The following is a 141,156-nucleotide window of genomic DNA, read 5'->3' as shown; positions in this document are numbered from 1 at the left end:
AAAATAATGTCATTATAAAATACTACCCCCGTCCCCTTTTGATAGTCCCTTATGGATATTTTTCACGGGAATTAATAAACACAAATAAGAATAATAAAAGTACATTGAAAAAGTAAATTGACATTGGGTATGCAAAAAAGTAGAGAGAGAAAGTAATAAAAGTATATGGGAAAACAAAATTCACATGGGAAAGTTAAATTTGCACAAATATTGTTGCAAATTGGAGGGAATTTTGGTAAAAAATTAATATTAATGGTTGTTGGAAAAAACAAATGGGGTGAACATTTTGGGACTAAAATTTGTCTATAAGAGACTATCAAAAGGGGACGGAGGAAGTATGATAAATGGGTCAAATCAGGCCGAGTTGAGTTTAGATTTTCTCTCGGTCACTTTAAGTTCGAATTTTAGGGCGGTCGGGGTCAGGAATTGACCACTCTAATTGCATTTCTTGACTACCAATGCTACAAGATAATGACGAAGTTATATGATTGAACCAATTTCATTCTTGGTTCCAAATTCCAAACAATTTACTTCCATGAAAGCACAAGTATCAGCGAAATCAAATAAAAGTTCAATGCATGTACACAAATTTCCGGCAGATTCCACACTTTCATTTCATTACCATCATCATCATCATTGCAAATTCAACCTCGCAAATAATCCTCGAATTTCTGTTGCTCTCTTTCTTTCTCTCTCAATTTCATCAGCTTTTACAACAAGAAGCAATTCTACCATGGCAATCGCCGGCGGCGATGGCGGCGGAGCTTTTACGACACTTGCTGAGAGGGTCACGTTCGAGAAAGAGATAAAAAAGAGCAAATTTATTGCCATTGCTGCTCCTGTTTACAGTGAACAATCTGCTCATTCATTTCTATCCGAGGTTAATTTCACTTGATTTTGATTTGATTGCTGTTTTTTGTAATGATATGAATTCTAGGGTTTGATTGATTTGTATTAGGGTTGTGAATTATGGTGGTTTGATTTTGATTTTGATTTCTGTTGTTTAGGTGCGTGATAATCGTGCTACTCACAATTGCTGGGCTTATAAGGTACTAAATTTACTTAATCAGATAGAATTGTTGTTGTTGTTGTTGATATGTGCATGTATGAAGCTCAAATTGAATGGTATATGGTAGGATTAAAAATTGGTTGTTATTCATTTGGCTCTTTGAAGGGTTTAATTCGACGCAAATTAGATCATACACTTGAGAACATGATGCTAATTGATTCGTACAATTCCCTAAGAAGTAGATAAAATGAAAGTGCAGGTTAAGTAGTAAGATTTAGCAAGTGCTATGATAACACCTCTACCTTGGCATTCATTTATTCAAACTTACATGATTTATGTACTGCAAATTTTCACATTGCAAAGACAAAGTTGTGTAATTATTGCTGTGTATTTGTAGATTGGGGATCAATATCGATCAAATGATGATGGTGAACCATCGGGTACTGCTGGCAAACCTATATATTCAGCGATTGATACTTCGGGTGTTGATAGAGTTATGGTAGTTGTAATCCGGTAATTATGCTTCTCTGGGGATAATTATAGTTTTTATACACTCTATAGTAGTGGCTTTTTTTTGATGGCTTTCCGTTGATATATCATGCATGCAGTTCCACCCCTTAGTTTGTTTCTTTTAATGAAATAACAGGTATTTTGGCGGTATCAAACTAGGTACTGGAGGGCTTGTTAGAGCTTACGGTGGGGTCACGTCTGAATGTCTGAGAAATGCACCGACTCGTTTAGTTAAATCAAAAGTAATGAGCTTCTTAATTTGTTTTTTGTTTTCGGACTTTATTTGACCTATAAGGAACTAAATCTGAGATGAGACTGGGCGATGTTATAATGCATCTACTTCCCTGACACTTTTATCTAAATCTTGTACTATCTGTAGGTTCCTATGGGTGTAGAGGTTTCTTTTGATCTTCTGGGGCTTCTGTACCATCAGGTTAGCTTTGCTTGCAATATTATGTCCCATTTCATTATTATTGTTAATTTTTGATGGGATTAATCCAAATTGACTATTACGGAGCATGCACTATTTTTATCTTTGATACTTTTTCTTCACTTAAAAGTACTTTCATATGTTTCTTGTAAAATTATAGCTTTATTGCATTTTGCTAAAAATGTTGAAAGTATATGAATGTGTAAAGGTCTGGCTTATAAAATTTATCTTGCTTAATAGTTATGTGTAGAGGGATATCTAAAATTTGTGGAGTAACCTTTTATAAAAGGGATGCACGCATAGTTTAGGTACGTGGGCTGTGAACTACTCGAATACGGAAGGGATACAACTAATGTTTTGTCATCTTCAACATAAGTTAAGCAAAAATAAGCTAGTTCAACAAAAATAAGTTAAGCAAAAATAAGTTAGTTCAACAAAAATAAGTCCAGCAAAAATAAGTTGAGCAAACAAAAGTAAGTTAGGAGAACAAAGCTTAAGTGAGCTATTAGTCTTCTTATGTTGTGAGGGAGTTTGTGTCATTGAGCGAGAAGATGAAGAAAAAGCAGAAGACTGTTCTCGGTTGGAACAGGGGGTGTTTGGCAAGTGGGAATTGAGGGTGGGATTGGGAACTTTAATCCCAATTGAAAAAATAAGCTTTGTTTGTTTGGTGGGAATGGAAATAAAAAAAGGGTTTGGGAATGGGATTATTTAGGGGTGAATTCCCACCATTTTATTACCTAGAAAAGGTAGGTAATAAATGGATGGGAATGAAAATAGGGGGAAAATGACATTTTTGATATTAATGAAAAGAATAAAATAATAATCTTAGTAAGGGTATTTTGGTAAAATTGTAATTTATTCCCTATATATTCCCACCCACCATTCAAACAAGATATTGGCATATTTTCATGTATTCCCATCAATTACTTCCCAATCCCATTCCCACCTTTTAATCCCCAAACTCCCATTCCCACAATCCAAACGCCCATGCCTAGACGGAGCACAATAAAGGGAGCACTTTTTATATAAATGTTTGATAACTTCCTAGAGCTTCTGATATTCACTGATTAGCAAGGTTTAACATTTTTATATATTAAGAGAACATGTATGAGTTGGATGAGCTAGCATATCTGTTCAGAGTTTGTATATGATGTTGTCATAAGATGATGTAGTGATGATTGGCCTGTGGTTCTCTATTCATTTTGGGGAGATTTTCCATGTAACATTCAGGGCATACATTGTTTCGTTGTAATTTGTGTTTTTCTAAAGTTATTATTGGCCCTTAATCTGTTATATGATCTGTTATTTAACTAATTTCTAATGCTGTATTATGGATAATACAAGACCCATTCTTTGTTTTAACAGCTCCAATCCTTTCAAGCAGTAGATGTCAAGCAAGATTATGAAACCGGTAAAGATGATACAACGATGGTGACTTTTAAGGTTGATTTTGATAAAGCTGACAGTCTAGAAGATGCTATTAAATCTAGCTGTGGCAGAGATCTTGTATTTATCAAGCATTGAATGACAAGGTTGAAAATTGCATTGCCATTTTATGCCTGACCAGAGATTGCTGGTTCTGTCACAATTCTCCTTCAGCATGAGTTGCAGAACAGCCATCAAGCATCAATGTTCTATTTTGCCACAAGCATCTACAAGCTGGTATGTACTAGGTTGCTATATATATTTATTTGATTTTTTTACACACTTTACCATGAGTCCATGATTTTCTTGTACATACATTTACATTTGACATGAATAAAATTTACTACCCATTCCCTGCCTTTATGTGTCTCTTCTTTGTTGGTTCCCTCACTATTTAATGGCCATTCTGGATTTGATGGGCTACTAAAGCTTAAGTAAAGTTGAGTGGAGCTATACAGCGTACACTCTTAGAAATAGAAATAAGAACAATAGTCTTTCTTAGTACACTCTATAGCTTTCTCATACAAGATGAACTACACTATGGCTAAACATAACGGCGTAGGAGCATTGCAACCATATATAATCCTCCAACCCACAAGCCTAATAAATGTGATTTAGATTTTAACTATGAATCATCTAGAAATAGTATTACGCTCATAGGAAGGGTAGCAATTGACCGTTAGTTATTGGTACAGAGGTGGTCAACCGAAGGCTATGGCAATTCGATTACTTAGTTACTGGTAATTTGTGCCATAAAATGGCTACTTTGAATGTGGAAATTTGGGCAACAAAATGGCTACTTTGATTGTGGAGTTTGTGCCATAAACTGGCTTGTGTGATTGTGGAAGGCATAACAATCAATGTTGGTTGTTGTTTGTGAAGGCCATAGGGATAGAGAACCCCTTTCAGTGTAAGGAAATTTAACTTGCTTACCTTCGAGGACAAAGGATTAAAATTTTACCGATCCATGGTGGCACTTTTCATGGGAACCATCATCTACACTAGATTCAAGAGATTCACAATTGATGTCCTTAGCAGACTTAAGGTTATCCCCAAAAGACCTATTCTCTTTTTTTTGCCAGTGTCCATGTGAGTTATTTAGATCTTAAATTAGTCTTGTTAGATCTATATATCATAAAAGTTGTGTGCTTATGAGCAGTTTTTGTAGGTATCCCTTGAAGTGGGGTGGCCCAAGTTGCATGTTTCTTGTAGCTTAATTACCTATAAGTGAACTCTTTGTGAATTGTGACAGTTTATCTGTCCCATTTGTAATTTTCACGTCTTTGTCCTGTTTGTTCATTACACCAACTCAGATTAATTTTCTTGCATTAGATGCAAAGTCTGTTGAATTAAATCTATCATTACACCAACTCTTGCAAATCATGAAATAGTATGTACCCCCTCTTTCCATTAATAACTTAATTAGTGAAATATTGGAAATTTGAGCATAGCACGCTTATTAACGAGACCTGTGCTATGAGGAGAGAGAATGGGCATATCCCATTTGATGAGGATAGAGATAGAGAACAACTAGTCAACTACTAAATAAGAATGTCATGTTTCAGTCATTTCGAAACAGCCACAAAAGGGACGTTTTTCACTTATTGGTGGGCGAAGGGAGCTTTTTTTGTGATGTGATGAACAAATCGATAGGTTGGAACCAGCAACTACGAACCATTACAGGTGAAAATCCTCACTTAGAAGAGTTAGAACTACCACGGATATGATCATCTACTTACTCTGCAACTTCCAACTGAAAAGCTAAAATCAAACAATGAAAACTAGATATGAAACAGAACACTTTATAGAATTCTAATAGCTGAGTATAATTTAGGATAGGTAGTGATAGCTTGAATAATTAATTGAATGGATGTGCAGCAATGGAAGGGATATTTGGAATGGTGGTTGAAGCAATAAGTAACTTGGCATAGTCATGAGGAGGTAATGTAACATTAGGGACAGAGGGCATTCATGGAAGTAGCGGGAAATTGGCTTTTGGCAGAGCAGGGGGTGGTAGGGCTTGATGGATTTGGTAGACTTTGGGATATATTGCAGTGTAGTCAGAAAATTAGCAGGCAGAAATGGTAGGATTATGGGCTTGTGCAGATTAGGAAAAATTGTTGGCAATGGTGGCAAATTTGATTTTGGTAGCTTTGGGATTGTTGGCAGCAGTGGAGAAGGCTTAGGCAATGGTGGCAAAGGAAGGGTGGGAAGTGGCAACTGGCAAGGTCGTGGGCTTGGGAAGTTTAGAAAAAATGTCTGACAATGGTGGAAAATTTGTTTGTGGGAACTTTGGGATCATTGGCAGCAGTGGTGGTAATGTACCTTGAGGTTGGGCTGGAACTCCTAATATCTGAGGGAGTTGTAGAAGATGCCGGCCTGCAAAGCTCATGTGGATTGATAAAGCTATTAGCAGAGATAAGATGTAGTAGTCTGGAATCTTTTTTTTTTTTTTTTTTTTTTTTTTTGCGCATCTGTTGCCTTCTCGATAAATATGAGCTGAATTAACCATGGAGAAATCTTGAAATATGCATCTGATATCTTTCATGAGCATTTGAATGTTCCACGGGCTTGAGAACTGACCCTGCAAAATACGAATAATAGTTAGGTTATCTCCTTCAATATAAATGTTAGAAATACCTTAAGACTTAGCAAGGAGGAGGCCAATCCGAAGGGCCCAAGCTTCTACAACGAGAGGGCTAGTTGCACTAAGTTTGAAAGAACGTGCAATTATAATAAAACCTAAATGATCACGGAGAAGGACACCTGCAGAAGCTAAACCATTAATGACAGAACCGTCAAAATTTAATTTAATAGAGCCAGGAGGGGGCGGGGACCAACTAACTAGAATGACTTTAGGGGAAGGGGGGGATAATAGGAGAGGAAGTAACATGTGAAAGATTATTGTCAATTGATAATCGATAGTGGAAATTTTGATGCTGAGGATTATAGTAGAAATTGGAGTAAAAGTAGTGCTTTTGAAAATGATAAGAGTTTCGAGTTTTCCAGGTACTCCATACTAAGAAGATGAATTTTCCTCAACGCTTTGGAGTAGAAGAATGGTTACCGCGGATAATGGAAATAGAAGGTGGAAGAGTGCCAAACCAAGAAAGCGTTTTAGGATGAGACCAAATGTTGGAAACACTGTACTACGGCAATGTGAAAAGAGATGATCCTGACTTTCTGGGTGAATAAGACAAAAGGGGCATACAGAAGGAATATCCAAATTACGGTAGAGGAAGATATCTCGAGTCGGGATACTATGATGAAGGATCTGCCAGATACAATTAGTAGGGCAGAAACTTGAAGCATGTACTAAGCAAGTGCACTTGCACTTGCACTTGTGATAATCGTTTATTCCCATCAAAAGAAACAGGTGGTGTGCAATCAGTAGAAATAATGGGTATTCAGGAAGTGGGTGATCTTGATTGTTTGGTTGTATTGGTAACAGCGAAGCCAGAGGAAGAGGAAAGATCATATAATAATAAAAAGGAGATGAAGAGAATTAAAGAAAGAGAATTTAGATGATAAAGAAAGAGAAACAAGAGACAGATAAGAAAAGTTTATTATCTGAAACATGTGCAATTGAGATTAATATGAGGTATTGCATGAAGAATAGTGGAATGAATGAGATCATAAATCGAGAGGCTGTATGGTGCATCCGACGACTCAGGAGGAAAAGCAGCATCAACAATGCTGAATTTTACTTGTCTGATTGGCTGACCATCGAACGGACCGTTCTTCAAAGCAGTGTAAAAACTTCTTTACTTAATCTCATCCTTCACAGAATTCATCTTTATCTTATCAACTTCAGCAGGAAGCGTGCAATCTAACAGTATATTAGGATCCTATAAATTAAAAGTTATAGATTAGATGCAAGCTCCAGGTTACAGAATAAAGCACAGAAATATTTGAAATGGGGAAATAAACTAACCTCATGTGGACCATTAGCCCATATGGATCTGCACTTTTATCTAAGGGTTCTGCAATCTTTGGATTATATCACATTTACAAATTAGCCGCAAACAAATCTTCCAATTATTCAAAAAAGAATGCAAGAAGCCAAGAACTGGCCAAATAAATATCATGGCTATAGTGTACTTGTTCTCAGTTGTAGAAAAACACTTCTCTGAAGACTCAAGCATTGTTTCACGGTACAACACAACCCAACGCAGAATCTACAAAAAAAAAAAAAAATTTGTTAGAACAAAAGAGAGTAATAACTCAGATATTTTACTTAGGAAAACAACCAACAAACCTTTATTTTTACTTTCGAGTAAATTCTTAGGTCTTTTATGATAGAGTCAACGTATAGCTTCCTGGGCCTTGAATTTCGATCCCATAATACTATATTAGTTGCGAGAGGAAAGGTTTTGCATAGTTGTGTTAGGACAACCGCAAAGGGGTCAGAAGCTTCAAACACTACCTTCAAAACTAAAGGTATTGCTCTTTTTTCAATACCATCACTAACTCTTTCAATGACAACCAATGAACCTGGTGAAGCTTCAATTATATGTACTCTATAGCACGCTTGGTACAACCACATATTTGTGACCCCGGTCATATCACCTTTATTCTCAAAATCTTTAGTCAACACACAAACAGCCTGTCCTTTTCGGATAACACTATTATAAACTTTACCAAGAGCATAAGAACTGCTGCAATCTGAAGTTGGTAGAGTTTAGTGATATCAACCACAAGCGGGCCCAGCTTTATCACAATTACACATCGTGACTTTGTCAATGATTTTTTACAGCCTCTATATATACGATTAACTAATCTTCAAAACGTTTGATAGTCAATGTCTCATCAGGAAGTCTTACACCAAATTCAAAGAGTGTTTTCAGATTAGTAGGATCATGTTTTAGAACTTGAGTACACAGCCCAAACAAAAATGGTTCCTTCATAAAAGTTTTTTTGTCTGCGTCATAGAATTATTGGATACAAAATTATGAGTAATCTATCAATAACAATAGTTCTATCGATAATAGTGTGTAATATAATACATTTACAGTTTCATGTAATTTGTTAATTTATATATAATTATAATATAATTTATTTTATTCACTTAATTTGAACCACTTATATAAAATACTAGATTAGATCTGTGCAATGCTCAGGTTTAACAAAATTAGACTATGAATTATTACTCCTCCGTGTTTTTTTTAAGTGTTACAGTGTGACCCGTACATAGTTTTAGATAATTTAATTGACTAAAATAAAATAAGAGGTAAGTGGGTTAGTTTGAGCATTAAAAAATTGTAAAAAAAGATAGTGAAATTAATAGTTTATTGAAAAGTAATGAATGTGAGAAGGAAGATATAATAAAAAAAAAGTAGTAGTGGGTTTGGGTAGGGACCATGAGAGGTGAGTGATATAATATTTTAATGTAACTTTTTGCCAAAAAAGGAAGTGTAACACTTATTAAAATACGGTCGGGTTTGATAAGTGTAACACTTATAAAAACACGGAGGGAGTACAATCTTTGAAAAGTTATACAATAATTTACACAAAAGAGAGAGATATAGTTACCTAAAATATTGTATTAGTAGATTTGATGTATGACTCTATACTTCCTGAACTTTTTTCGAATTTATAAACCCGTAAAGTGAGTGGAATCATTATACTACATGCAACAGTCTGTTTAAATGCTTTATTATAAATTTATAAGTCGCAAAGTAGATTTAAAGACTAAAGACCCAAGAGTTGCTTCTGCTTGTGATCTACCAGCTTGTTTTTATATTTTAGGTAGTGATGACACTTGACATATCTTAATACATTAGTATTTCATATATTGCATGAACTAAATAATTTCCTTTGTCTAACATGCATCTCATTTCATGATATATCTATTAATTTATGTTTTATTACATCTGCATGTAGATTTATACTTCAGTTGCATGCTTGTACATGAGTCTCAAATTGCAGTTACATAATATCTTTCGATTTAAACAGAGGTGAGTTTTCAAACAATTTTTTGAAAAATAATTAAATTTTTATTAAAACATAATGTATAGTAGTATTTTACAAATATAATGAATCCAAACAATTACAAACAAAAAAAAACTCTCTCAGATACAACAGGAGGCCAACTAAGTCATCCAACAAGCTGGAAATCCTGACCAAAAGAAATAATGGAAAGCATAGTACAAGTGATGAATATAACAAAACAAGTACAGTAAAGAAATTGTGATAGCTGATTATATGTAAGGAAGGCACTCATGAAATCTTAGTAAATTATTGGGATGGTGGTGGTGTGAGGGAAGGTATGGTAGGAATGGTGGTTGGGACGGTAGGCATGGCAGGAAGAGGAGGCATTGTCAACTTTGGAGCAGAAGGCATTGGTGGCAAAGTGGCTTTTGGCAGAGCAGGGGCAGCTGGCAAAGGTGGCATAGCTGCAGGTTTCGGAAGGTTTGTTGCAGAAGGCATTGTGGGTAGAGGATTGGCCGGCATTGGTGGCATAGTTGCTTGTGGCAGTTTTGGAACTGCTGGCATTGGTGGCATGGCTGCTTGTGGCAGTTTTGGAACTGCTGGCATTGGTGGCATAGTTGCTTGTGGCAGTTTTGGAACTACTGGCATTGGTGGCATGGCTGCTTGTGGCAGTTTTGGAACTGTTGGCATTGGTGGCATGCTAAGCTTGGGCATTGATGGAAGAGGTGGAAGTGTTTGCAGAAGATGTCGGGCTGCAAAGCTCATTTCAAAGCTCGAGACTGAAAGAGCTAAAATTAAAGAGAAGACGAAGTAGTGCCTTGAAGATGCCATTTGGTATGCTAAGAGCTCTAGTGTTGTTTGTATTTTGGGTATAAAACTATAAATGTTTGCTTGAGTTTGCTGTGAGATATATGGTTATTGATTGGAATTTATAGGGCGAATTCAGAAGGATAAAGTGCAGGTGTTTGGATGAACAATGAGATGTGGTTGGCCAAAATGTGGAGAAGTTTTTGTTAGCTCACCTTCTTCTGTTGTTTTTGGGTGAAAGCTCACCTTCTTCTGTGACTATATGTTCTATGTTTAGAAGGAATGAATTGTTTAATTCAAGTCAGCAATAAGGCCTATAATTAAATAAAGTAATATTTTTTGGGTCAATGGATATATATAATCATACTTTCAAACTAGAATTAGTTGCAAAATTATTCATGTCATTGAGTTACCAAAATTCTGGGCGAAGGTGGCGTGTGGGTGTAAGTTTCAACAACATAAGTACATAACTGATGATCTACCTTTACACTATTCTTTTTTCAATTTTTTATACAATATTTTTTTAACTGATGATCCACTTTTAAACTACTCTTTTTTTCAATTTTTTTATTCAATATTTATATAGTTCTATTTTTTAAATGAATGAAAAATTCATTAAATTAAACCAATACAGTGTAATAGAATAATATAAAAAGCATATGTTACTTATTGATGTCAGTTGGTGATATAAACAACTAAAGCTGGGCGTGGGCCGGGTCAGCACGCGGGCGGCCCGGGCACGGCACGAGGATGGCCCGGCACGGCACGGCCCGCCGGCAGGCCCGGCCCGGCACGATGGCACGCCCCTCGTGCCTCGTGCGGGCTGCGGTTAAAAAAAACCAAAAAGCAGCCCGGCACGGCACGAGCCCGGCCAATAGCCCGTGGCACGGCCCGCAGGCACGGCCCGCAGGCACGGCCCGCGGGCTAACGGCTATAAGGCTGTTTTTGTTTTCCCTCCAACGGCCATAAACGGCCATAAACGGCTATAAACGGCTATATTTTCACCTATAAATACCACCCTAAACTTCCAATTCTTTCCACAACTCAACTTCTCATCTCATTCTCTTACTCTCTTATTCTCATAATCTCATTATTCTCATATATTATAATTTATAAATTATAATCTCTTAATATTTCTTAATCTCTTATTCTCTTATAAATTTTACATTTTTAATATTATTAGTCTACTACCAAAAAAAAAAAAAAAATACTTTGTTATATTTACATTCGGGAAATTATAATTTCGGGAAATTATAAATTCGAGAAATTATAAATTTGGGAAAGCGTTGAAGCGTCGTTGTAAGATCTAACTCAACTTTATTTTAATTTGTTATTGTTATTGTTATTATTATTATTATTGTTACTATTATTATTATTATTATTATTATTATTATTATTATTATTATTATTATTATTATTATTATTATTATTATTATTATTGTATACTTGGAACTACTTAATTACATAAAAACTAATTTCTATTTTAATTGTGGGTTATTTGGATTGTTGAAATCTGTCTAAGGCGGGATTTGGGCTCTGGACAACGTCGATCCTAACCATAACCTACCTGGGATCTCATTGATTTAGATAATCTACTATTATTATAATTATTTTTGAAAATTTATTAACTTACTAATTAAGTAATAATTAAGAAAAAAAACTTACTTATACTTGTTAATTGTTATAATTTGTTATAATTTGTTACTTTGTTAGTGTTATAAACTTATAATTGTTAATTTGTTATAATTGTTAATATTGTTGTTAATTATTATTTATTAGTTAATAATCTTAATTAATCATGGCATCAAACCCGAACCAATCCTCCTCTAAAAAAGCCAAATCTAAACGACCATTGGAAGGCTCTTCTATGCCCCCCCCTACAATGCAAATCCCTACTATGCAAATCCCTACAATGGCCACCACCCACCCCGGGTTTTCTACCGATTTTCCCACCGGATTAGATCAACAAGGGACATTCCAACCATGGCAAAGCACCCAATCTCCACCTTATTATGCCTCCGCACATGATATGCCTTTTGAATTTAACTATCAAACAACTCAAGCAAGCAACACACAACCTGCCGGCTCTAGTGACCCATCCGTCCAAAATACTATTCCCCCATCTGATAACCCATTCATTGAATGGTACACCGAAGAAGAAATGACCCTTTTGAAAAACCGAAAGAGTAAATGTTGGCAATATTTCTTGTTAAGTAGAGATGGTGAAAAAGCCAAGTGTAAAACTTGTGGTAATATTTATTCGGCTCCAGCCAAAGGCGGTACGGGGCACCTAAACCGACACAGTGAAAAATGTGGTGCCCCTAGTACTGACCCAACTCAACCAAAAATTTCTCAATTCCATCCTTATGGCTTCACTTACAATTATGAGAGGGATAGGGATGAACTTGGGAGAATGATAGTCCAAGCCGAACAACCTTTTCTTTTTGCTGAAAGTGATCCGTTTAACAATTACATTAAACGAGCACTACAACCCCAACACAAAAAAATCTCCCGAAAAACCGTTAAAACAGCTGCCATGAAAACTTACTTAGAATACAAAATGAAATTAATTGAAGAACTTAAAACTCTTACTTCAAGAGTTTCTATAACTTCTGATGCATGGGATGGTGGTTATGGTTTACATTATTTGTGTGTTACTTGTCATTGGGTTGATAGTGAATGGTTATTGCAAAAACGTATTATTTATTTCAAATTGCTTGAATACCCCCATACGGCCTTTAATATTTCTAATTGTATTATGAGTGCTCTTGATGAATATTGTCTTAGGGACAAAATCATGTCCATGACGTTTGATAATGCAACATCCATGACAGCTAGTGCTAATCTAATTAAACCAAACTTGCATAATGTCATAATGGATGGAGATGCATTACATATTAGATGCATTTGTCATGTTTTAAACTTGTGTGTTAAGGATGGACAAGAAGCAATTGGTCCATACTATTCCAAAATTCGAAATGCTGTTTTGTCTATTATGTCTTCTAGCAGTAGGTATCAGGAATGGAGGCGATATCTTAAGCAAAATAAGATAAAGCCTATTAGAATTAAAACGGATTGTCCAACTAGGTGGAACTCCACCTATGACATGTTGAGTCAGGCACTTTCGTATAGAGTTCCATTTTCATTGTTTTACAATAATAAGTATCCACAATTCATGATAGCAGACTCCGATTGGGATAATTGTGAAAAATATATGCAATTTTTACAATTATTATATAGTATGACTCACTGTTTTTCTTCTGTTTATGTTCCTTGCATTCATTCTTTCCTTCAAAATGCATGTTTATTTGCTCAACTTCTTTATGAACATCGATCACAACAAGATTACAATGATTATGTTCCACAAATGGAGGCTAAATGGCGTAAATATTACACTAAGCTTCCTATGGTTTATATGTTTGCTTCTATTTTAGATCCTAGATCAAAGTATGATGGCACATTTATGCTAATTGATATTTACTATGAATGCATGCAACTCGGTGATGGTGTCGAACAATATAAAAATCATGTGAAAGATAAATTTTTTGAGTTATATAGAGTTTATGAATCTAAATATGGAACCGTCACTCATTTTGCCCCTTCTCAAACATCCAAAAGCGTAAGTAAAACGGGCAAAAGTTTGGCGGCCCAAGCTGCTAACATGTTATCTAAGTTTTCAGGTAGTGGATCATCATCAAGGCGAACACAAAGCGATGTTTCGGAGTTGCAAATGTACTTAAACTACGACTTCATGAAAGGCTTGGACGAAGATTCGAGGTTGGGGATGGACATCCTAGATTGGTGGAAATCCCAAAGCACAAAGCATCCAATTTTGGCGGCAATGGCACGTGATATTTTCAGCATCCAAGCCTCCTCCGTTGCCTCGGAACGAGCTTTTAGTGCTTCGGGAAGGGTTCTAGACGATAGAAGAACAAGTTTGAAGCCCGAAACACTAGAAATGTGTGTTTGCTTGAAGGATTGGATGGATGCCCAAGAACGCATCCAAGATCGTACTTTTACGGCCAACGACAACATCGATGGTTCCGATCGTTCTGGTTCAACTAGCTCCTCCGCATTAGCTAGTGAACATGAAGCCGAAGATGAAGACGAAGAAGATAATGAAGACCTTGATTGAAGATTACCAACAACTCGAGAATTAATATTAATTAGCGAAAATTCTAGTATTTCCTATGTACTCTATTAATTAGTGAAAATGTTAGTATTTCCTATGTTGGCTATGTACTCTATTAACATTAGCCGTATAATAAAATAACAAAATAAGTTATTCATCAATTATTGTTAGTTGTACACTTGTACTTCATATTATCTTTTACTTAATAAATTTTTATGAATGAATTTTTTCAACTTTTAATTTTATGGAATATGTTATATTGTTATTTAATTTTTGTCTAATACTTATATAGTTATATGAATAATATGATATATAGTAAATTATGAATGAACAATAAATATTAATATAATTTAAACAATATTTAATATAACTTAACTCCATAAAAAATTTAATAATTATTAAATTCAAATATTAAATTGTATAATTATTCAATTCAATTTTTTCTTTCATAAAAAAAATTCAAGTTTTTTTAAAGTTTTTTTTAATTTTTTTTTTTAAAAAAGAAAAAGAAAAAAGGGTAAGCCGTGGCCCGTGGGCCGGCACGGCCCGCCTCCACCGTGGGCCGGCACGGTGGCCGGCACGACGGGCGGCCCGGCACGGCACGACCGGCACGGTGGGCCGTGCCGTGCCGTGGACAGGGAAACCTTGAAGGCCGGCACGGCACGGCACGGCCCGCCTCCACCGTGGGCCGGCACGGCCCGGCACGACACTGTTCATGGCCCGCCTAGGCACGGCCCACGGCAGGCCCGGCACGGCCCATGCCCACCACTATAAACAACCATCATAAGCATCATATTACAATCACGAAATAACCACATATGTGAACTCATTCTTGAGACTTTATGAACTTATTATAGCTGCAAAATCAACTTATATGACCTCGGGCACACCTTACTCATTCACTTTAACTTTTTTTTCCCTGAAATTGGCTAAAACGTGAATTATTACCTTCATTTTTGGACAATTTTTGACTTTCCTAAGTTTGAAAAGAAAAAAGTCGGGGTGCTTCTCGTGGACTCCATGACAACCGGAAGACTATTTGGGTGGTTAAAACTGTTCATTCTGTCATTAAATTGTCAATTTAGCTATAGGTATATGTCGATGCAACATAATATGAAATATTGAAATAGGTGATTCAAAGTAATCTCAGGACTTTATAGACCTATTATGGTTGCAATCTATTTTTTTTGACCTTGGGGGACAGCTCATACATCTATTTTAATTTTGTATTTTTTTTTCGAGATTAGCCCAAAAGCGTAAATTATAGCCTTTATTTTGGGGCAATTTTTGACTTTTTTAGGCCCGGAAAGGAAAGTGTTTGGTATGCTTCCCATGAACCCTACGACATCTAAGGATACAATTTGGGTGTTTTAAATTATCCATTTTGTCATAAAATGGTCACAGTTGTTTGTGTACCATGTCTATGCAAAATAATTTCGAAATAGCAACATAGGTGAACAAATTCATTCTAAAAACTTTAAAGAACTATTGGTAAACTTATTATGGTAAATAACCACCTTATATTACCTTGGGGGACACCCTATACATTCATTTCAATTTTGAGAAAATTGTCCAAGATACTTACCATGGATCCTAATACACCCTAGAAGTCCATTTGCGTAATAAAACCATCCGATATGCCTTTAAACAGTCAATTTTACGCATTTACAACTTGCACAGATTTCATAAACTCAAGCCTATCACAGACATTTATGACAATATGTAATGATTAAATATGGTTTCAAACGGCATTATATAACCCCATGATGTATCATCTAGTGTTCCAAGACTTTTTGACATCGGGTCCCGAAACCTCCAAAATTGCTCAAAAAACGTGGATAATAGCCTTCAATTTTGAAATATTTTGACTTTTTTTCACCCGTAAATAAAAATTACCGAGATGTTTACCGTGATCCCAAATACCCTCTAGGAGTCCAATTGGGTGGGTGGAACCATCCAATTTGCCTTTAAACGGTCAATCTACCCGTTTACAGCTAGCACCGATTTCATAAACTCAAGCTTAACAAGGACATTTATGACAACATATAATGATCGTATGTGGCTCAAAACGACATTATATGACTCCGGGAAGTATCCCTAGTATATCAAGGCTTTTCAACACCGGGTCCCAAAATTTCCAAAATTGCTAAAAAAACGTGGATAATAGCCTTCAATTTTGGAAAATTTGACCTTTTTTCGCCCCGAAAAAAAAATTTCCGAGGTGTTTACCATGGTCCCTAATACCCTCCGAGAGTCCAATTGGGTAGGTAAAACCATCCAATTTGCCTTTAAACGGTCAATTTACCCGTTTACAACTTGCAACGATTTCATAAACTCAAGCCTACCACGGACATTTATGACAACATATAATGATTATATATGGTTCCAAACGACATTATATGACTCCAGGAGGTATCCCCTAGAATGTCAAGGCTTTTCGACACCAGGTCCCAAAACTTCCAAAATTGCTCAAAAAGTGTGGATAATAGCCTTCAATTTTTGAAATTTTTGACATTTTTTCGCCCGGAAAAAAAAATTGCCGAGATGTTTACCATTGTCCCTAATACCCTTTGGAAGTCACATTAGGTCGGTAGTACCATCCAATTTGCCTTTAAAAGGTCACTTTACCCGTTACAACTTGCATTGATTTCATAAACTAAAGCCTACCAAGAACATTTATCACAACATGTACTGGTCATATATGGTTCCAAACGACATTATATGACCCCGAGATGTATCCCCTAGTATCTCAAGACTTTTCGACATCGGGTTCTGAAACCTCCAAAATTGCTCAATAAACGTGGATAATAGCCTTCAATTTTGGAATATTTTGACTTTTTTTACACCCGTGAATAAAATTATCGAGATGTTTACCATGATCCCTAATACCTGACAGGCTAAAGTCGTATCACCTAATCAAAAGTATTACCTAAACCCTCTAACTAAAGTAGATAGGGAAGTAGGGTCGAATCCACAGGGAAATTGGTCTTTCTACTCCTAATTAATTGATATAATCTAATTATTAAGGTAACCAAATTGTTGTTAGTAATGTGAAATTATACTACGAAGATTGAGTTTAGAGAGAAAGTCGATAATAAGAAGGCCTAGGGTCATAGGTTCACCAATAATTAATATTTCGGGATAAAACATAACAATCAATAATTAACATTGCACAAATAACATGATTAACAGGCTCTCGCAATTTATTAACCAACATAGATCTAACAGTCTCTCGCAATTTACTAGATCTAAGTTCCTATTGAAAATAGCCTTTAATATCAAATTAACATCTGCTCGATTCATCAATTCAATATTGCTAAACTTTTACAATCAAATCACATCTGCTCGATTCATAATCCAATTGCAAAGAATTAAAACAATTCAATAAGAAATTATCACGCAATATCAATAATCAATAATAACAAATTATCCGTTCATATTAATTATGGATCCCCATAAACCCTAGAATTAAACTATTCGGACATAATTAAATCTAAAGTAAACAAAGCAATTAAAGGAGACATGATTAAGATCAAAGCAAGGAAAATAAGTAAATAAGGAGAAAAGAGATAGAACTAAAAGAATGAAATATAAAATTGCATAAATTGAGAGTTTAGAGAGAGAAACAAGAGAGAGATAAATCTAAGAGTTTAATTAAGAGAGAGAGAGAGAAGAGTTAAAAGCTAAAACTAAACTAAGCTAAAAAAACTAACTAATGAAAAGCCTACTCCCGTAAAACTAATACTACTACTCCTTAAATAAGAAAAGCTAATAGGAGTTTTAATACAAGTCAACAACTTATTCTAATTCCCACTCAAAGGCAAAGCTGCGAGAATTTGGAGCAAGATGACGAAGCCCAAAACAACGAAGCCCAATGATGAATCAAGTCAGCTCCACTCGCGGCAACAAGCTCGCTCGATCGGGCATTGGGCCGCCCGATCTGGCCCGTCAGAATTCACGCCCAACAGTACTTGGTTCTTCGTTTGGGCCAGCAAATTTGGGCTGAAATTTTCTTCTTCTTCTTAATTTATCTTGGACTTGCAACAAAATTAGTACTCCAAACAAACCGAGCCCTTAATCACCGAACCAAATTTAATTAGCTCGACCATGGGCTTCAAATACTCGTCATAAGGTACGATCATCTCTAATATTTTCATAGTGGCTCAATAAGCTTGGGAATTGACGTTAATCTGCAAATTCCTACAAAATAATACCAACTCTACAAAAACACTAGAAAACGTATATTAGTAATAAAAATAGCTCCGTAGAGCTCAAATAAGCACAAATATGACCATGGGACGGGGAATAAATATATATATAAAATAGACTTATCAATACCATTTGGGAGTCCAATTGGGTGGGTGGAACTAGGGTTGTACACAGTTTGGTCCGGACCGTAACCAAACCAGACCAAATCGTATTTTAGCGGTTTGGTTTGGTTTACGGTTTGTAAAATTATGGTCTGGTTTCGATTTTTTTGTAAATATGGTTTATGGTTTGGTTTGGTTTTGCAAAAATTATAAACCAAACCAAACCGTAAACCAGTAAACCGTATTTTAATATTAATATAATTTTTAAATTAAAAAAATTTAATTATCATATATATTAAAAAAAAATAAAAATACATGAAAAATAGATAAAAACTATATGTTCAATACTACTCTATTATTAATTACAATAATAATGTAATACTTCATATGAATATTTATTTTTTGACAAATGTATTATGAATTTATGATTGTTATGTATTATTTTTATTACGTGTTAGCACTTGATTAGTGGATTGTTATTTTTATTGTAACTTTGTAGTACAATTTAATCGGTTTGGGCTAATTATTTAAACTTTATTATAAATTAATGAAGTATTATTTGACATTTTTTAGAAAAAAAAGTAATCTCATCATAAACCGTAAACCAAACCGCACCAAACCGTATTATTACGGTTTGGTTTGGTTTCAATACTAATATGGTTTGGTTTGGTTTGAAAAATTGACCAAACCGTATTTTGTGGTTTGGTTTGGTTTGAACACAAACCGCACCAAACCAAACAATGTTCACCCCTAGGTGGAACCATCCAATTTTCCTTTAAACGGTCAATCTACCCGTTTACAACTTGCACAGATTTCATATACTCAAACTTACCGCGGACATTTATGACAACATATAATGATCGTATGTGGCTCCAAACAACATTATATGAGTCCAGGAAGTATCCCCTAGTATGTCAAGGCTTTTCGACACCGGGTCCCAAAATTTCCAAAATTGCTCAAAAAGCGTGGATAATAGCCTTCAATTTTGGAAAATTTTGACCTTTTTTCGCCCGGAGAAAAAAATTGTCGAGGTGTTTAGCATGATCTTTAATACCCTCCGAGAGTCCAATTGGGTGGGTGGAACCATCCAATTTGCCTTTAAACGTTCAATTTAACTGTTTACAACTTGCACCGATTTTATAAAGTCAAGCCTACCACGGACATTTATGACAACATATAATGATTATATATGGTTCCAAACGGCATTATATGACTCTGGAAGGTATCCCCTAGTATGTCAAGGCTTTTCGACACCGGGTCCCAAAACTTCCAAAATTGCTCAAAAAGCGTGGATAATAGCCTTTAATTTTGTAAATTTTTGACATTTTTTTCGCCCGGAAAAAAAATTTCCGAGGTGTTTACCATGGTCCATAATACCCTCCGAGAGTCCAATTGGGTGGGTGGAACCATCCAATTTGCCTTTAAACGATCAATTTACCCGTTTACAACCTACACTGATTTCATAAACTCAAGCCTACCACGGACATTTATGACAACATATAATGATTATATATGGTTCCAAACGGCATTATATGACTCCGGGAGGTATCCCCTAGTATGTCAAGGCTTTTCGACACCGGGTCCAAAAACTTTCAAAATTGCTCAAAAAGCGTGGATAATAGCCTTTAATTTTGGAAAATTTTGACATTTTTTCGCTCGGAAAAAAAAAATTGCCGAGATGTTTACCATGATCCCTAATACCCTCCGAGAGTCTAATTGGGTGGGTGGAACCATCCAATTTGCCTTTAAACGGTCAATTTACCCGTTTACAACTTGCACCGATTTAAACTAAAGCCTACCACGGGCATTTGTGACAACATATAAGATCATATATGGTTCCAAACGACATTATATGACTCCGGGAGGTATCCCCTAGTATCTCAATGCTTTTCGACACCGTATCCCAAAACTTCTAAAGTTGCTAAAAAAGCGTGGATAATAGCCTTCAATTTTGGAAATTTATGACTTTTTTTCGCCCGGAAAAAATATTGCCGAGATGTTTACCATTGTCCCTAATACCCTTTTGAAGTCCAATTGGGTGGGTAGTACCATCCAATTTGCCTTTAAACGGTCTCTTTACCTGTTACAACTTGCACTGATTTCATAAACTAAAGCCTACCACGAACATTTATGACAACATGTAATGGTCATAAATGGTTCCAAACGACATCATATGACCCCGAGATGTATTTACTAGTATCTCAAGACTTTTCGACATCGGTCCAGAAACCTCGAAAATTGCTCAAAAAACGTGGATAATAGCCTTAAATTTTGGAAATTTTTGAAAATTTTTCGCCCGAAATAAAAGTTGCCGAGGTGTTTACCATGGACTCTAATACCCTCCTATAGTCCAATTCGGTGGGTGGAACCATCCAATTTGTCTTTAAACGGACAATATACTAGCAGGGGCGGACCTATTAAGGGTCCTAGGTGGCACCGCCCCCCCTCCCCCCCAAATTTTTTTATTTTAAATTTTTTGATTTAGGTAAAGTTGTAAATTTATAGGTTAAATACAATTTTAATGTAATATATATCATTAACTAAGCTTTGTCATAGTGGTAATGCATTAATTTTTGCAAAAAATCTTAGGTTCAAGCCTTCATACAAGCATTTTTTCTGGTTTATGCCCCTCCATCTTAAATATTCTACATCCGCCATTGTTTACCAGTTTACAACTTGCATCGATTTCATAAACTCAACTCTACCACGGATTTTTATGACAACATATAATGATTATATATGGTTTCAAATGACATTATATTCCCCTAGGATGTATCCCCTAGTATCTCAAGACTTTTCTACACCAAGTCCCAAAACCTCCAAAATTGCTCAAAAAGTGTGGATAATAGCCTTCAATTTTGGAAATGTTAGACTTTTTTTCTCCCGGAAATAAAAATTGCCGTGATGTTTACCAAGGTCCCTAATACCCTCCTGGAGTCCAATTAGGTGGGTGGATTCATCAAATTTGTCTTTAATTATAATCCAATTTTTACCTGTTTTCGTACATGCCTCTTTTATTGGCTAAGCTTTCACGGGGCCTTTACGTAGCCGAACAATGGTCATATATGGGTCAAAAAAAATATTATATGACTTCCGGATGCATCTCGTAGTGTTCCGTGAGTTTCCGACACCGGGTCCTGACACTTCTTAAATTGCTTCGATTTTGTGTATTATAGCCATTATATTTGACTTCCGTATATCAATTTTTTACTCAGCGAGATTATGCAGCCAAGGACTTCGATAGGGTTCCCAACGGGCGGCCTTGGGAGTCATAAATAGTGTCCGAAACCATCTCCTTCATCCTTAATCATCATATCCTAAGGCGAAGTCGACATACCCTCAAATGACAAAAATATCTCCAAGCATGCCTTGTCCTTGGGTGCATGCACATGTCTTGTGCACATGGTACACGCCCCTTTGCACCATCCAATATCCCAACACTTAGACTTTGTGACTTGTCTTAATCCCGTACTTAGCATTTTTTAGCATATAAGATGCAACACTACCTCATTTTTCAAAATATAGGTGTTTTTAGGAAATAGGGTGGGGGAGGGATGAATCGAGGTGACATAGGGCTGAATCTCAGTGGATCGTGGCAGCAAGGCCACTCTGCCACTTACAATACCCCGTTGCGTATATTAGTCGTCTGTAAAGGATTCAACCCGCCGCTCGGTAGCAATGTACTTCAAGCCTTCAATTTTTAAAATTTTTGACTTTTTCGGACATGGAAAAGAAAGAGGTCTGGGGTGCTTCCTAAGACTTCACGACACCCCGGGAGCCTATTTGGGTGGTTGTACTTTATTTGTCCATTTTGTCTTTAAACTAACTGTCACTTTAGCTAGCAGTGTATGTATATGCCTTCCTTCATAATCTTAAGGTCATCATGGGACTTTATGTGACTAAATGTTGGTCCTATGTGAGTGAGGATGCCCAGAATCTCATAGTGTTTCTCACATGACATTTTCGTAAATAAACCAACAACTTTATTCAACTTTATACAATTGTGGAGCCGACAATAATGAAAAAGTTGTTGATTTATTCACGAAAATTTCCCCATGAAAAACAAATTTCGTTTCTCAATATGAAAACATGGAATTTCCCTATGTGAATTTAAACAACATTATGACATTGGAATTATCACCACGTACAGTAGTATACTAGTATGCATGTAATAATGTATCCGTGATTAATTGTTAGTTGCAAGCTTGCAACTTTGTAACTTTGTATGCTTTACCAGTTGATGATGATGGAGTATATTGTGTTGATAAATGTTAAATTAGCTAGATCAATACACACAAAATCTATTAGGCGAATGTTGTGATGTATGTTGGGCTCTCTTGTTGACATGTTTATTACTTGAAAATTAAGTTGAAATTGATCTGATGAAATAGGTTCACAAGGTGGAAATATCACATATATGGTTGCTTGAGTTTTCATTTCATCTTTATTTTTGAGTACTTGTGTTAGATTTTTAGAGAACTTCATTTTAGGTCAATAACTCAATATGGCAAACTTTTCATGAAATAGTCATCTTCAACACTTGGATACATACACTACTTCTAAACAAATTTGACTAACATAGGTTCAAAATTACAGTGGTGATCGAATTGAAAGCGATTTAGGATCTTTTCTTTGTTAGATCTGTAGTACATAAGGATTTTCTTTTTCAATCAGAGCTGAAGAGCATTCATAATTTGTCATTTTCCAAAGAAGTAAAAACGCGAAATCATTTTTATTTCGACTACATAGAAGAATTACAATCAAATGATACGAACAAGTATATAAACAAAGATTCAAATGATAGTACAAGTATATAAGTATATAACAACGAACTCTCCAACGGACAAATGTGAAGGCTGATACAAAGGAAAAATACAGAATCATACAACAAAGTATGTAGGAAACATCAGACAGAAATAACACAAAAAGATGACAGTATAGTCTCAAAAACCGAGGCTAGCTAGAAGAGCTGCTTAGTTTGAAGGAGGTGGGGAAAGGGAAGGAATGGAAGGGATAGATGTCGGAAGGTTTGGGATTGTGGTGGGAATGGTGGTTGGAAGGTTTGGCATGGGAGGGAGACCCATGTTTGGAATGGAAGGCATGTTTGGGAGAGACGGGATTTGGGTGCTTGGCATCGGTGGGATACTAGGCTGAGGCAGAGCTGTAGGCTGAGGCAGAGTTGTTGGGATTGTAGGCAATGGGGGAATGGCAGTAGTCGGGTTGGGTAAGGTAGGCACCGTCTGCAGCAGATGGCGTGCTGCAAGGCTCACGTCGATGCATGATATGGCCATAAGTAGACCGAATATGATCATGTACTTAGATGAAGCCATTGTTCAAGTGGATGAGAGGATAGGAAATAGCTTGCTAACTTGATTAGACACACTTGTATTTTTAATAACTTGTATGTTTGAGTTGAGTTGAGGATTTAGGAGCTTGATTAAGAGAATTTATAGATGGTAAAATCAAACGCATCATAAGAGTTTGATGAAATGTGGTTGAGGGGGTTAGAGTTAGCTTGGAAGAGCTAGTTAGTTGACCAATTCACTTAATTGTCATGGTTTCAGATTCTAATTTTAGTTGAATTAACATATCTAATCTTTCTGACTTCAACTCTTTGCTATTTCTTAATTCATGCATCATAGGATAACTGAGGAATTAAATTCAGGAAGATGAACGATAATAATTAAGGTTAGTATGATCAAACTTGTTTAAGATTATTATACAAAGGCGCTGTTTGTAGTCATAAAATTCTTTGTCCAAAACATAACATGACAATTTGTACTCGAAATAAAACAAAATAATGTATAATCAATTATTAAAGAGGGTTTGTTTCTTGTAACTATTAGAACCTAATTTACATTGTTATATGTATACTTTTAAGAGCCTACAGAGTAATTTGCTTTATTCTTGGACAATTACATGTCACAACCAAAATTGATTTACTGGCTCTTCTTGTGTTGTGTAGGGTCATATTAAAGTCTAATTGATTTTTAATTAATATTATCGGATTGGGTTGGGTCGGATTAATTTTGGTTCAATTTCGATTTATATTATCTATTTCACGGCCGAATCATGTGATTAAGATTGAATAATATGGTACAATGAGTTGTATGCATCAATTTTGCATATTCACCTCATAATTAAAATTGTGAGTATTTTGGTCAATTTACCAAAAAAAAAAAGTCTAAATTTCAAATAAACTTAAAACTAAAATAAAAAATGACCAGCATGGATCATGTTTTTGTCCACTCTCATATACTGTATAATTTGCTAGTTCCTTCAAAATCATTATGTCTAATCAAGCTTTATTTCTATTTAAAAAAACTATTTTCAATTGCATTATATTCAAATCTTTACTTTGAAACATCTAATCAGAACATGGATTGGAAGAAATTTCAAGAAGTCAAAACTTGCAAAATAGGAGTATCACTAAATAATCATGATGTTGGAGCTTAATTATTTTGGTAATCCTATACAAGAAGCACTAAATATTGAGGTTTCCCACGTGAAGTTGTGAAGTTTCATCCTCTATGGACCAGAGGAGGACTAAATTAAAGGGTTTCAACTTGAGATTGATTTTAATTTGTTGATGTTGTTGATCACTACATGAATGCCTTATTATCGAGACTAATTAACTAGACGATTTTTCTAATGAGTGTCGGGACTCTATTTGTATGTGTTGACTTGACGGGATCTTCGCCTTTGACACAATTGGGGTTGTCTGACTTCGTTCTTGGGCGTGTTGTGTCTGCGGCGGCTCAGCGGAAGCGGGACAAGTATGGTGCGCATTGCAGGGCTATTGGCTACGGTTTTCTTCCTTTCTCCTTTTCTTCGTTGGGGGAATTAGAGAAAGATGCCATTGCGTTGGTCAAGCGGGTTCAGGCGTTCGCTAAGACTCAAGATATCGGTGCTCGAGCAGCTGCTCATATCTTCAGCAGGATCGGTTTCGCTATAGCTAGAGGGGTGGGGGCCCAGATTGTATCTCGGCTCCCCACTAATTTCTTGTAAATTGATTGACTTTGTAGGTTTTTTTGATATAATAATAATAATAATAATAATAATAATAATAATTTTTAAAAAATTAAAAAAAAAATTTAAAAAAAAAAAAACATATGACTAAAAGTAAGGTTAAAACATAAGGAAATTGTAACCAAAAGAGAAGTTTATAATATGTGTTGAAAAATTTGCATATTCAATTCTCCAATCGCTTGTGAATCTATAACTTTAATTATAAACCTTATTGCCAAAGTGAACTTAATACATTTCAAAGTGTGGTAACTTTTGTGATTAGTGACTTGTCTAGATTGGTAAATCATAAATTTGATATTACATGTGAACCTGGTATGCTAATTTATCCTATGCCATTTGTATATACTTTGATATATAATGTAATCTTGATTTATCATGAAAGTTGTTAAGCTACACAAGAAATTTGCACAATATATATAGATCTCTATATTATTTCCGCAAGTGTATCTTATGACATTACTATTTTGTAATTTGGCATTAACATGCTATGATTAGTATCATTGGATTCCAACCATAATCAATTAGTAGTGGATTTGTTGTTAGAAATAAAGATAATATTAAGGCTCTAAACAATAATTGCAACAATAAAAAGCACTAATTATTGCCATATAAACTATCATTGGCTTCAGATTCACAAACTATCATCATATTTCATATAAAGTTACCAACTAGTACAAACTGCATTATACATAACACAAACTTCTATCTCATTACTTTTTCCTCTTTTTCTAATTGACAGTTAGAAAAACATAGAGCACATATATTAGTTAGTTAGGATTTTCCAACTGTAAACTTAACTACCAATATTACAGGCCTAGCCCAACACACTTCCCAATTAATACGGTCGGTGCATCCTTAGCCCATGGCCCAACCCAGAAGAAGAAGGAGCCTTGTCCACCACCACTTTCAAAGCCCTTTTCAGCAGCCCCTCCGGCCCGCCACCACCAACGCCTCGAACCCATAAAACATTCTTGGTCCGACCCCCTACCGTGGCCATCTCCGCCTTCACAACCTTACCCTTAACTGACCTTAATGCCCTTGTCAAGTCCAATATAAGCTCAGGCCTATCCTCACAACATAAGGTAGCAATGAGGGTAGTATTGTCATTTTCGCTACGTCTTAGGCTAACCTCATCTATGTCCCCCGGAAGCAAACAAGCATTGCACCCATCATAATCCTCATGTCCGTCCCCTGCCAATTCCGAGGTGGCCTTTTTCAGCTCCCTTACCCGCCGGACCACCTCTGCCAACACCGAGGCCTTGTCTGTCTATACAAAATTTTGTATATGTGACAAAATTAGTACGTACTCTTTATGTGAGGTCAAGATCACATATAATACATGTGTATTTATCTATTTATGTGCTATGTATAATAATAGTAGTCCCTGTATAATATCTCGTTGAAAAGGAAAGTTCGTCAAAGAATTACTATGCAATATGCATGTTTTTGCATATATATTCCATTTTGTTCAAATGTAACTAAATTCCACAATCAAAATTTTATTACTTGTTTGTACATGCCAACAATTTGTAATTATGGACAAGTGCAACGAACAAACAAATCAACAATAAAACAAAGTAGCAAAATCTTTGGACAACAAATTTGCCTGACCATTCCTTTTAGAGAATTCATGATTATTACAATTAGTCCCTTTCAATGAAAAATTATCCATAGGGACTACGTGACGAAAATTCAAACATTTATATAATTATAAAAGAAAGATGTTTAAAAAGTCGTATAGATAAAATAATTACAATATTAACAAAATAACACGGGTTATAATAATTAATCATTCTTACACTTTTACTTATATGCTCTTTTAGAGCTAAACGACAACGTACGAATTATTAATTATCATCCAATCATCCATAAACCCTGAACAACTTTTATGTACGAAGTATGTAAATTGTAAATATAAAAACCTTTTTTTAAATAAATATATACCTTGTGCAACATAATTCAACATGATACATACATACAACATACAAGCACTACATACCTTAATTTAATGCTAGCATTGTTGAATAACATGTTTTTAGATGGAGTTTGATAAAGTTAATAATTACAAGTTGGGAAAAAAAAATAATAACTTACTTTGACAAGGTTAGGGAGAACGGAGCGTAGGGTGGCAAAGTGACCGTTGATACGCTTGCGACGGCGCCTTTCGGCCTCCTTGTGACTCTTGCAAGCTGCTATAGCTTTAGCCTCAGGAGATAACCCTGCCTTTGATGAAGAGCATAACATAGACGATGGCGAAATATTGGTTGCACTTGCTACTATGTTGTGATGTATAGCATTATTTGTGGTGTTTTCTTGAATTGTTGGCCTTAGAGGAAAGTTATTAGTATTTGGATAACTAATATTTGAAGAATTTCCCATTTCATAATAACTTGCCATTGTATTCACCAACATTTTTTTTTTCCTGCAAGATAATGTAGGAAGACATAAAAATGACATGAATATATAAAAACTAATTTTTTTTTACCAAAAATATATTGAAGGCAAACGAAAAGATATGATACAAATGTTACACTTATTAAGGCATTAAATTTTAGTAGGAAGGGATATAAAAAATAATAAAACAAAATAAATGTGAATCTTATAGTATGATTTTGATTTATGTGCTAAAAATATGAAATCTGTACCTTGATTTATGAAGAATCTCTGAGGAGCTAAGATGTTGCTAGTTGTGAAGTGAAGAGTGGTAGCCCTAAATTGTGTAAAGTCCTACTTATAGAAGACTGGAAGAGTAATATTCCTACTATTTGTAGAAAAGTCCTTTATTATTATTATATTATTATTTTAATTGGTTATTTATCCTATAGTACTATCATGTTTTTTTGATTGAATTTTACTTTTTCCTCTTTTTTGTCTTTTCTGATTCGTCGTTTCAAACACAGCTAATGAGCAATTAAGCATAGTGATTTACTATATTGGGTATAAATTTATAATACATGCATGCTTATTACAAAATAAAAAAATTTACTGTATTGCATATTTTTATTTTAAAGGATTATGAAGTGTTCTCTATTTCTCAATACTTGCAACAATTTAACCCATTTATTAATTATTTGTCAACGCATTAGTATAAATATACAAAATTATGTCTTTGTAAAAAAAAAAAAAAAAAAAAACCCGATGATATTTGTAATGTATATATATATATATATTGAGACTATCCGTATATCATAGAACAAAATTTGATTGTTAGTATATTTTAGTAAAATAAAAAAAAAATGGTGAACTTGCTATTTAACTATTATATTTTGCATTATTTTTGATATAATTAGGTCGAATAAACTCAAGCTATATTCTTTGGTTGGTAGAGACTAGAGAGTGCAATTGTGCATTTGTGCAAATGTGGAAAAAGCTAAGGAAACAATCCAAAGATGCAAGGAAGAATATTCACAAAATCAATCTACTTATGGCAATGGACAAGTATGAACATTTAGTCATATACCATGACTCCAAATTTCACCCTCAAACCCTTGTTGGCCTTGTATTCATATTCTTGTTGTCTTAATTAGCTTCAAATTTATTATTATTATTATTATTATTATTATTATTATTATTATTATTATTATTATTATTATTTTTTTTAAATATTCTTCGTTTCCATTACGTTATTGTTGATTTTCTTCAAAAAAAAAAAAAAAAAAAAAAACCGTTATTGTTGATAAATTTTTTAATTTGAGTAATGTATAACTTTAAATAAGAGCTATTAACTCGACCTTATCTAAATTTATTTTATATGACTATATGAGTGCATGGTAAAAAGGTCTCAAATAAATTTATTTGTGATAAAGTTATTTATACTTTGCAACTAATAACCTGTGGGTTGCATTAATGATCTTCATTACAGAGTAAGAGCAACTCCAATGGTTTTTAATTGGGGACTTGCTTGCAATATTAAATAATCTCCAGCTACTAGCTTGACCATTAGAGCAAGAAAATGCAATTAGCTTGGGAAAAAAACTTGCCAAAATAAAACAAATTAAAATAAATATTATGAAATACAAAAACGTAAATTAAGGAGGTGAGGTTCATTTAAATAGTAAATCTAATAGCTAGTTATTGGAGCTCTAAGGGCTTGTTCAAATTTACCGAGCTGAGCTGAAGTGAATTGAACTGAGCTGAGCTGAAATGAATAGTTTATGAGCGAAGGAAATTAGAAGTTAAACTGAACTGAACTGATTGGAGTTGAACTGAACTAAACTAAACTAAACTAAACTAAAATTAAGCTGAAGTGAACAGGCCCTAAATAGCTAATTTAAAATGACTATTAGCTTAAAAATTTATGTGGTTTGACAAGCTAATTTAAATGAGCTTTCTATTGGAGTTGCTCTAATGTAATACTCCTTTCCTTATTTTTATTTTGCAATAAAATGGCCTGGGAGCCATTAGTGAGAATGAAGCACGCGATGAAATTATTTTGGGACAAAAGGTTTTCAATATTCATCTTTTGTAGGCGGTCTACCATTTTTCAATAATATAGCTGAACTAACTTTGATTGCAAATTTTGCACTTAGAATCATTGAATCATAATGTAATTGATATTTTTCTTAGACTTTCTTCTTATCATATGAAGTGGGGAGTAGCAAGTTAATCTACACTTTATTTTTACTTATTTCTCCCAACTTCTTTATAGTATACATTTTGTCATATTTTATGTCCATTGAGGACCTTATACTATAATACTAGTATTTTTTTACGTATATCAGCTGAATGTCAACTTTTTTTTTGTAAAAAAAGACTTTAATTGAAAGCTAATATAATATCCAATCTGGATCAAAAACAAAATTTTCAAATTTCAATAAGTGACTATGCTACTCCACGTAAATGATTTAGGCACCCTCATTGTGAACGCTTAATTACAATGTTACTCACAAAGACAAGGGCCAAAATAAATCATGGGATTGGATTAGAGCAACTCCAATGGCAAGCTAATTGTCAAATTAGTTTGTCATGCCACGTAAGCTTTCAAGCTAATTATCTTTGTAGCTAGTTTGAGCCCCGATGGCTAGCTATTAGCTTATTATTTAAATAATCAATTTAATATTTTTATCTTAATTACTACTTAACTTTTAGCATTTTCTTTTTGGCAAGTTTTTTTCAAGCAAATTAGGTTGGCAAAGCTAATTTGCTTGACTAAGCTAATCACATATTTTTGCTCCAATGGTCAAGCTAGTAGCTAGGCACTATTTAAAATTGCAAGCAAGTCCCTAGCTACAACCATTGAAGTTGCTCTTACCAAGATAAGTTTATTTAGTTCACAAAGGGAAGAAACTAAAGGAAATTAAAGAGAAGGACAAGCTGAAAAGTAAATTAGGCAAGTGGAATATTCCTGCAACAAATGTGTTTGGTTCAGCAGTGATAATGCCGGGACTTTGATGGTAAATAAACAAAGCTCAATCATTTTTTTATTCCTATACTAATCTATATACTTACACTTACGTAAGTTGATTTTTTTACCATGGTAAAAAAAGTTTACCAGAAAACATTCCTTTCACTGCAGTTAAGTTCCCTGATTTTTACAGTTGACAGTAATTATTGACTCTAATTACATGGATCAGTTCAAATTTAATTAATAGAAGTTACCTTTCTTAAAAAGTGCACTTTTATTGCTTAAGGCCGTCTTACAATTGACTTTTCTTAAGTCTGTAAACAAACACTTTTGCACATTTTCATTTTTCTATAATTTCATACTCCGTACTTCTTACCTAAAAAGTAACCAACTTTTAGTTACAACTTATCATTTGTTTTAACAGCAAGTATCATTATGATCGCTTGCATTTGCTTTTTTGTAACAGTTTTTGTGTTTTTGACTAAGGTTTTTTTTAAGTTGAAATTTGTACGATCTCCTTTATCAATCTGAAAGATTATTTTACATGTATTGATCAAACGGGGTAATGCATGATCGTAATGTTGCAGATTGTCTAGCAAAAGCACGTATGAGGGAGACATTCAACGCTTTATTATTGTACGTGTACGTAAACTTGTATGTAACATTGGACTAATACGGGCTTCACATCGTCATATATGTTGTTAGAGGCAGTTTAGAGCAGAGTAAATTAGTTTGTAAAGGTCTTCTACTCTTCTTAAACATATGATTGCATGAAGTTTCCTAAACAAATGATAGTTGTAAAGATGATTGGTTACTTAACATATCTAAGATGCTTAAAAGAAAATATCTTTATCGTACTCTTTATGAATAATCGATGATATTCATCATAAAAGAAGACGTGTTACATATATAAATGGATGTACTCCGTACTTCTCATACAATTTAAAATACATGGAACATTTATGCACCAAAGTCTTTGTTTAAATGAACTTCAAAGATGATTTTGGTGATAATACTTTGAGAGTACAATTCAATACTCTTTTATCTTTAGTAGATTGAAAAATTGTCTAAAACTTTAAAATAGCTTGTTCTGTAACTTTGTAGAAACCCTAAAAAAGGCTCCACAATATATGAAAACAAAATAGTCCAAAATTATAACCCTATAATTTCAAGTCAAGAATATGAAAAGAAAGAAGAGATCTGAGATTTCTGATCAAAAACTCTGTGAAATAGGGAACAACAAAATGAGCTGGACCCTAAATGTAACAGTTTTTTGTAGCAGACATTCCTCCTTCACTTTATCCAGCAACCACAGAAGATAATTGAGTATATTTTGTTCGGGTTTCTTACCCTATTTTTCAACTTTTTTGGTGAATTTATCAAGAATAAAGTATAGACATATAACTGTTATACACACAAAGTACTTAGTACATGAACATCTTATAAGATGCATATTCATGTTCTATAGGTTTACCAAAAGTTGAACGATGATAAATTATTGGATGATCGAGAAAAAGGAACTACTACAAAGAATGCTAGTCAATCTCTATCTATTTCTTTAAGGTGGAATAACTAATTTCAACTCACATGTGGATTATTTTCCTAATAGTTTTCGAGAGAAAAGTTATTCCGGAAAATTAGCAAAGTTACAAGTTTGAAGAAATTGAACTTGGATGAGGGACAAAATCATTAGCAAAAAGAGCAGAATAGTAGATGGTTTGGTTTCAATAGCCCTGATTTCTGACTGTGATAAGTGACGATTGACCTCTGAGAGGAATATTTTAGCTTTGCCTTTATCCTTGTCCTTTGTTATTCTCTCTAATTCAATCACCAAAATAGTTGGTTCTACTTTTTATTTTTTTTAAGAAAATTATGTGAATCTCTTTGTATGAAGTAACAAGTAATCATGTCTTAGGACTTTCTGTCCAAAGATATTTGATATTACCAATATATTATGACTTTTATGGACACATATTATTATGTAAATTTGTACTCCTTTGTATACTCCTAATCTGGTATTTATCCTATTCCCCTTAAAAATGTAAAAATAATTTCAACAACAAATCAAGTTCATTTCATCATAAATAAGTTTTATTCGACAAAATTAGCTGCTATAACGAACATATGTATAAAAAATCAGGAAAAAAATACAAGCAAGTTTTAACAAGTAAGAATAACTAAATCTCAGCAAAAATAATTATAATCCAATAAAAACAATTCAAGCTTTATAAATATCAGGTAATAAGGACAGAGCCTTAGAAACAAAGTGCCATTTTTTTTTTTTTTTTTTTTTTTATTAAAAAATAAGTGCAATAATTTATTAAGTACACTATAACAAATTCCTAGTGAAATTAGTTAACTAATTAAACCTTATGTTTAGTAAATTTCATCTTACTTAGATGAGTTGAAGGGAGAGCCTTAGAACAAGCCAGAATCGTGGTTGGTGCAGCTAAGTTAAATACATATTAGAGAGATGCTATACTAATCAAAGATTAATGGTAATAGTAATATGAATTTAGTTTAATTATTAGTTACTATTAAGCTTCATAATTTGGGATGATAGAGACGGTGAAATGAAAGAGATGTGTGAAAAGGGCCCAACCTTTTGTTTGACAGGGTTGTAGTATAGTCTTGCCCATCAACTTTGTCTTTTGACCACACCGATTTTGAATTTATGGAACAAGAATAACCTTGCTCTCATTTCTGATTTGAAGCTCAATATGCTTCATGAAAGAGCAATGTTTATATCATGCTTTCTCGGTTCTCTTTTAAATTTTAATTGCAACAGTTTGATTTTTGTACTGTATATACCAACTTTTGGTACAGATTTTACGAGTAGTTTTTCAATTGTCTTGACTAGAGTAAATGAACGGAGAAAGTATTATAACTAATCCTTTAAACATAACCATTAACCAAGAACTAGAGGAAAGAAAAAATAGCCAAGGTTATTTCTAGTATCATCTTTATGTTGATTTTTTTTTTTTTTATTCTTGTATTTGTAACTTTTAGTATTAATGACTAAAAAGTAATGTAAACATGAAAAATGCCTAAAGTTCTTGCAATATACTAAAAAAAAAAAAAAAAAAAATTAAATCGAAAAATTTACTAATAACTTTGTTCAAAAATCTGGTTCTGATGTATTCCCAGAGCAGTTCCCTGGTCAAAACCTTGGTTCAGAGTCTTCAGGCATCTGAGACAACAATGATCCAATGCCCTGAGCCAGGCGGCCTAGGCCAGCGGTGCCTGGTTAATACCGAATTTGTGTTGGGTCGTACCGGACTAGCAGTCCAGTTGCAAGCACTGCATGTAGAGATGGTCAAGCAGGTTTAACCCAAATAGCAACAAGGTTCATCTGAGGTTCAGCTCAAATTGGTTAAGAAGAGGTACGCACAAAAAATAATCATGATCTAATTTTCAAATCCGGCAGCTAATTTAAAGTGAGTGTACTAAATTGACAGTATACAAGGCCACATTAATCAGCACAAAAAACCAGATACTATCTGGGATATGGCCATATCTAGAACTGGCCCAAAACAATTAATCTGGCCTACTGCAGCGTGGTCCTTTGCTGGACCACCATTACTCGAAACAAAAATTGGCCAAGTCTAGTTTTCAGTTTAGCTAATAGCTAGGCCCAATAACAATATATTTTACATTCGCAATGTAATATGACTAATTTTTACATATTGCAAAGATGTATGTATTAGTTAACCCTAGAGTTATTGGTCTTGTATTAGGTTAGTCTGAGAATATTTCATAGATAATCCTTTCCTTGAAATTAATCTTAAACCAACACAGACCAAATCACAACAAAATAAGCAATGCAACAAAAGTGATGTGTACAAGTGTGCTTACCTTGTGGTGAAGCACCATAATGCCATGTAATCATTGAACTACTCTGTTATGTATTGATGATCCTTGAGAAAAGAGAAGTGATCTTGGAGCAAAACGAATGAAGAGAAATTACATGCAACAACCAGAGTGTGCTGAGGCCTGCAGGTTACAGCAGTAAGAATTGTCTATAATCTATGTGCTACTCTTGTGAAACGTCTATTAATCTACAGAATACAGTGAAAACATGAATAATAAGCCCTTCCAACCCTACTCATAGAAACCTATGGCATATGCTGAAGATCTAAACCATCAGTCCATCATATAGGATGATGGTTATCATTCATGCTTCAGAGCACAACACTGTCAAAGTTCCCCTCAATGGTAAGATAACAAGAAAGGAATATATGAACACTGCATCCCAATTCCTAAGTAAGTGTCGTCTGTTTTACATGATGTTTAATGCGCGCAAACACTCTATCACAATAATAAACCTTACAAGTGACTAAGACATAGAAGAAAACAGATGATCAGATCAATAGTATTTCACATATGCATCTTGTCTCCTTCCAAAATACAGAGGATTGGAATCAATATCCAAAAAAATTTCGTAATAATAGCTAACAGATGGTAGCACCAGATGAATATTGATCAAATGGTACATTATTTAGCTGGGATTTCAAGAAAACCAGAGAGAATGAAACAAATTCCTAAGTGAAGATTTAATAAGCTCAAGGGCACAAACAATGACAGCAAGGGTAAGAGGGTGGCTGTTGGGCAATGATAAGATGAGGTCTAAGAGCACTCCCATTTCTTTCTCAAACATACCTCCTCCACATAGCTTTCACTCTCTCATTCATCATCTTTAGAACATCAGTATACGTGGGACAGCTAAAATAAAGGTCATCAGTGCCCTTCACTGGTATCTGACCTTAAGCAACATTCTCACTAACATAAGCCAATATCCTACAAATTTCCGCCCAAGTTTTCTAATCTCGGACTCTTCTGCCATAGATACAATCTCATACTCATCGTTTTCCACCATTTTTAATTCAGATTATTAAGTGTTATGTTCTGCCTTAGCTTACATGGGAATTCTCCCCCCCCCCCCCCCCCCCCCCCCCCTCCTCTTCCACTCACTAAACTTGATGGGATACAGAGAACTACAATAGCCACTTACGCTAATAGCAACTCAATAATAAGAAACAAGTTTCACATAGTATAACCAACAATGTGATCAGTACTACTCAATCTCTAAACAAGACAGTGAGCAAAGATGGACAAAGTCAAAATACAATGACAAAATGCCAACCTAAAGGAATCAGCAATCAGAATAGTACTACAATTAATCTAAAAACAAAAGTTAAGCTCCTGCCATCTACAAGACAGCCATTTCACCCAAAAAATTTCTTGACTGTCATTTACTAAACCATGCACTACAATATTTCAACATATCTACATTAGCTATTTGACTATTTCCAATTCCGAAGCATACCAAGAGACTGACCTGCACCTTGTTCCACTTCCTCTATCCATCAAAGTACACTATCAGGCCCAAATTCAACAAAAATCTCACCATTGTCCTCGAAGAACGCCATGGCATCCTGTTCGAAACCACTCCCAACTCCAACATCACCACCAAAATCACCCTCGAAAACGGAACCCTCACCTACACCTTCATCCTCATAACCCCCAATACCATTAGCAGCAACACCCTCATTGCTCCTCCTCCTTTTCCCCATCAACTTCCTAGCATTCCGTGCCACTGACTTCCGCTTCATTGCCCGACCATTCCCCACATTCATTCCCTCCACATTGCTCCCAAAATTCTCCCCCTTCACCCCATGATCATTCTCAGACTCATCACTCTCATCGGCAATCTCGATAAAGTTAGTAAAATCAACACCATCATCAACATTAGGATTGCCATTATCATCAACAACAAAATCCATTTTACCAGCACGAGTCTTCCCAATTCTTTTCACAGGAAACAACCCCACAATAGGAGACCATGAATCAAATTTCCCAACCCCATTTTCAGGAGAAAACCCTAGAGGAAAATACCCAAAACAACTAAAATACTGCCCTTTATCCAATTCCATTTTAGGAAGAGAATTCAAAGCAACTGCATGGAAAGCCCTTCTACAAGTCTGATTTTGACACCTTAAACAACACCCTTCATAAACCCTATCATACTGAAACATATAAAAACAGTAAGGGCAAAAAGTCCAGAAATTATTACCCATCTCTTCATCACCACCATCCTCAAGCTCACTCTCTCTCCTTTGACCAATTAGCTTGGAGTCAAACTGGGTTTTTTTGGTGGGGTCACAGAGACATTCATAAGCTTTCCAAATCAAATTAACTGCTTCCTTTGCTAATGGGGATTTCTCTTCAATGGGGTCGAGAATTGAAAGAAGGCGCTTAAATTGAGAACGAATTAGGGTAAAATCGTTGCAAAAAGTATCGATTTGAAGGATTGAGTAGAAATTAGTTGGGGAAGAAAGGGTATTGGAGATTGCGAGAAGTTGACAAGCATGACGATGATTGGAGAGAGAATTAGGGTCATGGGGTTGATGGGATTCAAGAGCATATTGACGACAAAGTGAGAAATTGCGAAGACGAAGATGGGTTTCAGCGAGTTGAAGAAGTTGGGAAGGAGATAAATTTGCATCTTCTTCTTGTTCTTGTTGGGGTGTTTCTGAAGCTTCTCTTGGTCTGTTCATGGTGGATTTTTGGTGGGGTTGTGAGTAGGAAGATGATGAGAAGGAGGAGAAGAGAGAGGAGTTTGTGTCGCTAATTTAGAGTGTGTGGGTGGATGAATTGGTCCTTTCTCGGTCAATGGAGAAATGACGATGGCAAATGTTATGAGAGGGAGACAAGTGTTGCGTTTAGGGTTAGGTTGCACAAAAATGGATACAGACCCGATTTATATGATTGGATATGAAATGGTTTTACTGCATTCGAAGTATTTAATTTCATGGACGCAAATTTATGGCAAAAAATAAACGACCTTTTGTAAATGGAAAATGATATATGCAATCTTTAGGTTTACATAATAACTTGAATCAAACAATAATTGCGTTGATTGATTCGTGATTTTATCATCTGACATTAATATCAAATTTATTATTTCGAATTAGTTTATTACCCTCTACAAAACGATATGAAAATAAAGATTTAAACCTAGTATTACTCTGTTTTTTAAAGTATTTCTCATTTTTCAATCATATCTATCTTATATTCTTATTTCTAATTTTTAAATGTTTATACTCTCCCTACCTACATTATACCGACGTAATTTTACAATATTAGAAAGTGGGTATAACTCAATCGGTTAGAGCTTATCTCCAAATTGAGTAGAATTTAGTGCGATGCAAATAGTCACTTCCGAGTAATAAAATTTACAAAAATCAGCCTTATGCAAGACTCATAGAGTGATAGGAGATTGGAGGGTTGAACGGACACAAGCAAGATGGGTTTAAAAGGGCAAAATCCATTGCGAAGACATGAATGATACGAGTACTAGAAGTCTAGAAATGGTAGAAACTAGAAAGTGAGTGAGTTAACCCGCTTAAATTGCAAAAGGTGGATAGATTTTGGGCTTACACTCTGGCAATCTGGCATACACTGTCCACGTGCTCATTTCACAGTCTTACTTGACTTTCATTCTAGGGTGTACACGTGGACAGTCATACAGATGAAAAGTAAAACAGTGAGATTTTCTGATAATCGACACAATGAATACTCTCTCGTTTTCACTGAGATTTAGCCTATTTTAAAGTACCTTCAACACATACTATCTTACGTGGGTTTGTTTCAAACAATAGGGTATTATGTTAGTAAAAAATGAAGTAAATGTTTTGCAATAATTCACAGAATACTTTGGTACAACAGATGGTTGGTTTGTTACAATCAGACGGCATACATTCAAAGACAGTATAACAAAGAAATAATGCACAAATGAAACTATGGAAGCCTAATGTTGGTACTTCTGTTCAGTTAAGTAGATAACGTAGAATGAAAGTGATGTATAAAATGATGGATTGGGACAGCAAATTCTCTAATCTACTTCTTCCATTTCAAACTTCCAGTACACAACGCCGCAGCAGAGAAAGATGCATGAGTGTTAGCTAGCCTGATTGATAAGACCAGGATGTGGTAGTGAAAGTCATTTCAAACCTGTCTGGAATAAAGGATTACAGTGTCAAATCTGTAGTTCAAGCAAACTAAAGACTTTCCTCAGCAATAGAATGCTTTAACATTCCAGAGCTCTAACAGTCAATGTTGGCCTATGTTGATCCCTGAAAAGTTCTTGGGCAAAGATCCTCCCCACATCCAGTGAACGCAGAAAAGGGTTTGGGTGAGGATGCAGGATATCCTACAGCTCTTCAAAATTCTGTGGTTCTACGGGAATTACAGTATGTAAGATAATTAACATGGTCTGACCTGATGAGACCATAGAGATGAATTATTGGTCAATCACTTCTCTTTGTACTATTTCTGACAGAGACAGCCCTCTTCCTACGCAAAGTATACACCAAGGATGTGTAAAGCACAGTTACAGCCACGGTAAAACTGCCGATATATACACAAGCCGTTGTTGCACATACATAAAGGTACCTGAGAGTGCACACTGTCAATTATCACAATCCCAAGCTCCACAAAGGGGTAAAAGCAATACTACATGCATGATGCCTCAGAAAATTTTTGTTATTCTTTTTTTTAATTCAGAAATAGAGTTAGGGTTAGCTCCTTATTAAACGCCACTTTAGAGCATATATACTGATGAGGAGAAAGAAAGCACCAAACACGAAGCGTTCTTCTGTACTTGAAAATGAAGTTCTTGTGCTTTAAAATCTTTTTATTTCCCCTAAGTGTCAGTGTGGGCAGAATAATAAGTTTCTGATTTCATTAAATATGCTAGCATAGTGCATATAATACTCATCTGGTAATACTTACTTGGGAGAGAAGACACTCCAAATAAATAAATGGTTCCTCATCTGTAGCAATACGATAGTATATGCTGATAAGAGAACAGAGTTTATTCCCAGTGGAACAAGAAATGGAATAGCAAGCTCCGACTTCAGCAATTGCCCAAAGTTCATGGTATGGTCCAGCCCATTAACACTCTCATCTTTCAAAGAGATGTATATCATCAAAGAAAGAAGCACTGATATCGGAGACGCATAAGTGATGCAGAACATCAGTATACCAGAAAGTATGGTTGAGTGGCTTGAGATGCCCTAAAATTTAATCATTGCACTGGTGTTAACAGCAATCAGATTGATGTAGATCACTAAAAAATGAAGGCTGCAAGCTCAAGTATATCAGCTGACTTACAATGAAAGCTCCAGCAACATCAATGGTGGCAAGAGTGTTGCTATTGCCGAGACCAAAATGGCCAGTCATCCCAATAAAGTACAATATTGCAACCTAAAAGAAAAAAATGTCATTATCGAGTATAAGCACCAGGAATCATAAATAATTTGCCTCGTCAAGTTTTGGCAAACTTGGGCTAAAAGCATTGATGAGAATTGGAAAGGTTAAAAGAATTTGGACTTGGATAAAATCAAACTTCAAGTTACCTCAACCCATGGCTTTCGATTTGCTCCATCATTGAAAAAGTACATCATCGCCGCAGAGATCTGCAGCAGCAGCAAAAAAACTGGCATTGAGTTGATTGGTTGCTGCAACAAAAGCTGCAACAGAGACCAGGAAATCATGTATGCCCATCCAATTAAATAGATCGAATCTTTGAAACCTTTTGATAGATGGATCATCTGATTCTTAACTGAATGAGAACCAGCTAACTGGCTATAAGATGTTGAATCTTTACAAATGGAGACAGGAGAAAACCATGGAGAGGCTAATACAGTGAAGCCCGTAGCTATACTCAGAACAGCATAGATTATTTGAGCCATAAAGGTTGCACCATGACCAGATACAAGCAACATGTTATCCTGATATATCATAACATGTTGTAAAACTAAACATCCTGACAGTAAAAAGAAGAACTGGAGGAGGTTGCGGAAAACTCTATTCAACCTTGACCTAGAAAATGAAAATAAGCTCAAGCTGGTCACTAAGATGCAGGAAGCCACTCTGATTGCCTTTTTTTTATTGCTTCCTGCTTGCTCAAGCCATTTTGATATGTCTGGTAGATGCGTCCAGTTCACACCACCCTGATGCCAAGCTCTTATGATCCTACCACAAATGAGCATAACAAGAATTGGACACACTTGTGAGAAACATGAGTGGTAGTTGCTTTTATTAAGTCTGTCTCGCTCTTCTACAGGAAAAGATTTAATCATCTTACGGATTAGAATCCAGAACAGTGTTGACGTCAGAAAATGCCAAATATATTGCTCTTCTTCTACCATAGAACTAGATCCCATGCTCACAACAAGAATAACAATCACAGCCACAACAAAAATCTCCTCTAGACTCCAGTTGTGCACACTACTTTTCATGTCCTTGAACCCTTGATTCCCTTTTAGGCATTCGTCTCTTCGCAAACAGAACAGAAGTCTCAGAAATACTAGAGAAGAAAAGACCATCGCCAAAATACCTAAAGCAAGTTGACCAACAGGTTTCTGAAATTCATAACACAGTTTGTTAACAACATGGAAGATGACAGAATTAACCAGACTACTATCTATTTCATAAATAAAATAAAAAAATATTTATTAATTAATCTTCTGGAAGATCCACTCCACAGCCCCCTCATTACTATGGGAGTTTGTGGAGCGTAGGATTCCAGCCACAGACAAAACCGCCAAAAATCCTTTCTTCAATTTGTATGCATTTTCCTCCCCCCACCCCCTCTCTCTCTTTTTCAGGTTGAAAATGTTTAATGTTGACAGCTTAAAAGGCAGTGCAGAGTTAGGACATACATCAGTGACCTTGCGAGTCAACCACTCACTTGCAGTCATCAGAAAGTCATGATATGCAGTGACAGTGTGATTGTAGTGGTGGCCACCATCAGAACTGTTGGGAAAATTTAGTATAGAAACAAGTATTTCAGATCAGAAAGTTCATGCTATCTAGGAACACAGATCCGAAAAATTCCTGCAGTTGTAAATCAAAATTTATCTCATTTTAAAAGAGCTTCTGGACCAACCTTGAAGCAGTAGACTTCCAGAAAGTGTGAAGTGCAGCAGCTTTAGAGTATAGGCAACAAAACATTTCTTCAGTAGCGCCACTGCATTGACTCACCTTGGACCATCTAGTATCAACATGGTAACCAGAATCATAAGCAACACATGATAAACCAGGCAACTGGGCTTTAATTAACCTCAGTAGTTGCCATGAATTCAATTCAAGCGCCCTCAGCAGCCTTCCATCTGGTCAGGAAGACAAGGTCTAAGCCTCTAAGGTGAATAAATACTAAAGAAATTGATCTGCGTAATTAAAGAATATGTTGTAGCTTGCAATACCTACCTGCTAAAGACAGCAAAAAGTCCACATTGGCAACTCCAACATTGTTCTTGGGAATTGGCACACCAAAAAGAAGAGCTAGTGTAGGAGGAATGTCAACCTAGAATAGAGAAAGAATGTGAGTGAGACACTAAATATCAAGTAACTAGTAATTATAAAAAGAAATTAGGGAGACGCAAAAGTATTATTCTAGAAGTAATTCAGAAAACAAATTTTTACATCAAAGATAAAAACGCGAATACATTCACGAATTATATAGAGCAACTTCAAATAACTCTGCAAACAATCACAAACATGATATTTTTTATGATAGGACATTATGTTGTTGAAGTTGTTACCTGATTAATGGTATCTTGAATTGCTGACACATTATCTCTAGGAGCTTTTGAACTGGCACCAATAAAAAGAGCCAAAGAATCAGTTTCTTCATATGAAGAGCCACCATGATTCCCGCTCTCAGTCATGCCATGATCACTGACCACAAGCTGCAATTTTATGGGGATCGTCAGAAGAATCAAACAAAAGATATAATAACCACAGTGCTCATTGCTAACAAAGATTTTCAAAATTCAGAAATCCACAGCAAAAGGGAATCATCATTGAAAAATCTCAGAAGGAACAGCTATTATGGGACAGTTTCATCATACATACAAGAATGTAGCAGATTGAATAGCCCAATAAATAATAAGTGTAAAATGCATAAAGCAGAACTTGTGATGAGTGTTCAGCAGGTTAAATAAGTGATTATGGACAAATAGAATTTCCCCAAATCCCTAGATAAGTATATAATAATCAGTCATTAGTCAGGACTCAGGAGAAAAATAAATCCAACAAATGGGCGTTGTCTCTCATCTTTTTATTTCGTACTGATCCCTACATGAAACACTCAAATAAGTGGATACATATTGCAGAGAATACCAATAGGCCTATTTTATGGCATGGAAGCTGACATGGGGGCCTTGGATATCTGTTCAAAAATCCTCAAGTTCTTTTTTCTCAGAGTCTCTAGAATAAACCGCGAGTTCGACCCCCCGCAACAACAATTGGGAGGGGATTGGAACCTGACCACCCAGAATTGAGCCCCGAATCTAGATTAGCCCAAAGGCTGAACCGGGTGGAACACAAAAAAAAAAAAAAAAAAAAAATCTCTAGAATAACCCCAAGACCTTGGATCAAAAGATTCAAGGAGATGTTTCATCTGCTGGTTCCTTATGTGCATGAATAGCTGGAGAATGTAGGATCTACAATGACCAATGGACTAATGACTTCAATTAGAAATCCAGTGCAAGTGTGCAACCACTCAAGCATGGCTAAGAAGCAAGCTATCTTATAAGGTGCATACACACAATTGCATCTCACTATGAGGGACTTGTGGAGGCATCAAGAACAGAGATATTATGGAAGGTAGATTTGCTGATCACTTCGTGCTAGGCAGGGAATACCTAGATTCCTAGTCTCCTAGACAGCAGAAATGAGAAGCTACAGTTGGAATCAAGGATGATTATTGTTGTTGCTGATGGTCCAATTTAAGAAGCTAGAACTGGGAACATTAAATACATAAAATGCCTTTTACTCCCCTCCACTGGTCGGCAACAATCTCTTGAACTCTTGAAGATATATGTTTCAGCATATCTAAGGGCTGCCCGATTGTCATACTAACCCATCTGACCAACCTCATGCTCTTATAGTAGAAATAGTTGCACTCTAACTCTAAGGTCTCTACAGTTTATCTATAAAACAAGGGTCATTAAACGCTGAAAAGTGAAAACCTCACTTTAGGTCCTGGTTCATAGTTATGCCCCCATGGCAATTCCATTGCGCACCCTTAGTCTCATCAACACCTTACCACTTTTTGGGGTGGTAGTTGGTAGCATTGAGGATATACAGGACAAGGTATAGCTAGTAATCATGTGATGAGATATATCCTGATATCCCTAAGTTAATTTTAGGTCACCTAGGTGGCCACAGGCATATTAATTATCATATTCTGTATGGTTTATGATTTATGTGGCATCGAAGCATTTCATATTCATCCACGAAAATCTAGTAGATCAGAATAGAGAACAAAAACCTTGTAAAATAATAAATAAAGCATTAACTGGATAGCTATTAATTGAGGACTAGGCAGGACCTCAAGAGAAAGTAAGAACAAACCAGAAGGGTATCTCCTTGCTTGCTGTCACTAGAAAGAACACTATTCAAATGAATCATCTTGATCACATCATCCATCTCCCTTAATTTTGGGGGCATAAGGACACTGACATTTTTTACAAGGGAAAAATTCAGAATCCAAATAGCAAAAGCACACGTACAACGAACTCAAATATGAGAAAGAAGAACTACCTTTTCCGTCCACCGATATGTCCGACATGGTCCACTCCTAAATAATGAAGGATCTAGAAATATGTTGTAAAATAACAACAAATTAGTATCAAGCTTTTTCCTAATCACAAACATCTTTTAAAAATCATGTCAACCAATGTCATCCAATGTCTCATACAGGTCAGAACATAATAAAACCAAAAAAGGTAATTCATGTTTACACTAAATCCAACTTGATCCATGTATCTGTAATAACAAATTAGTAAACATGCCAAAAATTCCACCTGGAGACCAAAAAGGACAACAACTCGTCATTTCAGCCTTTGCTTAGGAGAACCAAGTAAAAACTTTGGGATAAAGAGGGCAGACGGGAGGTGATCTGTTCTCACCAAATCCCAGGAGGAGGCAAAACAATTCAGCAGCAACAACATTCACTCATGGAAGTAACCTACATGGGTGATTCATGTGATTATGTGAATACGATCATTCATTAACATAAACTTACTACTTAAAAGTACCTTTATGTCCATGCCTTCCATTGAATTAATCATCGACTTTGATTTCACGTATATTAATAAGCTATATATGTACTTAAATTAGGAAATGAACAACGACCTAACACCACAAATCACACGAGTGGAAATAGTAGCCATATATTATAAAAGGCTAGCAAGATAAAATTGAAAGATAATTACAGAATTGACCTGTTCCAATTAAATTCCCAAGCACTGACAGAGGTTCACCTCTTATAATTTCTATATACACAGAAACTATCAAGAAGTGAGGGCTCATAAATTACCATGAGATGCCAATCATCGTGATAAAGTTCTTCAGGCAAATGTCGAGACACGTTGAGATCCACTACTACAGTGTCCCTGACCTATGCCGGAGATCAAAACACATGGAAAAGATGAAAAATCACAGCTTCAATAATAATTCCAATAGCCTTACTAATGACTAATAAAAGAAAAAAAAAATACTGCAAAAGAAAAAAAAAAAAAAAGCAGCTATATGAACGCTTGCCTCAAATTGCAAAATATACTATTCTTATTCTTATTCAAATTTCACTAATTTTTACGATGATAACTGGATATCTTTCCAAATAAAATAACAAAGGTAAAAGTGCGTAACTCACATTTTCAAATGAGAATGCAAATAGCTATTTTAATAATAAAAAAATAAAAATAAAAATAAAATATAGATCATCCAAAGCAGAAAACTTTCCCCATTCTATCGTTTCTTTTCCAATAACACTAATTATGGCACTGCATACATGATTACCACATCATGTTAAGGACTTAAGGGAGAGACTTACAAAGAAGCTACTAACCCCATCTTGCTTAGTAAATAGCTTTGGAAACAACTTCAGCCAAGTTTCATCACCAAACATTGTCATTTTCCAGCCTATTCTAAAAAACTGGCCTGTAATGAAATAAATAAATTATGCAGGCAAGTAGAAGTCTCTCTGATCCATCATCATCATGCAAAAAAGCTACACGGCCATGCAAAACTAACCTAGAAGATTGTCATCTAAAAAAGCCTGTGTATTAAAATTCAATGCTACATCCAGGAATCCACCAATAGCACCAGAAACCATAGCCTGTTAAATTAACACCAAGGTGAGCAAAAAAGCTGACTAGAAGAAACCTACCGAACAACAATCAAGCAGTACAAACAATACCATTGACCTTCAAGCGAGGCATCGTTACAGTTGGTGGTGCAGCCTTGGCATGATACCCAATTGCCATATTGCTTGCTAATAACGAATGAGTGTAGGGCATAGCATCTACAAAAGCTTTAGTAGGAGGTTCTCCATCCTTCCCAAGCACAAATTCTGCTGGAAGACCATCAACAACCTAGAATACCATGATTGTGTTATGCAATTGATATCATGTTTCACCTCAACACTCCACCCTCAAAATACCCATATAGGTGACACAAAAAAAGAGCATTTTTATAAATGTAACCAAAAAAGAAGACAAGCAAAGGAAGTTACCATGAGAATTAATCTGCTATACAATGGAGGGACTTCTGATAACTCCTACACCATGAAAAATTGAAAATATGATAACTTCATTACATAAAATTCAAATTTTCTGATTAAAATCCCTTATGATAAATAATCACAAACCGCGACTTTTTCCTAACATTAACACATAGTTTAGTCCAGTCCAGTCCAATTCAAAGCATCACCTACAGTCCTACACTAAATATAGTTAAGTTATTTGCATTTCCTACGATTAGTTAAGTTCCACAAGTTCACATAAACTACTATAATAACTTCAATTCATCCCTACAATGGTAAGTTTCGATAAGTTCAGATAAATCCAACGCAATCGAATCGAACACAACATTAATCTAAGAGTAATACCCTATAAAATTCCAACACCAAAAACATTAAATCAAAAACAAGAAAACATCATCAAAGAGTTCAAAGAATCAAACCAGATAAAGAGAACGGAGATAATCGGAATTCATTGAGGAGACATTGAAATCTTCAAACGAGTCGTTTCCAGGAGGTCGATAACTCTCAGGACCACTAAATTACAAGCAAATTACAACATTTAGGAGAGAGAAAGTGATGCAAATCTAGAGAGAGAAAGAGATGGACCTGGAACCGGATAGAGCAGGCTTGACGGGGAAGAAACCGAGGACGAAGAAATACAGGCCTGCAATTTGCAACGCCATTGCAAATATCGTCCAGATTGTGAGTTTTGTGCATGAAATCGACGACATTTTTGAAGAAAACTGAGCAATTGGAGCTTAAGCTAGCAGCAACAATGGCGGATTTTCTGCTCCAAGAGATTGATTACTGTAGAGTTCAAAGAATGTTACCCGGAAAACCTTCGTATACTATACACAAAAATGACTAATGTCTCCTAATTAAATCTCAATTTCATACGGAGTAATTTTTTTTTGTTTAGGGCTTATAAAAGTTAACACAATATTGTAAACACATATTTACACTCAAACAATTTAAAAAAAGAACTAACAATATTACTAAGAAACATTTCGTGAATCTCAAAGATACTCTCTTTGTCCCAAATTAATTTTTAATACTCGTACTTTTTTCGAAAAACTTTACTAATCACTATTCCATACTATGTAAATGTAATACATTTTTTTTAATTGTTAAAAGTGAAGGTCTCACACTACTTCTCTATCTCTTACTTGTATTAAATTTACTATTCCAAAAAATAAATGATACTTGTAATTGATAACCAAACAACTTATCACCTAAAACTATATGTCAAAGTAAGTGTCAAAACTAATTTGGGATTGAGGGAGTATTCTTTTTTTTTTTTTTATCTTTATCGAACTCACCAATTCTTTATTCTTCTCTTGCCCTCTTATTCTCATGATCTCCATCGGCCATCACACATTACTAACACCAAGATGATTGGGAAAAACTATAAAGGTTAGTCACAACAATCATACCATCTCAAGCTTTGTGTTCAATCCTTATGGATCTTATCAGAAAGGTTAGTGGCAATGCTCGTACTAACTTCATCACCCTGCATTCAATTCTTTAACTACAGCGTATTTCTTATCCTCCTCCCACACTTTGATACTAATGATGCGCAATTGCGCATTGCACATACCAAACACCCATAGTATTTTTCAATGGTGTGGTGTGTATGACTCCTAGGCTGGGCTAAGAAGGTTAATGTGACATCACCTGGCAGAAATGATTAAAGTGATACTTTATACGAAGTATAACATTACAACCTCAACCTAAAGTGATACTTTACACGAAGTATAACATTACAACCTCAAGACTCTTCATCTGTGCAAGAATAATATCTTAATTATAAGCTTAGATGGTGTATTGGTGTTACACTTAACCAAAAATATATATTAGATGTATCCATAATAGGCAGCAAGACCTGCCATTGATGGTATTCAGCGAAGGATTGATAGATATGTATATATACTCCGCATGAATACAGGTGGATGACATAGTTCATCAATCAAAAACTCTTGCATGCCCCCGGGTGTACCTAAACAATGTAAAGACTGCTGTAAATCAGCCCTTCACATCTGCCAACTTCTCAAATTCTCAGCAATGGGTGATTTCATTAACAATGAAGAATTGTACAAAATTTACACATAATTCCGTAGTGTATCAAAAAGAAATCCCCTAGATAATATACACACAAGGGTGACAAATAAAGAGATTTTCATCAAAAAGAAAGGAAGACCGGAAGAAAGTGGACTAATAATACATACAACACAAACTAATGGAGTTGCATATGGATCATTGGATGTACCCATTACTTCACATCCTTCAAAATGCCCCCTTTTTCCAGCTCATTGACAAGATCTCTCAGGGCAGGAACTTTCATTGCCAGAGTTCTATACAGTCGGGAATACCGAGCTCTTGTGCCATCAGCAGTTCTTGCTAAGGCAAGCAAACTAAGAGCCTCTGGAAGTTCAGAGAATAAATTTTTCATCTCCTCCAGTGTCATATTTTCCAAAACTGTTGGTCTTGGAACAACTCTCACAATTTCACCACCTTTAGGTTCCTGAACCTTAGCCTCCGCTTTGACCACCAATTCTGAATTTGAGTTGGCTCCACATTTGATAATAAATGGGGTTGTGGAGCCGGTGTTGAATTGTAAAACATTCCACTGTGATACATCAGTTTCAGTAGCATAACCGAAATTAGACGATGGTACATGAGCATGGGAAGTTTGGAAACGGTCATCTTCTTCAGCAGCAGACTGAGCAGTTTTTGCCAACAATTAATACTCAGTATTCAGTAGTTCAAATAAGCAAATATAATCAAACTAAGAATTCTTATACGTACATAAAAAATAAAAAAATAAAAATTACGAATGATTTAAGTGATCCTATAATTTCTTATACGTATATCAGATCAGATTTTTTAAAACAAGATCCTGATAACTCAATACATGCCATGCCACCCAGTACTTCAAACTAAGTTAGTAAAACGACAAAACTCAAGATGAGCAACAAAACTAGATGATAAAGCAGACTGCTACATAACGTAAGACTGCAACTGAAATAAAAGGGTATCCACTTCATCTGCTATAGCCAATTATCATTAAATATCATAAACCCAGCCAATAGAACCAAAAAACAAAATGTGAAAGAATGACAGTAATCATGAAAGAAAACAATCCTTCCAAGTAGGTAAAGAGAGCGACTACCTCTACAATTGAACGAGCCTCAGCAATTTGCCTTTGTGCACACGGATGATCAATCTCAAGAAGTGAGGGCATTTGTTCAGCAAGTTCATCCAGAGAAGAAAGCATTGCTCTTTTCTTATTTTTACTCAAAGAGTTTATGGAGGCTTGTCTTGTAATATCCTATAAATGCGTTTGTATTCAGTCATTAATCATCTGGGAAATGTGGGTGATCAATCTATCGATAAAGAAACAATATGAACAAAAACCCAACCTTGACTTGCGTCAATATGCCATCAAGGGAAATGAGGGATGCAAGTCTTGCATCTTCAGCTGCAGTAGAAGGATTAGGTATTGGCAAGCCACCACCTTCCAGTGTCAGAAGAGCTGATTCGCCTTTCATTTGTTGCAATATCTGAAAGGGAATGGAAATATTGGAAAACCAATCATTCATGTCTTGTACAAGCAACAAGGGGTAGCTAAATAGTAAATATTGCCTACATAATTTAAATGCTCTCTCATTAAAAGACTCTCGTATGGCAACGATGCAACCCCTGTGCTCAAGTAGTTAAAAAGTCTTTCGATAAGCTAAGATATATAACTGCAAAACATTAATGATAGATATCTGACATGGAACCGTAGGTAATGCCCTATTCTAGCCCCAACCCAACAAAACAAGAGACCCCTTAAATGTACTAGCAGCTGGTTCAACTCTTACATTTTATCACAAGAGTACAAAGGAGTGCAACTATGCAAGCCTGAGTAACTTTAAGTTCCCACCAACAAAAAAAATGAGGAATGAGCAAAATGAGAAAATGAGCAAAATCATGATAGCAAAACTTTAGCACATGTTTATACCTTCCGCCTTTTGTGATCAACAGACTCAAGAGCAGAACGTAGTTTTGCCACAGTAGCTGGATCTTCTGCTGCTTCCATAGCCAACGTGCCAGCAATATCCTGATAGAGTATGCACAGTTTTAGATTTTAATGTGTATGTGCTATCAGAATCTACTACAGCTTGCCTACTACATACACTTAGTACTCCCTCCGTCCCTAACTGATAGCCCAATGTCCCTCATTTCACTTAATCAAGTGCTGTATTGAGTGATTAAAAAGTTGTCCATTTTCACGTGGGATAACAAATAAAGTAGAGACTAGAGAGAGGTAACTATAATTACAAAGGAATAATCTGTGGGGGACAATTCAATAAGGGAAATGGGGCAATCTTTAGGGGCAGATGAAGTATAAAGAAATAGGGTGTCCTATGGCTATATGCGATATATACCTTCAAGTGCTGCAGCTGAGATGTGTAAACCCGTTTTGTGTACTCAGATAGAAGTTGACCAAGAGCATCAGTACTGGGAGGCTGAGCAGCACCAAGTCCAGCCATCCAACCATCCATAATTGCAGTTGAGAGGAGCTCTAATTGGCCAGTATTACCGGCTATTGCATCATCACTTGTAACTGAAAGAAAATCAAAGTTCTCAGCCAACCATGATCTAATCTGACGCTGTAGTTCTCCAGCTGGTGTATGAACAAAGAGAGCAGCAAGAGCCTTATTCCCAACAGCAAAGCTTTTGGCCTCCTCTGTCATCTCTCGGAGTTTTCCACCAGTTACATGTTGCCTCCAAGTTTCCTGCAAAACAGTAATTGAATTAACATATTCCTTCATGGAACATTTTCCAACAAAAACAAAACCAAAGCAATAGCATTTATGTATATGCTGCACTTGTATTGCAGTCAGTAAACGCACAAGATTATAATTTAGCATCTTGATTGTCAAAGAATTAGCTTACTCAGAAAATGAAAAAATACACAAATTATATGCATATCATATGAACATGCCAACCTCATCAATACCCCGCAACTTCAAAACCACAGATGAAAATTTAGACTTCTTTTCCTGCTTTATATTCACTCTGAAACCTTGGATTTGTCCCTCAACCAGAGAATTTCTAGGGCTCAAATCATATGCAGGAGATCTTCCAGGGCTGTTTGCACGACTAGAGCTCCTACTTCTTCCATTAGAGGCTCTCTCTAGAAAACGATCAACTGGAGCAACCTTTAGAAGAAAACAATCAACCACATAAGCTTCTATATATTATTAAATATAAATTTGAAAAGGAAAAAAATAGAAGCAGTAAATATACAATTTTTCCCATATTTACAAATTACAAAGTATAAAGAGAGCAACATTTCTACCTTGATAGATTGCAGCTCTGGAGATCTAGAAATCAAAGATCTTATGTACAATATCCTCACACGAGATACGAGCATAGTGTCCATCACCCTCTTTGGCTCCATCTTACGGATAAATGAGAAGACAGCATCTCTAATCTCTGCAAGTATTTCATGCTCTCTAGAGGCACCAGCTTTTATAACAGCTGCAAGAACCTGAATTGCAGATAGATTAAATTGGTTAAATTATATCTAAGGATTTCCATCTATATACCCATACCCATCTATGTAACATAATTAGGTCGGTCCTTCAGCAGACTTTATGTCAGATAAAGTCAGAGGAAGGAAGCAAATCTTGAAACATAAATGAGATGTGAAGAGCAAGACACCTGAATACTTAAACCCCAACATTGATACGCGACACACTCAGAATATTGGTAACATCAGAATTCAGAAGCAAATTCACAGACTGACAGAAGCATCATATTTTTTTTAAGTCCTGGCTTTATTTGTGGGAGGGACCTTTATACATCTATGTGTCTATTTATTGGGTTGCTGTTCAAGGTAATACCAACCTTATCCATAGAATTACAGTATAAAATAATTTAGACAGGAAATGCATTTGCTATTGTCATCAATCAGCTCAGATTAGTGACCAAAACAAAGAGATATGAGGACTGGAAAGAAAGATTAAGGGAGGAAGAAGAGAGATTAAGGAAGTGCAACTAAAGATATAACTAAACAATGCTAAGATTACTACAGCCTTACCAATCTTTCCAGAGGAACAGCACTCTCTCAAAACTACAGATTCTATATATAGATCTTTCCCGCTTTTAACTAACAGTCTTCCCCTATAAGCTACTAGACAACTTTTGTAACCCAACTTCCTAACTTGCCCTTCTCCCTAAACATCAATTAATAGCAGCTTAACTCCTTCACGTTGTCAGTTGTTATTTTTCTAAAATTGTATAAAGGCGGGTGTAAGTGTGTAACCTAGGATAATTAAAAAAAAGAGACCGAATGAGATCCTGGTTAAGTGGTATACTGGTTAACTGGTATAGGGCCAACAACAAGAAGATATATCTAGCATCAGGATAAGACTAACTACGTGTTACACTAACAATGGAATTAAATTTCTTTTCCTTGGAGTTGGGTAATATTCCATAATAATTTAATTTCACATAGCAAGTCAATATTGATCAGCTTCAAATAGAGTGAAAATTTAAACAGAGCCTAGCAAAAGAACCACAAGATATCTGCAAGAACCACGAGAATTTCCTTGATCATACCAGCATCAGAAGTTTATTTGCACCATCTGAAATAGCAGCCAGGCCCTCATACTGTTCAGGGTCAAAGTCATTCAAGGCGGCAGTTAGATATTCTCCAGCTGGGGTGGTTTTTGCTAATTCATTCCCTGCCGGCTTGACCAAAGCAACTGCCATTTCCCCCTTACCACCGGCTGTTGATCCAGAAACCACTTGAGTAGAATTTCCAGTGCTGTTACTAGTATTGTTCCTGGCCACATGCCAAAATAAAGAATCATTTCACACGTGGAATGAAAGAACAAGTAAAATCAGAAAACCACCACCCTGTTACCCACCCTATCCAACCAAAGAGATCTCACATACACAGATGACAGACCAAAGAAAAAAAGAAAATAAAAAAATAAAAAGAAAAAAAAAAAAAAAAAGAAAGGAAAAAAATAAAAAATAAATAAAAAGAAAAGTTACTAGTATTGATGTGCAAGAAAGGTACCTGGCCAAGTCCTGGTTCTGGACATTAGATTCTCGTCTAGATAATGGACTAGACACCTGGAGTAGTGCAGTATAGGAGGTCAGCATGCAGGTAACGAAATACGGCAGTCACAAAACATAATTCATAAAATCCTCGACTTTGGATTGCAATTTGAGAAGAAAAGGATGCAAAGAGCCAATATTGCTCTCTTCCATAAAGTCGATGGATTCTGAACATGTTAGGAGGTATGACATTTTAAGAGGTTCCTCAAGAGAACAAATGAATAAAAACAATATTATAACAGCATTATTGGCAGCTGATTTCAAAACAGCCTGAATCCAAATATGCGTTTAGCATGCAATTTGTTGTGTTTTTTAAGATCAGAAAGATGACAAATAGAAAGAGTGAGACGTTGCGTTACAAATCAAGTCAGATTTCTCAGCTAATATATGTAGCCAACAGTTCAGTAAAATTTAAGTAGTAATAAGAAGAAAATTAGAAAAATTTAGGGAAAAACTTGTATTGGATGTTCAGTTGAATCAAACTACAAGTACCAACTCTATGAGAGGTGGATTCCCACTAAATAGTTTCTCACACTACATTCAGCGTGAAATCCCTCTACATGTACTTCCACTACATGAACTACTCCACTGCTGTGCAGCACAATATTCTTTGTTACCAAGCATATTATCCAAAACCATCACTTTTTTTCCCATAACAAACTACACTGACAGCAAAAAAATCTTTTATAAATTTCCACTCCAATCCCTAGAGTATCTTCTGGAATAAGTGAGTACCACAGGAGGTTAAGAAAGATACATAGCTAGTTATCACCCTACTCAATTTTTCTATGAAGTTGCAAATCATACAATTCTTATAAGAATATTAGTCATTTTGCAACCATGATGTTTCAATGATGTGTTATCTAAAAAGAAAATGAAATACTTCATCACATTCATATTTTCAAAAACATTTTTTTTTCTAGTCTTGTTTCATTGTCAAACTACAACTATCAAAGAAAGACTTACATTTTTTTTAACTATTTTTGGCCAAAAGGGCTAATATTATACCTAATACATGTAGTCTTCTACATCAAAATTATCTTGGCATATTCCTAAAATATGACAACACAATTGGGACAGAGTAATAAAATGGGAAGAGTGAACAAAATGCAGTAAGTCTTTCCAACTTGAAAGCAGGGAAGCTTTATATTAACTGATGACATGAACATTCCACTAGCAATAACAGAATCATGAAATAAAAAGAAAACTCACAGCATTTATGCATGTGTGTGTGTGTATGCATAGCTATATGTAAATATGGGTCTATGATTTTTGCCAAAAATAAATGTTAGTTGATCTACCTGGGAGGATCCAACCGAAGCCGCTTTTCCCGTTAATTTGTCAAATAATTTCTCATTTTCTTCATGCAACCTCTGTCAGGGAAACATAACAGATTTAAATCTCGGGGTAAAAAAAGGTTAAAACTTCAACAACAAAAATCCCAAAAAGAATACAAGTTCAAGTCAACTTTTCTCACAAGATACATGATCTCTTACAGCAAGATTCGGAAAGGCTAATTAACTTTAAAAGGAACCGAAATACCAAAAAGGAAGGTATGCTAGAGGTGGTAACAAAGATGGTGACAACTAGACCTGGTTATTGGGCAAGTCAGGTCAGGGTTGATGTGGGTCAATTGCAGGTTAGGTCAAAGAGGCCCGCAATTTATAGGGCCAATAATGGGTCGGGCCAAAGCGGGTCGCAGGTCGACGATGGCATGCCAACAAACTATCAATTAATATAAATATTGGACAAAGACATTATTAAGTATATATGAATACGAAGATATCTATGTAATTTTTTTGCATTATCTATTTACTTTATCTATAAATTGGACAAACATTTTAGCCCTATATTGGCCCTATCCAGTAAGGGTCATGTCCATTAAGAGCCCTTTAAACTTGGGCCTAACCTATTATCATTGGGATACCCTACCCAATAACCAGGTCTAGTGACAACTCACAGTAAACAGTCATCAGAGAAACATGAACTGATGAACCAAATTCTGCAAGAGTTGTAATCTCAAAGGTGTATCCTAATTCTACAGATTTTGAAGGAAAATTATGGAGGAAAGCAAGCTAAAAGGAAAACTGAATATTTTTACATGCAATACTCAGTAGACGTAAATTTACCCCCCCTCCCCCCCCCCCCCCCACCCCCCTCCAAAAAAAAAAAAAACATTTTTTATATCAATATTTTAAACTGTAATCAACGCTGAGACAAAAGAGTTCATAGGAAAACTAGAAGCAGAAGATAATTTTTGATTCTATGTTTGACAGAAGGAAATGCAGCAGACCTCAATCAAGGCATCTCTTTTCAGGAGTTCTTCTTCAAGCTTCTTTGTAACAGCCGATGAATCCACATCATCCTCTGCAGCCTTGAGATTTAACTCAGGCACACTCCCTGATCTACTTTCAGCAGAACGAAGGGCCTCATTTAGCTGTTGTTCTAAGCTCCCAATTTTAGCCTAAAGATAAAAATATAGTTGGAGTAATATTATGATTTCAGAAATAAAAAAATTGTTGTGTTAAACCTCAAAAGTCAAAAGCATTATTTAAACAAAAATTGTAAAGTTATTATAACTCTTGTAAGTGACTGCTTTCATGGCAGAAATCTTCATTCTACCCCATTTTTTTATTATGCGATAACAAACACTAGAAATGTAGAGGAGGAAAGATAGGAGTGTGAATTTTTGTGCAGGTCTTCTATCACTAATGCTTCGGGAAAAATATGGACATGAATATGCATGAAAATGACCATAATCTCCAAAGAGCAATAATTCACATGCAAATAGTTCAAGAAACCAACTTAAAGAGAAATATAGTTGGACATGAATATGCACGAAAATGACTATAATTTCCAAAGACCAATGATTCACATGCAAGCAATACACCATGAAGCTCATATGTATGGTCTGCATATCAATGAGCTAATTTATAAAGAGCACGTGATGAGCTATGAATACTAGACTATTTCTGCATTTTCCAGAAGAAAATAAAATTGCATGAGCTAGGATCATGACAGAGGAAATGAGGAACATATAAAGTTAACAGAAGGAAGCCCAGACAACAACTATCAATTTTTCCTCAACCCCACCAAACATACAAGCCTCTTGATGGTATGCTTCTGACCAATGTCTGCAACAGACCATCACTATCAACCAACGATCATACTCTAACCATCCTTCCTAGGACCACATATCTTTTCCCTATTTTCTAAACTTTATAAAGATTTACACTATCCTATCCCAAAAGACACATATCAGTGGTCTTTCGCGCTTTCTTGAGCTACGGAAATAAATGAGGCAACAATGACAAGCATATCAGCAAGTAGCAGAGAGGGCTAAAAGATGATCGGCGCCAAAATATAGTCCATCCAATGGGTACTGATTCTTAGCTGAGACAGGCAAGTTTTTCAACTCTAAAGCTGCTTCCAAGCTACCAAGAAGGGAAAAGAAAGTTCAATCACCAAGAATTTATATTTCATAGTTTGTCTCATAACTAAAATTACCCACAGCTGCCTAATGTAAATCCTCTTAAAAGACAGCCAGAATCAAGGAATCTTTTGGTGCTGCCAAAACAGGATACAATATTTGCTAATATAATCCTGAATGCAGGTGAGGAAGCTGACAAGTAACAGTATCAAATAGCACACACCTGCAGGCTCTGAATTGTTGTATCTCTTTCTTTTATTTGCAACTTTTGTTCCTGCTCTACTTGCAATAATTGAGCAACTTGATTCCTTAGTTGAGCATTCTGGTCTTTCTCAATTTTATGCTTGTCAGCAAGCATTATATTTTCCGCCTGCACCATAGGATAAGAATCAAAATCTCAGAAAGAGTGTGGAAATGAAAGCATAAGCTCAATACAAATAATTTAATACAAATTTAATTCAATCTGCAATATTGTCCCCCCCCCCCCCCCCCTCTCTTCTTAATTGCCATTTGAATGTTATGGCAAAAGCACTCACGACAGTCTTAATCAGGGAAAAGCTAAAAACAACAGAGGCTTCAGAAGTTCAGAGAGCATCCAAGCCATCTGCAAAGTAGAATAGTGCAGTAAAAGACACTACAAAAGGCTAACTAACAGGCATACGGCCTGGCCTGGAATAATATCGAAATGCCTATGAAAGATGGTAAAACTAGTTAACGAGCGGAATTATCTTTGAAAAATAAATGAACTAGAGTCCATTAAGCAAATCTCAAGACTCAACTAACTCGCACAAACTAAGAGCCATCTAGGTATACTACGTCAAGTCATGTCAATTTTTGCAACTAGAAAGCAGGAAAGCAAGGACAATTTCAAGTGACAGAAGTAAAGGCCCAAATATTTCAGGCAGCATGCCATTCGACATGACTGAAGGACCCTGGACAAGCCTGCATATGATCAGCTACAATCTGACAAAATAGCAGATACATTGCCTAATATATTGGTAACACATTTTTTCATTGCCTAATGTGTAATTAAGGGAAGAATGGTTCCTTACTGTTGTGACACAGAACAAGGAATAAAAAAAACTGTTGGCAGATCCACAATAAAACAAGCAGAAAAAAAAAAAAAAAAAAAAAAAAAAAGAGAGGGACATAATAGGATGAAGCAGGGGCACCTAACATTAGGAATGCATTTAAGATCAAGTAATATAAGTAGCCTGATCATGACTTGATCAATAGACACAGACATCCATAAATTTGTGGATTGTTGACAATCAACGAAAACCAAAATCTAATGTGAGATCAATTGATTCAAATCTAATGAAAAACAGTTGTTAAAATGCTGACTCGATAAAACTTATCATGAATGCTGCAAGAACCCTACATCAATAACTAAGCAATTATGAGCCCCAAAAAGAAATTAGTAAATTTAGGAGACAAGACCTTCAAATCTGACTGTAATGTAAATGAAACTTTCCAAGCTTTCTGAACTTCATTAAATAGGAGGAGACATTGATCATCTGCTTCTTTGACTGCTTGTTGTAAACTCATAATTTCTTCCTTCATATCAATAGTTTCCTTTTCTTTTTCATAAAGCTCTTTACGTGCATCATTAGCCTACAAGCATTCCAAATACCACAAATTACAAAGAGAAAAACATCTCTTATAACAAAAGACTAGCATAAGCTCATCAAATAGTGTGGTTTGTAAAACTAATACAAATCACAATTGAACTCACAATGTCTTTCCATTTCTTTATAGTATCTCTATTTCCAAGGCTTAAAACAGCACTTCGGGCTCTGGAAGAGAAGTTGAGGGATGATAAAGTTTCAGGCAAATTAGAAACATCTGGACATATATTGACAATCATTAAGGTTTTGGAGCTTCCACCTACAGAAAATTGAATGTCAACTATTACAATCAAATTCATAAAATGCGAACTTCAAGAAAGTTAAAATTCATGAATAATGGCCATTGAGTCTAAATATTTAATGCAATAAAACTCCAGGCAGATACTGAAAAGATAAAAGATCAGTCAAATCTGAATAGGTGATTATGAAATTTACAATTGGACTCTCTCATTTCCTCTTCCTAAACACTAACTTTTGACTTTCTTTGGTGCAAACTAAGCAAAATATACAATAATGAACTATTCTTATCTTAAAGCTGATAAAAAAAAGAAGTATCTTTAATAGTCAGACAATGTTTGACCATTATTTTTGCATTGTTGAAAGCTTGATATCTTATCCACAGACACTAGTTCAAACCTCAAAATCAGAGATCCCTGTACATCTGAGAACAAAATTATAGTCAAATTTCATGAACTAGATCCACAAAGGTCAATAACATGGATTGGAGGGAGTAATAGGATTTAAATCAAGGATACACCACTAAAGTAATTTCACTACAATTTACTTTAGTAAAACACAAATACAAATATGAAACATCTTAAAGCTTCTTGGACATCCTAAAGGCTACAAGTGATGGATGCCAAATAAGGAAGATGATACAGAAAGGAATAAGCAGGATTAAATTATTTAGGTAGAAGTTAGCATTAAAGTCCCTTCAATTCAAATGATAAGTTCTCCAACACTCACCTATTGAGTCAGCAAGGAGTTTGGTAAGAAGAGAATTTTCATACGGGACATCGTCTTTCTTTGATGTCAAAGATGACAAAACATCTCCCAATCTGTAAAGTAAACATCAATCAGCAAGAAGTTTAAGTTATTAAAGACACCACCAATTTCTGCATTTCAGAAGCCAAAATACACCCATACAAAATGGCTTGTCAATAAGAAAGAACTAAAATAACAATTTTGGAGTCTCAACATTATGAAGCTTACAAGGGGCAGTTTGTTGAACAATAACATCAAGAACAAAATCGTTAAAAATTAATTTGCCAGAGAAGAGACGACTCACGCTGAAAGGGAATGCATAGCATGCAGTTGTTCAGTAACACGCTCACCAGACTCATTGTCTGTACTCAAGCACTCGCTACCAGCTAAGTCAACCAGTGAAAGTTTGCTGTATAAGTTCTCTCCGGTAATTGCATTGTTATAATATATATGTATGGTCACAATCCTGGGAATAACCACCAAGACAGTAATTCAAGTCAATGAGTAATAATTCAAATTGTAAAACTCGTCTCAAACAGATGTATAATATAAAATTTCAGCTTCAGAAAAGGTTTAAACATTTGGAGCCCACAACTTTATTGAAACCACTTTATGCATTCAAGAAGGAAATCACACAATGGCAGAGTTTCAAAGCATAAATTCAAGATTCCTACAGTAGGCTAGTCAATTCCAAGTTTGTATTTTATCTGTAATGAGTGATGACCACTGCAATCAAAGAATTGATAAACAGCTGAGATCACAAGCCAAAGAGTTTATACACTCATTATGTGCCAAATACAGTGGTTAACACTCCATAGATGAAAAATAGTTGTCAAAGAAAGGCGAAAGGAACTGTCAATATGCCTTGTCATGGCCCACGAGAGAGTGAAAGGCAGGCAAAATAATCAGTTAAGAGTACAATAGCAACTGAAAAGCATGACATGCACAGCAAAAAAATATGGATATTTAGACCAGAAATGAGAGTTCAATTAGATATGTTAGATTTAGAACCATACAGATGAGAAACGTTGAACTTCTGTGCATCGGGGCCCCGACTCTGCAGAGCTGCTTTTAATACTCTGGAGAACTCTAATGGATTGTCGACTTTCTCCAACACAAGTTCTATAAATGAACCTGGTGATCCCATTCTAAGTTTCAGTGAACTCTTTCCTGATGCTGCAAGCAGATCCTTCACCTATGATACCCATTAAACAGGGATTCAGACTTCTAATATCTCAAGACATACAAATCAATATATGGCTATCAGAAAGCCATAAGCACAAGCACATACCTGCTCATTGTAAAGCTCAAAAACAGTGACTGAAAAACTGAATCGTGAAGTAGTAGTGCTCTCTGAGTTAGATAAATCAAACAATTCTTCAAAACATCGAACGTATAAACCACGGTCATGGCTAGATCCTTCCTGTATCATATTCAAATATAGTCAAATCAAGATGCCAGCAGTGCTATATTATTTTTTTTAAATTAAAATTAAAAATAAAAAGAGGGGGGGGGGAATACGATTTCCTTAAAATACAAACACACAAATTAAAATTTGCACTCAAATTGTTACAAATTGATGGAGGAGGGACAGAGAGGATCAAATAGACACCTCAGCTGAGTACTTTTCTTCCAACAAGCACATAATTGGTCAAACTGCAGCTCAGAATATGTAGCATAAGCATATTATGTAACATAACTAACTTTGCAAAAAGCAATCAAGTTTTCAGGTACCTTAGGAATTGCAGGTAATTTAAAACATAAAAACTTAAAGCTATACCAAAGAATACTTAGGAGAGTCTATAATAGCAACATATTACAGAAACAATCACTTAATCACTTTCTACTGTAGCACTGTAGCAATGGTTGACTGGTTTCACATTTAAGGATTTTTTAACTCCATACCAGTAACAAGAAGCACATTGGTTGTGATGACAATTGACAGTAACAAACTACCTTATTAGTCAATGAGCCTAAATTATAGCTATATTACTCCAGCAGACTTTTTTTTAAGTGTATGTGCATGTGTGTGTGTGTTTATAACTAAGCAACTGAGAGAAAGGTAACTTAAGCTATTTACTTTTACTCCAAGCAAAGTAGAAAGGAAGTAAAGAAAAATTCAAGAGGTTCTGCTACAAATGTGGTAACAAATAGCTATATAACCCAGTGATAACATAGGAATGACGTCTGATACTCATTGTTCATGACTCAAAACAGTTTAAGTACAATTTCCAACAAGAGGTGAATGCTAACAGCATGAGCAGTATTACACATAGGGAAATCTACATAATTATATATTTTTTGTTTTAACATTCAACGACGCATGTAAACAGAAAAACAGATGACTGAGGAGGATGTGAAACAAACCATAGTATAAGTTTTCCCGGAATGAGTTTGCCCATAAGCAAAAACAGATACATTGTAGCCATCCAATGCAGACTGTACAAATGGCTGAACATCAGTGAAGACTTCAGCTGCACTCAAAAAATTAAAATCATTCAGACACTTAAAAACATGACTCCAACCTGATTTAAACTGAACAAGAATATATTGAACTTACATTGCCCTACATGAGGACCATACACCCGGTCAAGTTCAAAATCCTTTTTAGGATTGCTCAATGTCTCATCATCCGTATTAACACGGACAGTGTATTCATCAGGATATTCAACAATAGACAAGCCTTCATTTTCAAATAGTGGTCTTGTACGACAAAATAACTTTATATTTCCTGCATTTAGCAGTCCCTGTTAATAACTAACTAAAAGTTGATAGCCTGGTTATACTTTGCCAGTACAAATTAACAAGCCTAAACAGTTCTGTGACCATAAACTCTGAAAGGTGACATGCAAACGAGGAAGACCATGTCAGTGACGGATAACTCACAGAGATTATGAGTACCTTTGGCTGTCAATAAGTCATTGAACAACCTTTTCTTCTCGCTTATCAAAGGAGTAATTCTTGCCTCCGCTTCAAGGGCAGCCTGATCTGAGGTGGAAAAAAGCTTAAAATTATTCAAATCCACTAGCTCTTATGAATCAAGTCTTATATAATAGAAGACTCTGCAGACTTATAACCAACATCTGAGAAGAAAATCAAGTTGACTCATGGATATATCCAGCACAAAGGCCGCAAACATGAAAACATCCTTTGATCATTAAACAAGTAACCTGTTGACTCATGTTGCATTACCAAGTTATGTGCTTAAAACAAATTACAAGACGCACATGTGATCGCCAAAGAGAAGTCAGACAATACAAAATCCCTTACTAGCTCAAAGTCAACAAAAGTTGCTATGACTAAAACTTTACTCACCCAGTTTACGGGTTTGATCAGCGAGTGCTCCCACATACCGCGTAATTCGATCAAGCTTAGCAATAGAATACTCTTGGAGATCACTGGCCTCTTGTCTCAAGACTGCATAATCTTCTTTTGCAAACTGCCAACACATTTTTTAGTTAGATATGCAAAACTGATAACAAATGATATATAATTGTTGATTTATTTACAGAAAAGGACTAAAGTATAGAATGAGAGAACAGTAAAATAAGTCATAGAGTCCGCCAGCTAAAGCTCTACAAAACAATTGCACCAGAGGCTAAAAAGAACGAAAATTTAAAAATTTGAGAAATAAAGTCATCCCATCTCAAATGAGATTTCAGAGGAAGAATGTCAGCACAATTGTGTCATTTGTGTGCATGTGTCATCATGCAAGCATCAATTCTATGGAGATACTCTGTATATGGTATGTACATATATTTGGTGAGTTATCATCTTCATTGCCAAACTTGTCAAATTCTAAGAGCTTTTCTTCACATTTTCTGCCCACAGATTAATCAAGATTATCGACTTTCATATAACAAAATCCAAGCAACCAAAACGCCAACCATCACAAATTCACAATACATTTATAGGCCCTTGTTCAACTTTGCCCATCTAATTTACACTTCGAACCAAAAACATTCCCGATAAGGATAAGTTAATTAACTCCATCCAACTTCTAATACACAACCATATTGGTAGCTACTCCACATTGCAAGTTTGCAACCAAAACTCCTAAGCTAAAAACTCCAAGCAACCCAAACATTATACATCACTAAACTACACATTACTATAAATTTTTCGAACCTCGAAAACTCGATTCCAACCTCGTCACATTGGCAATAGCACAGCTCCCATAACTTCCAAATTAGTATAAATTCCAAATTTCAATCAACTAAATGCTGATAAATAATTCCATACCACAAATACTACTTCGTATAAATTAAAATTTTACTCCAAAGACAAATTATCTGAAACATTAAACTCAAAACATTTTCAGCAAAACTGGGCATAAAATCAAAACCAAAACAAATAAATAACAAACACAAATTCAAATTAAAATACGAAATTAAACATAAAAAGCAACAAAACCTTGAGTTTCTCTTCAAGTTTCCTAACTTTGGAGACCACAGAATACTTAGAAAGTTCAGAAGGCGGCAAAATCGAAGAAGAAATGGAGTATCGTCTTCCCAATGACGCCGGTTTACTCTGATGATCGGAAACATCAAACGACGGCGTTTTCTTAGGTTCGAAACCTTTAACATCCCAACTCCATCGACTTTTATCCGCCATTAAAGCTTCAGACCAAGCTTAAAACCCTAGAATTCTGACGAATTGCTTCGAAATTGGTGAAATTTTCTCTCTCCTTTATCAGCCAGTGGTGGTAGAGAGAGAAAGTGTTAATACTGTTCTTCTTCAGTTTTCTCTCTCCTCTACTTCCAGCTTTTTGTTTGTGTAATAAATTTTATTTTTATTTTTATTTTTTGGGATTTTTTTATTTTTATTTTTCCCTCTTTTGGACAAAGTAGAACCAGGGAAACGAATTCAATTTTCAAAAACGAAAGAGGGGTGGCTGGGTGGGGTCAAAACGGTGTCGTGTAATATATTTTGATTTTTTTTTTTTTGAAAGCAACAATATATTTTGTTTTTTTAGATAAGGAAATGGTTTGTTTTTTAGTTGCTCGAAATCTTTTACAGGCTACGGAGTAATATGTTTTTTATTTAAAATTAGTGAGTAGTTCGGATGTTGTCTCGAATTATTATTTTTATATTTGTACAATTTTTTATTTTCAAGAGTATAGTATAGTTTGTATAATGTGTGTCTTCAATACTTTGTAGTAAAATATTATTTATTGTGCATGAGTAAAGCATAATTGATAATTAATCTAACGGTAAAAATGACTTTTCTTCTAAGATGTAAGGTGTTGAGTGGATGACGTGGCATGATAAAAAAAATTGAGTAAGTGACATGGCGAGATGAAAGGATTTACATGACATGTAGACTTTTTTAAAAACGCTTTTTAATATAATATAGATTTTTAATTTTATAACCTCGTGATTGTGAGATATAAGCGCAAAATATTACAGAGTACTCCGTTTGCTTATCAAGTCTTAGTCGACGTAGTAACGACGTTTAATATTGCTACGTGGAATTTTGATTCTCATGGAAAATGTATGCGCTTTGTATAAACTCACGCTTCGCTATCAAAAATGCGGTCTCTATTTGTTTTTCTTGTTTAAATAAAAACTAAAAAAGGAAAAAAAAAAAATAGATGACCTGGGTAAGACGGCACGTGAGTGGTTACAGAAAGAGTTGGGTGTTCTTGTTGTCGGAGGAACTAGGAAAGTTAGATTTTGTGTTGACTTGGGCTTGTATCTGTCAACTTGGGCTTGGGTTTTAGGCCCAACATTTTGCTGATACTTTAGATACTTGATATCAATATTCCTTTATTTGGATTTGGGTTTTGACTTTAAAGTTTAAAAAGATTGTAGCCCAACCTTGAAGTTTGAAAAACTAAGGCCCTGTTTGATTCACCTTAATTTTGCTGAACTTAAATTATTTTATATTGAATTGAACTTATTTTTACTGAATTGAACTTAATTTTACTAAACTGAAATTATTTTTACTGAACTGAAATTATTTTTACTGATTTTCTATTATAATTCTTCTTTAAGAAAACTGAATTTTACTGAACTGAACTTATTTTTACTGAACTGAAATTAATTTTACTGAACTGAAATTAGTTTTACTGATCTGAACTTATTTTTACTGAACTGAAATTATTTTTACTTAATATTATTTTTTTAAGGTGAAAAGAACAGGGCCTAAATACTCCATAGTAAATAGAGAGGTACTTTTAAGAGGTATCTCCTTTATTTTCCTTTGTTAATTTCATTTGGAATCTTAATTATCTTATATTTTTATTAAAAAAAAAAAGTTAATAATTCATTTTGTATCTTAGAATATTCGAGTCGGAGTCGTTTGGCATCTCGATCTCGACATCATAATTACGTACCAAACTTTGCCCAGAGTTGCAGGCAAGGTATTAAAGTTTACAACGTTGTTGTAACAGTAATGGAGTAGGCATCCCCCTCTTTTAATCTTCAACACCCGGCTATTTGCAATTAAAAACAGAAGAAAAATATATATCTCACCACATTTAATTTTGAGATTATTTTTTTTTATCGATTTCTCAATGACCCAAATCTTTGTTTTAATCATTATCCGGTTGCTAAAATCTCGAAATTTAATTACCCATTTTGTCTATGATATTTGTATACAGTTTTTTTTTTTTTTTTTTATCAAGTGTAATGTAGAATTATTAATAATAGTAGTAATAATATTGTGCATGGGGCTGGTCATATATATATATATATATATATATATATATATATATATATATATATATCATTTAATATTATTAATACATATTCTTTTTTAAAATTAATATAATTGAAGCTCTATGTCACATGTTAATCACTCTCCTATTTCATATGTTAGGGAGTACACATTAATTTTTAGACTTCTTTTCTAGGAGATGTCCCGATATTACTTAGTATATCTCACTTTTTACTTCAAAGTATAGTAATTGTCTTTTTAGCATAAGTTAGTATTTTTCATTTTTAGAAAATGACATAGGAGACAAGCATTTTCGAGATAAGTGATTTGTCAAACATGTAGTGGAAGATAAAAAGTACAATGCTTTTTTTTTTTTCCCTTTCTTTTTGGTTTGCAAAACCCTTGTTTTGCTCAAAGGAAAAAGGTAACACAATACGAACTATAAATTTTTGTTGCAAAGCTCTTGTTTTAGTCACAGATATCACAATATAAGTCTTTTAATCAACCCCCCCCCCCCCCCCCCCCAAATAAAAAATAAAAATAAAAAAACAACGGTGAGGGAGGAAATTTGTGTATAAATGTTTTTTATAGAGTCACAAAGATAAAATGATGTTATTATATTTGAGTATTTAACTTAGCTATAAATTCATATCACCCCAATCCAAAATGACTTTGAGTTGGTCAACCCAACATTAAAAAAAAAAAAAATATATAATAATAATAATAATAATAATAATAAAATACACATATGGTGTAAGTTTGACACAACTAACACACCAAAAGTGTATGGCGGGCCACCTTTAATTTTAAAAAATACGACAAGACACGACACAATACAACAAAACACTTTATTAAAATCAATGATATCTGGCTTCGACATCCTAGCATGACACAATCTGGCACATTGTCAACTAAAATTAGGCGTGTCCATAAACCGTTATTTTGAAAATTTTGACACAACGCGAAACTTGGGTTGAGCCTAACTAGCCTTAAAGCACATAAGTTCAGCATAAGACACGACCTACAAGGGCTACAACCATCTTTGTCCCAAACACAACCAAACAAATTTAGTCACTCTTTTAAGTCCATAGCATTCATACAACAAGGGCCTGTTCTCATATGTTGAAATTCATTTCAGTTCAGCTTAGCTCAGTTCAATTCAGCTCAGTTTAATTCAGTTCAGCTCCTAATTTCCTTCTCTTATAAAATATTCAGTTCAGTTCAACTGAGTTCAGTCAATGAGAACAAGCCCTAAGAGTGAATGAACAATTGCAATTAAAGGTGTTCGGATCGGATTCAGTGAGATCGGGTTGGGTCAGGTCAATTTAAACTTGAGTCATGCTAAACTTAAGTATGTCCAAGCGAGTCTTCTAAATCAGATATTTTTTGGATCGGTTTCAAATTGGGTCGAATCGGGTGTGATTTTGACGCCTCTCATTGCAATTCCAATCATTTATTATCTCAAGAAAGCAAGTCATATGTACTTGAAGACAACATTAATCCATGTCAACTTCAACCGAAAAACAAACGTGATTGTTTTGGTAAAAATCATTTTCAAAGGACCCAAGACAATTAGAAATTACCCAAAAATTAATCCTTTATTTGTCGGATATCACAAAAACAAACCAAATGAAGCAATTTCACAAATTGAATATCAAAACGAACGATTGAAAATACCCCCAAAAAAGAAGACAATTGACTCCCGGCAAAATAAAGCTTTTGCTTCACTAAATTTAGCTATGTAACTTTACTCTTCTCTGTTTTCTCTCTCCTCTCTCATTGTTAGGGTTTGTCAATTTGCCATTAAAGTCTGATGCACCTTAATACCCAGATAAAAAAAACCCCAATTCAATTATTGAATTATACCTAATTTCTTATATGTTCACCCCTTTTACACGGTCATAAATACCCAATTTTCCAATTTGGTGTTTCTGCTCTTGGGTTTCTTCAATGTTCTCTTATTCTTCTGAAAGTTGGGTTTTTTATGCTAATTGGGCTGATTGAGTGATGTATCTAATTTAGGGTTTATACCTTTGATTTCCACTATTTTGTATGCCCTACATTTTGCTTTTCAGGGTTTATGCATTCCACCTGTTTGGTAAAATGCCTCTGTGAATTTCGTCATACTTTGATATCAAATCAAAAAATAAAATATACCCTTTTGAAGTATTGTGTTTTTGGTTGATGGGTTTTTTCTGGGGGTTTTGAGATTATTTGTGTTTTGTACACTGGTTTATTCTGTGTTTAAACTCCTTTAAAGGAAGGTTTGGTGGTGGTTAGATTAAATATTTAGCTCTTGAAGGAGAGAGAATAAGTGAGTGTTTGCAAAAAATAAAATTTAAAAATGGCGAGGGAAAAAATTCAGATCAAGAAAATTGATAATACAACAGCAAGGCAAGTGACATTTTCAAAAAGAAGAAGAGGGTTGTTCAAGAAGGCTGAGGAGCTTAGCATTTTGTGTGATGCTGATGTTGCTCTCATCCTCTTCTCGGCTACTGGCAAGCTCTTTGAGTATTCTAGTACCAGGTCTCTATCTTGCTCTTGTTCTGTATCATCTGTATGTTTGTGTGCTTTATGTGCGCCTAAAGTTAATTTGCTGTTGTACTAGGTTTACTTGCTTTATTGTGTGCTTCGAAAGCAAGATCAACTGAGTAATGGATAAACTGTGTATTTCGTTACTTTATTTAGCGGATAGTTTGGCCATTAGCACATTACACTTGGTGTTAGAGTGTGTTTTTTTTTTTGAGCAAAGGTGTTAGAGTGTGTGATGCAATAAACCAGTCCTCTAGTTGATTATTAGCACTTTTCTTGGATTTTATTCAAACCCTAACTTTGTTTTTCTACTCGTATATATGGCACTGAATATGATCTGATTATATAACGAGTCTAGCAATGACGACAATAGGGAAATTGTAATTTTGTAATAAAAAACTAAGGAGGGCCTGCAAATTATGTACTTATGAACATGTCTTTATCTAGTAGTTGAACTTACCCTTGGACGATTCTGATAATAGTATCCTATCTGATAGAGCTCATGCAATTATGCTATATGGCTTTACAAGGTTGAAGCTAGTTTGACTGGTTGGTTAATGCGTAGAAAACCTTTAATATGTTGAACATTGAGAGCTTATTTTCTTACTTTGGAATATGTTATGTCATTTTGTTCTTTACTCGCAGAACTGTTTATTGACTTTGCAAGCCTACTCAATATTGGATTAAATCATCATATGTGATGCTAGGAACCCAAACTTATTATATTGTGAGGAAAAAACTCGAATGTATATACTATTTTTGGATGCCATTAAGCATTGGATTGTGACCTCATATTATAGATTTTTGTGTGTTGCCCTTTATTGGTATTTACTATTTGGGTAGTTTAGAAATCATGATTCTTACGTTGGCCTCTCCGTCTTCAGTTAATCTCCCTGATCATAGGGAAATCTCTTTCCAATACTCTACTTTTATTTATATGCTAGGAAAATTAATTACATAGTCTCTCTTGATTTTTGAATAGTGATATTATTAATTCTAATTTCTATCCACTGTTGATTTTTACAATGAAGCATGAAGAAAATACTTGAAAGGCAAAAATTGCACTCGAAGAACTTGGAGAAGCTGGACCAACCATCTTTAAAGTTGCAGGTAAGCTTGGGGTAATAGTTTAAGAAAAAAAAAGTTTAAAAAAAGAGAAAGAAATGGCTTATTTTTGGATCTTGAAAAGGTTCAAGTACACTTCAATGAATTCTCCCTTCTTTTGATCTTATGAGATACAGTGTGCCCTCGTTCTCAGGATGGTTTGTTCTCATCATGATTCTGAGAATTTATTTTTGTGACTGATAAGAGTGATTACTGCTTGTTTTTAGTCAGATCTCGGTTTCTTAAGTGAACTCATATGTAGCATACCTGAAAATCTTAGTGGGTTATATATGTGGACTGAAAAACTTGCAGAATATGCTAATTTATGTTTGATATATGCTGCCAATATTTGCCAGAAGGTAATTATGTGTTTGTGTAAACACTTAACACTGTATGTTCTTTTGAAGGGAATAATTAATCATCCTTTGTCATATTGTTAGTTTGAACCATTTCTTGAATTATCAAAATCTTTTTAGCTTGTAGTTTGCCAATTGATTAAGAGAGAGTGGGAATTTAGGATGATTGGCTTGAACGCTCATCTGATATTTTTGCCCATTATATTTATATGGTTGGTTGAGGGCTGTTAAGGCACAAATCCTAATTTTCGTTGGTAAACCTAGAGCTGAGTGCTCCCAAGCCTACATTTGGATGATTCTGCCTCTATATGAGCAAAACGTAGCCCTAAATGAGTAGCAAGAATAGCCTTGGATACAATTATCTTTAGATTTACTCAGAATGTAATGGACATTCTCCTGTTAATGTTTGTAGATTCAGTATTTAATTATTTATCATCTGTTTGCTAACTTATTCAACATATTTTTGCTTGTTTAGCTTGTTGAAAACAGCGACTATACCAAATTGAGTGAAGAAATAGCACAGAAAAGCCAGCAACTAAGGTAAAGTGTCTTTTACTTGAGTTTTTAATACTTTTTTCTTGGTTTACTTCATTTCTCATGAGGTAAAGGTTTGGGCGTGTACGTGGGTAGCCAAGATTTGTCATAGAAGATTCCTTTGCTAATTACTCCCTCCGTTTTGAAATTTAAGCATTCACATTATTTAAGATTAAGATTTGGGCTATTTTTTTACCTAAGTATATTGCTAAATATAAATAAAAATTTTGTGAATGCCTTGAAACACACTTTTGTACTATAATACAAGTAGTATTTTTGTAGGTGGTAGTGGGAATGAATTTGTATATAAATATGTAAGAACAATCAATGTCAATTTCCATGGTAACGCTGGTTCACCCCAAATTGTCTTTTTCATTCCTCACTAATTTTTATTACTATTTATTACCACTTGTTGGGGGGAGGGGGGGGGGGTGGATTGGGATTGGGCAGAAATTTGGGTATGAAATTGCATTATTATGGACTTGGGTATGATTGCATTACTATGGACATTACTATGTTAGTTTGCTTGAAAATTACATTTCAATCTATTCCCATTACTGCTATTTATCACTGGACACTGGCTACCAAATAAGCGGTAAGAGAAGTTATGCTTAGTACGGGTGCTTTATTATTTGAAGCTGATGAAAATCCTTGAAACATCACTAACTGTCCTTAGGACGTGTTGTCCTTGTGGAAGCAGACATATGAGGGGAGAGGAGCTGCAGGGTTTAAGTATAGAAGAGTTACAACAGCTGGAAAAGTCCCTTGAATTTGGATTAAGACACGTCATGGATAAAAAGGTTTATATTTAGGATTTATTTTGCTTCTCGATGTTACACTAAGATTTGGTTACTAATGCTATTTTTGTAACCATTCTATTGTATCTATCCAGGGTGAGAAAATTATGAACGAAATTGACTTACTCGAGCAAAAGGTTAGGGATGGCATGTCTACATGTGCATTCTTTACATAGTAGAGATAAGAACGTATCACTACCCCTCCCCTAATAAGCGGTCTAAACATCATGAATATGATGACATCAGTAATTTTTACATATCCCAATTCCCAAATAAGAAAATAGAAAACACTTTAATTTCAAAGATAATTATAAGTTGATGAAATGCTTTTTCTTCCCGACTTCCCATCCATAATTACTTCGTTTTCATTTTTACAGGGTTCTGAGTTGATGGAAGAGAATGAGTGGCTAAGACAACAAGTAAGATTGACATCATCTCCATATATAGCAACACTTCTTTATTTTATTACAAAAAAACCCTAAATCGTATTGACGAGATTACAAAAGATCTTACAAAAAATTGATTACTCTACTAAAGGTGCTGGAAGCATCTAAGGGCATACAGCAAGCTGCTGATTCAGAGAATGTCATATATGAGGAAGGCCAGTCATCGGAGTCAGTCACTAATGGCTATAGTAGTTCTTCTGGTCCTTCACAGGACAATGATGAAAGCTCAGATCTTTATCTCAAGTTGGGGTATGTTCAATTGCATTTTGTAAATCTTGAGTTAGCTTGCTTCTATGCTGTGCATCTTGGAGTTTATTCTACCCCATCCTTTTCTATACTTCGATATTTGTGGTTAAGTTCAGGAATCTTCGTATCTCAATTTTACTCAGTCATTGTTTGTCTGTCCTTATGATCACATTGATCTTCAGAATTTTCATGGCTAATGGATTTGGGTTTTGGTGCAGATTACCATACTCTGGCTGACGAAGAGAACAATTATGATCATTTGCAATCAGCAGTTGTTAGTATTATGTTGTTGGCCTATGCACTCCTTCTGTATGTGCCTGTTGCTCCCGTAAATATGTTAAAATTTTAAGCCATGTTTGTTGTATTATCAATGACATTATACCACTTGGTCAAGTAAGAGATGTGGTATCGATCGACTAAAATGGGAGTGAATGGTGAGGTGATTCAGTTTGTTAGCATCTGCAATCATGTATTGTGTTTGTAGTTTATTTTTAGCTCACTTGTATTTATACACTTGTGACAGTAAGCCATTAAGTAATAGTTAAATTTTATTTACAAATATTAATTCTGGTAATGTGATTGAATGAATGGAAATATAGTACTTCGTATGAAGCAGTGAAGCACATGTGAACATATTTTTTGGGGAAAAATAAAAAAATAAAAAAATACTCCGACTAATATACGAACTGACGAAGTATTTACAACTCTAACTACCATTAGTCCATTAGTGATTTATATTTTGGATTAGACATATAACAGATTAACAGCTCATGTGTGATTTGTGTTTTTCTCAATTTATTAAAAGGTATTTTAGAAAATTCATTTTAAAATTAAGCATAAACATACAAAATTGATACCGAGTAATCATATTTATTTAGGAGTGTATGAAAAAAACACGCATCAATTGGTACAAGGAGTAATTAATGTTTGATCAGTTACTATCTCCGTTTCTAATTATTTGCAACGATTTGACCTAAAGTTTGAATAGAAAATGTCTAATCGTAGCGAATATTTTGAAACAGAGGTAGTATTTTTACAGTATTTTTTTTTGGTTTCTTAATTCAAATTTTTATGGGTTTATATAACAAGAGAAATATTTCGTACTCGACAAACACTAGTGGTAAGCTATGGATAACTGCAAGTAGTCAAGTACAAAGTTATTGATTGATGGCCTTCTTTATTTATTGCTCTGCTAACCTTCAACGAATTGAATGGTCCATCTTTTATTGTAATTTTTCTTTTAAGGTTTTATAGACTTTAGCTTTCTTTTTTTGGAGTTATGTTTCATCAAATCTAGGAAGTGATTTTCACGTACACTTACATACTTCCATTATTGTTTTCTATATTTCCATCATTCCATGTGTTTGTGACTTTGTGAGAATTGAATCTAACATGGTCACACCCCATTGCATTATCATTATTACAAGATTTAAGCTACACCCAATAATGTTTATTGATTTCCAAATTTTCTTAAACCGAACGCCATATTTTCACCTATACTATCACCAAATAACTACCAGTACAATCAACTAAGCCAATTGACGTTCACATAGGTAGGGTAGGGTACCAAAATAAGTTGATTAACATGTTCATTATAGAAGGATTTTGTAGGTTTAAATTTTATAGTCTTGTATTTTCGTCCTACTTTGGCTGGATAGAGCTTGCATGATTTTCAACCTGAATTCTCATACTTAAGGTTGTTATTAACATTATTTGGATTGGTTGTTTGCTTGTACTCGTACTGTCTGTAGAGACATGAGCGTAAAAACCATACTTAATAAAGCATTATTAGTCATAGAAGAGTGTTGGATGATAAGTACATCGCATGTAGTTCCTAGTTTACTTATACAACAAACACATACAAATTACTATTAGTCGCAGAAGAGTGTTGGACTGTTGGATGATAAGTAACTCGCATTTAGTTTTTAGTTTACTTATACAACAGACATACAAATTGCTACTCGACACAACTGACTTCTAGAAAAAATGGAACATCAAAACGACGACATTGTAATGCAACAGAGTTCTGTTCACAAGCAAGTCAAAGAATGTGGGCGTACTGCTTCCTCATCAATCTTTTTTGGTTCTAGAAAGGACCTTCTTCCTCTGTCCAAGCATGTAGTTGTACATGTGCGGACTTCCTGCAAATTTACATGCAAACTCCATTAAGCCAAAGGAAAGAACAGCAGAGCCAATGAATATAGATAGAGGGATCAAACACTAACCTGGAACGTAAATTCCCAGGACAAGCAATGCACCATAGTAGTAGTCAAAAGAGAAATTCCATTTGTTGGGCATCCTCACACAGTACTTCTCTGAATTCTGTTGTGGTAGAAAATCAAGCAGAAAAATAATACAATAGGTCACAATTTTTGTTTTACTTTGTCAAAATGATAGACAACTTTCTATATTTCGCAAGTGAATATCAGAGCTATTTTAATCATCACCTCCAATGATACCCTTAGAAAGTTAGAAGAAAATCTACAATGGTAAGGTGGTATAAATTAAAGCAGTGAAGAATTTTTATGGTTTTTCTATTCAGCTAATTTTTGTAAAAATAACCTGAAATCAAATGTGGTCTAGACTCTAGACAGAAAGGGAGGGGGGAGGTTATTTTTTGGTTAGGGAATAGATGAACAGATTAACTTCTTAGAGGAATTTACTTTAAGCATATTGAAACAGCTGGTTTCTATTTTTCTAGAATAACAAAACGAGAGCATAATTGACGCATTTTTGGGGATGGTAAGAGTGATAGATTTCTCACCCTGATGTAAGATAAAGCAATGTATATCAAGCCAACTTCACTTGTAATGCCGGTTGGGTACAGCAGCATAAAGGTGCTATACCTGCAAAATGCAATCTAAATTTATTACTAACAAGGGGAAAATACAGAACTCCTGATATAGAGGACATATTGACCTGCTGGTACCTTAGCCATTGAAGCCATGATGGTGCAGAACCAAAGGTTTCTTTTACGCCAAAGAAAGAATACCGGATAATCTGAAGAAATAAAAGCCAGGATGAATACCATGTATAATTTTACAGCTAAAAGCAAAGAAACAATAGATAGTTCTTAAACAAGTCAAAGGCAGTTATATACACAGGACATCTTTCCATAGATAGGGTCATTATACACAAGTGAGAATCTCTCTGGATGTGATCTTTCTCTGGCTGTCTTGCATGGCTAGAGGATCATTACACAATTATTATTCTATAGATTTTGTCATCTATCACACCTTGCCTTACTTTAATATACTCAGATTGATTGGTTCCTCGTTAAATCAAACATTTCTATGGGGATAACCATATCAGAAAATGTAATTACTGCCATTGCTTGATAGGGTCAAAATCTCAGTCTTATGGAGACGCAAGCAAGACCAATGGATCTTTGGCTACTCCAATCAACGTTTCCAAGATGGTCAAGTGAAGAGAGTTGGTTAAAACCCTCATATTCAATCTATATGGGTAGAGAGTCTACATACCCCATGAAAAAAATATAGACACAAATCTAGAAAAACCAATAACCAAATTGGACCAGAGCAATGCTTTGTCGACAGACAACTCAAACCTCAGCCATTAATAACATGTTATACTTGAAAACCCTTTCAATTGTAACTGCAGGCCATAAATTTCTCTTTTGTATCATCAAGATCCTTTTTACTTTTCCATGTTTAAGATTATACTATATGAGTAGCTAAGTTTCTTAAATTGAAGCCACCAACCCCTCCTAAAACAGCCCTCGCTTTTTAAAGCCCCTGCTTACGATGGAGTGTAGACCGTAAGATACCAGATCCTCTAGTTCTTTGGCAAACATGAAAGGCCAATTTCCCAAACTACAGCTACATACAGCAACATCTATGACTCCTATGAGAATCAAACTCTGACTCATTACATTATAAATCTTCTAACACAACTTCACCTTCACATTTACCTTTTCCTTTCTTTCTTAATCACATCTAACAAAATGAAACATACGCATCCTTGCACAGAATCAATTTCTCAGAGCAGTCATTAGTAAAATTGTGCCAATCAACAACAATAGTGATGTAATCATCTAGTAATCTATCTTTAGAAAGCTAATAATGAAAGAAAGCCAATAATTCTTCTTCCATTTCAGGATTTCACAGTGAATTTCCTCAATTCCATTTAATTGTCTATCATCTCTCTATCCATTTAGCATACTGATTCTAATTCGAACAAGACAATACAAGGGATGATAAGAATTTCACCTCTGTAAGAGACCAGCTGATCACTAATGAGCTAACAAGGAAATGAGTTCGAGTCTGCAAAAACAAAAATGCAATCACAAATGAGTTACACACTATATAATCTGATTCATCTCTAATCATATCATTGATATCTAAATAGAAAGAAATAAACAAACATAATCAAATTAGGGGCTAAAATTACAGACCTCTGGAAAGCTATACAAAACACCCCAAGTCACATACAACCTTGAACCAATTTGGGGCAGTGTTGCACTTACAGGCGATCTCACCAAACCTTCAATTTTAAGCACAAATAAGCTCAAAATACTTAGTTATCGACCACCCCAAATGCATAAAAATCACTTATTTTTGAAAAATTATATAGAATTACCAAAATTTACTCACCAGTTAAACCATGAATAATCTGTTCGACGAAATGCCCCAAAGAAAAAATCAGATACCCTTGAAATAAAAACTAATACCCAGAAATAATAATTCATGGAAATGGAAAGAGAAGAAGATAAACCTCCAAAACGGCGGCAGTTTGAGCAAGAAGAAGAGGCTTCTCAACGGCATCGTATACATGCTCGTAGCTTGACTCTGTTAATGTTTTTACAGCAAAGTACAAAACTTGAGCCCTGTAATCATTCCCCAAAATTAGATTGATAGATATAGTAAAGTACCCGTGTCTAAAAGTTCTTCCTCTTTTGACTTTTTTAAACGCGACAATCACTGTCCAAACACGAAGAACTTTTAGACACGGCGGGAGTAACATAATAGGGAGTAAATAAGAATAGGAGAAGAACAAACCATCCAAAGCAAACAATCCAACTGTAGAGGGAGAGATATGAGCGTCTAAGAAGAGAGAGAAAACCCGCCATTTTTAGTTTTTGGGGTACAAGAAAAATGGAGGAAGAAGAATGTGAGAGATGGGAGGAAATAAATGGGAGAGAAAAATATAGGTGAACAGATCAACTACCCAGATTTGTAATTTATGAATTATGAATGTAATAACACTGCAAATATGCAATGGAATTATGGAATGTAATGCCTCATAAAATTGATCAACTACTCGTACTTACTGCTACAACGACGTGGATCTGAAATAGTATGCTCACTCATCAAATCAAATTCAATTCAGTTGTTTTAGACTTGTAAGTTGTTCTTTAAAATATCATTATCAAATGTACTATGGTCGTACATGTTGTGATGCATCGTTATTAACGATGCTGTTACGGGCTATAGTCTCAACTTTAAGGGGTGAACCGTGATTCATGAGCGAGAGTGACAATATCACTATACTAGAACCGGAATAAGTTCAAATGGGTTTAATTAAGGATAGGGATAGGACTATCATAAAAAGAATATGTTGCTCACTTTTATTCCATTTATATTTCCTTAATATAAGGGGTGTTTGTAGGCCGGGTTGGCTCGCAAGTTATTTGAGCTTGGTTTGAGTAAATTAACTCGAGATCTCAACGAATTGGTATTTAAAGTCAAGTCAAATTTGTTTAGGCACGACATGATAACCTCATGAAGAATATGTAATTATTGTGTACATAACATATTATAGCAAAAGAACTTAGGGGCGTTTGGTTCACGAAATATAGGTATGAGGTATGTGTTTAGAATGACTAAAACCCATACCATATGTTTAGTTGTCAAAAATATGAATTTCAAACCCATACCTCAAACCCATGACGTATGGGGTTTAGAAACCTTGGGGGGGAGGTGGATTTGGCTCATTCCATTCCATTAGGTATCAAATAAAAGGAGAGAATAGTGAGATATTCCATTCCAAAATTAAACCAAACACATGGTATTAAGTATCAAGTTCCAATCCGATACCACCTTAACCCCATTCCTGATTCCAACCCCATACCACTTTGTGAACCAAACGCCCCCTTAATAGTTTAATGAATCTTCTAGTGTGTTGAAAGTTGGTGACAAAATTTTTGCGTGCTTAATAGTGTTATGAATTTATGATCGTTGTTGTATAATTTATACAAAGTAGATCTTTAGGACTTAAAGCTATGCGTAGCCCTCAAACAGTTTGTATATGATAACGGGGGTAGCAAGACAAGAAGTGATTATCATGACAGTGTAATTTTTGTTGCACATCTGCAAATCACAACAGTTGATCTCCTTTCATGACTTCACATCATACGTTTGTAACACGGAATAGTTATAGCAAACTGTTATCATGGGAAGGAATATTGTCCTAATTGATTTCTCTAACTAACAATTATACAACCCATTCTCATTAATGCCAGGGACTCTGAGAGTGACAAATCCTGTTAGGACTAGCAAAATCTTTGCTGAATTACCTTTTTCGTTCCAGTCTGTTGGTGCTCTTACATCTTAACAACAAAAACCTTCAAAAAGCGACATCATATGGTGTAGCACTGCATAATGTACTGGTCCTGCCTTGTGCCCACTCCAATATGTATCATCGTCTTAATTTCGAGTGGGAAGACTTGTTCATCAAAACCTTACAACTACTATTGTAAGGGGGGCATATATAGCATTACAGCAGACACATGCTAATCCTCAGTGAATCAATTTCACGAGGCTGGAATGGCAGCTCATCTTCATAGATGTCATAGCTTGAAAAGAATGCATAAATAATTTTAAAGCACAAGTTATATTTAGAGAAGTCAGAATTCAGCAAAAACATTTGATAGCACTTGATATGATGCTAATGATGTTTCAATTAGTTGATACTTTGTAAGAAATGTTACTGACAAAGTTTCACCTATTACTGAGGTTCGGTAATTTACAAATGAAAACTAATACAAAAAGGAAAAAAAAAAAGCCTCAGCAAGGTCTGCTGAGGGTTACCAAGAATTGAGTTGTATCAATTATATTTGAGCATCAATATGTACATGAAAATGGCTGCCGCCAATTCAAGTATGCTGGATCCAATAAGATAGTATGTCTGTGTGTATGAGGTTACCCAGAATTATTCACTGGTAGAGATTGATTTTGTTATTCCATGAAAAGATGTGTGATTTACTGATCTCATGATCCCACAAGCCCTTTAAAACGAGCATATGCGATTATAACCACAAAGAGTACTGCGCTAAAAAGTCCAGAAAGGATAATTACCTGCAAAACATGCAAGACCTATAAGTCCAAAAGAATGGGTAACAGTTACTTAGCTAAACTTAAATGCAATTGTTATATTTACCCATTTAAAGAGGTAACCATGATTTTCCATCCAAGTGTAAGGTATATTCATGCCAAAGATTGCAGCCACCAAAGAGTAGATTGATAAGCAAACAGTTCCCGAACTCAGGAAGAGCTCCAACTGCAAGATAAATTTAGCATTCACAAAGAACAAAGAACGCATATTAAAATTATAGACTACCCAGATTACTCTCAACTCTCAGACCATCAATTGAAGAGAATTGAGATAGATTTAGGTTATAATTAAATAACTATGTTGTGGTTCTTGAATTGCATGTGAAATCAACAGTTGGAATTTCCAACCTAGTTCCCACTGACAGCCAACTTGCAAAGAAATCAACATTCCTGACTCTCAAGTAAACATAAATAGACAAAAAAAACTATATAACTTCAAGCATTAGGAGAGGAAAGAGGTGTCCACACCTGAATCAATTGATTTCGATGATTGTCAAGCTGCACAGGAAGTCAACTTTCAGTACCACCAAAAGAAGGCATTCATGTTTCAAAATATAAACTTCTAGATTGAAGACAAAAAGACTTACTAACCTGAATGTTGATGTAATCCTCAGTGTCATCAATGTATTCACGAAGCTGCAAGTTCCAATTCAAAATCATCAATTTATGATAAATAAATAAATAAAAAAAAAAAAGGTTTAAATGTGCAGAATGCAATTTATGCAAACACCATGACCCAAAAACAGCCTGTTCTTTTCCTCTCATATCCTCTCTTTCAGTCTATATCCCTTGGTGGCATGACTTATTAACTCATATATTTCCATCTGTCTTCCCCAATCTCCAGTATTTTGAACCAATCATCATCACCACAGCTGTTCAGCATGTTGAGTGGACTCCAAAATAATCAATTGAACAGAGATAGTTAAACGGGCTATGTCAGACGTTCCTGTCTGTGACACTATTCAGGTTCACAAATCACAACAGTCCAGATAAACATTTATACACATAGATGCAAGAAGAGTAACTAGAGGACTGCATAGTAAGATCTAACAATTCTTCATAATACATACCGTTGTTAGTTTATTTAATGTCCCGTCAATTTGCATGAAGTAAGCCTGTAATTCATATCCGGAATAAAGACATTAGTTATTCACACCAACCCAAGCACTGACATTCATTTACACTTTGTGCATAAAATTGCAGATGAAAACAAGTTCTAAAAAAGAGGACTTAAAATAATGTTAAGACTCAGAACAAGATAGAGTCATCTCTTTCAATGAAAACTTATGAAGATTGTAATAACCTCTAGCAACATCTCAAGTTCCTCAACATCATTCTCATCACTACGACCAGTGACCATACTTGCTCTGCTTGCTCTTGATATCTTAGAGATAACAGTAGGGGAACTGGGAAACCAGTTGGCTCCTGATCCGCTAACAGGTGAAGCAGGAACAGCCAGCTTTCTAGACAGGTAAAGGTCGGCCATATCACCGTCATCATCCAAAAGTTGTTCAAGCTCATCCCTCACCTACAACCAATAATCATATGACTTAAACTTACAAGGATAAGCAGACATACAAACTATTTACTATTTAAGTCTGGGTATAGAAAATACAAAAGCATTACGAAGTAGTTCTTGAGCTTGAACAATGGAAAGTTGGAAACAATAATTGAAAAAAGAAAGTCCAAGCTACACAAACTCTAATTGTAAACATGATTATTTTTGGCCAGGGTCTTTATGACATCATTATATTTATATGACATCATTATAGTAAGTTACATCACATTATTACACTTATATGACAACATGATATTTCAAATTTTCATGAATTTCAAAATAGAGTCAAAACTCATTCTTTGCACTTAATAGACATCTTTATCGTTGTCTTATGGTTTTAAACCTCCTTATATGACCCCGGGAGTCACCCCATGCATTCATTTCATTTTTGAAAAAAAATGTCAAAAATTGACCCGAAATCGTTTATTATAGCCTTCAATTTTGGACAATTTTTCACTTTTTTTGACCCGGAATAAAAATTGTCGAGATACCTACCATGGACCCTAATACACCCCGGGAGTCCATTTGGGTGGGTAAAACCACACAATATGCCTTTAAACGGTCAATTTACCTGTTTACAACTTGCATCTATTTCATAAACTCAAACTTACCACGGACATTTATGACAGCATATAATGGTCATATATGGTTCTAAATGGCATTATATGACCCCGCTAGTAGCTCAAGACTTTTCGACACCAGGTCCCGAAACCTCCAAAATTGCTAAAAAAGCGTAGATAATAGCCTTCAATTTTGTAAACTTTTGACTTTTTTGGCCCGTAAATAAAAATTGCCGAGATGTTTACCATGGACCCTAATACCCTCTGAGAGTCGGGTGGAACCATCCAATTTGCCTTTAAATAGTGAATTTACCCGTTTACAACTTGCATCGAATTCATAAACTCAAGCCTACCACGGACATTTATGACAACATATAATGATCATATATGGTTCCAAACGGCATTATATGACCCCGGGATGTATCCCCTAATATCTCAAAACTTTTCGACACCGGGTCCCAAAACCTCCAAAATTACTCAAAAAAACGTGGATATTAGCCTTCAATTTTGGAAAATTTTGACTTTTTTTGGCTCGAAAATAAAAATTGCCGAGATTTTTACCATGGTCCCTAATACCCTCCAGGAGTCCAATTGGGTGGGTGGAACCATCTAATTATCAAGGAATTTGATGAAAAAGTAAAAACCTAATACCCTCCAGGAGTCCAACTACGTTTAAGGCTTATATCAAGTTAATAGGCCTATAATGTGCCTATTGTAACTTTGTAATTTATTTATATTACAAATTTTAAACAAAAGTATGGATCATGAGCCATAATACCAAAAAGAATTCGCAGTTTATTTTAAAACTGAATTTAATTTCGGATTGGATTCAAAGGCTCAGAACAGCACAACACAAGACATATATCAAACATGAAAAACCTTCAACCCCACCCTCCCACCTAGAGCAAGAGGAAGGAAAGGTCTACAAAAGTTGTAGGGAATTAACTGATAAACAGTTGTGTTAAAAAAATAGTACCTTCTGAACACGAGCAGTCAACCTTGTCATTGCACTCTTTAATTTTCTTACTCTGTCCAAGTTTCGGCTGCTTATCTACAAAAAAACAACAACACTAATTATCAAAGAAAATTGGGCAGAGAAAGACAAAAAAAATTGTGAAATGTTACATTCTGAACGCTAAGAAACAATAGATTATTTTCACAAAAAGAAAAAATCAAACAGGGAAAAAAAAAAACAACACAACAAATATGTAACCATGGTATTAATAGGATCTACCCACATGCCGCCACATCAAATAACAGTTTATAAAAAAAAAAAAATTTAAAAAAAAACAGCACAATTACTCTCATTAGTCTCATGGCAAAAAAATCAGAATAATTCAGGGGTAGAACATACGGCTAAATTTTACTTACAGCTTAGATATCACTAGTAAAGCCAAAACAAGAGAAAAATGATCATTTTCTAAACAACATGCTCGATAAGATCAAAAGCATAATTCCTAACTCAATAGACCTAATATCCAATTCACCTTATTTATGGTTCTTAAAGGCCAAAACATTTGTCAGAAGGCCCACAGGGTAACACCCTCACCTTAGATGTCAGCTCATCTAATGCTGGGTAAGCAGCAGTTTCCAGATCAGTTGTACGTGCAGCAAGAAAGCTACATATTGAGTCCAAAGCCACCTCAAGGGCACGGAATTCAAAGGGAGATTCTACAAAATTGAAAGAGATAATCAGCAAAAAGAGAGTTCAGATAGAAAAGTTGGACAATGAAGAAGGGAAAAGGTGACTAAAATAACTGAAAGAACGATATATCAACTGATTAAGTATAGCAAGACCAAAACCCACATTTTGCAGATGAAAGTAACTTACCATCTTCTTCGGTAGCTTCAACATCATGTCCCCCCGATTCCTTCCCATCTCCATTAACTTTAGGTGCAGTACTTCCAGGACATAAGCGCCTCTGAAGTTCTTGAACAACAGGAATTACATTTTCATCTGAAGGGTCTCGAAGCAAGACCTATAAGAATAAAAACAAAATAAAAAACCGTGTCCTCAAGAATTGAAGCCTTACTCTTTCACAAGCACCAGATTCATTAAACCTAAAGTGTAAGAAAATGAGAAACAGTTTTAGAGGCACCAATGTACACAGAATTATACGCGGACATTAATAGGACTATAGGACTGTCCGTTACCCACCTATACTAAAAACAAGAAATTTTACTTGTTAGAATTATTTCAATAACAGTGTCCTAGGTCAACAAAACAACCATACAAAAAAACACTACCAATGTGGCAAAAAAAGGCAGGTTAAAATAAGTGAGAAACACAAGCAAAAAGTGATAAATGACAATAACAAAGATACCAAGCCCAGAACAAATGCAATAAAATTTGAGAACAAGATAAAGTGATAAACACACATGCGAAAATTAATATGCCATTAAAATAGATAGAGGCCAATTCTTGATGAAAACATCAGAAGCCATATACTACATATAATTGATCATTATTAGATGCAATAAAAATAGTGCATTTGTCAAACCTCAGACTTTAAGTTGGCTCCCCATTACAGTTCCAAAGATAAACACACCTAATTAACTATTACCAATTACAAAAAGTAAGGGAATGAACAGGACAGTAATAATAAAGATAAGAGCCAAACATACAAAATCATATAGGGCATAAAGAGATGTTAAATTTTGGCAGTACCTCATCAGCAGTGATGATTGCCTTGATATGCTGAGCACCCAAAACACCAAATAAATAAATCAATCAGTAAGAGGCACACACACAGACAAGACGAAAAACAGAAGAAAATTGAAATAATTTGAAGTAAGAAAAGAACCTCCAAATTCAAAACAATAGCTTTTTCACGACCTAGAATAGCAGAAGGGTAGGAGAGAAGAGGATCTAAAATACGAAGATCACGAGCATGAATTTGAACGCGGTGCATAATAGCGTGCTTGTCGAGGTCAAGAACAGTAGCATGACTAGAAGAATCAAGTAAAATCCAACTACGTGATCCAGCAGGTTTCTTCTTCAGAACCACACTTAAGCTCATTTGAGGGTCCACGGGAACTACGTATCCTTCTCTACCCATCACTGTTTTTATGTTTTATTCATTCCTGCAATAAAAAATTACCAAGGGTACGTATTTCTTCAGTGGCACATCCAGAAATTTTAAATGTAGGTATATCTTTAGCTTTTAAATAAATGAAATAATAATTAAGAACATATAGAAAGTCACATGTACATAGTACAAAATACGGAGTAATAGGCAGTTCGTAAGGTGAAATACTAAAGAGTAACAATAATTCTTAAATACAAAATTATAACTATTCTAAATAATTTTAGTTTCAACCATCACTTGTGAGAACAAACTCTCTCTAAGTAACAAAAAAACTATTTAGAAATTGATCAATTAATCAACCGGTCACAAATTTAGGGAAATTGTTCAATTGCTAGAACCTAAGACAATCATTAAATTAGGTATCAAATTAATAACTTGATCTTATATGTCCTGAATAATGGGGAACATTTTGGCTTCAAGAGAGCTAGTGCAGCAACCAGGTGCTTATTCTAAAACGCTAATGATGTATAAGCTTCTTTGAGGTTCTCGTGTTCTAATGCCATGTAGGAGGATCCTTTGAAATACCTCGCTTGTACCAAGAGCTTGTTTAAATGCCTCTTGGCTTGTAGACTAGCTACTAGGGGTGAGCAAAAATTCCGGGTACCCGGAATTGGTTAGGAACCGGCGGGTCCGGAACCGAGAATGGACCCGATGGTTCCAATTCCGGGTAATAAAGTAAGGACCCGGTTATAACCAATTCCAATTCCAATTCTCAACTTTTTGGAACCGGAACCGGTTGGGTACCCGGTTACCCAATATATCCTAAACTAACTAAATTTTAGATAATAAAAATATGTTAAATGTATCTAATTTGTAAAATAAAAAAGTATTATTAATACCTAACATGAATACAAATAGCTTAATGCATATATAAATATAAGTATTAAACACTAATAATGATACTAACTAAAATAAGAATTATAATTTGTATTATATTTTAAAAATTACATACATAAGTGGGTACCCGGAACCGGAACCGGTACCCGGTGGTTCCAATTCCAATTCCTAAATTTTAGGACCCGGTTAAACCAATTCCAATTCCGGTTCCGAATTTTAGGACCCGGTTCCAACCAATTCCAAGTCCGGGTCCTAAAATTTTGACCGGGTACCCGGTTTGCTCACCCCTACTAGCTACCACCTATAGGGGTTATTGCTTGTACAAACCGCAGGATGAATCTTCAAATCACCTTTTCATTAATCTACTTAATCAACTGAAGTGTGGCGAATAGCACTAAAACAGCTATAACACTTAGAGCACTAAAACAGCTATAACACTTGGGGCTCCTACAAGAGTTGATCCTAACTATTATGTTTGGCAGGTATACCTCTCCAACGGCTAAGCTATATGTTACTCCAAAAGTGTTTCTCCTACACCGCGTATGCAATATAAACGCAAAGGAATACTACGAGTAGTATTTTGAGCAAAATTTTCTTGTCTAGTGCTTATCTGTTAAAGAATACATCCGGATGACCAGAACTATGTTAAATGTTGCCTGTATAAGCCATAGGATCAAGGTCAAGCAACGACGAAAACTTCAGCAACAATCTAGTATTGATCACTAGAGTATCTTAACCTATTTTGCTCTATCTTAACATCACACTATTCAATCTGGCGTATAAATCAAGCTTAGTTTAATTTCCTTATTCGAGCAAACTATCTGATCATAATTTTATTTCCTCGTTCAAGCAAACTTTCTAATCATCAACAAAATCAGAAACAGTTTCACAATCCTAAATCTCAAAGTCGCAAATCATAAACGTAAATTCAATTACTAAATTAAGCTCAGAACTCAAGAAACTCATAATCCAATCCTAAAAACGAAACTCAAATCAATTCATAAAAAGTAAAGAAGACGAATAAAATCAAAATTTCAACAAAATCAACAAAAAAAAAACAAAATCAATTTTTCAAATACCTCGTACAGAACGAATAAGGCGAGTACAAAACACTCAGCGTTGTTCGCTGCAGCAGAGTGGGAGACGGCAGTCGGAAGTGCGGCGGAGAAGACGGTGGCCGGCGATTGTGGTGCGACGGAGGAGAAGAAATCGTGAAGATGGCCGGCGATTCAGGTTCATGCTATCGAAATTTGCAGGAGAATATGATTGAGGAAAGAACTTTGCTCAGAGAATCAACAACCCTTTTGTTTGTATTATTATTGGTTCTATTTTTATTTTTGGCGTTTCACTCGCCGTCTCTACTTGGGGAGGTTTTTTTTTAAATCTGTTGACATAAATTTTGGCACCTTCTTGGGTCTTGAATATGATTTGTGGCTTTTGTTTTGTGTGCCCAAAGTGAATTGGACTATTCGAGGTGTCAAGTATAGACTCGAGACCTGTTCTCATTGCCTGATATGAGCTGAACTGAAATGAACTTATTAGAGCTGAACTGAACTGTACAATTTATAACAGAAGGAAATTAGGAGCTGAACTGAACTGAAATGAAAATAATCGTATGAGAACAGGCCCTTAATAATTGACTCGAAAGTATTTGGATCTTGATGAATTTTATGAATTTATGTAACCTATACTATGTACTTCATATGAGATAGGATTGAAATTGATTCAACCCTATCTCATATGTACTTCGTAACTTGTAAATTGATAGGCCACATATAGATCATTTTGAGCAATCAAAGATAAAAAAAATTACGAGTACTTATTGAAAATTGATAGTTTATTTATCAAGTGTAATGAGAGAATGAACATATTATTTATTAGTCTAATGTAAAATTCAAGCTCAGACTATTCAATATATTTAAAGGGACCCTTTATTGCTAGTTTGCTATATTTATGAGAACCCCAAATGTTAATGATGTTTGTACAAGGCAACACATATGGACATACCTAAAAAAACACCAACAAAAGTAGCAACAAAGCCTACAACAACTCCAATATGAGGGGGTAGTTTGGGGTGGGGGATCTGGTTTGATAAGAACTTTTACCTTTAAAAATTTTAAAAACAATACAAAATAAAATTTGTTAAACTTTTTTTAAAAAAATATTTTGCAAAAATAGATAAATAAATCAATCAACTTGGTAAAACAAACTATTATCAATCATCATGTTGTAGGAAATAATCATGTTGGGCTTCTTGATCTTACAACTTGGGTTTGTATTTTGGATCTACTCAGTGCCCACTTCGGGAAAAAGCCCCAAAACCTTACTGGAATCCAAGTGGGCTCCCAAGACCCTAATGTAATTTCAAGTTTTCAAATACGTAGAATTTTTTTCAGAACTGATATAAAATAGTGTTGGGCTAGACGCTAGTAGATGAAGCAAAGCTTTTCTTTAACTAATCCAAATTAGATTTTGAAAACTTTTTTGTATGATATATCCAATTAATCCAAATGACCAAAAGTTAACCTAGTAAACAACAAATGTTAATGGCGAACATTCATATGACGGGTTAACTTCAAAAAAAAAAAAAATTCATATGACGGGTCATGGTTTGAACTATTTTTCATGTAGAATCGTTATTCATAATTCATAAATCATAACTTCATACATTATATAAAATGAAAAAGGTCATGCTTAGACGTACATCAACCAACAAGTCTAAAATTAACAACATATCAATTATCATATGAATGACAATGTGTTGTTGCAAAATCATAAGGAAGATATGAAGGACATGCAAAGGAAACGGTTTTGTACCAAATGCATGTTTTACCATCTTAGAAAACGAAGATGTTATATATATTCAAAACATTCAAGCATCTAGTCATAACTAAAGTACCAAAATAGAATTTGCATGCATATAATTCAGTTAAATTTGAATAACTATATATATAGCTCATGCTTTTTTCCTTCATAAACTTCATACATACCGAAAACCAAGAAAATAAAAATGGAGTCGTCGCAAATTTTTTTGGTAATGGTAGGAATAATATTAGGGTTAGGGATGGTGGTAGAAGTAGAAGGAAGATCTCCAGTGTTGCATGAGGTTGGAGGAGGTAGGTTTGGGTGGAGGCTTAATGTTAACTTTTCTAATTGGGCTGCTAGTCAACATTTTTATGTTGGTGATTGGCTTTGTAAGTATTATTTTGCCCTAATCTCCTCTTTGTGTCCATGCTTTTTTATTTTTGGAATAATTAATTACATTAATTTCTTATAGTTTAGAACATTGGTTTTATTTTTGAACCATGCATAAACTCATTATAGGTCACGACTTTATGTTTATATATAGGTCACGACTTTATGTAGTTTGATGTTATTTTTATTGTATTATACTCGTATTCTTTTGATAATAACTAGTTTGAGTGCAATGATACTACACATCGAGTAAATAAAAAAGTATTGTGATAATTGATAAGTTTCTTAGCTTGATTTTATGTCTCTTTTTCCACTTGATTTCTTAGCTTCTTTGCATCAATTGACAACTTTTTTCATATCTTAATCATATATATCAATATATGGGTATCAAATGATAACCTGTCATACCATTAAAATGTGCAAACTTGTTGTATCAATCACTAATTAAGAAAGTTTCCTTGCTAATCCTATCAGAATGTTACTTGTAACAACATGCACGCATCTGACAAGTTAATAATAAGTCGTAGCAATCAATTTTTCTGCATATTAAAAATTAATTACTTTCTTCAATAATTTAAACCAAGTCTTCTGACTTAACCATACCATAATTACTCCCTAATTGACAGATTTAATTAATTACTAATTTTTATATAATTTCTTGACAGATTTTGGGTTTGACAAGAGGATAATAAGTGTACTAGAGGTGAACCAAACAAATTACAAAAATTGCATAGAGAAAGACTACATAACCAACATAACAAGAGGAGGAAGAGATGTATTTAATCTAACGGTTGCTAGGCCTTACTACTTCATCAGCGGTCGCGGTTACTGCTTTCGTGGGATCAAACTTGCAATCAACGTTCAAGATGCTCCATTGCATCCTACACTCCCTCCTACTTCTTCTTATTCTCTCACCAAAACAAGCCCTAATTCTACCCTCATCACATCTCATGCCACCACCACCACCTATTACGGACCGTTTGATCATTTTCTCATCACGATCATTGTCATCATCATGTCCGTAGCAACTAATTGGTCCTTTGCTAATTAGTAGTACAGTATTCTACCTGTCCGAAATTAGTTGTCAAGTTGATAATGAACCTGACTTAATTAGTAACGTCGTGTATTTATTAATTCCGTGTGTTTTAGATATTATTCGTGGATTTGAGTAGGGTACACTCGATTTGCTTGTTTGGTGTTTTATTTCTATCAAATTAATGTTGGAAAATATATTGGTGGATGTGATCATTCAATGTACCACAAAACCAAAAATGGTACAACAAATTTTCATATGAAGTGTCCAAGAAATATATGATTAATCACATCTTTGTACGGTTACCGTGCTTTTATTATTAATTTTTGGTGTGATTCAAATAATTGCCGATACTCCGGCCCCTTATTAGTTCCCACCTAAGAAAATAGTACACCCTATATTATTTGATATTACTATAGGGTTAAATATGATCTTAATAACCTTTGCACCAACAAAAAATTATGATTATTAGCTTAATTAACTCCGCATTATAGGTAAGCATTTTAAGATAATGATTTAAATTTCTGTCATTTGAGATTAGTGCCGTTTTAAATACACTATAATCTTCAACCGAGGCTTTAGTGTCACCTTTTTAAGGGGTAATATTATTAATATTATCCACAATCCTAAAAAGAATTTTTATGTCATGGAAGCACATAGAATAAGATGAAGACTTTGTATAGAGTGATCATGAGCATTAGACAATAATAGTCCCGTCAAAAAAAAAAAAAAAAATAATAGTACGAGTACACCGCAAATGATATCTACAATCCTTCATATTGTTTTTGATTTTTTTAGTTTTGGAAGATGTACTCCATCAAATAATTGTGTGAAAAGATAAATCGCACTCTCAATGATTTTTTATTTATATTTTATTCAATAAAGAATATTCCTTACTTCCTTAGCAATAATGTCAATACAATTATACAAATACTAATATAGAAAATTACTCCATACATATTTTTAGGTTGTCACATATTCTGGTTTCAAAAAAAAAAAAGTTGTCACATATTCAAAAATAGATATTAATTCCTTAAGAAAAAATATACATAGCATAAGCTACTATTTTACAAAAAATAAATGAATACTCGTAGATGTCAACAAGACTCTCCATTTTATAAGTTAGCTTAAATAAAATGATTCAATTGTATAAATCTTCAACAAATACATTACCTTCGCTTTAGAAAGACAATGGTAATTTTTTCGTTCTTGAACATTAATAAAGCAACATGACAAATGTAACTATTAGAGTCAAATAACCCTTTGCCTCACATTATCAAAACCAAAAGGATGTTAATGAACTGAGCTAAGTTAAGTTTGAACCCGTTAGTGCTAAGCTTCATAAGAAAAATATCTCGAATAAGACTTGAGCTCAACCGAGTCTTCTACTTACTCGTCCGAGCTTACTTAGTTTATTTTTGTTCGTACGAAGGTTTTGCATGAAGGGTTTTTTAACAATCAATTTTATAATTGAACGCAAATGATCCATTTTTGAGCATAAACAAGTCGAAACAAAATTGTTCGAGCTATGCTTCTTTGTTTTAAATCAACCTTGATTGATTGAGCATATTTGTTTACTAATGTATCAGACTATTAACACATTCACGATCCAATCCAACTCAACCCGAACATCTTAAAACAACATCCGTGACCCTATGACAACTCCAATTAATTACCAAATGACAATCAAAGTTAGCATGTTGATATCTTGAGAATGTATAAACCAATAAATACTCCATAATAGTAGTAGAGTCATAGTTAGCGTAGTAGAGGCTACACTATACCGTTATATGCGGTCCACACGCATAAAGGTGGAGATTGAAGGAGTTGAGTCGTGAGAAAAGTGTCGGTGACACGAGCATAAACCACCCAACTGTCCCTTCTCTGTTTGCAATAATGATTCATAACCATTATCAATTTTTACACCTTTTCTTTTTTTTTTTTTTTTTTTTTTTTTTTTTTTTTTTTTTTTGGGGTTTCATTTCATTTTATGTTTCTTTTTGTTTTTATAATAAGGGGGAAAGAACCCAAAACTTTATTTTTTGTTTATTTTTAATTTTAGCACCTACCAATAAAATCCAAATTCCTTGACCATATTAGCCACCTCTTTTTCTTTCTCTCTCCTCATTTTTTTGTCTTTTGAGGTGTCCTTAATTCTCCAAAATATACCCTTCAATAAAAATTCAATCTTTTTCACCTTTTCACTAGTATATCCGTTGTAAAAACAAACTTTCATCATCTTCTTTATTATAACTTCCTATCATACAGTTAGAAAATAAAGAGAAAATCCCATAAATTCAGTGCTATTATATTCCAATTTCCAACCTTTTCTTTCTTCATTGTGTACCATGTGAATTAGGACTGTGACTTAATAATTAAAGTCCTGATTTTTTTAGTGTTCTTTCCTTTTATGGCGCTTATTTCCCAGTAATTAATACCCCTTTATAAATCAGCTGTTTTTTTTAGAGGGAAATTTAGCAATTGATTTCTTCAGTTAGGGTTCTTCTTTAATTTTTCCGGGGTTTTCTTTAATTTTTCTGGGTATTGTCAGATTTTCCTGAATCTTCAACTGGGTATGTATAGTAATACAATGAAGTTCAGAAGAAAAGAAGAAATGGGTTTCTTGTTGATGCTGCTGATTTTCCCGATTTTATTGGGTTCTGCTGATAATTCTCCTAATCTATACTCTGTATGTTCTTACTCTTCTTTCAATTCATTTCAATTTCATAAAACTGCTGTTAATTATATTATTATTATTCTCTGATTTCAAGTTTTTAATTGGGTTTACTTTGATAGATATTGTGATCTTGATGTGTTTTCGATAATTATAATAATTCTTTGACTTTCTCAATGTGAACTAGTTGACAAGAGTCTTAGATGTGAAGACCAGCGATAGTTTTAGGAAAAATTGAACTCGATATTAATGGTTGTAAATGACTATATTTCCTACTCTTTGGAGTAATTTCATTTAATTTGTATAAATTGGGTAATATATATGATATAATTGGTCATATTATGCAGAATTAACTCAAGGCGCTGTTTTATTAGATTGTTTGATTAAGATTGCTATTTTGCTATAATTAGTGAACATAATACAAATTGTATTATTTTGAATGATTCTACGGTTGAGATGTCAAGTGCTGGAGTTTGTCGTAATTTCTATTATTTTCTTAAATTTTTAATAGTTTTTGATAATTATGTGGCGTCATGTTGATTAGGACATTTACCTTATAGAGTGTTGATTTTGCTTAATTTGTGTATTTTGGGAAGTAGCTGTTTGTCTCTTTTTGCTTCAGCATGTAATGATTCATTTTTATACCTATTTATAAACACAATAGCTTTTAAAAAAACATATGTATAGATTTTATGGGTTTACTGATTTCATATTAGGTGAATGATGATGTCAATTGAATTCTATTGGTGATCGTTGAGGTAGCATAAGCGTGCGAGCCTTCTAATCTTCTTGTTAGGTGGGAGCGCTAGGATGCAGCATTTGTTAATTGTTTCCGAGCTAACAATAAAGTTCATATTAGATTTATGATCAACTATAGTGAGCATTGCATAAATACGGTTCACGGGATGTTCTTTTATTAGTTTTGGTGGTTCTTGCTCAGGATTATCCTATGTTTGGCTTTTCTAGCAGCAGAATTTAATGTTGAGCAGAAAAATAGTAAAAGCATATTGCATTTATGTCGTGGTTTTTGGTTGATGTTTACAGCTTCTTACTAGCAGTGCTCTTTGTTGGTTGGTCTGTTCTTATGACAAAGGCTGCTTGAATTGAAGTGTACTAGTTTAGGCAACTCATAGCTAGTTACTGATACTTTTTTATCTAATTCCCTCAAGAGAAAGGTGTCCCTTTCTTAAACTATAGGGTGATGCGAATAATTTTGTGATGCTCTTATAAAATGTGCTATACTGCTTTGTGCATATTGAAACAAAACTATAGTTTGGAGAATTAGAGGTGCTGACTGTGAATCTCTTTACCATGGCAGGAATGGCTGTCTGTAAAACCTCGACACTCAAATCTTCTGAAAGATGCTCTTAAAAGTGAACCTGTGAGTAAACATTTATTGGACATCGTCTCATTTGATACTCCTTGTTTGTCCTTTTTTTTTCACAACCTTATAATATTGTACATTGTTTTGTACTTTCTAGTCAAATGACGAGCCTTCCGAACTTTGGTCCCCGTTACCTGATCAAGGATGGAGACCATGTGGAATAAGTTCTAAATCTGGTGAGCACTGTCATTTAACGATAGTGATGATATATATGTGGCATTTTCCCTCCCCGAAAGAACAAAGTTTTCACTTATTATTATTTTTTATTCTTTTGTTCAATCTGTGATGATAGTCTCTCATTAGCCTTTTCTTATTTATGCAGAAAAGCCAACTAATTCATCTGGATACCTCCAAGTATTTCTTGATGGAGGTCTGAACCAGCAACGCATGGGGGTAAGTTCTAGAAATTTGAAGATATTTGCCAACTATCATTTTTGTTGTTTTTTGTCTTAATTTGAGATGCTGTAACTGAGAATTTGTTATGTCTTCCAGATATGTGATGCTGTAGCTGTTGCTAAGATTCTGAATGCGACATTGGTGATTCCCCTACTTGAAGTTAATCCTGTTTGGAAGGACTCAAGGTATTTATGAATAAGTGATGCAATACATATTGTTTTGGGATCAAAAGTTTGTTTATGGAGCCAAACTCTGAAGTTGTGTTCAATTTCCTTTTGGCAGTTCATTTGAAGAAATTTTTGATGTGGATCACTTTATTGATGTCTTAAAGGATGACATTAATATAGTTAAAGAGCTACCATTTGAGTATGCATGGAGTACCAGAGAGTTCTATTCCACTGCAATTCGTGAAACCAGAGTTAAAACTGCACCTGTGCATGCTTCAGTTCATTGGTACTCTGAGAACGTGTTACCTGTACTTCAAAGGTAATGCACAGACTGTTGACTTGATATATTTTTAAGCTTTACGCTATTCAAAGATGTCCATTATGTAAACAAAGCAAGCATCATGTTTATAAACTAGCTGTCACACTTCATGTTAATGATTTCACTTAACATTGAGTGAGTAAATGTGATACTAGGAAGTAGGAATAGCATGTAAACTAGGTTATAAGACTGCAAGGCTCTTTCTTTGTTTTCTATATGCAAGTGAAAGTGGAAATTTCAAAGTTTTAATAACTTGAAACAAATATATTATGGAGTGCTAAGGAAGGCTACAGGAAATATATAATTATCTTTGCAAGCGCTAATGCTGTTTCTTTGTTTGTGTGCTTCAGCTATGGGATTGCTGCAATTTCTCCTTTTTCTCATCGTCTAGCTTTTGATAATATGCCTGAAGATCTTCAACGCCTACGCTGTAAAGTTAATTTCCAGGCACTGACATTTGTCCCACACATTAGAGCACTTGGTGATGCTCTTGTGAGACGGCTCCAATACCCGTCTTTGAAAAGTGAACCAGAGCATGGGTTACTTCGACAATACTCTTACAGGAAAGGGTCAAGAGAGCCACAGAAGTTTGTTGTTTTACATCTCCGATTTGATAAGGTATGTTGTACACTTGATTATCATGTTGGTTATATACAGTATGTTTTACCAATTTTGATTTTTGATTGTATTTGCATTTTTCAAATATTCCATTTGTGCAGGACATGGCTGCCCATTCAGCCTGTGATTTTGGTGGCGGTAAAGCAGAAAAGCTGGCTCTAGCAAGGTATAGGCAGGCAATGTGGCAAGGAAGAGTTCTGAACTCTCAGTTTACTGATGAGGAGTTGAGAAGTCAAGGGCGCTGCCCGATGACCCCAGAAGAAGTTGGACTACTTCTAGCTGCTCTGGGATTTGATAATAATACACGTTTATATCTTGCCTCGCACAAGGTAATAATTAACTACTTGTCGTATTATTGAGCCAGAAAAACAAAGTTAAACTTGATTGACTAGGACAATTTTTTCACGTGTTAACATCAATCTTTCAGGTATATGGCGGAAAAGCTAGGTTAGAGACTTTACGGAGACTGTTTCCCCTGATGGAAGATAAAAAGAGCCTTGCTTCCGCAGATGAGCGTGCACGGATCAAGGGGAAGGCTTCCTTGCTAGCGGCTTTAGACTATTATGTCAGCATGCATAGTGATATTTTTATTTCAGCTTCTCCAGGAAACATGCATAATGCTCTGGTAAGCACTTTGAATGGAGATAATATGACTATTTACATCAGCAAATTCTTCATTATTGCACTCTATATCATATTTTAAACTTGATAACAAAATAATGCATGGTACTTTTATTTCAGATTTATTTCTTTTAGAACTTCCTGACTAAAACGATTATGTTTGGCAATATACATAACTAGAACTCTCTTGTCTTGGAAATTAACAAGAGACATTGTATTAAATGTTTACAGGTTGGACATCGAACGTATGAGAGTTTGAAGACTATTAGGCCGAACATGGGTATGTTGGGTCAGATCTTCTTAGACAAAAACATGAGTTGGGTAGATTTCAGACAAGCAGTGGCCGAGGGACACCATTACAGACACGGTCAACTACGATTACGCAAACCGAAGCAATCTATTTACACATACCCTGCTCCGGATTGTATGTGCCGTGCTTGAGATTTGTTAATATACGGTCTTTAGGAGTTTCCTTACCTTACTACACATGATGATTTTTGTAGTCTTACCTTATAGTTATATCACTTATATGTGGGTTCTTGTAAGCATTCCAATAAAACTCTAGCCCATTCGTTTTACTTGTAAATGTTGCATAGTATTGAACGTGTTACAGCCAGAAGGCCAGAGTAGATGTATGGTTTGAGAGGCCAAGTTTATCATTTTGGGATGTTGATATATGAGTAATGAATAGTAGATACATATCTTTACTTGAATCGATCATTGTACAAAGGATTACTTGTTCTCGATAGAATTCTTCCACTGCGATTATTTATACGAGTTGAACCGTGCTACCTCTTTACTACCCAAGTTGCTTATGCACATTGATTCTGTTGGATTATACTTATAAATATTGTAATTTTACACTTGATATTTCAATGTATTAGATTTTTAACCTTTTTCTTTTTTTGGCTTCCTGTAAAATTTCTGACTATATGTTCTAGATTGTTCTGATCTCCCTACTCGAGTACTAGTTTGTCAGCATCCTAATTCACGAGCATTTGCCTCCATACTGTCTTTGGAGCTAGAAAAAGTGAGAAGATAGGGTGATAAGGGGTACTAATGAACGTTCATTATTATTGGAATTGCCTTCACATGCTTGTATGAGCTTTTATTTTGGATTTACCCTCACATGCGCATATCTGTTCTGAATTATAAGAGGGACTATTAGAACCCCCGTGAGGTAATATTTTGGTGGGGATAAACGCGTCAGGCGATGCTTGTGAGGATCATCCAAAGTGAATGTCAATTAGTTTAATTAGCTAAATAATGAAGCTAGTTAAGGCGCAAAATCAAATCTCGTTTGCATTATTGACATTGTGCAGCCTCCTGTGCACCGGAGTAAACGAGGAGCCACTAAGTTAGTTCATATTATGAGATTCCTAACAGAAGGAAGTTACTTTCCTCAAGAGATGAACTTTTCAGTCTCATACCAAGGTCCAAGGGCTTGTTTGGTTGACATAATAAAACATGTGAATTGAGACTTCCTAGGAATTGCAAATTATGTGTGTTGTTTGGTTGGCAAAAATTTGGGGATAGGAACTTCCTAGAATTTTGTGTTCTCACAAAATGAAGGAATTCACTTGCCTAACCCCCCTAGGTAAGTAGAAATTCCTATGTGAAGTTATTTCCCCCATTGTTTACCAAATAATTTATAAAAATTCCCATGAATAAATTCCCATATATATGCAATTCATGGGAAATTCTAATTCCCTTGTGAACCAAACAACACCCAAACTAGTTGTGTAAAATTACACAAGAATGATTAGGTAACAATTTTGGCCATTTTGTGAAAGAAAACTTCTATTTTTGTTAATCAAACATCTATACAATGTTCTACAGTTCAAAAAAAAAATAAAAAAAATGCAAATGAGTACTTTTGTATCATCCAAACAGGAACCAGGTACATAGATGGAGCAGCTTTCTATTTTACAATTTTACTTGAACGGCCGAACTTGAACCACACAATATAAGAATGAATCATTGGTAATTGATACTCCATATACTGGAATCAAAACATATCTTCCTACCTCAACATCAACTTTACTACCCAGAATGGATATGACACTGAAGCTTAATATGGAACAATTAGGAGATTAATGAAGAATATGCAGTCTAAACACCAGAAAACTGCAAATCCGCCATGACACAAACCTAAACACCGTAGACTCCTAAAAATTGCATATCAACACCTGACAACTTGCCAGTTCGGTGCAAACAAATACCACACACAACTGGCAATGAAATGGTAAACTAGCTCTTTAGCGATTTACAAGGAGCAATGAAGCCCAATGAAGCCCAAAGGTCAGATATAAGTTGGAATAATTACTTTCCTACTTGTCTTTACCATCCTTCTCTCCTGCCGAATTTCCAGGTCCACTACTCCGAGCAGCTAAATCTTTAGCCTCTGCTGGAGCTGGAGGTGAATCAAGCTCATCCTCTATAGGCAGGGTTCTCTTTGACCCCTCCAATGCAACCCCAAGAACTATATTCTCTTCCAAGGAAGCTGATGTTTGTTTGGATGATTCAGATGCTGTAGATTTCTCTACTTGTTTGGACTGAGAGCCTGTTTTGTCGTTAATAACATGAGTTTCAGTATTCAAAGGTTGTAGTACATTCTCCGAATTCTTCGATGTGTTTTCACTAACTGAGCCTGCAGTTTTGGAGTGTGATCCTGCAGCATCCGTTGTGTCCTTTTCCAACTCCGAGATGGGCCTAGATGTAGAATTTCCAGTAGCCTTGCCATCAGCCTTCCGATCCATTTTGGAACCCACGGAAGCCTTGCTTTCATCTCTCGATCTTGAATGCAAAGTCTCTCCCACTTTACCCTCAGCCTTGTTGCCATGTTTAACGTGTTCTTTCTTATCCAAGTCAGGTGCTGATGTTCCTTTGACTTTACTATCGTCAGACTTCTGGTCTCCAAGTGGCTGTCCTGTGCCACGACTGTCTTGCTCTCCGATTCCACGAACTGTACGAGCCTGAGATTTTGACTTATCTTCTCCATTTATCTTATAAGGAGGTTCAATGAGAAGCATTTGACTTTTTGACGCAGGTCCACCACGAGTGAAAAATGAGCTTGAAAATGACATGTTGTCCAAATCAGGCTCATTATAATACTTTTGTATAGTCCTGATTGGTGTGGCAAGTCGAGCCCTGTGATGGCTGACGACCCTCAAAAGATCCAACAATATAGCTTCCTGCAACCCCAAGCAACATAAATACTCAGTCCATTCAGAAAAATAGTCTAGCATTTACTACATATTTATGGATGTCCAGTGTAGTCTCAATATTGAAATAGATACATAAAATTTATCATTTTATCCTTTCATTTCTACATATATATATATATATATATATATATATATATATATATATATATATATATATATATACTCACTTAAATTCAATGGTGGAGATATGAGAAGAAAAAATGTTTCAAAGAACAGTAAGGGGGTGTTTGGTTCAAGCATATTAGGTATAAGGTATGGGTTTGGAATGACCAAAACCCATACCTTGTGTTTGTTTCTTGAAATTTCATTTTTTAAACCCATACCTCAAACCCCCAAGGTATGGGTTTTTGAAACCCAAGGGGGGAGGTGGGTATGACTCATTCACTCATACCTATACCTTTATGTTTAAAATTAAAAGGAAAACTACCATTCCAGCATTCCTAGATAAAAACCAAACACATGAAATCAAGTATCAAGTTCCAACCCCATACCACCCAGGTTTCATTCCTCATTCCAAACCCATACCATTATTTGAACCAAACGCCCCCTAAGAGAGATCTAGATGAAAGCTTAATTGTGAGGATTGAATAATGTACTCCCTCCATCCCTATCACTTGCCAATTATCCACATAAGCAGGTATCAACACGCACGGATACTCCCCATACACAATTACTTCCTATGAACATGAATACTCGCCTATCACTTAAAATTTAAAATTTTGGGTTTGGCACAGATTCTGCTGCTAAGGATAGTTATTTAATGTTAAAATAAATATTGGTAGTGAAAAGAGAGAAAAGTAATGTAAGAGAGAATGTAATAATAAACAGTCAAATCTACTAACAATTAGTCAAGTTACGTAGACAAGATCAAAGCAAGTTTTTAAGTTTTTGTTATAGAGAGTCAAAAAAATATGTATGGACCAGTGACACATAAACATATGGGCCATCTCAATAATTTAACTTATATGCTAGAAGTAACTAAGAAAAAATTAAAACCCAAACTTACCTTAACACACAAATACTCTTCATGATGTGACGTCTTCACAAAACAGGAAATCAATATCTGTACCATATCAAAAATTGTAAGAAGAATTAGATAACTGAAATGGTTCTATAACTGACGAGGACTAAGTTTTAATACCAAAGGAAGAGTGCCATGTCCAAGAAAAAGAGTAGAATTTCTAGTGCACAGTTATGACAGATTCAAAGAAACAACAATAAGTGACAAGCACTTATCTATACTCACCAGAAGAGCTTGATTTTCAGGATTGATGTTTTCCAAAAATACTCTTCTATGAAGCTTTTGCTGTTCAACTTGAGGATTCTTGGCCAAGACTTTACGCATGTCCGCAACAATATTCTGTAAATTTTGAATGTGGAATATTGTAATCATGTGAAAGATCAGTCCACTAGGTGCACCAAGAGAATAATAGCAAGATTAGCAACACAAATATGATAAAGATCACTTACATTAATCTTACTAACATCAAGGTGACTGATTGCAAGATGGGTTTTGATTCGCCAATGAGATTTTTGACTGAGATTTCTCACCACATTCACTGTGAACTTATGGTTAGGGATATGAACTGCCTCACGATCTTCACCCCTTATAATTGTCGGTGACCACCACCCCACGTGCTGTTGTATAAAGAACGTAGAGAGAGACAATCAATTGAAAGTAATTATGATGCATATACACTAATACAACAACAATCTGAGATTCTAGTTAAATCCTTGCCCAAACTAATACAACAACAACATCAAAGCCTTAGTCCCAAAATGATTTGGGGTCAGCAAACATGAATCGTCATAAGAAACCGTCCAAAAAAGGAAAAGGAGCTTGCCCAAACCAATGACCAAAATATAAATTTTAAAAAAAAAAACACTAGTAGCACAACGTCAATGGAGTACATAGAGCAGTCTAAAATCAGAAAGCTATCTTCCTCCAAAACACTTTATGTTTTTCCTAGAACCCCTACTGTATTTGGTGGGGATGTAAGGATTATGGAGTATGGACCATTTAAAAATGTTAGGATACAAACCTCAACAGTGCCCGAGACTTCATACCCTTCAATTTTTGTTTGAATCCATTCGTTCAATACAAATGGACGTGTAGCATGAATCATTACACTTGACAAGAAATTTGTAAATATCTGCAGATCAGGAACAAATTGAGATGGTTACTTCCACAGCTAAGTCAAAACTTATGTTTGCACTATAATGATGATTTAACACCATTATGCAAAATATATCTACCAAAAAAACTCTGCAGCAACATACCTCACGTCCAGCAAGCGTCAGCAGCACAGTTCCAAGGCCTCCAGCAGTCATCCACTTCTGGGTAGAGAAACCCAACAGCTCCATGAACAGTGAAACAGCTGCAACCCAAACTGCAGAGTATACAGCTTTCCCAGCAAATTGAAAACCCATCTGTAAAGTCATAGTAAGCTTCTATCAAGGGAACGTTGGCAATATCAACAAGGTAATATGACAACATCTAAAACAATGCAAAAATACTGCAATTTCCAGCCTAAATTTTAGAAGTCCAGTACAGGGAGAAAATAAGTAACAGTTTTGTCAAAAAAAAATATAAGTAACAGTGTTTAGTAAAGTTTATGCCATATCACTTTATTACCTATTGCCATACCATAGATAAAAAGAAATTCAAAGACAAGATTGCACTGAGGTACTAGTATGTTTTGCAACCATTTGTAAGCTCTAGCTATGTTGAACAAAATTTTTTTTTTAGTAGAGACAATGAAAAGTGGAGACCGCGATAGACAACAAAGATATACAACAGTTTGTGTATGAGTATGAATTTTTATCTCCTACTGAAGACAGATTGAAACTATATGCTTAGATTCAGAGTATTTTTTAGTGCCTCAAAACAGCAAAGAGTAGGAACATACATTTCGTGCATCAGAGGGATCATTTGCCTCCATCAAGTATTTCTGAACTTGTTGAATCACACTGCAATAAAATTGATATTAAATGATCAATAACACAATACAATAAAAACAACATCAAAACTTTAATAAATAGTTCCTGAAAAAAGAGACACCACAAGAGAAGTGAGAAGTGAAAGTGACAACTGACAAGCATACAGATTACACATAGTACCCATGGGTAGGGCCGTAGGGTTTGGAGAGACTAGAAGTACCACGTAAGTAGAAAGTAGTGATGCTCTTAACTAGTCGATACCAGAAGATTAAGTTTACTTTCAAAAGGAGAGGGGGGAGGGGGGTGAGGTCGTGACTCGTGAGGAGGAGCAGATAACAGAACTGTAGAGGACAAATCGGTGTCAAATTAAGCATATAAAAAGAAAAGGAAAAAAAAAAACCTTGATAAACAGTAGGCAAATGCCAGCACTGTTGAAAGTGACTTCACGAAACTCAGAGATCGTTGCTTGACAAGCTCGCTAGCTGCTGTAGGCATAACAATAGGATCCAAAGCCCTATACAATGCAAAAGTTGTAATGAATAACCATCATTAAGAAGCACAATTAACCCATTACAATGGATACAAATGAAACAAAATGTTACTTTATTAAAGACCAAAAGAAAATTAATGACACAAATAATACAGCACACTACAAATAATTTAGAAAAGTGTAGCTAACTAGGACCTGCATATAAGATATAAGCCAGTCCACAGCAACATGGGTTGCAGATAAGATGTCAAAACAAGGTTTGTTGTACTTTTCTTCCAACTGCTGTCAGTTTTCTACATGTCAAAAAAATTGGGCTATCAGGTAACAGGATGATGCAGGATGTATATTTAAAATTGCAGAAACATGTATTCTGTCAGAGAAAATCCAGTCAAAACATAAGTATACCACAACAACGGCTCTAAATTCATAAACTAGCATCAGCTTGTAAATTAAAACCAAAATTTCACTTACAACTAACATAAAGAACAGTTTTACTTCAAAAGGATTATGTAGCAGACTGCAGACAAGTATAAAAGTGCCATACCTTTAAGAAAATGTTTCTGCTCATTCGCATGAGTGGCCCCAAACCCCAGAGAGTGAATATGATAATGCCAACAGCTGGAACCAATTTATTGAGAAGGGGACTAGCTTGTAAAGCATAGCATGACCTGCACAGTAACCATGATTAAAAAAAAAAGATAGAATAAGAACACACCATAACCCCGCAAAATGGACAAATGAGGGAGAAAGCAATCTAGCAATCATGGAAGCCTAAGATCTTAAGAGTAGGAATACTATTTAGTCCCTTCCAATAAAAAAATCCTTTCAGCTCTTAATGCCTCCTTATGGGAACAACATTTACACCCGTTAGGCTGTACATCTTCAAAATGGCAAATTTAAGTAAACAAAATATCATAACAATCTAGCTTTTCAAGATCAAATGTACTAATAAACATTTTTTCTTCTTTGATTTTCCACTCAGTGCAGGGCATCAAAGTACTTCCGCAGTCCACTAACCAAAAGTTTGACAAACAACAGCCTTATGCCCTTATCTAATGATCAAACTGAATCATTACAGCACAACTCAAATCTCAAGTGACTCTATTTATATGGAAAGCCTAAAAGTTGCAGCAACTTTTGATCCTTACAACACACACCCCCTCCCCTCCTCTCCCCCTCCTCTTCAGGAAGGAAAAAAAGGTGGAGGATAAAACGATGCAAAAGGCATAAACAGCTTGAAGAGCTTACCTTGTCAATGCCACGGAAGCAGTTTCCATGCTAGGAATTGCAACATTATGACCCAGAAATAGAAAAGAATGGCATTTCAGGACATTGCACCGGTAAGGCAGGCTACATAGTGGTCTATTAACACTAGATGATAACCGATGAGTCCAAGAATCTTGTCTCTGTTATTGAAAACAAGAGTATGAGTACGAAGCGAGAAGCTACCAACTTAAATGAAATTACCGTCCACAACAATCCTAAAGAATACAGGGTGAAACAACACTGAATAATAAACTAAGAATTGTTGCAGTCTCTCTAACCCTCTAAGTACGCAGTAAATACAAAGTTACAAACAATTATTTTGACAGTACAATTATTGTCATAAACTTCCAACAACACCAGCAATAGGTAAAAGATAAGACCATTAAAACACTAATCAAATATATAACATAGACATAATCATAATTTTTTTATCAATTGGGCGTTTTCAACTAGAATACCTAATAATCATAAAAAGTCATTACCTAATTATTCAATCAGTGGTGTTAATGCTTATTATCAGAAACATAACTACTCCAAATCAACTCAACAAGCTACTAGTACTGGCATTTTGATCACTACCCAAACTATATCACAAAATTTGCAGCTAAACCCTAATTCAAATGCTTAACAAAATTTAGCAATAATAACAAGAAATTAATGATATGAATAAGAATAAACTTACAGAAGAACATGAAGATAACGTAGTAAAGAGCAAATGCTGATTCCCTCTTCCTGTAACATACTGAAACAACAATCATAAGTAATTCATAGCATAATTTTCAATAATTACAATCATAGTAGCAAAATTAATCAAAATTTAAAGCTAATTACAACAATTAAAGTACCTTAAATTGTTTACTTCGCTCTTGGCTCTTGCAAACCCCCAATGACGGAGATAATTGCAAGGAACCAGTAAGTGCCATTGTTTGTTTGATAATCGATACACTCAAAATTCGCCCAAAATCATAGCTCAAATTAAAATTCCACTTAATTCAAATCGATTACGCCGAAACCCTAGAAAAAAAAAATTAAAAATTGAGCGTCAACTTATTAAAAAATTTCCATAATTTTGTTGGCAAAATGATGAAAAATTAACAACTTAAACCTGCATTGAAGATAATTTGATGAAAATGAACGAAGAATTAGGGTTAATTGTGAAAGTATCTTCTTCAATTAACGTCGGATATTCGGATAAAGTTGAGAAATGGAATGAGAAAGGAGGAGAGAGAAAAAAATAGGGGAAGTGAAAAATGGAGGTTAGAAATTCCGACAATTTGCACGGAATATTTTATTTTTATGAAAATAAAATCAAAAGTTAGAAATTTGTGTCTGAGATTTTCCACGTGGAAAATTGTTTTGTTTGTGGTCGGTTATTATTTGGCGTCTAGGAGAAGCAGCCAAAGAGCTACTCCGTAATTGGTTAATGGGTTACGGACTTACGGATTACAGGGTAACCGAGTGATTAGACAGAATTGGGAATTCACATGAACTTCTCGTGATCCTAATTAGCGCGCAAATCTCATACTAAGAAGTAAGAATTACTCTTTCATATGAATTGATATGATGACAATTTTGGGAATGTAGTGTTGTAAATAGTAATGCACGAAAAACAATTGCCAATCTTTCAATTAAATCAACTCGCTATTATCTTTTAAAAAAAAATAAAAAAAATTAACTCGCTATTATAGTATAAAAAATACTTTAAATTTTTAAAAAGTGACAAATAATCTAATTATTTTAACCCTTTTTAAAATAGTACTTAATTCGTTTCTTAATAATCACAATATTATAGTATGCACAAAGTTTTAGAATATTTTTGATACAGAAAATTTTAGCCCAAAATGATATGGTTATTTCACAAGTTCACATTTAAGTGTGTAACTATATAAATCGTACCAAAAATTCTTATGTCTGTCAACCATTATAGATTCATAAAGGTTACTTTGTTTGTGTCATAAGACTACTCGTTCAGTGTTATATGACAACTTTATTCTTTTATTTCCAGTCACTTACCCACATGACCAATCGCATACAAAATGCGTTAAATAATGTGGATTTTTAGGATATTGATCAAATGAGGTGATGGTTTGACGGATGAGTTAAACATGGCATTAGGCTGGCCCAAAAGCACAACACGATGTACACGCCATGGTACCATGCGTGTCGGACCGCCTTTATTTGGGAGAAGCACAATATGGGTTTGTTCTCTTCAGCTTAATTTCAATTCAGTACAGCTCCAATTAGTTCAGTTCCTAATTTCCTTATCTCGTAAACAATTCATTTTAGCTCTCTATTCAGTTCAGTTTAATTCCTAATTTCCTTATCTCATAAACAATTAATTTCAGCTCTATTCAGTTTGGTTCAGTTCCCAATTTCCTTCTCTCATATACAATTCATTTCAGCTCTATTCAATTCAGTTCAGATTCAATTAGTTCAGTTACTAATTTTCTTCTCTCATAAACAATTCATTTCAGCTCTATTCAGTTCAAGTAATAAGAATAGACCCTAAGCCACGACACGGTAAAGCACGCTAAAATCAATGAAATTTTGTTTAAGGACCTGTTCACTTCAGCTTAATTTCATATCAGTTTAGCTCCAATCAGTTTAGTTTAGTTTAGTTCAGTTCAACTCCAATTAGTTTAGTTCAGTTCAACTCTAATTAGTTCAGCTCATAATTTCCTTCTCTCATAAAATATTCATTTCAGCTCTATTCACTTCAGTTTAGTTCAGTTTAGCTCCTAATTTCCTTCTCTCATAAAATATTCATTTCAGCTCTATTTAGTTCAGTTCAGCTCCAATCAGTTCAGTTTTGTTCAGTAAGTCGCAAACCTAGCACAGCCCGGCACGATGACACATGGGCTTAGGCTATGCCAACCTTTAGAGAAATTCGGCCCGACACGAAACTCATGGGCTGGGCCTAACTATTCCCCAAAATAGGTGGACACGGCACGGAACAAAGCCATCATAGGGTTACTTTTATTTTTTTCGGGTCAATAAAAAAATTAAACAAAAAAATAAATAAAAGTCGCGGGAATACAATGGAAGCAAGCAGTACGGCAGAAGATCCATTCACCCATTACAAGGAAGTGAGGAGAGAGAAAATGGCAGAACAGCGGGAAGAAGAAATGGAGGAACTGCAGAAAGTGAAGTCTGAAGCAGCTCAGATCATCAATCTCGTTCCGATTCTTCCTCTTCTCATCGTTTTTGATCTCGATTATACTATCTGGCCTTTCTTCTGGTATATTCGATCTTCTTCTCCATTTTTCATTATTTTTTCATAATTTATACTTGCTTTTATTACTAAATTCACTTATCTTACGGAAATTACATGCAACTTGAATAATTCAGGATGTTTGGTTGAATTATCTGTGAATTGTGATTTAATTGGTTGATTACTGTTAATACTGTTAAATTTATCAGCATTTTATTGGATGTAAGGACTAAATTCACTTATTTTACGGAAATTACATGCGCTTGGATAATTCAGGATGGTTGAATGAATTATTCGTCAATTGTGATTTAATTGGTTGATTACTGTTGATTACTGTTGAATTTATCAGCATTTCATTGTATGCAATGAAAAATTGACTACTTACAGTACTTGATTATCCGCTGTTACTGAGAACTGAGAGGAAACCTGCTAAAATGTAGCCAAATTTGCTGTCGGAACTCGGAACAGTGGTCGACTCATAATTTACTGGTCTTAGGTGTACATTGTAAAGTAAACTTATCTTGATGTCTCTAAATTTTAAAGCATTAGTGTTAACCCCATTCATTTGTACGGAGAATGAATTTTTGTTAGTCGAAACGAGTATAATGTTAAAATATCCCTTAGGAATATACTCATGAATAAGAAGTTAAAAGGTAAAAGTAGCGTTTAAGTAGAATTACTAAACTATAATAACAATGATTTATGAGTCTCTAATCATAATTTTTTGCCTTGAACACCGTAATAATTTTATAGAACAATGATTCTATGAATAGTAGAATCCAGAAAAAGCTCTACTGATTTGTAGCTTAAATTGCGGCGGAATTATGAAGGTAGCCGGTGTATCAATTGATGGTTGAGCCTAATTGACAGTGTTTCAGTTTCATTATAAAAGGTGTATTAGGGTCAATTTCACTATTCTCTAAAGTATTCCATGCTTCTTAGGCGTGTATTGAACTTGCACCTGTAAGCTGTAACTCATGCTCAACCAGGCTTTAAATTATTCATGGAAAGAGGAAAAGACCCTCTTATTGTCAAGTAGTAGAGTGACTCTAATAAAAAAGGGTAAAGGATAAACTAATTCAGATGTGGCGTCAGAACTTCTCTCATTTATAAACTTCTCATTTAAATTATTCATGGCGTCAGGCTGTATAAGGTGTAATCACCTCATTTTGTTTTGAATCATTTTCGACAAAATAAGTTCAAATAAGACTAGATTGTTCATGTAAGTTCAGACACTCACAAGTTCAAATATATTGAATTATTGAAGAGAGGATTCCCTTGATGTATCAAAGCTCAAAATTATTGTGAGGGAAGTGTCCTAGATAGTAAGAGATAAGTCTAATTTTAGCCTTTGCACACCTTGTATTTGAATTATTTTCTGTTGTAATTTCTGGGAGAAATGCATAATTGATACTTTCTCTGCTTGTCAATTGTGATTATCAGCTCTTTTTGGTGTTATTCATCTTTGCACTTGCATGTTTTCCCAGTTTCTTTTTATTACAAGTGAAATAGAAATTGTGTCATTTGACAGTGAGTGCTATGATGAGGATGACATGCCGTGGCTTTATCCTCAAGCTAGAGGCATACTATGTGCTCTGAAGGATAGAGGAATTGAAATGGTCATTGCCTCTAGATCACCAGCTTCAGATGTAGCTAAAGCATTTTTAGCTAAATTGGGCATCGAATCTATGTTTGTGGCGCAGGTCAGTCATGCAAAACTTCAATATTAATTTTTGTGATTACATATTTACATTCCTTTCCTCCTCTAATTGAGGCCATTATACATTTCTGACTGATAAGAACATCGTTGATTCTATGCTATTGTTTGTTCCATTGTTTAATATACCCATGTACCCCTTAACCCCTTGAAATGTAGCAATGTTCTTTATTTTGTATCTGACATTCTGTAATTGGAATTCTTTCATTGGGTTTTTAAGGGTAAGGCTGCATAAATGTGTCCCATTAACCTGCATTGAGTAGGAATGTAGGATTAGATGCATTGGGGCTGTGGGTGTTGACTTTGTGTTAGCCATAAAAACTTCAGCATATGTATTTTGCCAATATGCAGGAAATCTACTCCAGCTGGACACACAAGACAGAACACTTTCAGAGGATACATGCCAGGACAGGAATACCATTTGACTCAATGCTTTTCTTTGATGATGAAAATAGGAATATTGAAGCGGTAAGTGTCCTTGGCTAAATCTCAATGTTCCTAATCACATTATTCTCTGTAAACAATTGCTCTTTTGAAGACAGATAGCAGCAACCAAAAAAAAAAAACTGTCAAAGCTGAAAGTTAACATGCCTGAATTTTCTAATGAGAATCGCAGGTCTCAAAAATGGGTGTAACATGCATTTTGGTGAACAGAGGTTTGAACCTAGAGGCATTAAGGCAAGGGCTTACAAACTTCTCTCAGAAATCCCTTGGTATGAATGGCAGAGATTGACTTGTATAGCAATGGTAATTCATAGGAATCTGTTTCACCTTGCTACTGTAACATACAGATACACATTATAATTCCGTTACTGAAAATTTGATGGTTGGTCCATGGCATCAAATTGAAGTTTGATTATGTCATTGAAAAAATTTGTTTGTACAAGGGTGAAATCAGATGAGGAAAAAACTAAAAAAGTAAAACTAGTGAAAGCATTACAATGCACACAAAAGAATTGGATACTTCTCCATTTAAAACAATGGGAGTAATTAATGGAAAAAAAAATGTCAGGAGTGGTGACTTGAAGAAATGTTACTCATTTACAAGTCAAGTGATTGCAGTAGTTGCTTATTCTAGATTATCTCCTAGTTAAGCACTCTGAATGGCGATCTTTCCTCAATGAGGGATTCGCTTGTCTTTCTCAAGTGAGAATGTCGCTGACTTGCATTCTCTTTTGAGGCACAAATATCTTCACCTTCTAGACTTATTCTTATTTTGTTATCATCAAATCCTTGAACTACCATTCTTTCATGCATTTCTGCAGGTTCCATGTCTTCTTGCGAACTCTGATCAAATGAGTATTCTCTCTCTTCCATGATATGCACAACTACGGCTTCTTCAAGTTCTCTTGCCAATAATTCCAGCTGCAGCTGCTCATCTTCTATTGGCATCCTTGGTGATACTTTTTTATCCTCTTCGGTGGTATCATCTTCTATCGGCATCCTTGGTGATACTTTTTCATCCTCTTCGGTGGTATCATCTTCTTCTATTCTAATCTCTTGGTCCATCAAAAATATCTGCTGCTCAAGATTACCTATTCTTCTGTCTTTCTCTTCTGTTTCTATCTTAAGCATTTCCTCAACCTCTGCCTGTTCAAGCAAGGATAATTCTAAATCTCTGCGCATTTCCTGGCCTTTAATAACCTGCATTTCGAGGTGTGCTGCTATAGATATCCAATCTTGTAACTCATATTCCAGTCCATTTCTCTCATTAGTTTGGTCTGTCAACTCAGAATCAATCACATCTAAAGCTTCGTGCAATTCTTCTAGCTCTTCTCTTAGTTTATCAAGGTCCTCCTGCATTCCAAGCTTTTCCCCCCGTGTCTTCTCTAACTGCTCCATCAATTGTGCTGTACCACCCTCTGTGTCTTCCGGACATTCTGATCGCATCAACTGCAACATTAACGAGAGTTCTTCATTCTGCATCTTCAACTGTGTTAATGAAGAATTGCAGCCTTCTAGTTCCTTCTTCAGCTCTGCTATGACTTGATCTTTAATCTTCAAGTTAGAACTACACCGTTCTAGCTCTTTATCCATTCTATCAGCTTTAGAACTCCATTCAGCTTCCTTAGCCCTGAGATTAGCTGAACATTCTTTGTGGCTCAGCTCCAGCGATTTCAGTCTCGTCTTGAGCTTAGCCCATGAGGATGGAGTCGGAACTGCTCTTGGTATATGAGCTTCCTGGAGCTCTTTAATAGAGGTTAAGAGTTCCTGATTCTCTTTCTCCAGTTTATTAGCCTTGTATCCCATATCCTTCAAGTCCATCTCCTTCACACGCAACGAATGCCTCAGATTCGCAACTTCCTCCTCGCCATTCTCCACAGCTAAGCACTCCCCCTCCATCTTCCCTTCAAAACCCTCACATGTCACACTTTCCAAAGACAATTTCATTTCAGAAACTTGCTCTTCCAGCTTTTTCCTCCGGCTTTCTTCATTCTCCAAGGCTTGCTTACACATTGCTAATTGATATTTGAGCCCTTCTGCAGCTCGGTTTTCATCATCAAAGCTTTCCTGCAGCTTCGATATCTCATCAACCAACGATGATTTCTCGGTCTCCCATTCTGTTTTACTCGCACGAAACTGATCTCGAAGCTTCTCATACGCTTCCTCAAGATGCTTAAACTGCTCAACCTTCCATTTGAGCTCATCTTCCACCTTTCTGTGTCTCTCAACTAACTCTTCTAGCAAATCACCTTCCTGATTGTTTACAGGTGATTTGTCATCCTTTTCTTTCTTTTGCAGCTCCGAAACGAGAGCCTTGAGCGTTTTAGTTTCATCCCATTGCGTTTTAATGATGTAATCTTTATCATCCAAGCTACATTTAAGCCTCTCAATCTCCGCTTTCGCCTCTTCGAGCTCTTTCCCCATTTACCCTACAAATCTCTGTTTTAGGAATTCAAGAACCTAACCTGAGAACAATTATGAAACCCAAATTTCTCATTCAATCCTTCAAATTTTTAACCCAAACATATACAATATGAATCTAAGATAAATTGATCTGAAAACTTCTGAGATTATCTATTTTTAGCTACTCTTATAACAATATTTATATGTAATTCACAGTACCATATATTAAGGTGAATTATCAAATCAATCGTGCATATAAATTATAAATTCTAGGTACGCATTATTGAAATGTGAAAATAACGTGATTAATAGGCTTTCGCCGAAAAACCGAAAGGAAATTAAAAGACGAGGAAATCGTTACGAACCTCAAGGCTTGATCATTCACCAATATATACAAAAATGCAATTTCTTCTTAATTCTGATTGTTGCTAATTCTTTGATCAAAATTTACAGAAACAGGGGAGGGTAAAAAAATTAAAAAATTAAAAATAAAAACAGGGTTGTTTATTTTTGGAATTAATTGACGGAACTGGGTTATGTTTTTTTGTAGTTGGTAGATGAAATAAGAGAGATAAAGAGAAATTAATGAAAAAGTAGAACAAGAAAGAGAGAATCCAGAGAAAATCAAGTCGTTAAAAATAGCCGTTAAGATTATGGAGGAAGAGGCTTCAAGGGTTTGAAATTTTCTGTTGCTTTTTGTTTGGATCCGTTGTTACTCAACACTACTAGCCGTTAGCTGTTGGGTGGACCAAATTTAATTTGGGCCAAATTTTAGTTTTTATGGGCCATTTGGTCCCTTTTATATACAACAACTAATGGGCCAGAGTAGTCTCATCATTTCCATTCGTTTTCATTTTGGTTCGGTATTGCTACGCATATTCTACTGTGGTACACTGGTGCTAATAGTATCAACTCCATGTTTTCCTAGTGGTAAGGAAGAAACGGACCTTTTAACTTCGGGTTCAATCTTTACAAGAGGCACTTTGAGAGTAGATACCCTTACACTTTTTAGTACGCTTATTCCATAGGGTTAATAAAAATAGGGTTGTTTATTGTGAGTGTACAATAATTTGATACAATCATACGGAGTACAGTGATACATTACATATGTACTTTATTTGTGTTATGCACAAAGAATTATTTTGTGGTCTTTTCATCTTCGGATCATTAGGTGATTCGGATCTTTAAGCCAGAACTCGCCAAATATATGGACTTGCACAAAGCTACAACCAACAAGCATCCTCCGATGACGTTAGTTTAATGTCTTAATCTTGCATTTAAAAGAGAAAATTTTCTATCAAAAAACAGTGTTAATTTGGCTTTGATGTGAAGTGCAATTGAGTCAACCTTTCTAACTTATACGAAGTATAACTTTTTTTTTTTTAATCATGTAAATGTATATTGGAAGCCACATATGGCTTATCATTTCCCCATATACAACTTGCAAAACATTAACTTGTAGTAATGCTCTATTTTTGGCTTTCTTGAGAGTTTATTAAAAGTGCATTAAAATGACATATCTCAACAAATTTATTGGCAATTTTTTTTGGCTTTCTTGAAAGTTTATTAAAAGTTCATTAAAATGACATACTTCATCAAATTTATTGGCAAGGTCATCCTAAGTACTTCCTCCATTATTAACTAATTATTTAATTACTTTTACAACATCAAAATTTAATTGTTAGTATTATTTTAGTCATCAATAAATAAAAATATAGAAGTGTTATACACAATAATTATTACAAATTAAATTGTGTCAAAAAAAAATATTACAAATTAAATATTTCTTCGTAACATATTAAAATACTGCATACAAAATAATAACTAAAGACTAGAATTACTAAATAAAAGACACTCCTTAAATTTAAGAAAAGAATCTCTTGCAACCCGATAAGAGGTAGTAAATCTAGTTCGGCCTTGAGACGAAATACAATGAAATGGGGATCCAATAGACCAATACCCAATTAAATTTTACTAGAAGTACATTGTACATATATGACTCCTTGATAATATTGAAAGGTGCCTTAGCTTCTTCCTTACTACTTTGCCTTCTTACAAAGATAACTCAAAAAATATGCAAAAAAAAATCAAAGGTCATTTCTTTTAGTTTGTCTTTTGATGACCCAAAGTGCACATGGATGTGGAAGACTTTCAAGTTTCAAGTGGAGGAAACTAAGATTTGTGAATAAAGTTGGGTTCAGGGTGATGGCAAAAACATACCAATAAATAAGGCAAATGGTCCAGAGTATATTTTGCTTTTTTATGGATTGGATTTGTCATTATCTTAATTATTAATTGACTACTTAAGTAGATTAACCTTTACATCACAAAGTAAGCAATTGGGCATATTTGATTATTTGATTTTAATCAACTTATATATATATATATATATATATATATATATATATATATATATATATATATATATATATATATATATATATATATTCTCTTAAACAATAATTTGTCAAATATAAATGGGCCAATATTATGTTTTGTTGCAATTTGCACGATCGGTAGGGATAGGGTATTGGATGGTTGAAAATCAACTGTTTTTTTTTCTTTAGTGTTTGTTGTGAAGATATTATGATCTATCCAAAACAAAAAATATGCCCAAAGATTCCACAAAAGATGGGAGTTGAATTCGGATTATTTTTCACCTGTTGAGAAAGTATGCATATTACTCATAGTATAAGGTTTATATTAGCTCATTTTATCATCTATTTTAGTGATCGTGAATTGCAATTTATTAGATTGCAATCAAATCATGAATGACAGAGTATATAAACTAAACTTGTGTTTCAACCATCAATTTGATTTTGTTGTGAGTTGTGGTCCTTTAACATGGTATCAAGAGCTAGCTTGATAAGAATGTTACTGGTTCAAATCTCATATACTCCTCATTTCAAGTGTTATATTAAGCATTGGGCATGAGCCCAGGAAGCCTACATTGTATCCACATTTCAAACTCAACGGGATCTCATGTGAAGGGACATGATTAATTTAACCACCAGTTTAAGCTTTTGGCTAATATGATTTTCTAATAATGAACTCTCAAATTTGACCATCTTATATAAAGAGTCTATGAGCAAAGTTTGTTAATCTTATACGTGGAATTACATTGTCAACGTAAAGTGTTCCGTACATACTACAATTAGTGGTCTTACCCTAAACTTGGGTATTAACTTTAATTGGAGGGATAAGGAATTAAAGCATAGCAAATTGCCGTGATTGTTGACAACTTTGTGTGTCAATTTGTAGGTGTGTGGAGCCTAATCTCTAGAAAATGACATAAAAGGGTAACTAGTAACTACCTACTACTTGTATTGTGTAAATTTGTCAAACTCAATTGCATTGAATAATTTGTAGAGTAGTAAATTTGGAATAATTTGTTGAAAGATAAAAACCTTATTTTTAATCAAAGTACTTATTGAACACGACTTATTAAGATTTTTTTACACGAACACATACCACAAATTTTTTTTTCAAGAAAGAATAAAAATCAGTAAACCACAAATCATCTTCCACAAAGAAAGAAAACCCCTAAACCACAAATCAATCAGTGAAAAGATGGATATTGTAGCAACTGTATGCCACGCGTCTTTTTGCTGAGCACACATATTCAATGATTGGCCTCCTCAAGTTGCCATGTCATTATCCACTCAAATAGAATTTGCCATGTCATTATAATATTATCCATTTTTTATACGCGCTAAAATCTACTTGTATTAATTAACTATTACTAAAACAAAAACACGCTGATATCATTAAGACTTAAGGGACACAGGTCAGTTTCTTATTAAAAACTTTTCCGCCTAAACTATTTTCGACATCATCCTTTTTTTTTCTTATTTTTTTCCTCCTATATTCCAAACTAATTAAATACAGTACTTTAAAAAGTAATTGATGAGATTATGATCACACTTTTTTTCGAATATAAATTGACAACTATTTAAACAATTAATAACTACTTAATCTGTGCAACGCACGGAACTAAACTAGTAAAAATAACATAATATAGCTTTAACAATGACAATATGATGACAAAAAATACTACGAGTAGTAAAATACTATTATGGCGATGATCAAAATAGTACGGAGTATATATTTTGAGTACAATAATTATCTTATTTCTTGTATGATTTCGAAACACGACAAATAAAGTACTCTTGAGAATACAATTTTCCACGGAGTAATTTGAACTTTGTTTAAAATTTTCTTACTACAATCTAAACCTAAAATTTATGGAAAAAGAAATAAAAAAACATTTTTAACCGGGATAATACTCCCAAGAACATACCTCTTTTTTTTTTTTTTTTTTTACTTCTTTGATTACTAGCATATTGCCCTTATATTTATGACATTTTTTTTTTAATTTTCAAATTCACTCATCAACACTAATTACTAAAGTATAATCATCCTATTACTTGATGGCTACTCCGTGATTTAGAATTATTGACCAAGTTAGGCACAAGTAAAATACATAATAAGTATATTTGTAACTTAACATGTCTCCATGAAAACACGTTAGATAAACCGATTAATATATACATATATATATACTTCCTCCGTTAATGGTTATTTGCAACAAAGGAATATTTTATATCTCACAAATAATACCCCTTTGTTGCAAATAACCATTAACGGAGGAAGTGTATATATATATTGAAAATAATATAATCAATGAAACTAATATGGTTAAAATAAATGATTTACGGCATATTAGTTATCATATTCTTGACCATTGAAATATAAACATAATTATTACAATTACAGCTAATTGACATTTCACTATAAGACTTTAAAGCACATAAACAATTTTAATGTTAGAGAAGCCGAACACAGCCTTAATAGTGCATTGTATTAGCATCAATTGTCTACATTTTAAAGTGCTAAAATGTGTACCACGTACATTGCACGGGATTGAAAGCTAATTCTATATCTCAATATTGCCCATAAATAAAAACACAAAAAAAATCTTATGACAACGGAAAACAAATTGGGGCCTATTGGAGTATATTAAGGCTTAAACTTGCTCCCTCACTCTACCAGAATTTGTCAGTTGACAACATCCTTTCTTTGAGGAAGAGAGTTAGAGAGAGGGTTGATTATGGTAGGGTTGGAATTTTCCAGAAATATGGTTCTCGAAATTTGAACTCAGTTTAGGATTAATTCTCTTCTTTCTGACTCAAATTCTTCTTCAAAATTCTGGGGTTTTGTTTATCAGTGTTTATCATCATTTGATGTTGCTCAGATTTCTGGGTTTCTCCGATTTTTATCCAAACCCCTTGTTAATCTCTCCAATTTTTCATTCTTTGATTGAATAAACAATTCTTGTTTCTGGGGAATTTTCCTTTTACTTTGATTTTGTACGATTATTTTAATGTAATTTTTTGTTTTTGTTTTTTCTTCTGCAGTTATTTCTGTCTCTCTTTATTTTCTAAATTTGGTAACTTATGCTTGCTGGGTACACTCATGTGTTGTAAATTATTGCCATGGTGTTGCCAGAATTAGAAATTTTTGTCAGTTAAAAAACCAAAAAAAAAGAGTGGGTCAGTAATTGATGAATTATTTGCAACTAGTTTCGTCATGACTTGGATGTAACGGGGTTTTCTCCTTTTTCTGGTAAAAAAATTCATATATGTTTGGAGTTTGAAGTGGTTGGTTTCCAATTTGTGAGAAATCTATATGAAATTTCAGGTTAAAGCTTTAAGCTTTGAGAGGTTGAAGGAGATATTCCTCACCATATTCTTTGAAAGTGCTATTTTTAGGGTTTGAATTGAAAGAAATACTTCATCTTTGATATAAAGTCTTCAACTTTGGATAAAATCTTCAATTTAGACTTATACCCATCTCTCAAATTCAACCAAATTGTGTTTGGGTGTGTGAATTTTGCTCAAAATGGCATTTCCTAGGTTTCAATTGTGGGGAATGCCCTTGTGGGGTGGTAAGGAGGAGACCGAAAACGTCTCGGCTTCGAATTCGATGCCTGATTATGGTTTTGGTGTTAGGGAGATTGATAGTGTGAAGTTCCCATTGAAGGGGACTAGGATTGCTTCATCTTCTTCTTCATCTACTCCTAGGAAGATTAAGAAGAAGTGGCATAGTAGAGAAGAGAGAAAGATTGAGAGAGAGCATGATGTTGTTATGGTTCCAAATGATGGGGTTTGCTTGTCAGGGTCTGAGTCTGATGATTCTGATTGGTCAATTGGGTGGTTGGAGCCACATGGACCTGATTTCTTGAGTGATGATGAAACTGATGATAGCTTTGCTGTTCTTGTTCCTTGCTACAGAAGGGGCCCAGTTGAAGGGCCTAATACTCAGTTTCTGAATACAATCAAGAATCTTACTTGCGAGCCTTTCACTGGTAACAATTCTTTTTCCTCAAATTCCTGTTTTAGTCTGTTCTGTTAACTGTGTTATTACTTGTTAGTAGTATACTAGTATGGAGTTCAATTATTGGTTCATGTTCCAACTGTTGTTGATAGATGCAGACATGCTTGGATATGATACAGTGGCAACTGATTGTTTTGATTTTAGGCTTATGATCTTTGTGGTTTAGGTGATTGGTGATACAGCATACAGGACATAGACTAAATCACTTGTTTATTTGATTTGTAGTCTGTCTAGTTTGTGTTGAGTAAAGGGTTCTTGTTGCTAAGCCATGTGTTTGATTATCGCGTCTGGTTAAACCTAATTGATTGCTGTTAGTGTCACTGCTTCCATTTTTCGGGTTTACGAATGAAGCTAAGCACAGGGTATTCATAGTGTAATAGTCTTTGATTTCCCTGTCTTCCTTACCAACGTTTATCTTAGGCCCCGAAAGTGTCTGAAAGATTTTAATGTACATGGATTATTTTCTACAGGCCAGGCTTCTTCACTTTGTTTTTTTGCTAGACAATAATGAAAACATCGTATCTCAAATGTTTACCGCCTGGCCTCTACAATGATGTGAAAATTTGCCGTATATAGCGTAAATAGGTAGCACTGAAATGTTGCAGGCAACCTGAATCATTAGCCTTTTTTTTAGGCAGCGAATCATTACTTATTTGGTGGGAGTTTTCTGCTAGTTTTACTTATGAATGGAAGTCACTTGTAAGGACTAGGGATAATACTGTCTTGACTCTGAGCCTCCATCATATTACTTATGAGTAATCATGTTACATTTCTAGTGGTTTTAAGATTCCAATCAGGTTGCTGTGTATCTATTGACTTTGGGAGAAACCAGTTTTTATTGGCACTGTCCAATTTTAAATCATTCAAAAGCTGATACTCACTTTGCTTCCCAATGACCGTCTATTGGCTTTTACCAATATTAAGAAGTGTTGTTAATGAATATGTTTTTACAATAATGTGTTAGTATAGCGAAAAATTTGATGGATGATTGATTAAATATGCGTTTATCAGCCAATGAGGGCAATAATATAAAAGGAGGACTATAATTGTCGGGTAAAGGTCCTTATTTTGGTTGCAAGAGACAAGGAGATAATCTGGGAATCGCAGTATTGGAATTTTTCATGTCTCTGCCTTTCTGGTCTGAGTTTGACATAGTAAGTACGTGTAATTTTATATATGGGTGTCAGATCCTGGTTCCTCAGTCTTAAAAGATAAGTCAAATGATTTGAATTGGATATGCTTGTCTCATTAGTTCAGACAGTGTAGGATAATATACTGCGTGGGCCACTAGGCATTACTAAGTTCATGCTGATGCAAATGGTTGCCATGAGTTGAGAAGTTTGGGTGTATGCTCAAGGCGTCAAGGACGTTAGATTTGGAGGTTTCTTATGTGTAACATTGGGAAATTGAAGATACTGAAGTCCAGATTGTCTTGGAAAAAGATTCTTAAGTGTTAACGGGAGTAGTTCTTGCCCCCATTTGTGATATCTAGAAGTGGAGTTCCTTTAGATTTTTCTGAGTTATCTGATGCAGTTACCCTACTACAGAACAGACTACTGAAGTTTTTCTTTCTTCTTTAATGGAACTTCTTTGCAAGACAAAACCAAAGACTAACCTTAGTCATGTCAAAGTAATAGTTTTAAACTCTGACCATTTTGCGCTGTTGGACATTTCTTACGAAGTTTTTTTTTGCGAAAAGATGTCTTCTATTCTATAAGTTGATGATAATTTTGTTATTTTTGCATCTTGTCTTGCTCATATCGTTTGGAATATTTCTCTATTTGTTTACATTTTGGCATTGAAACTTTCCTATTCACAGTTTTACTTAAAACAATGTGATGAACCTTGCAGAAGGGAAGAACCTGATGGACCAGTGGCTCTCCTCACTGCAAAACTTCTGAAGGCTTACCATCATAGTTTGTTAATAAATAAGGTGGTGGTTCTTGTCGTGTGTTTGGAGTTTGAAGCAATTGGCCATTATCTATGTTAAATATGAAGGTTTGTGGAAAAACAGAAGAATCATGAGTGTCCACAAGACCAGGAGCAGAGATGATCTAAGATGATAACAGTCTGGACACAATAAAGATGCTGTTGCAGTGCTGCTATAAGGTTGTTCTTAACCGCGATTAATTCAAACCAAAATGGGTTACTGAATCTTTTCCTTAATATTCCGATCCATTGTATATACCATTAGAATGTAAATAATCTTGTAATATGATTATGCTTGATTTCCAGCTTCCATTCTGAAGTAGTCTGTAAATATTCAGCTCTCCTGTAGAACATTGCTCTTTAAACTAACAAGAGAAGCTTCTAGTACTCGTTTGCAGAACCAACAGTTTGCATTCGATTGTAAACATATTGTTAATTCCGGCGTATCCTATTATATGATGTATATAATCAACAGTTCCTTAATTGTTATTTTATGCTTTCCATGAAAGGTTCTAAGGCTGCGGTCGCAACGTGATTATAGCTTAATCAGGGAGTTGCAGCAGGATTTGGGGCATCTCCAGCACACAAGAGGCTGTATATGGTACTTAACCATATTGCTATATTTCTAGTTGCTCTTTTCTCTGGTGCAGCTGATCTGGTTTCAGACTGGAGGTCAACTTTATAACGTGCACACTACTATTTTTTTTTTTTTTCATAAATGAATTGGTCAAGTTAATTAACTACTTAATGATCACTTAATCCGGTGTTTATTTAATTTTATACTGAATAAATTAGTGATTAGAATAAGGTGCATTATGTGATTCAAATCATTACCTTTTCTTTTCTTTTGCAAAAATTAATGGGTAATGCGATTCTTATATAGTGTCTTAGGTAAATGCCTATGTCAATATGTCATGATATGAACCGTGTCCTAGTGACGTTAGATGTTACTATTATAGATAAGATATTTCATTTGGGATAATTATTAACAATGATAAATATAATACAGTAATATTAATACCCCTTGCAATCATTGATTATGGCGATTAAGACATTTTTTATCATTATTCTTTAAATATACTTTGATTTGTTTAAACTTGATTGTAAACATTAATGAAAGGATGTTGGACGGTTATAAATCAAATATGAAAATTGTTACATGATGAGGCTAGTATTGATCAATTTTATTTTATAATGAGCATTGATCCAAATGGAATTTAGCTAACTCAGAATTTTGTGAGAGGGACTCAACAATGACTCATTCCAAGCAACATTTGAAAGGAAAAATCTCATGAAATCACCTTTATTGCCCCGATCAAGTCTAGCTTGGCTCAAGATGCTTTTGTTGCACCATATTTGGATGTACCAAAACACGTTTTGGTTAATAGAAAGATAAAAACCAAAACACGTTTTTTTTTTTTAAAAAAAAAAAGTAAAGAGAAATTTTGTACTTTCTTTTCAAACACTTTCATTTCATCCCTGAACGTTTAGATCAAACATAATACAAGTAATGATAACTACCATAATTAATTGCCATCTACAAAAATAACTAGAGATGAAAACAACTCAACCAAAGAAAATGTGAAATATGAAAGAAAACTCTAAAGCAAATTTAAAAGGTTTCCAAAGAAACAAGCAACTCTGTCTTGGTATTGCTAGGCAAACTTAAAACAGACACATGTAAGAAAAATAATTGCAACAATTCCCTACCTTTTTAGTGGCTTCCCTTTTTTTATTTTTATTTTTGATTGTTTTAAAGGAGAAAGCAAAAGGAAATTAAAGGGTCATGCAATACTTACTATATTTGATAACCTTTACAACCGAAGTTTCCTCCATACCACAACCCCACATTATAGGGGGTATAGTCTTTTGCACATTCCCATAGTTTTATTTTATTTTTCTATTTCAGATTTTATTAATTTTTTTCTCTCAAATAAATAATATCAAGAAACATTAAGACCTTAAATTTTTGCTCATATTGAGAATGAGAGATGGGATGAAGGAAGCAAAGAGAGAGTCAACTTAGAGAATGTACAAAGATAAGCTGGTTTCTGCCATTTTTCGCCGTTGATCCAGGAATCCGAAAGGATTGAAGAAATCGTCGTAAAAGTATTCAAAGATCCGGCCAGAACTGAAGAATGTTGCAGAGGGCAGCAAGCAATGCATATTCTTGGTGGTATGCAAGCCATGTCAGGACTAAACAATCCAAATGGCTGGAACAGAGTCTCCAAGGTATGTTTGTTTGACGTACAATTTCGCTTCTTTTTTCTATCATGTTTGATAATTTCTTCTGCCATTTTGTTTTCGATCATTCCTGAAACAATGCATAATCAACATCTTTACTAATTCCGACATGTATCAGGAAAGGATGAAAAAGTCAAATGAGACCACATTGATCTCTAAAATTTTGATTGTAATGGAAAATGTTGTTTAACTGGATTATATGTAATTAATATACCATATCAATGATCTTGAGGAAATAATATGATCATGAAATTATAAAGTAGAGTTAAGGATATATTTTTCTTTACTATGAATCGCATTAATCTTGTAAGAATAAAAAATTGATGAAAGGAAAGTTGCATGCATGTATAAACGTTAGCCCCTTAAAAATTGATAAAATAAAATTAAGGATGCAGATTAACAAAAATGAAGATAAATGTGGATTCTGCAGTTCTACGGTTGATGAATAATTCAGAAGCATTGTGGTTATGATGAAAATACTTCATCAGAATCTAAATAAACACCTTATAGATTCAAAAGCTTTACAGTATAAAAATATACGAAGTATTTACCAAAGATTTTGTGACATGCTGCAGATATGGGAGATAAGGTGGAAGCTGTGCTTAAACTCATTGAAGAAGATGGAGACTCCTTTGCTAAGAGAGCGGAAATGTATTATAAAAAACGGCCAGAGTTGATAAACTTTGTCGAGGAATCTTATCGGGCTTACAGATCCTTAGCAGAAAGATATGACCATCTTTCGAAAGAGCTACAAAACGCAAACAACACACTCGCATCTGCATTCCCAGATCAGTACCAGTTTCCAATGGATGATGATGATGATTATAACGCCTCAAAAATGCCTAGGAAATTCCAAGACAGATCACCCAACCCAAACATCCCACAAGCTCCACAAAAATTCCCTACCAAAAATATTAAGGCTATCATGGCATTAACATCAAAGTTGAAGAATAACCCAGCTCCTAGGAATATGCCTAAATCAGGAGCTCATCCTAAGAGATTACCGAAATCTGGTCTGACCATAACAGAAGCTATCAATGAAATTGACAAGCTTCAGAAGCAAATTCTGACTCTCCAAACAGAGAAGGAATTTGCAAAGAGTTCTTATGAAAACGGGTATGCCAAGTACTGGGAAATTGAGGAGCAGATAAGTGGAACACAAGAAAAGATCTCAAAGTTACAGGATGAATTTGAGGTAGCCCAAGTTATCGAGGATGATGAAGCTCGGACTTTAATGGCTGAAGCAGCTATTAAATCATGCAACGATACCTTGGCACAGCTGCAGGAGAAGCAGGATAGAGCAGCAGTGGAAGCAAAAGAAGAGCACCAGAGGATTAAGGATGCTCGTGACAAGTTAAAATCTCTCAAGGGTGAGTTTCAAGGCAATCCAACTGATGCCTCTGAAAGCAGAGATCCCTTAAGAGCAGAAGAAGATCAAATTAGCATTGATGATGAAGCAGCAGGTGGTTTGAAAGAATCTAAGGATCTAGAAATAATTCGGGACAAGATTAAAGAACACTTTGATGTAGGTGAAACTGCATCACTCAGTGTGTTAGAGATGGCTGAAAAGATCGATGAGCTTGTGAACAAAGTGATCAACCTAGAATCTTCAATGTCTTCTCAGACTGCTCTAATACATAGATTAAGGTCAGAGACTGATGAGCTACAAACGCAGATTAAGAGCCTTGAAGATGACAAGGCAAACCTGATTGCTGGGAAAACCAGATTAAGGTCAGAGACTGATGAGCTACACACGCAGATTAAGAGCCTTGAAGATGATAAGGCAAACCTGATTGCTGGGAAAACCACTCTAAGTGACAAGCTGGGTGAAATGGAAAATAAGTTGAGAGGACTTCAGGATCTAAATGATAGCTTCGATAACCAAAATAACAGCCTAGAAAGTAGTAAATCAACTGCAGTACACTCTCATCTTGATATCAATTCAAATAAATCAGATGATGTAAAGATAGAGATGGAAAATAAGTTGAGAGGACTTCAGGATCTAAATGATAGCTCTGATAACCAGAATAACAGTCTAGAAAATCTTTTGAATGAAAAGCACTCTCATCTTGATATCAACCTGAAGAAATCACATGACGTAAAGCCAGATGAAGAAGAGGCTGAGAAATCAACTAAGTCCTTTGAAAGTGAAGGGTCCACAGAAAATGTGGATTTGAAGAAAAGAGTAAGTGATACGAGTACCTCCAATCTTACTCAAGATGAAGGACAGAAATTTGGTGAAACAGCTCTACTAGAGTCAAAGGATGAATACTCACCTTTGGAGATAAACGATACTCATCCACAGGAATCTAAACAAAGCACCATTGAGAATGATCAACCTCAAGAACATTCAAACAAGATAGAGGAGGAAGCAGTATGTTCTCAAGTAACTCAGATGCAGGATCCTTCAATTCAGCCAACATATCCGTCAATTACTCAAGAGGCTGAACCAAGGTACTTGGTAGGCATGCAAAAAGATGAGTCATATGCACCATCAGCAGTTCAACCACTAGAAGAAAGAAGAAAAGAAGAATATGAGCCTGACTGGCAGCAGTTATTCACCAATGGTTTGGAGGGAAAGGAAAAAGTTCTTTTAGCAGAGTATACAGTAACTCTTCGAAACTACAAAGAAACCAAGAAGAAGCTTTGTGAAGTAGAGAAGAAAAGTGAAGATAGTTTCTCAGAGATGAAGAGTTCTCTTGCCACAAAGGATGAAGAGATCCACTCCCTACGCCAGAAATTAAGCCTTCTGCAAAAAAGGTTGGAAGAACATAAAAACACAAAAGAGAAGGATATGGAGACCTCTCAAGAGCCATCACCTCCCCTTGTTGAAGAAGATGATGATTATGATATAAAAGTTATTGCTCCAAGTGAAGAACAAGAGATCTCACCAGTTGAACAGAAACTACGGACAGAGATGGATCAGATCCTTGAGGAAAATCTAGATTTCTGGATGAGGTTCAGTGCTTCATTCGGGCAGATCCAAAAGTTTCAAAATGGAGTTCAAGATTTGCAAGCAGAATTAGCAAAACTTGAGAAAAAGCATGAGAAGAAAGAAGGGAGTAGTCATGGGGGGGATACTCACAAGACGCTTTTGAAATCAGATGTCAGACCAATATACAAGCACCTGAGAGAGATACAAACAGAGTTAACTGTCTGGTTGGAGCAAAGTGAAAATCTGAAAGAAGAGCTACAGAGAAGATTTTCACAGTTGTGCCACATTCAAGAAGAAATAAAACTAGCTCTAAGCGATGGTGCCGAAGATGATGACATGAAGTTTACCAGTTTTCAAGCTGCAAAATTCCAGGGAGAGGTAGCAAACATGCAACAAGAGAATAACAAGGTTGCTGATGAGCTCCAAACCGGTATGGATTATATAACAAGTCTCCAACTTGAAATGGAGCGTACCATAGCCAGGTTGAATGAAGAGCTAGGGTTTTCTACCTCACAAAACCAATATGAAAATGAGAGGTCTGGAAGCCGGGCTCGGGTGCCATTAAGATCATTCATTTTTGGGGTTAAACCACAGAAGAAAAAGCAATCAATATTTTCCTGCATGCATCCAGGAATGATGAATCGGAGATACCATCATCTAAGATCTGACAAGTCACCTTAGAATCACTAAGACATATTCTGCATTTTTCAAATATATTTTATCTGACAGTATTGTATCTATGCTTTATGTTGTTTTCTGCTGATATTAGATAGATGTCATAGGATCATGTGTTCAGTATTTATGCATTTTTGAGGAGAAATTAGTTGGTATGTGTAAATTAGTATATAGGTGTCTTTTTTCCAATTGTCAGAAACACTCTTTAGTTTTGAGCGGGTGAAGTTTAATGATTATGAGCGTGAAAGCAATGATATTTTCTAATGACAGATACAAGAAAACAACCAGCTCGCTTTTCCCCAGTCCCTTCTAATGATCAAGTGGTCTCTTGTTTTCATTTCCTAGTCCATAATTATGATTTATGACTAATTTTCCAAGTACTACCTATGGATCACTATATAACCCTAAGCATCTTGGATCTTTTAGATAAAACATCATTCCTCTGAATTATTTCCAATTCAATGAGACAGCTCATACCAGAGGAAATCAAGAATTAGCCCTATCAATTTATTTACTCCGTATATTGGTGGGTGGAGTCACGGAGAGAAGCCTACAATGACCTTTTTTGTATTTCTTGCAGAACCTCTTAAAATAAGGGTTGGGGCATGAGATCAATGTCAAGACTCCTAACTAATGGTTTTATCCCTAGTGTCCCACATTTAGTTTGGACACATTACCAGCATATAATCAGAAATTTACAGATATCACGTATATGATGTGACATAATCATATTTAATGGACACAAGATGAGACACGCAATAGGAAGAATGCAGATTATAAAGCCCTTGGTAAATTTTTTGCAACTAAAATGGAAAATTAAGAAAAAAATTCCCAATTTTTATAAATTTTGTGTGGTTTAAACTTTAAAGAGACAACCAAGTTGAATTACTTCATACTACATGTAAAGTACTCAAAAAGAATTTTATAGACCTAAAATACAATTATGTTCACGCACAAGAAGTTCGTGAACCTGCAGCATTTGAGGCACCAACTCTTGCAGTTAAGTAGTGAAGACCACCTCTGATACCACTTTGGCTCCTCTTCCCTGAGCCATGTAAAGACCTATATGATGCATCAAATCCTGCATTAAGAATACGAAAATAACAGAAGTTAGCAATATATCTCACAACAATAAAGCATTATAAAATTATTAAATTATAAATTTTAGAACTCTTGCAGAACTGTTTGATTGAACTACAAACTAGCAATTAGATTCTAACTATGCCAGATTCATATAGCATTTAAATTCTGAAATATGTTGGTGCTTACAATTTCTCATCCAAAAACCTGAGAGGGCATCAACAATAAGCTACAACTGATGGAGAGTCACCTAGAGCCCCAAAGCCTAAGGCCATAAGTGACTCTCCATCAGTTAAAGCATAGAAAATTTTCTAAACTATTCACACATCGTAACACTAGCTTGGTGCTAAAGTTAAACTGAACAACTAGACAGCCGACTCAGATAGGAGTGATCCTTTCTGCCCCGCAATACTGCAAACTATGTCCAAACAACTCAAACCGTGGTGTGAGATACATGAATATGTGAAATAAAGAGAGATTTGATTACCTGCGGATGTGCTAATGCATCTTTGATTGTTTCTGCAATATGCAATGGAAGATCATATGTCGCACAACCTCGAGAGTACACAATCACATCTTGCAGAGGAGCAAGGATGCCTCGATTTCTGGCTGAAAGTGCAGAGGATACAAAATCCAACACACATATATCTGTACATATACCTACCACCAACACCTTCACCAAAAATATAAAAATTAATCATTAACACTATCTTCACTTTGTATATACAAGCAAATAGGTAGAGGCGTAGAGCTCACAAATCACAATCACTCGAATTTTCTTCATATCGAACTTTACACTGGTACCCTATGGTAACTACTACAATTTAACGGTAGCTTATATAATAGGAGTATTCAAATGCAATGGTATTAAGAACAAAAGTAACACTATATTTATAAACAATGTAGAGTTTCTTTCAAACATACTTCACACCTACCTACATTTCAAACCACTATTCAAACAATTGAACCAAGAATACTAATATATGCAAGAGGTTTAAACCAACTTACAGCTTTAAGCTTGTTTGCTTTCACCCAATCAACAAACACATTGGATCCATTTTCCTCGATCGAACCGAGAAATCCATCAATGCAATCTTTAAGCCTCATTGTTACATTAGCTTCACCTTCCAACCATTCCAATTCTACAATCCACAACAACAATAATATTTAAGCAATAAAAATTCAACATAGCTCCAATATGACATTGCTCTAAAATATTATAAAAATATAACTAAAAAAAAAAAAGCTCCAAAGCCTCCAATATGACAATGCACCAAATCAAGTGCAACTTCTTTCTACCATGCTTTCATACACTATTTTAACAAATATTATTAAAAATTTAAAATATATCCAAAACAACTTCAAATAAACTCAAAATCATCAAACAAGCTCAAATTAATTAAAAAAAAATGAAAAGTAAAAAAAAAAAACCTGGAACAAATTTGGATTCAACAGTGCCAGCAAAACAATGAGGAGGATAAGGAGGTTCAGGAATTTGAGGATCATGAGAATCAAGGAATGCGAAAACCGGCCATTTTTTATCGCAGAAAACCCTAGCTAATTTCGCCGATTCTTCCACCATTGCCGCGATTTGCTCATTCGGCACTTTCGGAGCCTAATCAAAACCAAATAACCACAAAATCAATTCGAATTTCCAAAAAAATAAATAAAAATCTGCAAAAATCAATCGAAATGAGGAGAGAAGTAAAGTACGAGGTTTCCGGCGCCGACGGTGCAGAAGCCATTGACGATGTCGACTAGAACAAGTCCGGTGGAGCAATCGTCGGACAAAAGCAGAGTATCTTGTTTCAGAGGAAGTTGTTTCTGAAGTTCATCAATGGTGGTTTTTGATGTTGATGCCACCATTTTTATGGTTTTGGGTTGTGAATTTAGAGGGAGGAGAGAGAAAATGCGAAGGAAGAAATCAGAGTTGGAGAAGTTTGACGGAGGAATACGTTGATTGTATAAACTTGCTGGAGAATCAATTTAATAGACCAACCTGAATAGCGTGACAGTCAACGAAAGTTCTTTTTCAATTACTCCAATTTAGTCAATTAGAGCGATAGTTTGTTTGGTGGGTGTTTTTTTTTCCATTAAACGGGTTTGATCTATCGTACAATCAAAAATCATTGATTTGTGTTTTTTTAAAAAAAAAACCTTGTTTGTGTGTAAATAACCTTTAGTAAATGTAATCTAAGTTGATGGGCAATTAAACAATGATCTTAAAAAACAAACGCCAAGCTTATTGCGAATCATCATCTAGAACAATGTTATATTGTGTTAAGCTTATGTTATTGTCATCAAATCTACTCCAAATCAATGATACTTTGAATTTTGTCATTTTTATCTAGTGGATGTCAACTAGTTTAGTTGGTTAAAGTCTTGAATTAGTACCTAAAACATGAGATTAAATCTCGTCTATATCATTACCTTGAGATCTCTACACATAAAAATGTCATTTAAGTCAAATCTCATCTTTGAAGATGGTTAGTTTGAGACTACTTTGAGTTCAACTACACCAAAAAAATGTCATTAAATCAAATCTCATCTTTGAAGATAGTTAGTTTGAGGCTACTTTGAGTTCAACAATGCAGCATTATGTGTTTCAGATTCTTATTTAAAATTGTGTTAATTTGAATTGAAACTGATGTTACTGTATTCATTTTAAGTTCTAGTGTAAACTGATCGGATCATCGGAGTATTATTTAACTGATACACGAATGGTTGTGCCTTAAAAGAGTTGAAGGACTACCAAGTACCAACCCAACTTATAAGGACTAACCTACCTTTTTGCAATAGCGTTACCAATATAACAAACTAGGCCTCTTTGACCCAAAAAATGTCATCACTCATCACAGTCATCACTCATCAGGTCACCATTCAACAGAAACAGAATCCTGGGCTTATGAATTGTTTTCTGAAAACAGAATAGCAACTACCAAGGCAAACAGAATCGTTTTGCGATATACAAGTAAAATTTTATTTTCTCTAGTCTCTGTCACATCCCAAACAGAGTCCACAAGGTTGCTTCATACTCTGTACTTTGTATTTGGTTATCTCTCCTGTTAAAACTCGAAAGAGTTGAGATAACTAGGAAAAGCCGTACTGACATCGGCAGGTTGTGGAAAATAATCTATAGAAGGGGGTGTTATAATTTAACGTTATCAAACAAACAAATGTCACTGTACAAACAACATGAACTCCTAAAACTATAACATGAGACTCGAAAGCAGCAAATGAAGAGGCTTTTTCAAAAGATTTTGCCCTTGCCTTTCCCTTTGTCAGTATCATCTTGTGGGAGCTGCTTGCCCATAAGACCAAGCAGGTTGGAAGCAGGACCGGGGAGGCCCTGCTGAGAAGAAAATGAATCAAGCAAGCTCTTCACGAGATTCACATCTACATCCACCGGAGTGAAGTCCTCGTCCATGTCTTCTTCTGTAGCATTTGACATACCCTGTACACCAAAATCAATCAGCAATAGGAACCTTGTTTCTATACTGCATATTGTATTTTAAAAATCCCCTCAGAAAAATTAATTTACAATAAATGCTGGAAATGAAAGTACTCTGTACAAGGACAATCAACCAAGAAAAAAAAAGGGATCAAGAAAAACCTCATCTTTCTTTGGAGATTGATCAGTTGCCCGTACAAAGCTCTTCTTAAGAGTAGAACTTCTCAGCTCTTCATTAAGAGCATCAGTATAAGCATTCATAAAATCCCCCTGCTTCTCTTCACCATGCTCTTCAGGTTCTTCCATATCACTCTCGTCCTCGGACTCATCTGCACAATTTGATCACCAGTCAAACCTAATCAAACAAACAAAACACATGCAAATATGCCTATATGAAGAAGGTTAAAACAAAAGATCACTACTTTGGAAATATAAAAATAAAAAAAGATCAAGGGGGCTGAGTTCAGGCAGGTAGCCAATACAGAGACATCCAACATAACTCAGGCTGGAGTGTACATCACAGTATAAAACATAGGTGGAAAAGACCTTCCACACAAATCAAGGCATCAAATAAATTAATACACCTATATGGAAACAAAAGGCCAGTATAATAAATAATGAAAACTTAAAGCAGCACTGCAACATACGAAGTAAGTCTTTGACATCCATAAACAAGTACAATCTTTAATTTGTCTCTTTTTGTGGACATTCAGGCAGCAAAATTTCATTAAGAAGAGGACGAACAGCATCTTTCATGTTTGAACACTACATTATCTTAATAGCACAAGCACCAACATTAGACTTTCATTAACCATTTTTCATATTGACTATTGACAACATTAAAACGCATTAACTTGGCAGGTTTTCAAGTCATCTGGACATCAATAAAGATGACAAAGGTCTTCAAGCGAAAGATTATCGTTACAACCTTTTTTTTTTCCTGAAACCTATGACCTCCTCCTCTTGGAGTGAGGATGTACAACAGTTGAATCATTAACATTAAGCTAGGGTATAGCCTGGTTGGCATTTTGAGTGGAAAAAAAACCAATTTAACAGATCATACCCCCAACAGCCCAACCTCCCTAAAGTAATAAATCTTACCAAAATCCATGTCAGAAGAAGATCCTTCCTCTGCATCATCTTCACCACCAGGAGCCCTTGTTACTGATTCAAGCTCTTTCATGAAACGATCCATGTCAAATTCCACATCTTTCAGGTCTCTAAGATGGAGAAAACAAAATCAATTAAACTTTAAGCACAAAAACACAACTAATAGACACCTTTTTCTAGAGGAATAAGCATGAGTAATCAGTTTTCACCCCTTAAAGCACAAAAACACAATTAATAGACACCTTTTTCCAGAGGAATAAGCATGAGTAATCATTTTTCACCCCTAATGCCGCTGGTTATGTTGATTATCAAACATTTCAGTATGCATGCAAACAAAAGAACAGCATTCCAACTAGCTAACCTAAAAACATGCAATGGCAAATGCCAACGATTTCTTCAACCCCCCCCCCCCCCCCCAACACACACACACACACACAAAAACAAAAAAAAAATAAAAATAAAAAAAAACCAAACTCGTAATAATAATTAAAGTTCTGTAGATATAACTTCTGTTTAGTACAAGCTGTCAAATAAAGTTTTAACAAGACATTTACTATACTGAAGATTTTTCAAGAGAAATGCCTCTAATTCAACAAAAGTTAATACAAAGAACTTTTTTTGAATAATTTACTTGGACTTGGGTGCAAGTGTCGGAATGGGCGCATCTCCATGTGTGAGACTGCTGTTATATGAAAAGTTTTATGTGGTTTTGGTTCAAAATGAAGTGTAGTGTCCATATTCAATAGCTATGTCAAAGATAGGAACAAGCATGACTACTTGGGATGAGATAAAGAGTCAAATGAGAGATTAACCCATTTACCATACTGACAAAATATCATTTCCTTGGACCAATGAAATAAAGGGCAAATCCAATAATAATGCCCAAACAAATTAGGCCTCAATTACAAAGAATACTTGTGAAGTCCAAAAAGTCCTATTAGTGAGAAAATGAGATATCCTTGTAGGAATGCATGATCAGCCTAATTAGAAAGGAAGCAGTATCTATAGGAGTTCACCCAGAGACTTCACACCGAATTTATCAATAAGCAGAGAGGAGATTTATATACAACATATTGACATGAGATCAATCTTCTAGGAGTTAAGGCTTAACAATTAAAGCACCAGGAGTCATCAAGTGACCAAAAGGCATCAAATTTGAAAATGCTGTTACAACACCAATCTTCATCAAAGCCCAAACAAGTAACATCACAACAGAGTAGGAAACGCTTGGCACCCCCACATGGACTATCAACACTCAAATCTACATCTCAAAGTTTCGAAACACTAATAAAGTGGATTAATCAAACTACAAAGAACTACAGAAGTACAGAGCAAGATTAAAAACAAGGCAAACAGAGAATGATAATAATAACCAGATTCTATCAAAGGCGAAAGGAGGAAAATCAAAGCTAGTTTGAAGTATGCAAACCTGTCATCAGGTACTTCTGCTCCTTGGTAACTTGATACATTTTGTACAAATGACTTCATGGACTTTGCTATTTCTCCTAAATCAAAATCGTCCTTATTCAGGTTGGATGAATCATCATCATTGACCTTATCCTTTCCTTTCTGTTTCCTTTTCTGTTGTTGCTCATAATTGTCCATTTCCTTTTGTCTCTCCTCAAGAACAGATTTCAACTCTTCTTCCCCGCCATAAAGCCAAGAATCGTCATCAGATGAAGGCACTTCTTGATCCTTGAAATCATCAGGGGAGTGTGATGTAGCAAGAATCTCATCTATTCTCTTCACTGGAGCATTTAAAATTTCACTGTTTCATTCAAAAGATATTAATTATTGAAAGTCAGGAAAGATTGGTTTTAACATAACATACAGATGCAAAATAATCACTGTCAATTCAAACAAATGCAAGAGCGTCAATATTTAACCTAGACTAACGATACAAATCTTTTAATTGGTCGAAACAAGGTAAGCTATGAATATTCTTTTTCCAAATTTTTGTTGCAGCCACAATTTGTGGACATATAGCAACTGGTTCCAAAACAGTTAGAAATGATTACACAGGTAAAATATAACAAGTGAGCTTAAAAAATAGTTTCAGACACTGAAAAGTGAAAACATCAACCAAAGTTAAAGATTTTGATAACTAATAACCATTATTATACCTGGCCCTATAGAGAGAGATTGTTCCCTCTAGGGTTTTCCCTTGGGAGGGTTTTTTCCTAGCCTCTTTTGCTAGGGTTTTTTCTTTGATTTTTCTTCAATCTTTCCCTACTTCTCTTCATCTCCTTCATTCTTGATTTTAATTTGTGAATTTTTTAGGGGCTTCCACTGGTTTTTACCGGTGGAAAGCCCCAATTTCTCTTTTATTGCTTTTAATAAAAAGATATCATCCTTAAGATGGTGTTCATGATAGGGATTTTTATTACTTGTTTATTGAAGAATGAAGATCGAAGGTTTCGCAATTTCTATCGGAGTTTAGAAGACCACGGAAGTATATTATTCATCCTAAAAATTATGCATCTGCAGATCTTATGCCGAATTAGAGCGAACTCACAGATTGTATTGCTTCGGATGAAGTTTTTTGTTAAGGCTATTATCAATCAATTCTGCGATGTTATTTTTAGGGTTTTATATATTTTTGTTGGAATTTTAAATTTCTCAAAAATTGATTGTAAGTGCCGCTTGGCTATTTTATAAAAAAAATCTTTAATCTTCTCGTCAAAAAAAAAAAAAAAAAATTATACCTGGCCCTATAATGCAAGGCACTCTTTCTGTAGTACTCCTCTGCCTTCTCCATCAATTTCTTGTACTCTTTGGATCCTGGAAGCAGTCCCTTAAAATACCCACTCTTCTCCAAACTCTCCCTAAATGCCTCCCAAGTACCTCCTTTTCCTTCCCCTCCTTCCCTTTTCCTATGCTGATAAACCATTTCAAACCCACAAGCAATCTTCATCCCCAGCTCAGCCTCAGTGTATGTAGTCTGGTCTGTCCTTGGTGGCATGGGAGGCATGGGATAACACTTAGGAGCCTGAAACTTCTGCTGCAACAATTGAGCATACATTGCCCTTGACATCTTCACAGATACCAGAACCAGCTCCTCCTCACGACCCTTAGGCAAAAACTTCTCCATGTTTGCAGCATATTTCATTGAATCAATATCACGGTCATAAAATCCCTCAACTGCCAAGGAAATAAGACAGGGCTCATGCCTCAATACCTATATTTAAAAAAAGTAAAAAATAACTCAATGAGATCTAGAAAAATGCAAAATGTAAGCACTCTGACCCTGCAAGAAAATGTAAAACATAAAAAGTACGACTAATAGCTCGACCTTCATTTTGTACTCTCAAAGGTAAAAAGCAATAGATCAACTTTCATAGATTATCTTAGATACCCCAATGAATGTGGTCAATTATACTAATTGAGCTTAAATCCCTGATAAATACATTGAACTCCCATATCTATCATTAAGTAGTTTGTATGTAAAAAATCACGTTTCACTCCTATGTCTTAATATCAAATAATAGAAGAAAAGCTCATTCCGGAATTGAACCAAACACTTAGTATTAAAAATAATTTCCAAACATATATCATCATGGCTTCGTTCCTGATTTCATTTCATTATTTCATACCATCATGCAAACCAAACACCCCCTAAATCTTTTAGACAAACTGCCGATTGCACGGGTAGAAAACTAGTAACTTCCAAAATTTGAAACATCACCATTTAAGTGATGTCCAAATAGTATAAGCAATTACACAACAGACTTCCGAATTTCAAGCCCAAGCTATACTTCTAATTGAACAATCACTTACTGTCATAATTAAGGGGGCGTTTGGTTCAAACAATGGTACGGGTTTGGAATGAGGAATGAAACCTAGGTGGTATGGGATTGGAACTTGATACTTGATTTCATGTGTTTGGCTTTTATCTAGGAATGATAGTTTTTCTTTAATTTTAAACCTAAAGGTATGGGTATGAGCCATACCCACCTCCCCCCTTGGGTTTCTAAAACCCATACCTTGGGGGTTTGAGGTATGGGTTTGAAAAATGAAATTTCAAGAAACAAACACAAGGTATGGGTTTTGGTCATTCCAAACCCATACCTTATACCTAATTTGCTTGAACCAAACACCCCCTAAGAAGTATCACCAATAATTTGAAGCAAATATAAACCTTCTCATTGCTTCAAAATTAAAATTCATCATGTCTACACAGACTAAACTACCAAGCTTAAATGAGGTTTAATTTGAGAATCATACATACTTCATTGCTTCCAAACTATCGACTTATTACATAAACAAACAAAAGTTCATTTCAATTTCAATCAAATTGCATTAGGTTAACATAAAACAACGATTATAAATATTAAAAAAAAAAAAAAAACATAGGTCAAATTTATCACCTGAGCAACGGAAACTGGAACCCTAACCCTAACACGGTGAATATTCCGCCTCGCTCTTTCGGGATACTCCGAAATCCGACCCTTAATCGCGGACTGAACCGAATCCGAAGCCCTAGTAAGCTCAGGATGCTGAATCAACAACTTGAGAGCATCTTTCAAAGTAGGAAGAGAAGGAAACTTCTTCTTCGGAATAATATGAACTTCATTTTTCCGAATAAAAACGCGATTACTAGAATTTTCTGGATTAATCCAACGAGGAAGATGAAAGGCAGCTTCAATTAGCAGAAACTCACCATCAGAATCCCAAACACGAATAGAAAGAGAAGGAAAGGAGAGAGAAAGATGAAAGAGGAGGAAGACGACGAACCATTCGTCGTCGAGGTTGTCGCCGTATCGAAGCTTTCCATGGAGGTGAGGGAGGTCGGAGGAGGAGGAGAGAGAAAGGGAGAAAGGTTCGTGTTGCCAAATGTAGTCGGAGGTGAGAGGAGAGAGAGTGGTGAGGATTTGGAGGTGCAGAGCTTGGAGGTCGTCGGCAATGGCGGAAGGAGAGGTTGAGGAGAGAGAAGAGTCGGGGTAGATGGAGTAGAAAACGGTGTCGTCTGGAAGGCGGGAGTGTTTGGTTGAGAATGGGTCGTCGAAGGTTTGAAAATGGTGGTTTTCCGCCATTGTTGAAGGTTGGAGAAGCTTCAAAAATTAAAACTATGTCGCTTAAGTTTAGAGAGAGAAAGTAAACCCCGCGCTTTGTGGGTTTTCGTTTTGCTTGTGGGCTTGTTGGAGTCTTGAGTTGCTTCTTGAAAGTTCTCAACCCGGGAGGCCGGGAGTGTTCTAGTCTAATGGCGGCGTCTAAAAAATTCACTTTTTTTTAACTAAACATTCACTTTTTATTTTTTAACACTCTCAATTGACAGGATTTCTAGTAAAATTATCAAATGAGTCAAGTTTTGAATACTTTGATTTTGAGTATGTTTTTTTTTATGGTTTTTTTTTTTTTGTGTTTATGTGTATAAAGAGTCACAAAGGATAATGATGTAGACGAAATTTGATCTCAGGTTTTGAATACCGCCAAAAAATATAATAAAGTTTTGTGATAAGAAATCCAAGGTACGAGGTAGCATAACTCTTTCAATAACATGATAAAATGCTCATTTTACACCTAATATTTACTTGTTATTTGTCACACATTCATTTTTAGAGGATCACACATTCTAGATGAAAGTGTAAAGCTAAGGATAAATATCAAGCCAATAGTTCTTATGTTCACTTTGGCAAGTAGTTAATGGCTCTTTAGCAACAAAGTATGGTTAAGCGGTTAACGACAAGGAGTATTTAGGTTAACGATAAGTGTGTTTTTTATTTAATAGTGGAGGATAGGAAAGATACTAGAGGGAAATCTAGTTAGAAATACAAGGATAATGAGGTGGGATTTTTTATTTATATTTTTTTTTAACAATGGTCCAAAAAGAAGGCTAATTCTCAACTGACTCAAGATTACAAAGCGGAAATTTAACTCTCTAAAGCCAGACTAATAGAAGAACTAATTTGGGGATTGGGGGTACAAACTGTGTGAACTGCTTGTCGATGCAAATAGGGGGTTGAGGGAATCTGTCGATAATAGTTATATGGTGTTCCAAACTTGTTCCCTTGCGTTTTTCGATATTGCAATAACGTTCTTCACCCCTGACCTAATTGGTCCGTGGAAGACATGAATAAAACTATATAAGTGAGAGATTTTTGATAGAGAGAACTGTATAGAGGCACAAGACAAGATCATTGCAACAAGAGCTATTCAAGTAAAAATAAACGCAATTCTCATTGACACCTAGGGAGCCACTATAATTAGGAGCATGGTGGATGACATAAATAAAACTATGTAAGTCATAGATTTTTGATAGAGAGAATATGCATTTTTTGCCTCTAAATTTTGTTAAATTGACCCTTTTACGCATGTTCTTGAAAACTTGTGGGTTCATCAATATCTCTTTACATTCATCTTCAACCTCCATGTTCATAATCTTGTTTTTTTTTTCATGGATAACTTTATCTCCTTTACAAAAGCTCCCCAATTATTTTTTGGATTTTGCCCCATTCATTTTACGTTATGGGTTTTTCTTGAACGCAACCATAAAAATAAAATGAATTCATTCAATTTTTTTTTTGCTTTAAAACCCTAATCCGTGTACATGGGAATAATGCATTCTCACTGGTTAAAAAATTAATCTTGCTTTATTTTGATTGGCTATCAAAGGTTGATTTGGATTAACAACTTGTATTGTACATTAGGTGACAGTGACATTCCTGTTGAAAAGTTGTCACTTTTACTTATTTTTTATGTAATACAGTACAATCATTGTTTGTATATCGTGAAAAATGAGAAACGAGCACATCAAAAGAGGACGGATGGAGTAGTGGCTAAAGCCTAGTGACTTGGATCGATAGCATTTTGGGGGGGGGGGGGGGGGGAGGTTAGCCGTTAGCCATAATACTCTTAGCCTTGTTCGGTTTTTCATATGTCCCCAAGAGTCCAAGACCAAACCCCTAAACAAAGTCAATAAGTCAAGAACTCCTTAGTTCCTTGACTTTGGACTTATTCCAGTCCCCACCCCATATCATAAATCTGCCCTCTCTTTTTTCTCCCCCCTTTCAAAAAAAAAAAAAAAAAAAAAAAAAAGATAAGCATGTGCTACAATCACGAAGAAGAATGGCGACGAGAAAAAGCCAATCACACGCCGCCACAATCGGCGACCGCCGCCGTCGCAAGATCGGTTGCTCTTCTTGAGGATTTAAGAGCACGAGCAGCCGAAACCGAATTCAGACTCCAACAAGCCAGGGCTAGAGAAGCCGCCCTCACTCGTCAGCTTCATGAAACCAAACGCTTCGTTTTAGTCATGGAAATCATTGAATCCTACCTTCAACGACGCTTCCTTCAACAGCAACAACTCCTCGCTCGCCTCCTCTCCCCTGTATCTGTATCCCCTCAATAAACTTTTTACTTTTTTTTTTGTATATATTTTTATGTTTGATTTTCATTTTTTTGCTTTATTGATAAAAACAACAAATTAGGGTTCATGTTGTATAATTTATGAATTAATTTTATAAGAAATGATTTCTCTATTAGAATTTTGTTTGATTGCTTTTCAATTTAGGTGTGTGGGAAATTTAGGGGTTTTGTTTGATTGTGGTTCTTATGCTGTCAATTTTTTTTAGATTGAAGCAAAAAAATCAAGTTAGCAAGCATGTTGAATTGATTTGATCTCTCTACCTTATATTTGGAATGCTGTTGTGAATTTGTGATATGCAAACATGATGTTTGTTGACTACATTTGGACTGCTCTTGTAATTTGTTGTTGTAGAAAGTTGTCTAAAATCATTGATGTTGTCATTTGTGTGATTCGTAGTCGAATTGAAGCATATGTTTGAGTTATTTTTGTGTAACTTGCTTTCATCTTCTTCCAAATTATATAATCCAATAGATGTTGTGTTATGTGAATGGTCTTGGCCACTGTCAAGTAATTCAATCCATATTCATATCATCTTACATGTGAAATTATGAGCCGTTGCTGTGTATATGTGCTCTCTTTATCTTCTAAATTACTTCGATTGTACGATCACTAGTGCTTTGATAATGTTAAACTTAAAATTGCGTTTTTGTTTTGCATCTCATATTCTACATATATGAACTATGGATCATATTTACCTTCACTGTTCGTTTTCCTTCCATAATGGCGTGTTCATTTATACTGTATGTTGAGTGTGGCTTTATAGTTTTGAAACATTGTTAGCAGGGTTTTGAAGGGAGCTTGAGCCATTGTAGATAATAAATCTAGTTGAATGATCATGGCATGTTGCATTGTAACGATTAGGATTGGTGGCTGCCATGTTTATTTGTCAAACCTGTGAGTAAAAACACAACTATTTGAAGCTGATAATCTGATACAGTATGAACTATTACTCTCATTTGTGCTGCTATTTCTGATAGCAATCCTCTGATTCCACTCTTTGAAGTTCTAACTACGATTTTATTTTACTTCTGCTTGATTCCTGATGCTTCTCCTGAACTTAGGTGCAATATGTTTGAGAATTTTGTGATGATTTTAGGAATTAAAATGCATATAAGTGGATAAAAGCACCGTTTGTTCAATCTATTTCTACGTATTTTTGTCTGTAGATGTGTATGAATTTGTGTTGGTTATTGAAACACATATTTGATATATTTTCAACTTTTTTCTTGCACAAATATATTGGTGATGTAATGAGTTATTGACCTTTGTAAACTCTACAAAGGTCCAGTTGCCTTTGGGTATTAATGAAAGGCATATTGGTGCTACGATGGTATCAACTTAGCACAATTTAGTATGATTGAACGTTATTAGAGTCCTTGATAACTCAAAGCTATTATAAATCGAGATTAGTACAAGTATCCTAAACATTTTGTTAAACCTATAAGATTATGTCATATTGTTGTATATTCCATATTGAGGGATTAAATCATGTGAAATTAATTTTAGGACTCTGCTATCTTGAAAATCCAAAGTTGCTCTTGAAAGAAAATTGAAGGAGGGTATTTTTGAAGACTCCTGATTTTTTTACCACAATAGCTCTATCATCTTAACTTTCGGATGAATCGGATCTACCATTGGGTATGTGATGGAATTGATTCGCATTTCTAGACATATCCACGTCATTCTTTGGATTTTATATACTTCTACAGTTCTACTTTAGCCAAAGAAAATTAGTTTAATGTGATGGAATAGCTTTGTTTTGCATGTCACTTGAAAAGTTGTTATCCAAATTTGATTGATTCAACCCCACTTTTAACTCACTAGCTTAAATTCCTCTTTTATTTGGTTGTGTTAGGCAATTTTACTTTGTCTTACCAAGTTGGGATAGTGATTATTACTCCATATTAATACTAGAACAAATTTAACTCTATCCTCACATAGATGGAGAAATTGTATCTTATAATCTAACATGTTGCGTCTATTAAATAAGGGGTTTTTTTTCTTCCCCTTATTACCGCTTAATATTGAACCATCCTCTCATAGTCAAAATTTTAAGAATGTGTCTTATATACTACCATAGATTTGAAAATATGATGTATACTCCTAA

The 141,156-nt window shown here is 34.9% G+C and overlaps 16 protein-coding genes and 1 pseudogene across 23 annotated transcripts; 7 read left to right on the top strand and 10 right to left on the bottom strand.

The window, feature by feature from the left end:
• The first annotated feature begins 454 nt into the window (after positions 1-454).
• Positions 455-7,398, top strand: LOC145600884 (uncharacterized). 3 transcript variants are annotated; one of them, XR_014104331.1, is made up of 7 exons: positions 456-880; positions 1,008-1,049; positions 1,407-1,522; positions 1,656-1,761; positions 1,899-1,952; positions 3,315-3,611; positions 6,384-7,398. XR_014104331.1 is itself a non-coding variant. In XM_081656743.1 (6 exons), the coding sequence occupies exons 1-6, from the start codon at positions 485-487 to the stop codon at positions 3,334-3,336; spliced, it is 717 nt and encodes a 238-aa protein (XP_081512869.1). In that variant the 5' UTR covers positions 455-484; the 3' UTR covers positions 3,337-3,458. The 3 variants fall into 3 exon arrangements, 2 of the variants coding, with proteins under 2 accessions (XP_081512869.1, XP_081512868.1); XM_081656743.1 differs by lacking the exon at positions 6,384-7,398 and having other exon boundaries at positions 455-880; positions 3,334-3,458; XM_081656742.1 differs by lacking the exon at positions 6,384-7,398 and having other exon boundaries at positions 3,315-3,735.
• Positions 7,399-26,418: 19,020 nt separating this feature from the next.
• LOC145602722 (transcription factor bHLH30-like) lies at positions 26,419-27,980 on the bottom strand. Its single transcript, XM_081658890.1, has 2 exons — positions 27,678-27,980; positions 26,419-26,850 (listed from the first exon to the last, which is right to left on the bottom strand). Exons 1-2 carry the CDS (start codon positions 27,978-27,980, stop codon positions 26,419-26,421), a joined length of 735 nt encoding a protein of 244 aa, XP_081515016.1.
• A 5,869-nt stretch (positions 27,981-33,849) lies between these two features.
• Positions 33,850-37,577, bottom strand: LOC145601889 (uncharacterized). Of its 4 annotated transcripts, none has more exons than XR_014104462.1 (3): positions 36,254-37,577; positions 34,783-34,920; positions 33,850-34,227 (listed from the first exon to the last, which is right to left on the bottom strand). XR_014104462.1 is itself a non-coding variant. In XM_081657972.1 (2 exons), the coding sequence occupies exon 1, from the start codon at positions 37,482-37,484 to the stop codon at positions 36,294-36,296; it is 1,191 nt and encodes a 396-aa protein (XP_081514098.1). In that variant the 5' UTR covers positions 37,485-37,577; the 3' UTR covers positions 34,291-34,920; positions 36,266-36,293. The 4 variants fall into 4 exon arrangements, 1 of the variants encoding a protein (XP_081514098.1); XR_014104463.1 differs by having other exon boundaries at positions 33,850-34,279; positions 36,266-37,577; XR_014104461.1 differs by having other exon boundaries at positions 36,266-37,577.
• A 1,031-nt stretch (positions 37,578-38,608) lies between these two features.
• LOC145601924 (GPI ethanolamine phosphate transferase 2-like) lies at positions 38,609-47,395 on the bottom strand. 3 transcript variants are annotated; one of them, XM_081658012.1, is made up of 17 exons: positions 47,132-47,395; positions 46,966-47,059; positions 46,517-46,561; positions 46,209-46,376; positions 46,036-46,120; positions 45,836-45,942; positions 45,320-45,400; positions 44,542-44,594; positions 44,353-44,455; positions 42,537-42,683; positions 42,202-42,298; positions 41,882-42,104; positions 41,655-41,748; positions 40,347-41,354; positions 40,102-40,194; positions 39,721-40,004; positions 38,609-39,381 (listed from the first exon to the last, which is right to left on the bottom strand). In XM_081658012.1, exons 1-17 carry the CDS (start codon positions 47,254-47,256, stop codon positions 39,237-39,239), a joined length of 2,952 nt encoding a protein of 983 aa, XP_081514138.1. In that variant the 5' UTR covers positions 47,257-47,395; the 3' UTR covers positions 38,609-39,236. The 3 variants fall into 3 exon arrangements, with proteins under 3 accessions (XP_081514138.1, XP_081514139.1, XP_081514140.1); XM_081658013.1 differs by having other exon boundaries at positions 45,851-45,942; XM_081658014.1 differs by lacking the exons at positions 46,517-46,561; positions 46,966-47,059; positions 47,132-47,395 and having other exon boundaries at positions 46,202-46,334.
• Positions 47,396-48,577: 1,182 nt separating this feature from the next.
• LOC145603152 (kinesin-like protein KIN-14B) lies at positions 48,578-64,360 on the bottom strand. Its single transcript, XM_081659280.1, has 23 exons — positions 64,100-64,360; positions 63,002-63,125; positions 62,588-62,674; positions 62,247-62,417; positions 62,054-62,160; positions 60,978-61,109; positions 60,703-60,881; positions 59,991-60,152; positions 59,669-59,760; positions 58,810-58,961; positions 58,515-58,688; positions 57,298-57,444; positions 55,938-56,108; positions 54,946-55,017; positions 53,604-53,659; positions 53,138-53,363; positions 51,873-52,064; positions 51,520-51,732; positions 50,956-51,306; positions 50,529-50,627; positions 49,945-50,085; positions 49,695-49,853; positions 48,578-49,244 (listed from the first exon to the last, which is right to left on the bottom strand). Exons 1-23 carry the CDS (start codon positions 64,298-64,300, stop codon positions 48,795-48,797), a joined length of 3,858 nt encoding a protein of 1,285 aa, XP_081515406.1. The 5' UTR covers positions 64,301-64,360; the 3' UTR covers positions 48,578-48,794.
• Positions 64,361-68,045: 3,685 nt separating this feature from the next.
• On the top strand, positions 68,046-72,921 carry LOC145600943 (MADS-box protein SVP-like). Its single transcript, XM_081656825.1, has 8 exons — positions 68,046-68,873; positions 69,911-69,989; positions 70,815-70,879; positions 71,574-71,673; positions 71,766-71,807; positions 72,048-72,089; positions 72,208-72,365; positions 72,581-72,921. Exons 1-8 carry the CDS (start codon positions 68,692-68,694, stop codon positions 72,597-72,599), a joined length of 687 nt encoding a protein of 228 aa, XP_081512951.1. The 5' UTR covers positions 68,046-68,691; the 3' UTR covers positions 72,600-72,921.
• Positions 72,922-74,138: 1,217 nt separating this feature from the next.
• Positions 74,139-77,564, bottom strand: LOC145601962 (very-long-chain (3R)-3-hydroxyacyl-CoA dehydratase PASTICCINO 2-like). Its single transcript, XM_081658053.1, has 9 exons — positions 77,381-77,564; positions 77,097-77,208; positions 76,976-76,994; positions 76,777-76,865; positions 76,592-76,645; positions 75,292-75,362; positions 75,127-75,208; positions 74,588-74,684; positions 74,139-74,503 (listed from the first exon to the last, which is right to left on the bottom strand). Exons 1-9 carry the CDS (start codon positions 77,449-77,451, stop codon positions 74,433-74,435), a joined length of 666 nt encoding a protein of 221 aa, XP_081514179.1. The 5' UTR covers positions 77,452-77,564; the 3' UTR covers positions 74,139-74,432.
• A 1,698-nt stretch (positions 77,565-79,262) lies between these two features.
• Positions 79,263-87,105, bottom strand: LOC145600204 (magnesium transporter MRS2-I-like). Its single transcript, XM_081656108.1, has 12 exons — positions 86,838-87,105; positions 84,637-84,916; positions 84,501-84,530; positions 83,664-83,811; positions 83,382-83,503; positions 82,809-82,883; positions 81,018-81,242; positions 80,785-80,829; positions 80,306-80,350; positions 80,183-80,212; positions 79,761-79,880; positions 79,263-79,678 (listed from the first exon to the last, which is right to left on the bottom strand). Exons 2-12 carry the CDS (start codon positions 84,889-84,891, stop codon positions 79,592-79,594), a joined length of 1,182 nt encoding a protein of 393 aa, XP_081512234.1. The 5' UTR covers positions 84,892-84,916; positions 86,838-87,105; the 3' UTR covers positions 79,263-79,591.
• A 1,663-nt stretch (positions 87,106-88,768) lies between these two features.
• On the top strand, positions 88,769-90,004 carry LOC145602720 (early nodulin-like protein 20 pseudogene; annotated as a pseudogene).
• A 2,023-nt stretch (positions 90,005-92,027) lies between these two features.
• On the top strand, positions 92,028-96,878 carry LOC145602166 (O-fucosyltransferase 39-like). The gene is made up of 10 exons (XM_081658334.1): positions 92,028-92,675; positions 93,979-94,041; positions 94,142-94,220; positions 94,367-94,437; positions 94,537-94,625; positions 94,723-94,926; positions 95,277-95,544; positions 95,646-95,873; positions 95,972-96,169; positions 96,397-96,878. The coding sequence occupies exons 1-10, from the start codon at positions 92,562-92,564 to the stop codon at positions 96,604-96,606; spliced, it is 1,524 nt and encodes a 507-aa protein (XP_081514460.1). The 5' UTR covers positions 92,028-92,561; the 3' UTR covers positions 96,607-96,878.
• A 1,136-nt stretch (positions 96,879-98,014) lies between these two features.
• LOC145602104 (mechanosensitive ion channel protein 2, chloroplastic-like) lies at positions 98,015-105,353 on the bottom strand. Its single transcript, XM_081658252.1, has 14 exons — positions 105,194-105,353; positions 104,934-105,102; positions 104,771-104,830; positions 104,071-104,228; positions 103,367-103,490; positions 103,018-103,115; positions 102,733-102,846; positions 102,302-102,362; positions 101,673-101,822; positions 101,435-101,545; positions 100,863-101,030; positions 100,639-100,752; positions 100,399-100,455; positions 98,015-99,359 (listed from the first exon to the last, which is right to left on the bottom strand). The coding sequence occupies exons 2-14, from the start codon at positions 105,009-105,011 to the stop codon at positions 98,496-98,498; spliced, it is 2,157 nt and encodes a 718-aa protein (XP_081514378.1). The 5' UTR covers positions 105,012-105,102; positions 105,194-105,353; the 3' UTR covers positions 98,015-98,495.
• A 1,797-nt stretch (positions 105,354-107,150) lies between these two features.
• LOC145601999 (uncharacterized) lies at positions 107,151-109,883 on the top strand. Its single transcript, XM_081658108.1, has 4 exons — positions 107,151-107,326; positions 108,831-109,002; positions 109,368-109,484; positions 109,633-109,883. Exons 1-4 carry the CDS (start codon positions 107,190-107,192, stop codon positions 109,747-109,749), a joined length of 543 nt encoding a protein of 180 aa, XP_081514234.1. The 5' UTR covers positions 107,151-107,189; the 3' UTR covers positions 109,750-109,883.
• Positions 109,884-110,007: 124 nt separating this feature from the next.
• On the bottom strand, positions 110,008-112,519 carry LOC145601998 (uncharacterized). Its single transcript, XM_081658107.1, has 2 exons — positions 112,229-112,519; positions 110,008-111,925 (listed from the first exon to the last, which is right to left on the bottom strand). The coding sequence occupies exon 2, from the start codon at positions 111,882-111,884 to the stop codon at positions 110,103-110,105; it is 1,782 nt and encodes a 593-aa protein (XP_081514233.1). The 5' UTR covers positions 111,885-111,925; positions 112,229-112,519; the 3' UTR covers positions 110,008-110,102.
• A 4,333-nt stretch (positions 112,520-116,852) lies between these two features.
• Positions 116,853-120,696, top strand: LOC145601690 (uncharacterized). Its single transcript, XM_081657749.1, has 2 exons — positions 116,853-118,230; positions 120,111-120,696. Exons 1-2 carry the CDS (start codon positions 117,765-117,767, stop codon positions 120,158-120,160), a joined length of 516 nt encoding a protein of 171 aa, XP_081513875.1. The 5' UTR covers positions 116,853-117,764; the 3' UTR covers positions 120,161-120,696.
• Positions 120,697-121,942: 1,246 nt separating this feature from the next.
• On the top strand, positions 121,943-126,264 carry LOC145602572 (protein NETWORKED 2D-like). Its single transcript, XM_081658759.1, has 2 exons — positions 121,943-122,420; positions 123,008-126,264. The coding sequence occupies exons 1-2, from the start codon at positions 122,327-122,329 to the stop codon at positions 126,046-126,048; spliced, it is 3,135 nt and encodes a 1,044-aa protein (XP_081514885.1). The 5' UTR covers positions 121,943-122,326; the 3' UTR covers positions 126,049-126,264.
• A 594-nt stretch (positions 126,265-126,858) lies between these two features.
• On the bottom strand, positions 126,859-129,131 carry LOC145602873 (nicotinamidase 1-like). Its single transcript, XM_081659026.1, has 5 exons — positions 128,836-129,131; positions 128,554-128,737; positions 128,131-128,264; positions 127,610-127,795; positions 126,859-127,123 (listed from the first exon to the last, which is right to left on the bottom strand). The coding sequence occupies exons 1-5, from the start codon at positions 128,986-128,988 to the stop codon at positions 127,043-127,045; spliced, it is 738 nt and encodes a 245-aa protein (XP_081515152.1). The 5' UTR covers positions 128,989-129,131; the 3' UTR covers positions 126,859-127,042.
• Positions 129,132-130,068: 937 nt separating this feature from the next.
• Positions 130,069-136,768, bottom strand: LOC145601654 (suppressor-like protein). Its single transcript, XM_081657704.1, has 6 exons — positions 136,051-136,768; positions 134,389-134,861; positions 133,113-133,451; positions 131,675-131,793; positions 130,736-130,902; positions 130,069-130,576 (listed from the first exon to the last, which is right to left on the bottom strand). The coding sequence occupies exons 1-6, from the start codon at positions 136,714-136,716 to the stop codon at positions 130,373-130,375; spliced, it is 1,968 nt and encodes a 655-aa protein (XP_081513830.1). The 5' UTR covers positions 136,717-136,768; the 3' UTR covers positions 130,069-130,372.
• Between the last annotated feature and the right edge of the window lie 4,388 nt (positions 136,769-141,156).

This window comes from Chenopodium album, chromosome 21 (genome assembly GCF_948465745.1).
Source record: "Chenopodium album chromosome 21, dcCheAlbu1.1, whole genome shotgun sequence".
In the NCBI taxonomy this organism is placed as follows: domain Eukaryota; kingdom Viridiplantae; phylum Streptophyta; class Magnoliopsida; order Caryophyllales; family Amaranthaceae; genus Chenopodium; species Chenopodium album.
Note: the sequence above shows the minus strand (reverse complement) of the source record. Positions and strands in the feature narration are given on the sequence as shown.

Excerpts from the sequence above, each read along its gene's own strand:
- LOC145602572 (XM_081658759.1), top strand. The coding sequence starts at position 122,327 with ATGTTGCAGAGGGCAGCAAGCAATGCATATTCTTGGTGGTATGCAAGC. Across the intron at positions 122,421-123,007 it reads GCTGGAACAGAGTCTCCAAG|ATATGGGAGATAAGGTGGAA; the intron begins GTATGTTTGTTT and ends GACATGCTGCAG.
- LOC145601889 (XM_081657972.1), bottom strand. The coding sequence starts at position 37,484 with ATGAACAGACCAAGAGAAGCTTCAGAAACACCCCAACAAGAACAAGAA.
- LOC145601654 (XM_081657704.1), bottom strand. The coding sequence starts at position 136,716 with ATGGCGGAAAACCACCATTTTCAAACCTTCGACGACCCATTCTCAACC. Across the intron at positions 133,452-134,388 it reads GCCTTGCATTATAGGGCCAG|TGAAATTTTAAATGCTCCAG; the intron begins GTATAATTTTTT and ends TGAATGAAACAG. Across the intron at positions 130,903-131,674 it reads TTCTTCTGACATGGATTTTG|ATGAGTCCGAGGACGAGAGT; the intron begins GTAAGATTTATT and ends CAAATTGTGCAG.
- LOC145600884 (XM_081656742.1), top strand. The coding sequence starts at position 485 with ATGATTGAACCAATTTCATTCTTGGTTCCAAATTCCAAACAATTTACT. Across the intron at positions 1,523-1,655 it reads GTTATGGTAGTTGTAATCCG|GTATTTTGGCGGTATCAAAC; the intron begins GTAATTATGCTT and ends ATGAAATAACAG. Across the intron at positions 1,953-3,314 it reads TGGGGCTTCTGTACCATCAG|CTCCAATCCTTTCAAGCAGT; the intron begins GTTAGCTTTGCT and ends TTGTTTTAACAG.
- LOC145602873 (XM_081659026.1), bottom strand. The coding sequence starts at position 128,988 with ATGGTGGCATCAACATCAAAAACCACCATTGATGAACTTCAGAAACAA. Across the intron at positions 128,265-128,553 it reads TGAATCCAAATTTGTTCCAG|AATTGGAATGGTTGGAAGGT; the intron begins GTTTTTTTTTTT and ends TGTGGATTGTAG. Across the intron at positions 127,124-127,609 it reads ATGCATTAGCACATCCGCAG|GATTTGATGCATCATATAGG; the intron begins GTAATCAAATCT and ends TTCTTAATGCAG.
- LOC145601998 (XM_081658107.1), bottom strand. The coding sequence starts at position 111,884 with ATGGGGAAAGAGCTCGAAGAGGCGAAAGCGGAGATTGAGAGGCTTAAA.
- LOC145603152 (XM_081659280.1), bottom strand. The coding sequence starts at position 64,300 with ATGGCGGATAAAAGTCGATGGAGTTGGGATGTTAAAGGTTTCGAACCT. Across the intron at positions 51,307-51,519 it reads AGTTGCGGGGTATTGATGAG|GAAACTTGGAGGCAACATGT; the intron begins GTTGGCATGTTC and ends ACTGTTTTGCAG. Across the intron at positions 49,854-49,944 it reads GCATATTGACGCAAGTCAAG|GATATTACAAGACAAGCCTC; the intron begins GTTGGGTTTTTG and ends ACGCATTTATAG.
- LOC145602722 (XM_081658890.1), bottom strand. The coding sequence starts at position 27,980 with ATGGCAAGTTATTATGAAATGGGAAATTCTTCAAATATTAGTTATCCA. Across the intron at positions 26,851-27,677 it reads TTCTCCCTAACCTTGTCAAA|ACAGACAAGGCCTCGGTGTT; the intron begins GTAAGTTATTAT and ends AATTTTGTATAG.
- LOC145601924 (XM_081658012.1), bottom strand. The coding sequence starts at position 47,256 with ATGTCGTCGATTTCATGCACAAAACTCACAATCTGGACGATATTTGCA. Across the intron at positions 46,377-46,516 it reads ATAGCAGATTAATTCTCATG|GTTGTTGATGGTCTTCCAGC; the intron begins GTAACTTCCTTT and ends ATGGTATTCTAG. Across the intron at positions 42,105-42,201 it reads CTTTTTGCTGTCTTTAGCAG|ATGGAAGGCTGCTGAGGGCG; the intron begins GTAGGTATTGCA and ends CTTCCTGACCAG.
- LOC145601999 (XM_081658108.1), top strand. The coding sequence starts at position 107,190 with ATGGCAGAACAGCGGGAAGAAGAAATGGAGGAACTGCAGAAAGTGAAG. Across the intron at positions 109,003-109,367 it reads AATCTATGTTTGTGGCGCAG|GAAATCTACTCCAGCTGGAC; the intron begins GTCAGTCATGCA and ends GCCAATATGCAG. Across the intron at positions 109,485-109,632 it reads AAAATAGGAATATTGAAGCG|GTCTCAAAAATGGGTGTAAC; the intron begins GTAAGTGTCCTT and ends TGAGAATCGCAG.
- LOC145601690 (XM_081657749.1), top strand. The coding sequence starts at position 117,765 with ATGGCATTTCCTAGGTTTCAATTGTGGGGAATGCCCTTGTGGGGTGGT. Across the intron at positions 118,231-120,110 it reads TACTTGCGAGCCTTTCACTG|AAGGGAAGAACCTGATGGAC; the intron begins GTAACAATTCTT and ends TGAACCTTGCAG.
- LOC145600943 (XM_081656825.1), top strand. The coding sequence starts at position 68,692 with ATGGCGAGGGAAAAAATTCAGATCAAGAAAATTGATAATACAACAGCA. Across the intron at positions 70,880-71,573 it reads CAGAAAAGCCAGCAACTAAG|ACATATGAGGGGAGAGGAGC; the intron begins GTAAAGTGTCTT and ends TTGTGGAAGCAG. Across the intron at positions 71,674-71,765 it reads GACACGTCATGGATAAAAAG|GGTGAGAAAATTATGAACGA; the intron begins GTTTATATTTAG and ends GTATCTATCCAG.
- LOC145600204 (XM_081656108.1), bottom strand. The coding sequence starts at position 84,891 with ATGGGTAGAGAAGGATACGTAGTTCCCGTGGACCCTCAAATGAGCTTA. Across the intron at positions 82,884-83,381 it reads TAGATGAGCTGACATCTAAG|ATAAGCAGCCGAAACTTGGA; the intron begins GTGAGGGTGTTA and ends GTTTTTTTGTAG. Across the intron at positions 81,243-82,808 it reads TGACTGCTCGTGTTCAGAAG|GTGAGGGATGAGCTTGAACA; the intron begins GTACTATTTTTT and ends TATTGGTTGTAG.
- LOC145602104 (XM_081658252.1), bottom strand. The coding sequence starts at position 105,011 with ATGGCACTTACTGGTTCCTTGCAATTATCTCCGTCATTGGGGGTTTGC. Across the intron at positions 101,823-102,301 it reads ATCCCTCTGATGCACGAAAT|ATGGGTTTTCAATTTGCTGG; the intron begins GTATGTTCCTAC and ends ATGACTTTACAG. Across the intron at positions 101,546-101,672 it reads TGACGCTTGCTGGACGTGAG|ATATTTACAAATTTCTTGTC; the intron begins GTATGTTGCTGC and ends CCTGATCTGCAG.
- LOC145601962 (XM_081658053.1), bottom strand. The coding sequence starts at position 77,451 with ATGGCGGGTTTTCTCTCTCTTCTTAGACGCTCATATCTCTCCCTCTAC. Across the intron at positions 75,363-76,591 it reads TCAGCTGGTCTCTTACAGAG|ATTATCCGGTATTCTTTCTT; the intron begins GTGAAATTCTTA and ends TTATTTCTTCAG. Across the intron at positions 74,685-75,126 it reads TTGCTTTATCTTACATCAGG|AATTCAGAGAAGTACTGTGT; the intron begins GTGAGAAATCTA and ends CTACCACAACAG.
- LOC145602166 (XM_081658334.1), top strand. The coding sequence starts at position 92,562 with ATGTATAGTAATACAATGAAGTTCAGAAGAAAAGAAGAAATGGGTTTC. Across the intron at positions 94,221-94,366 it reads TGGAATAAGTTCTAAATCTG|AAAAGCCAACTAATTCATCT; the intron begins GTGAGCACTGTC and ends TTATTTATGCAG. Across the intron at positions 96,170-96,396 it reads GAAACATGCATAATGCTCTG|GTTGGACATCGAACGTATGA; the intron begins GTAAGCACTTTG and ends AAATGTTTACAG.